A 144,179-nucleotide genomic window follows, 5' to 3' on the forward strand; every position below is an offset into this window, starting at 1 on the left:
ACCCACTCAAGATTGGTATCTGCTTTCAGGGATTTGGTTGCTCAGGTTACTTGTTTTGAACTATCTTTATTTTGCAAAAGTGCGCCCTAAGATACCTACCCCTGCAATATTGGATATAGAAAATCTTGCAAAGCATATTTTATCCCTGAAAAAATTTTAACCTTACCATCAATATTTATACTTTAGTCTGTTTGTAAAAACTTTATCTATAGGAATTTTGTTTTTTTCAGATAATAAAGCATAGGGTGAATGCGCCTATTCTCGACCAGTTAACGTAAATCTCACCTTTCATAAATGATAAAAAAAGTTAATTTAAGAATGCTGACATTTAGTTTCTAAAAATATTTGATTTGTATAAGAAATATACAAAAATACAGAAATATACAAAAAAAACAAGAAATATTATTGACAAGGCAAAATGTAAAAAAACTACCTTTTTCTAATTTTCGACCAACGGTGACATATTGTCGACCACATTTAGCCCAGTTTTCGACCGGCGGTCGAGAGAACTGGATTTATGTGGTCTATTTATTGACCATAATATAAAAAACATTTTAAATAAATAAATCAATCAGTTTTGTTTCTAAATTTATTATAAGTATTTATAAAATAATTTAAAAATAATACAAAAAAAATTGGTACTTCTTTGGCTATTAAAAAACTAAGTAAATGCATATGCATATATGAGTAAAAATGAGTAAAATATACTTAAGAAAAGAGTAAGAACAGTAAAATTGTAATTAGCGCAACAACTAAAATTTAAGCGTTATTATGTACAAAACAAACAAGTCTGTACATTTCATGTGGTACCACCTAGAACACTTATCACATCCGACATTTTTTTCATCTTCCTCTTCAGTATCACTTATTAAATCTTCATTGCAAGATGAACATTGCAGATGCCCTCGTTCAATTATTAAGTTATTATCATTTTCTTTTTCAAACTCTTCTGGTCGTTGAAGAGAATTTTCATCTTTCTTTCCTGCCTTCTTTTTCATAATTCTGTTTTTATTTTTCATTTGCCTGTCCTCTCGCTTCCTTATTATATCTTCCTCTTCTTGTCGCTTCTCATCTTCTTGTTTTGTTAACTTTAGTCTCCAAGCTTGAGAAGAAATTGCACTGGGAAACTTATCCTTTACATTCCTATTCTTACCTCTATATTCTACTGGCTTGGGGTATGACAAATGATTATCCAAGATGGATTTTAATCGCATTGCTTTGGGAGGATGCTGAATGTCAGATATTGTTACTGACGCGCTTACATCATTAATTACGCATTTATTAGATAATAATTGCTCATTATTGCCGTTAAGTTCAATAACATTATTATTACCCGCTGTATTTTCTGTGTTTGTTTTATCTGTTAAGGCAGGGGAACTTCTCGCTGGATAGTCATTCTTAATCGGTGATTCATTTTCTTCAGACACAAATTCTACGATAGGTGCACGATCATTATTTTCCGAGTTTTCGCCTATATCTTGAGCTTCAGGTTCAGTTATAGCAATGGCTTCTAAATTGTTTTCCAGTGTTACAGCATCGAATGGAACTATTGTAAGGTCTTGCAAACTAACAATGTCTCCTACCTGACTTTGATTTTGTTCTGTTTGTAACCTATTTGCGTCTCCTTCAGCAGATTTAATTTCGTTCAATATCACTTCAACATTGATGCCATACTCTGTCAAGGAAAGAGCTAATTTTAAAATTACCTTTCTTGCTGCCATCAATTCTGCAGGTGTAACATCTTCTTCGATATTTACTATATCTAAATGCACGGTTTGTTCCTGTATATTTTTTACACATTTGGTATAACCAACATTATCTGGATTTAAAGAATACAACCCGCATTTCCGAAATCCGTTAATTATCTGCCCTTTCATGTCGCTATTGTTGAGAGTTTCTTGGAATAATTGACAGAAGTTTAATTTTGTAACACACATATTTGTGTTTTCTGGACGCGCTTGCCAGTTGCGAACAGTCTTTTTCCATTCGGTCTTCAATGGCTTAAAGACACTTACATCGTTAGGCTGTAACATGTGTGTCGTATTGGGTGGCAAGGCATACAGCACGATTTGATTTTGGTCGCAATATTCAGATAAAGCCAAAGTCATATGCGACTTGTGACCATCAATAAACAATATGACTGGACGTTGTATCTCTTTCTTGTCGAGCCACTTCGAAAAACCATTTGCTATATATTCGTAGAAAACATCACTCTTCATCCAACCACTATCAGAGCGCCCTAACATCCAATCGGTTGGCATGCTTTGAATAACGGCCTTTGGAGGACGAATATATGGAAACACAACTAATGGTGGGCATATTGCTCCATCAGCCGAGAAAAAAATCAAAACTGTCAAATTTTCTTTATCATTTCCCGTTTTCACTTGATATAAGTTTCTCCAACCTTTTGGAGCAAAAACTTTTCCACTTTTTGTACAAATAGCAAATCCACTCTTGTCTCCATTAAATATACGGCTAGGATCATGCAAAACATCTGTGAAATTATTATCCTTCAAATATGTTTGCAGATCGTTAAACCAGGCCCTAACGTATTCTTCGGTAACAATAGCTCTGGCCTTGTTAATTCCTTCAGCTTCTCTTAAGGATAGCTCTTTAAGGGTGTCTTTTTAAAAACTGTTTGTACCATTTTTGACCTGGTCGCCCATTTTAAAAAAATTTTGCTTTGTCAATGTCTTTGGCAATTTTTTCTATGGTATCAAGGAGATCTGCTTTTTTTAATGGAAACCCACATTTAGCTATTTTAATAACCCAGTCTGTAATCCTTTTCTCTACTTCTACAATCAAAATGGGATCTGGTCCAGTTTTTCTTCGAGCTCCTAATACTCTTCCGTGCAATCTATCTATCAGCATTGTTTTTGGAATATTATATTGTCTACTGGCCTCTCTAATTTTCAGATGCTTTGTTTTAATTGCGTTTAATGCAATCTCTAATTGCTCTGCAGAGTACTGAAACAGTTTTCTTTTTATTTTAGTTTTTTGAAGCTTAGCAGCGGAAAGTTGCCCTGTGTTAGATTTTTTAGGCGCCGTCATCTGCAACAATAGGTAGAGCATATTATTATATTATGTTACCTATAATATTGAGATATTTGCTCAAATTCGACTCAAAATCAAAAAATTCATTTTGTTCATTCATGATTATTTTTTTTATTAATTAATCAATAAAATATAAATTCAGGATTGGTGGTCGAAAAAACTAAATTTCGTATACCATTTCTCGACCACTCAAAAATTACGCGAAATATTTAAAAAAGGATCGAACTATCAGGGTGGTCGAAATCTGGCCTAGACTTCCTTTATATATGTCAAAGAATGTCATAAAAAAAGTAAGAAGGGTCTATTACTTATACTATTACTACATATTAGTTAAAGATAAAGCATGACGATCTACTTACTATTTATTGAGTATACCACTAGAAAATCACTAAAATCTTAGGTACACGTGCAACTGGCAAATTTACAACGTCTCTAATGGCTGACTGTTGTAAGCAGAGATTGCGCGGGAAATTTAAAAATCTCTGTTACGGATGGTCGAAAACGGGAATAAGGATTATGAAAATAGATAACGAGTTCGGTTCTTGTTTTTTATTGTTTTATACATAAATGGTCGATAATAGGCACTGGTCGGCTAACTGGCGCATTCACCCTATTTTAACTTGATTACTTGTAAAATTCTCCTAATGGTTTATATATTTTGAATTTCCATTCTGTGATGAGCTTCTATGTTTTCAACATTATATTTTATACTTTCCAAAAAATCAAAAAGTCACTAAACATACAGGCTGCCACTTTCTGAGTTTTTTGCTTTTACAATTTGTTGATTATCTACACTAAAATTAATGAAATTTTTTTTCCTTCTGAGAACATTACTGAAGAATTAGAAGAACTGGGTATGCAATAAAAAAACAAAAATTTTAAATAGATATCTATTTCCAATAGGTAATATAAAAAATTATGCTACTTACTATCTTAAGACCTCTAGTTAAACCGGCATCAATAGCAAATAACCAGTTTACATGACATAAAACAAATCAATACCATAAATGTATAAAAGGCAATTATGATGCAACTTAACCCACCCATACCTTATAAAGAATTCCTTTAAAAGTAGGCCAAAGCTGTTTTATAAACAGATGTCCAAAAAAAAAATGCAATACAATCATATGTAACAACAAATAAAATATTGACCAATTTTACTGTTCATCCTTATCTTTAGCGCCATGTTTCAAAATGCGAGTAAACTCGACATAATCAAACAAACCGTTTTTAATTGGCGCTTCCCGGTACATTTCGTCAACTTCGTCATCGGTGAATCTATCACCCATGGAAGTTAAAAGTTCCCTCAATCGCTCCTCATTGATCACACCCATGTTGTCTTCGTCAAAGCACCCAAAAGCGTTTTTGATCACGTCCTCGGGGTCGGTACCCTGAAGACGTTCGCCAAACAGGGTGAGAAACATGGTGAAGTTAATGGGGCCAGGAGCCTCGTTCATCATGCCATCTAGGTAATCGTCTGCAGGGTTTTTACCTGGACATGGGATTTAGATAAGGGATAGAAATGTGCACAAATATTTATTTTTTAGGAGTTTCTGTTATAAACTAATATCACAGTTGTTAAAATAAATAAAGATCTTACCCAGGGAGGCCAACATATCATGTAAATCCTCCTTATCGACAAACCCATCATGGTTCTGGTCGATCATGTTAAAAGCCTCCTTAAACTCAGCGATTTGTGCTTGGTCGAACATAGCAAAGACATTGGAGGTGGCCCTCTGCGCCCTCTTTTTGGTGGTGCCCCTGCGGCTTACGGTTTTACGGGAAGACATCGTAACTAATACAGAATCAGTCTTTAAACAAATGTAAATGGGTGTGTCTGCTCGTTAATGCAATAGGTCTTTCTTAAAATTTGTTTACTCACTCACACTTAAATATCGAGCAGACGTTTATCGAGATAAAGAAACTTTCGGACTGCTGAGTGTTACGCAGGTTTTTCCTCAGATAAAAACCGATGACGAATGGTAAAGGTATTTGGTAAATATCTCCAAATATGGTACTAATGGGTTCTGTGGGTGTTTTGCAATAGGAGGCTTTAGGGGCAAAGAGGAGACGTTAAGGAGATTGTGGAACTTACCGACTTGTATTAAAAGTTTACCAAAATCTTATAAAATCCTTAATTGAGCTAGAAATTTAGAATTTATAGGATTATTTCCACTCTTGCACCTAATTGTTAATTGAGATGACAGTGACGTTAGTATGACTTTCGCAGCACTGCTGACACATGACAGGTGACAATTATAGGAATGCCCAAGGCTGCCAGATTTATTTATGTAAAAGATTTATTAATTGAAAAATTGTAAAAAAAGCACTTTTATTGATTGTAATTGAAAAACCTATTGAAGCAAGTTTTGAAATTATTAGTTTCACGATTATATTAAGTGTAGTGTGTATCTTATTCTCTAAAAAAACTGGAATTATTTACAATTTGGCAATAGTGCCTTAAGGTTATTATGAATTTTAATGCAGAAATCTGTAATTTCACGTCGAAGGTTTAAATGACCGTTCATAGATGTCGGGAAGAGTTCTATGCAAGGCCTTATTTCTAAATGAAATAAAGAATTTTAGTAATGAAACTTTTGTTTTATTAAAGTTAATGTAAAATAAACCCTCTCCGAGTCATATAATTAAAATAGCTCAAAATTACTCAATTCATTTTTTTTTTACAGTTCCGTGATTGACAATCTTTAAGCCATGGCGTAGTATATACAGGATGACCCATGGCAAATAGCATCGATTCTTAAGAAAGTAGATATTAAAAAATTTGGCACCCTTGCAAAATGAACAGGATATTTTGACAATTGAAAAATCCATTGAAAAGTCTTGTATAATATACTATTCTTAGATTATCAATAAAATTCTAGTCACATTTTACGTATAAATTAATAGTATTTGACTTATTTCATTCTCTTAATGCCTTTACGTCAAAAATGACATTTGCAAGCCGTTACATAACCTTTAATTTCTCCTAAAGAAAAGCCTAATAAATATGGGTTTCTAGTAGAGAACTAGGAACACATTTGTATTGATGTTTTGAAAAATTATTCATACGAGGCTATAAAAAATTAACGTTAAAACTCATTTTTTCCACCCCTAGAATTTTTGCAACGTTGTCAAAACACCCTATATATTTATATTCGCTGCACTAGCGCCACCTATCACCAAACACGCCAACCCACGAACAAACCAACATAAACTCCGCGCAGAAACCTGTAAACCGGTTCGCGCCATTAAATTCAAACCGATTTTTGTTTACAAAATAAACCATCGGGAGCACATGTAAAAAAACGTCACAGACACGTGCTTTTTTTCTTGTAAACAACAGAAACAACAGTCACCGGTACTATTATTGGACTTTTAAATAAAGCGAAAAATGTCCTATAAAAGAAACCCTTGGGGATTTTAGTTAGTACGGATCGTACACAAAGGCGTCCGTCAGCATCGCGACGCAAGCGCCGTTATTTTCGACGTTCGCCGTCGCGTCGCTCTCCGACGAGAGAACCACCACCTGTGAGAGTCGCCTATGCACGACTTGTTGTTGTTGTTTGGAAATTGCCTGGTTTTCTTTCGGGAAATTCGCACGTTTTCCTAAAGAAATTCGTCGGGTGAGTGACGTACGGGCGTGCAGTGTACGTTGTACTACTAGAGTGTACAGTTTTCAATTGGAAATAACACGGGGTAAGTGTTTAAAATGTGATTTGTTTTTGGTTTGTTCCTGTGACCAGTGACATTCTGTCGTCGGGGTCACCGTTGAAATTCAGATGGACGCCTAAAGACGCCCATGTTTTTACGTGGTTTTCAGTGTTGACTTCTCAATACAGTCCTTCAATGAATAATTTAATATAATTTTGTCAGGTTTACTGTATAAAACTTGAATGTTTTCTTTTGTTTTTTTCCCCATGAAAATGTGAGGTTATGTCATGGTTGTCACTTGGGGTACTTTTAGTGTAGGGTATTTATTATACCTTGTTTATATAGTTAAGTGAATAAATAAATAAGAATTCATTGCACTAATTTGTTTAATAAAACATTATGTAGGTCTAGCAATAATAATTAAAATAAATCATAAATGCCAAATTGGCCGAAATTAACCCTATTGTTTTGTTTATATGTCGAAACTGTATGCTGGAGATTTTCTATTGTAATGGTTATCAGAGGATCAAAGGGGATCCAGGGGGGCTTTAGACTTAAACCTTATTTACTTTAGGCCTATTTACTGCAATTATATCATGCTAATTACATACATAGATTTTGTTGGGCAAGGACATAAAGATTTCTTGCCGTTAACTTTGGAACTGATATTTTCAGACTAAAAATTGGGTTAAAGAAAACATGTACTTCTTCAAAGAACAATTATAATCAAATTTATATATATCTGGCTTCTTTGGCAAGTTTTCCAAAGAAATCCAGAGTAGTTTTCTTATTACCTCGAATTATATACTTCTTGATATTTTGGTGAATGATCACTAACATTCTTTATACTTTTCTAGGTATTTCAGGTTAATTTTATGCCCTCACCCTATATCAAATACATAATAAAGGGGATGTTTTTTTTTAATTTACAAAAAGAAAAAAGTCCCCTTTTTGTTCCATATTTATTTCCCCCCTTCCCCCGTGCAATTCCTCTTTTTATATTATTATAACCCAAATGTGCGCCCTTTTATTATATAAGGGAAACCGGAGGGGCCCTTACTACGCCCTGCGGTGGGATGGGGGGCCTTTGACGCCGCCTTAAAAGTATAACTCGACGGCCCCCCTTCATATATGAGTCAACCTCCGAAAAAAAAAAAAACGTAATTAAATATCCTCCAGTTTGAAAGAGAGTAGAGCCCCATGTGTGCTATATGGGGAATACATTAATAATTTGCATTTTTTTTTATTGGGGAAAAAAGTTTAATTCAATTTGCCCGAATATAGCGACCGTAAAAATGGCGGATTTCGTTGTTTTTTTTATTTATTTAAAAGGCCGCCATTTTGTTTTTGATGCGGAATAGGGAGGAGAGGGCTTAGTTTCAAGATGGCCGCCCGTCATTTTTTATATTAATAAAGTAGTGTGCCTTGGATAAAGATTCACTGATTTTATAGAGTCATGACCTGCTAGATTATTAATATTTCAAGAAGGAAACGTCAAAAGTGTCATTTTATTGCAAGTGTCACTTTCTATCGAATATATAAAAAGAGACAGGGGATGGGGGAGCAACTGTTCTTGAGTTATGAGGCGTCAATGTCATAATAGGTATTTTTTGCCGTTAATTTATGCCCCACTTGATTTTTTTACAAATATCTTAAAATAGTAGGATTTCAGAGGCAAAGTGTATTAAGGTTAGTTGTAGCTAAGAAGATTTCCTATAGGAATGGTAAGAATCATTTTTCTTGTGAGAGCAACTGTTCTTGAGATATGAAGCGTCAAAGTGAAAAAAGTTATTTCTTGCCATAATTTATGCCCCACTTGATTTTTTTGCAAATATCTTAAAAATAGTAGGATTTCAGAGGCAAAGTGTATTAAGCTAAGTTGTAGCCAAGAACATTTCCTATAGGAATGGTAAGAATAATTTTTCTTGTGAGAGCAACTGTTCTTAAGATATGAAGCTTCAAAGTGAAAAAAGTTATTTTTTTCCATTAATTTATGCCTCACTTGATTATTTTGCAAATATCTTAGAAACTGTAGCGTTTACGGATCAAAGTGTATTAAGCTAAGTTGTAGCCAAGAAGATTTGCTATAGGAATAGTAAGAATCATTTTTCTCGTGAGAGCAACTGTTCTTGAGATATGAAGCGTCAAAGTGAAAAAAGTTATTTTTTGCCATAATTTATGCCCCACTTGATTATTTTGCAAATATCTTAAAAACAGTAAGGTTTATGGACCAAAGTGTATTAAACTAAGTTGTAGCCAAGAAGATTTCCTATAGGAATAGTAAGAATCATTTTTCTTGTGAGAGCAACTGTTCTTGAGATATGAAGCGTCAAAGTGAAAAAAGTTATTTTTTGCCATAATTTATGCCCCACTTGATTTTTTTGCAAATATCTTAAAAATAGTAGGATTTCAGAGGCAAAGTGTATTAAGGTAAGTTGTAGCTAAGAAGATTTCCCATAGGAATGGTAAGAATCATTTTTCTTGTGAGAGCAACTGTTCTTGAGATATGAAGCTTCAAAGTGAAAACAGTTCTTTTTTTCCATTAATTTATGCCTCACTTGATTATTTTGCAAATATCTTAAAAACAGTAAAGTTTATGAGGCAAAACATATTAAGCTAAGTTGTAGCCAAGAAGATTTCCTATAGGAATGGTAAGAATAATTTTTCTTGTGAGAGCAACTGTTCTTGAGATATGAAGCGTCAAAGTGAAAAAAATTATTTTTTGCCCCACTTGATTATTTTGAAAATATCTTAAAAACAGTAACGTTTATGGACCAAAGTGTATTAAACTAAGTTGTAGCCAAGAAGATTTCCTATAGGAATACTAAGAATCATTTTTCTTGTGAGAGCAACTGTTCTTGAGATATGAAGCGTCAAAGTGAAAAAAGTTATTTTTTTGCCATAATTTATGCCCCACTTGATTTTTATGCAAATATCTTAAAAATAGTAGGATTTCAGAGGCAAAGTGTATTAAGGTAAGTTGTAGCTAGGAAGATTTCCTGTAGGATTAGTAAGAATCATTTTTCTTGTGAGAGCAACTGTTCTTGAGATATGAAGCGTTAAAGTGAAAAATAATTTTTTTTGCCATTAATTTATGATTCCACTTAATTATTTCCGGTAAGTAGTTGTGATCCCATTAAACATTCAAAAATAAATTTTCGGTTTAAAAATATTGAAATTTTAATCCAGTGTGCCAGGAGTATGTTAAAACAAATAATGCATAATCAAGGATTTAATGGTTTCTCGTCAATTTAATAATTTTTTATTTAAACGATCGCCATTTTGTTTTTGATGCGAACAGGGGCTTGTTTTCAAAATGGCCGCTCGTCATTTTTTATGTTAATAAAGTAGTGTGCCTTGGCTAAAGATTCACTGTTATTATTGAGTCACGGCCTACTAGATTATAAATAATTGAAATATTTCAAGACACAAACGTCAAAAGTGTCATTTTATTGCAACTGTCACTTTTTATCGAATACGTAAAAATATATAGAGGGACCTGAATGAAAATTCTAAAATTAGTTTTAGGCTTAAAAACATTTAAATTTTAATCCAGTGTGCCATGACTTTGATGAAACAAATAATTTTTCATCAAGGAGGCTTGAAAAAATACATTGGGTTTATTTGACATATTATATTCATGGCACACACGATACAATTTAAACTGAAATATTTCAAAACACAAACGTCAAAAGTGTCATTCTATTGCAACTGTCACTTTTTATCGAATATGTACACATATACAGGGGGATCCCATTAAAAATTCAAAAATTCATTTTCAGTTTAAAAACATTTAAATTTTAATCCAGCGTGCCATGACTTTGATAAAACAAATAACTTTTTATCAAGAAGGCTTGGAAAGATACATTGGGATTATTTGACATATAGTCATGGCATACTAGATACTAGATACAACCAATAAACTGAAATATTTCAAGACACAAACGTCAAAAGTGTCATTTTATTGCAACTGTCACTTTTTATCGAATATGTAAAAATATATAGAGGGACCTCAATGAAAATTCTAAAATTAATTAATAATGAATTAATAGGATTTAATTATTACCGGTCAAATGAATATTTTTTTATTTAAAATCCCGCCATTTTGTTTTTAATGCAAAATAGGGGGCGGAGCTTGTTTTTAAAATGGCCGCCCGTCATTTTTTATGTTAATAAAGTAGTGTGCCTTGGCTAAAGATTCACTGTTATTATTGAGTCACGGCCTACTAAATTATAAATAATTTAAATATTTCAAGACACAAACGTCAAAAGTGTCATTTTAGTGCAACTGTCACTTTTTATCGAATATGTAAAAATATACAGGGGGATCCCATTGAAAATTCAAAAATTCAATTAATTTTCGGTTTAAAAACATTTAAATTTTAATCTAGGGTGCCATGACTTTGATGAAACAAATAATTTTATATCAAAGAGGCTTGGAAAGATACATTGGGTTTATTTGACATATATTCATGGCAAACACGATACAATTTAAAGTGAAATATTTCAAGAGACAAACGTCAAAAGTGTCATTTTAGTGCAATTGTCACTTTTTTTCGAATATGTAAACATACAGGGGGATCCCATTGAAAATTCAAAAATTAATTTTTGGTTTAAAAACATTTAAATTTTAATCTAGTGTGCCATGACTACGTGAAAATAAATAATTTTTCATCGAGGAGGCTTGGACAAGTAAATTGTGTCATTTTGACATATAAGTAGTCAAGGCACATTAGATCCAATTTAAACTAAAATATTTCAACACACAAATGTCAAAAGTGTCAAAGTGTCTCTTTTTATTAAATATGTAAAATTATATAGAGGGATTCGATTGAGAATCCAAAAAAATTATCCGACGCCATTTTCCATTTAAAAACATCTAAATTTTAATCCGGTGTGCCATGACATGTAAACACAAATAATTTCTAATCGAGGAGGCTTGGAAAGGCGGCCATTTTGACACGCAGTCATGGCACACTAGATACTATTAAATACTACCTAAAAAACCTTATTAACAGAGTTGCCAAACTTATACAAAAAAAAGAAGAAAATTATTAAAGAGGAGCAAACACTTGATACATACAAAACTTTCATATAAAACTGCCATAAATGTTGACTCTTTTAACCTCTAACTCTTTAAACCTCCCCCCCAAGGGGGTTTAAAGCGCGATTTAAAAACAAAAGCTTATAGGGGTGGGGATTTATATATATATATGTAGTTTAATTCCGCGTGCTGCGCTCCACCACTCAATGGGAATATTTAATAAAAGTGGAGAGCAAGAAGATTAACAATTGTATAGTATATATATATATATATGTATATACGTGAAGGGGGGAAAGTAAAGGGGGTGGTAAAGGGCGGCTGAGCCGTTTCAGCGAAGCAGCGATTGCGGGCCTAAAACAAATATAAGACGAGTGGATCAGCCGGCAAATAATGGCATATTAAAAATTAAACAAAGTACTTTAAGTCGGTATATTGCGATTGCGGGCCGCACGGAATATTCTACTTACATATGCCGGGTTTTAGTTTCGAGAGACTTATATAAAATTTTTATCGGTTACGATTCGGATTAAAAAGTGCCTTTTTGACTTTCGCGTACAATTTGAGATATTTTAAATTAAATATTAATATGTATATCCACTATAAAACCTATACTTAGTTAAAATGGGTGAATGGGTGAGGGTGACACCCCGTGTATATACCAAGGATTGAGTCGATACTCCTGATAGTATGACACTAGACACTGAATACACACCATCCTAACAGCGGAAACGGCAAATTCAGTTAAAAAATTACAGAACTCTTGTTTATGTTTTTCTTTTAATATAACATACAGAGAACATATTACGTCTCTCTTGAATAGGTTTTCCATTTTAACAATGACTACACAGAAAAAAACGAGTAAATAAATTTTCTCATTTTTTCAAGAATAATACATTCTTAATTGAAATAAATAGGCTTAAATTGCGGAAATAGAGTTCTTTATAAATAGGAAACAAAATATTTAAAATACAGATTTAAAAAGAGAATACTGTTTTAATCAAAATATTTCATAGATTTAGTTGTATTAAATGTATTCTCAAATAAAAACAAGTGAAATGTCCCATTTGAATAATAAGGTATCAATTCAAGTCATTATAATCTTGAATTTAGTAAATGTTATGTTTCATTTAAGCTTTTCAAGTTGATTAATTTAAATAAATCAGTTTATTGTTTAGAAAGATATATATTATTACTTTAAAGCCCGTATATATAGTTTAAAATACTCTATTAATCAAATGAAGACTATACCCGGTTCGTTTGAAGAACATAAATTGTTGCTTTGAATATTTATTTTCTTACAATAAAATCAATGTATTCAATTGAATTTATATATTCTCAAATGACACTTTTTGTTCATCTCAAAAATGGGAACGTCGGCGTACCACGCCACGCGTACCCTGCTTGCCTCTTGTACTCTTTTTAGTCATAGACGCGTTGAGTGGTGTGTGGCGTGCAACCTGTGTTGGTCGAAGTGTTTTGCGAGAATGGAATGTGTCTGGAATGACTTATCCTATTTTTATATTTACGAAAATTTAACGTGTGACATAATGCACGACCTTTATGAAGGAGTCTTAAGATACGATATGGCTGTAATAATTAAAAATCTTTTGATAAAAAACATTTTTCTCTAGCTAACCTTAACTCGCGAATTAAATATTATACTTATGAGCCAGGTGACAAAAAATATTCCTCCAGCCGTTAACAATGACCACCTATTAAAAAAATGTATAATTATGTCCGCTTCAGAAATGTTATGTCTTTGCAGAAATTTTAGATTTATCGCTGGAGATCTAGTTCCTGAAAATGACGAGATTTGGTCATTTTATTTACTTATTCTTGAAATCGTTAATATACTCAGTTCACAGACGATTGCAAATAAATCAATAGAATTAATAACAACTCTTATAGAAGAGCATAATGAATTGTACCTTAAATTTAGCAAAGAAGCATTCAAACCAAAATTTCATTGGCTACTGCATTATCCTAGAATAATAAAAAAGGTGGATCCACCAAAATTAATATCTTGTATGAGATCCGAAGCTAAGCATAAGGAGTATAAAAACGTGGCTCAGAGTAGGGTCAGTTCACCGGTTATCCGGCCATCACTAGTTCTCGGCCTTTTTGTGACTAAAAGCCAAATATTAAGGAAATTTATTGCTATTGGCCTACTCTGAATGATAAAATCGTTTCCCGCATCTTTTTTCTGTCAAAAACGCCGGGGCTTAAGATGACATTGCAAATGACAAGCGCGCGAAAAATCATTTAGTTGTCGACCTTCCAAGCAACAGACCACACGTGTGTGAAAAGTGCAATTTTGCTTAGTGTTGTGAACCAAATAAATAGTAAGTCTCTTACAATTTTTTTGTTTTAGGTGAATGTAATATACATTAGATTATAAGGGAAGGGTTAAAACGTGTAAATTTATTGCTAAAATTTAGCAAAAAATGATTTTACAACTAAATATTAAGTGGCCGCGATCCGGTTTAAAAAAAGTTAACTTTTTTAGTTCTCGGCCAGAGGGGCCGAAAATTAGTTTAAAAGATTATTTTTTATTTTTAAATAAAACTGTAAAAAATTAGTGTTATAAGGTTTTTATTAGTTTTTACATTTAGATTAACAATGCTTCTTTTCTGATATTAGATTGCGGCCTGCAAATTAAATTGAAGATGGTGTTTATTTTAATAATAAAATTATCCTGAAAGATAATTTTATTCGGGGGCCGAGATCTGGCATTTTTCGGCAATTGTGAATATTGCGGGGGCCGAGAATTAAAATTATTGTAGAGTTAAGTCATTCGGTTCTCGGCCTAAACGCAATTCTAAAAGTTTTGATTCTAACTTTTTTTTCAGTGGCTAGATCGAAGAAAAAAAGAACCACTAATACCAAGGTTATTCGACCCAATCCATCGAAGGTTCGAAGAAAACTGTTTAAGTACAGTGAAGAGAATTTGAAAAATGCACTTTTTGAAATTAGAGAAAACAAAATGCCAATAAGGGAGGCAAGTCGAACATTTGGTGTTCCCAGGGCAACCATCCAAGATAGGATAAAAGGGAGAGTACCAGACGTCCTGCGAAAACCCGGACCACCTCCTCTATTAACTGTTGATGGTGAAGAAAAAATTAAAAATTGGATTGTTAATCTGGCAAAATGCGGTTTCCCTATTACGAAGCAGATGCTTTTTGATACAGTGTCAAAAATTAACGCTGATTCTGGTAAGTGTTTATTTAAGAAAGGTGTACCAAAACAAACGTGGTACTCAAATTTCTTAAAAAGAAATCCCGAGATATCCCTCAGAGAAGCTGAGGGAATAAATAAAGCCAGAGCTGCAATGACAGAATAATCCGTAAGAAAATGGTTTCATGACCTCAAGGAGTACTTAGAGAGTAATAATTTGTCTTACATAATGAATGATCCAACGAGGATTTTCAATGGTGATGAGTCGGGATTCGCACTGTGTCCATCCAGTGGAAAAGTTTTGGGTCCTAAAGGTTTTCGTAATTTGCTGACTGTTAAACAAGGAAACGAAAAAGAAAACATTACTGTATTAATAACTTTCAACGCTAATGGAAATTTTGCCCCCCCACTTGTTCTATTCCCATATGTAAGACCACCTAGGTCTGTCATTGACAATATGCCCAGTGGATGAGTTTTGGGAATGTCTGAAAAAGGGTGGATGACATCGGATGTCTTTTTTGAATTTATATGTAACGATTTTAACAATTGGTTAATTAAAGAAGAAATTCCAAAGCCTGTAATTCTATTTGTGGATGGGCATAAATCCCACCTTAATATGGCAATAAGTACATGGTGTGACGCAAACCAAATTATTCTATATGCTCTACCTCCGAACACTACGCACATGCTCCAGTCGGCTGATGTTAGCGTGTTTAAGCCAATGAAATCGGAGTGGAAAAAAACTGTTCATAATTGGCAAAGAAAACCAGAAAATCTGAACTGCTCTGTGACCAAAATTAATTTTTGTAGCCTGTTTAACGAGATACTCTCTGAACCAGAGAGATTCGAAACTTCAGTAAAAAATGGTTTCAGAAAATCGGGACTATTTCCATTAAATCCCGATGCCGTAGATTACAGCAAATGTGTGGCTGATAAAGCAGTAGCGATAAATAAAAGTAAAAGAAAATCAATCGAAAATATAACGAAGCGTGACATAACTTCTTGCAAAAAAGTTATTAATAAAATAAAAGACAATTTAACATCCTATGGTATAAATGTGGACGTAGTGTTAAGCGAAATTAACTTACTTGAACCACAATATTCTTCAACCTCGAAAAAAGATAACCAAAATAAGAGTAATAAATCAGAAGCCAGTTTAGAACTATTAATAGATGTAAGTAAAGGTGTTCTTAACATTGATGACAAAAATCAATCAGATATTATTATTCAAGACAACGACCTTGATACTGACAAATTAATATTTGATCTCAACTCAGATCTCAGTATTCCTGATAAAGATACACACTTTTCTGAAAACGTGGAGATAATTCACATGGAGACTGAATTTTCCGAAAATCAGCAGGTAAATTTTTCATCTTTTGTTGATAATAATTTGAATATTGACACCGTAAAAATTCAAAATATTATGACCAGCTCCTTTCTAAATAATGGTAAAGATGATCAAGATGATGATCTTCCATTGATTGATATTTCTGAAATTTTAGCGGCTCCTACACGCGGTACAACATTTAATGATGATATTTTTGAAACTGAAGTAGGAAATGTCCCAAACGTCGTATGTGGTAATGAAAATAATACTAATAATCTTGACATAAACAAAAAAGGTAGTTCAAAGATTAAAGAAAAACGGTGCCACGAGGAAAAAGACAAAAGAATACTGTCGGAGAGAAATATCAACGAAAATAAAGGTGAAAACAATAGTTTCCAACAAAATAAATCAGAAGGAAAAATTTCAAAAGAAGATGGGAAGAACCAGAAAAACGAAAAAACTGCGGTTCAAGGTACTGAAAACATTGATTGAATGCATGGTGCATTTTCCGAACATCTAGTATATCCTGAACCAGTTAAACGTAGCAAAAATACAAACCGATCGAAAAATGAAAGAGCACCAAGTGCAATTAGCAGTGACAAATGGAGGGAATATTTAAAAAAAAAGATTAGGAAAAAGAATTTAAAAAGGCTGACATTGAAAAAAGAAAAGAAGAAAGAAGGAGAATAAAGGAAAAGAAGGAAGAAACAAAAATTGAGAAAAACAATAAGAAACAAAATAAGAGAAAACCGAATTTAGAAGAAACAAAACAAACAAAAACCAAAGAAAAGATACCATGTGATATGTGTAAAGAAACTCTTAATAGTGACACGGAAGAAGAAGATCATAAAAACATTGGTTGTGACTATTGCGCAAAATGGTTTCACAAAAAATGTATGGAATTCTATAATGTTCCCTATAGTGTTGCTGCAGGCAAAGAATACAAGTGTGATGAATGTGATGACGCTTAATAATGCACGTGCAATGAAGTATTTAGGTTTTAAGTTTTCCATATATTTATTATAAGTTTATCTATAACGTACTATATTACTTTGCATTTTAATGTGAATAATTATACTAGAGTATCCTGTTTTGTTGAGACTGATTAGTTTTAATATAATTGCTCATTTTACAATACTTCAATATTTAAGAATAAGTTGTTTTGTTTGTTTTTAGTTAAAAAGGAATTATTTATCTTTAAAGTCTTTTATTTAAATTAAACTGTTTATTTTTAATAAAACTTGTTTAAAAGTAAAATTTTACACTGATTTTCTTTAATTTAAAGATGGGTAAGTATTTATTAACAAAAACTTTTTTAAAAATGTGTAACCCTACGTAGAAAAATCTAGAATATTATTTAAATAAAATAGGTTTTGGGGTGGCCGAGAACCGATACAAAAATGGCCGAGAACTGTGAGGGGGGGCCAAGAAACAGTGAAATGGCACTTTTTTAGTTTTATCTCGCTTTACGCTAAATCTTTGAAAAAAAAAACTTACACAAATTTCTTAATTGTTAAAAACACTTTGACTAACATTTTGCATTGGGTAAAATTAAAATTCAAAGCCTCCTTCTATGTTTAATTTGGTTACAAAGTCAAAATTTCCGTTAAAAGGCCGAGAACCAGTGAACTGACCCTATTCGTTGTAGAAAAAATCTGCCTTTTTCCTTGGCTACAAAAATTCAATTGAAAACATGTAATCGGTTAAATGAACAAAGCGGTTTTTGTGATAATATCTCTATGGGACTTATAAGTGATGTAGATATCAAATATTTGGCGAATTTTGATGAGCAACTTATTAATATTAAAGAGTTTTTTAAGTCCAGCAGATACGAGATTAATAGTTTTAAATACGATCATAATAGCCTGCTTTTACTTGACGTTTCTGAAGATATACCAACGTTTTTTTCTATAAAAGATACCTATATTAAACAAAGTAATTCAAAAACAGTATATTTTTATGGTTTTATTTTTAAAACAATTAATTACAGTAATCATTACAATGCCTTTAAAATCGAAAGAACATCACAATATAAGTTAATTGCTATCAATGATTTTTTTTCAAATATACCAACGATAATTCGAAATGTGAATTATTCAGTCTATGTACATATAAAAGAAATATAAAAAGTAAATTTAAAAACATTCAGTTTCTTGTTGTAGTATGTAGTGATTTTTTTTATCATAATTCAAAAGAAGATTCTTTTAAAGTTTTTTTTTAAATATGTACTACGTAATAATATTATTACCATTTTTTTTGTAAGTATTTAGTAGGATTGTTTAAAAAAGCTACATGCATAGATGTGGTTAGTTTGGTTTTCTAAATAATCCTATTGTTACATTATAACGTGTTACGTAGGTACCTACATATTTGTTTTTATCTAGTACTTACCTATTTGTTTTTAGGAAATAAACCTGTTCACATTTTTATTTTCTATGAGTACCTACTTTGTACTTTGTGATAAATATGTACCTATATTTAAAAAACATACACAGAATGTGTTTTTTTTTGTTTACTATTTTTGTTACAATTATTTAAAGTAATATTTGTTCCTATATAATGTATGTAGGTTTTTGTTTTTGGATAATAAACATATGTTTGCATAGAACCTGTTCTATTAATTTATTATTTAAAATAATTAGGTAAATACATAGTAATTTATTGCAATACCTAAATCATAAAATATAAAACGGTTGAATTTTTAATACTTTATAGCAATTCTTACACTTAGTTGAAATAATAATTGACAGTTTTATGTTATTTAGTGTTGTTGTAATTTATAGGGTTCTTTTGCTATCAAAATAAAGCTACCAGAAAGTGTGTGCCTTTTGGTATTTTTATTTTGATTCAAAAAGAACCCAATAAATACCACTGCACTAAATACTATAAAACTATTAATTTATTTCAACTGAGTGTAAATATTACTCATTTCAAATATTTAACCTATTTAAATCGAATAAAAAAAATATTAATAACAAGCCATAAACATTTTAATTTAATACTATTTAATATTTAATTTAATTTGCCAGGCGGTTTAAAGCAATTCTTCACATCTTTAAGTTGAATTTATAACTCATTGTAGCTAGTCTTAAATATTTTTGGTTTTATGAAGCAATTCGTCAAAACGATATGTTCATAGATTTATTGTTAACAGTAGAATTACTTAAATTAAGAATATGACCATTTCAATACAAAGTACCAAAATGGTTCAATGTAAGAAAAAATAAATTTGAATGAAATAATTAAATTTCATCGCTTTAAAGAAAAAAATATTCCTTGCAAGAATATGATATTCTCAAATGAAATTTCAATATATTCTCACAATAAGCTATTTGTCGACTTAAACCAATTCTATAAACGTGGCGAAAGTGTCATTCGCTGAGTCTTAAAAACTGGTCAGCTACCACCTTATTTGCGTCAGTTATTTTACTTTAGTCGACATAACCATGATACAAGGTATACACTGTAAAAAATGGCTTTGTATTTTTTACTTCACTACAATGTTGCGTCGCTCTGAATAATCCCTGAATCCCTGAATAATGTTATACCGTTTATTTAGCATTTTAAGAATAACCGATTTTAATGTATACACCCAATCTCTTTCACAATACTTAACTATAACTTGACAAAAATGGTTCAGACAAAATAATTTCATAATTTTTTTGCTAATGAAATTAACCTTGAGGCAAATTTTGACTTGTGTTTGATACCCCATCAAACCGCTTAACCCGACTTTCTCCCCATAAATCTTGCGGTAAAATCAGCCTCCCCGAAAAAAAAAAAACGATGCGTATAAATCATAATCTTCAATAACCAATACCGCCGTGCGCCACCCCATATGACCCGAAGGGCTTTACCCGCCCTTACTGGGGGGATAACAAAATGCCGCCCCCGACCCTTCGACATACGGCATATCGAACATCATCACGCCTTGGGCTTAGCGAAAAATCGCGGGAAAAAATACGTAAATATAATGGATACGAATTGTCAATCCGCCGCCCCCGGGTTATTAAACGGGGGGCGGCGGTGGTGTGTGATGGGGCGGCGAAGTCACGTGGAAAAATCACCGGACGACGATCGGAGTTTTGTTTCTTTTTATTGAGTACCATTATCGCGGACTTAATACCGGGATTTCCAATACAATGAAAAGTAAATGACTACTGCTGGGTGGCCACCATTTTGGGTGATGTTTCGATGTTGGTCACTCTGACAAAATTCAGTTGTGCCAATTGTAGGAAAACGAAACAATAAAGGTTTTTGGAGGTTTAGTTTACAAAAACTAAATAGAAAGTTACATATAGGTAAGAATTTGAGATAGTTGCGTTAGATCTGAGATTTTTCTTGTACTTGTCTAAGAAGTTCGTTAAAATTTATGAAAGAAAGTAATCCTAACCTAAAATGAGACAAAGTTTCAATTAATTTGATAATATTAAATAGGTGTCTAATGAAATTAATTGGAGAAGATGTGTACAAATTTTCAAAATTGTATTTTGAGTGGTTTTTGAGTTATGACCATTTTCTCGATTTTTCAATGGAAAAAATCATGTTCCTCAAAAAACATTTTATTTCTTAAAATATTTTAATTTTGTTAGAAAACGCTGAAATAGGTGTCTAATGAAATTAATTGAGGAATGTGCGTACAAATTTTCAAAACTGTATTTTGAGTGGTTTTTGAGTTATGACCATTTTCTCGATTTTTCAATGGAAAAAATCATGTTCCTCAAAAAACATTTTATTTATCAAAATCTTTTAGTTTTTTTGAAAAACGCTGAAATAGGTGTCTAATGAAATTAATTGAGGAATGTGTGTACAAATTTTCAAAACTGTATTTTGAGTGGTTTTTGAGTTATGACCATTTTCTCGATTTTTCAATGGAAAAAATCATGTTCCTCAAAAAACATTTTATTTCTTAAAAAATTTTAATTTTTTTGGAAAACTCTGAAATAGGTGTCTAATGAAATTAATTGAGGAATGTGTGTAGAAATTTTCAAAACTGTATTTTGAGTGGTTTTTGAGTTATGACCATTTTCTCGATTTTTCAATGGAAAAAATCATGTTCCTCAAAAAACATTTTATTTATCAAAATCTTTTAGTTTTTTTGAAAAACGCTGAAATAGGTGTCTAATGAAATTAATTGAGGAATGTGTGTACAAATTTTCAAAACTGTATTTTGAGTGGTTTTTGAGTTATGACCATTTTCTCGATTTTTCAATGGAAAAAAATCATGTTCCTCAAAAAACATTTTATTTCTTAAAATATTTTAATTTTTTAAAAAAGCGCTGAAACAGGTGTCTAATGAAATTAATTGAGGAATGTGTGTACAAATTTTCAAAACTGTATTTTGAGTGGTTTTTGAGTTATGACCATTTTCTCGATTTTTCAATGGTAAAAATCATGTTCTTAAAAAACATTTTATTTCTCAAAATATTTTATTTTTTTTGGAAAACGCTGAAATACGTGTCTAATGAAATTAATTGAGGAATGTGTGTACAAATTTTCAAAACTGTATTTTGAGTGGTTTTTGAGTTATGACCATTTTCTGGATTTTTCAATGGAAAAATCATGTTCTTAAAAAAACATTTTGATTCTTAAAATATTTTAATTTTGTTGGAAAACGCTGAAATAGGTGTCTAATGAAATTAATTGAGGAATGTGTGTACAAATTTTCAAAACTGTATTTTGAGTGGTTTTTGAGTTATGACCATTTTCTCGATTTTTCAATGGAAAAAATCATGTTCTTCAAAAAACATTTTATTTCTTAAAATATTTTAATTTTTTTAAAAAACGCTGAAATAGGTGTCTAATGAAATTAATTGAGGAATGTGTGTACAAATTTTCAAAACTGTATTTTGAGTGGTTTTTGAGTTATGACCATTTTCTGGATTTTTCAATGGAAAAAAATCATGTTCTTCAAAAAACATTTTATTTCTTAAAATATTTAATTTTTTTTGGAAAACACTGAAATAGGTGTCTAATGAAATTAATTGAGGAATGTGTGTACAAATTTTCGAAACTGTATTTTGAATGGTTTTTGAGTTATGACCATTTTCTGGATTTTTCAATGGAAAAAATTCATGTTCTTAAAAAAACATTTTATTTCTTAAAATATTTTAATTTTTTTGAAAAACGCTGAAATAGGTGTCTAATGAAATTAATTGAGGAATGTGTGTACAAATTTTCAAAACTGTATTTTGAATGGTTTTTGAGTTATGACCATTTTCTGGATTTTTCAATGGAAAAAATCATGTTCTTCAAAAAACATTTTATTTCTTAAAATATTTTAATTTTTTTGGAAAACGTTGAAATAGGTGTCTAATGAAATTAATTGAGGAATGTGTGTACAAATTTTCAAAACTGTATTTTGAGTGGTTTTTGAGTTATGACCATTTTCTCGATTTTTCAATGAAAAAAATCATGTTCCTCAAAAAACACTTTATTTTTCAAAATCATTGAATTTTTTTGAAAAACGCTGAAATAGGTGTCTAATGAAATTAATTGAGGAATGTGTATACAAATTTTCAGAACTGTATTTTGAGTGGTTTTTGAGTTATGACCATTTTCTCGATTTTTCAATGGAAAAAAATCATGTTCCTCAAAAAACATTTTATTTCTTAAAATATTTAAATTTTTTTAAAAAACGCTGAAATAGGTGTCTAATGAAATTAATTGAGGAATGTGTGTACAAATTTTCAAAACTGTATTTTGAAAGGTTTTTGAGTTATGACCATTTTCTCGATTTTTCAATGGAAAAAATCATGTTCATCAAAAAACATCTTATTTATTAAAATATTTTAATTTTTTTAAAAAACGCTGAAATAGGTGTCTAATGAAATTAATTGAGGAATGTGTGTACAAATTTTCAAAACTGTTTTTTTGAGTGGTTTTTGAGTTATGACCATTTTCTCGATTTTTCAATGGAAAAAATCAAGTTCCTCAAAAAACATTTTATTTCTTAAAATATTTTAATTTTTTAAAAAAATGCTGAAATAGGTGCCTAATGAAATTAATTGAGGAATGTGAGTACAAATTTTCAAAACTGTATTATGAGTGGTTTTTGAGTTATGACCATTTTCTAGATTTTTTGATGGAAAAAAATCATGTTCCTCAAAAAATACTTTATTTCTTAAAATATTTTAATTTTTTTGGAAAACACTGAAATACGTGTCTAATGAAATTAATTGAGGAATGTGTGTACAAATTTTCAAAACTGTATTTTGAGTGGTTTTTGAGTTATGACCATTTTCTTGATTTTTCAATGGAAAAAAATCATGTTCCTCAAAAAACATTTTATTTCTTAAAATATTTTAATTTTTTAAAAAAGCGCTGAAACAGGTGTCTAATAAAATTAATTGAGGAATGTGTGTACAAATTTTCAAAACTGTATTTTGAGTGGTTTTTGAGTTATGACCATTTTCTTGATTTTTCAATGGAAAAAAATCATGTTCCTCAAAAAACATTTTATTTCTTAAAATATTTTAATTTTTTTGGAAAACGCTGGAATAGGTGTCTAATAAAATTAATTGAAGAATGTGTGTACAAATTTTCAAAACTGTATTTTGAGTGGTTTTTGAGTTATGACCATTTTCTCGATTTTTCAATGGAAAAAATCATGTTCCTCAAAAAACATTTTATTTCTTAAAATATTTTAATTTTTTAAAAAAACGCTGAAATAGGTGTCTAATGAAATTAATTGAGGAATGTGAGTACAAATTTTCAAAACTGTATTTTGAGTGGTTTTTGAGTTATGACCATTTTCCCGATTTTTCAATGGAAAAAATCATGTTCCTCAAAAAACATTTTATTTCTTAAAATATTTTAATTTTTTAAAAAAACGCTAAAACAGGTGTCTAATGAAATTAATTGAGGAATGTGTGTACAAATTTTCAAAACTATATTTTGAGTGGTTTTTGAGTTATGACCATTTTCTCGATTTTTCAATGGAAAAAATTCATGTTCTTAAAAAAACATTTTATTTCTTAAAATATTTTAATTTTTTTGAAAAACGCTGAAATAGGTGTCTAATGAAATTAATTGAGGAATGGGAGTACAAATTTTCAAAACTGTATTTTGAGTGGTTTTTGAGTTATGACCATTTTCTCGATTTTTCAATGGAAAAAATCAAGTTCCTCAAAAAACATTTTATTTCTTAAAATATTTTAATTTTTTAAAAAAATGCTGAAATAGGTGCCTAATGAAATTAATTGAGGAATGTGAGTACAAATTTTCAAAACTGTATTATGAGTGGTTTTTGAGTTATGACCATTTTCTAGATTTTTTGATGGAAAAAAATCATGTTCCTCAAAAAATACTTTATTTCTTAAAATATTTTAATTTTTTTGGAAAACGCTGAAATAGGTATCTAATGAAATTAATTGAGGAATGTGAGTACAAATTTTCAAAACTGTATTTTGAGTGGTTTTTGAGTTATGACCATTTTCTCGATTTTTCAATGGAAAAAAATCATGTTCTTAAAAAAACATTTTATTTCTTAAAATATTTTAATTTTTTTGGAAAACACTGAAATACGTGTCTAATGAAATTAATTGAGGAATGTGTGTACAAATTTTCAAAACTGTATTTTGAGTGGTTTTTGAGTTATGACCATTTTCTCGATTTTTCAATGGAAAAAATAATGTTTCTCAAAAAACATTTTATTTATCAAAATCATTTAATTTTTTTAAAAAACCCTACTATAGGTGTCTAATGAAATTAATTGAGGAATGTGTGTACAAATTTTCAAAATTGTATTATGAGTGGTTTTTGAGTTATGACCATTTTCTGGATTTTTCGATAGAAAAAATCATGCTCCTCAAAAAACATCTTTTTCTCCAAATCTTGGAAAAAAAATGGCGGGAAATCTCGGACAAATGGAGAAATGAAACTAAGTCCAGCGCCTTCATTCCTAAAAAATATTTCCCCACCTTGTTAACAAGACTATGGAATTCTGTGAATGAAAATGTGCGCAACAACCTTAAATCAGGCTTTAGAGCTACAGGGCTTTGCCCATAGGACCCTTCAGAAGTTTTGAAAAGGATTCCAGGGGCTCTTCCAGAAAATGTTGAAGAGGTGCAAGAAACAATGAGTCAAAGCCTAATTGATGTCCTTCAGGACGCGGTTCTAATAAGGAAAAAACTGTTAGAAAACGTGGGAAGAAAGTAAAACCTGGAAAACAACTCGAACCGAGGAACTAATAAATAATGAAAACTTTGATGCAGAACCAGTGGCTGGTCCCTCAGGAACTCAAAAGATGATTATAAAAACCAGTGATGAAGATAGCGACGATCTTGCACTGATAACATTTCAAACAGCATCTAGCAAAGCATTGCCTCCAAGGGAGCCAAGGAAAAGAAAAGTGAAAACTAAAAACGATGGTAATTGTGCAATTTGCTTTAAAAAATGGAAAAACTACCAAGGTCCTGATTGGATTCGGTGCTGTCAGTGTTGTAAATGGATTTCCGGAATTTGCAACGAAGAAAGTGTAGATCAATTTTACGTCTGCATAGACTGTACAAATGTTGATTTTAATTCCGACGACAGTGTGAAGGATAAGGACTTTTGTATTTAAAAACATCAGTTATAATTTCTTCGTATTTTTTTCGGTTTCATAATATGTTAATTTTCTGTTATTGGGTTTTTGTAATAAATGATAAGTTAATTTTCTATTAATGAGTTTTAATAAAGTTTACCTATGTGACTAAAAATAATTTTCACAAAAAAAAATGCACTAGGCTTTTTTTTTGGTGCCAAAGTAGGCTTAGCAATAAATCTATAATGGCAACAAACGTATTTTTATACCCTACCAAAGTAACCCCAATAATAAAGCCTACTTTGGCACCCCATCAAAAAAAAAAATATATATACCCCCTCGATAAAACAAAACCATAATTGGGTGATTTACTCTATTTTGTATACAAGGCATAGTGAAAATAATTTAATTTTTAATTTGTTTGTGAGTTATAGTCCAATAATAGGTCCGAACCTGCCAAAGTAACCCCATTTTATGGTACTGAAGACTAGAAACAAAATTATATTAAAAAAAAAATTAAAAATTAATGATCAAATACACTAATATAAAAGTAAATACAAAAGACACTTTGTTTCTCCACTTTTGTCCGGTAGTGTATGCTGTACAAGAATAAAGACATTTATTTTTATTATTATTATTATTATTATTATTAATATGTTAAGGTGTATGGTCCGTATATATTACAATTCCGCCATATCACATCCAATATTTATCTTCGAAATAAACGTCCATATTGCAGCAGGAATGGCCCAAGTAGAACTAGCGCGTAGCTTAACGAACTTAATTAGAAGTTAGTTGGGAGAAGTTTAGTTCTCTCTCTGTCTCTTTCTCGCCGACTCTATCCCCCAGGTCGGCGCCGCCGATTCGATTAAATTTCGGCAATGTCGAGTCGCGTTAACTGTAAATATTGTGTTATTTAGATTTATATTAATTTGGAAAAGTAAATGAACTTAATCTAGCCGGAAAATAATAATTTAATTTCGCAGTCGTCTCATTAAATTACTTTCGGAAACTGTACGACCCCGCCGCCCGGAGGAGTTTGGGGAGTTGAGCAAATACCCAACTTCACTTCGCTTATATTCGGCTCTTCGTTCTTGTTTGTTGTTTTTCTCTTTTCGCCAGTTCAGAACTTTCAAGGAGGAGTATAGAAGGAAGAGGAGAGAGGAGGAAGATGAAAGATAGTTTATCATTTTTTTTTTTTGACAAATTACTAGCCTTTATTAAAGCAATAGGAAGTACTTTGACTTAAGGCTAAAGTCAAGGGGCACACAATAAATCTTATAGGTCGCAGTATAGCTTCACCCTTATTTTAATCTAATGTATTAAAGAGAGACACAACAATTGTTTTATTTCACGCCCCAATCGTAAGACAGTCAATATAAATATTTTTAAAGCAGCACATTTTTGCACCAAAAGCGTCACTTTACGAGAATTGTTTCCACATTTATTCAAACCGTTTCCTCAAAGCTGTTACGCTTCTTGATGCGTTTCTTTATTTTTCTTATTGTTTCGTTCTTTAATTGTTCATTTTTGCATGCTTTTTTTGCTGTCAGTTATCTTTTTCAAAATATAATAATAATAAGCTTTATTTCTAACAGGCTACATATACCCAGTTACAGCAAATCTATTAAATATATAAATGTACAAGTACGAATGCATGAACTGTATTAGAGTCATGCAACTAAACTATAAAAAAATTGCTATATAATAAAAAAAAGTAGTTAGTTGGAGAAAATAAATAGTAAAAAATCAACACTAAATTAGGATAAGAATCAAGAATTGATTTAAATCAAAAGAGCAGAAAAAAAATGAGTTAATAAATATATTCGAACTAAAAACTAAATAACCTAGCGTCCCCCATCGACCATACGCAGGAGACTCAAAATAAGTGCCAAATTGTCATGGCGAATGTCACAAGAATCAGCAATAGTGTTAAAGTTTTGACACATAAAGTGAGAATGTAGGACCTGGCTGTGTCCAAGTTAAAAGCTGGACACTGTCTAGATCCTGGGAGTGGTATGAAAGCAAATTCTTTGCAAAAGGGATGCGCAGTCAATTTTATGGTTAAGTAATTTTTTTTTACCTTAAAGGCCATTCAAAATTAAGTAAAAAAGTTTAATAAATAAATTTTCCACGATTTATCCGTGCCACAAGATAAAGGAAAAAGAGGGTCCCATTTATTAGGTTATTGGAATAAGACAACCGTGTTTTTATGTCGATTTTTTTTATTTTTCAAATTTATTTTTGAAAGCTTATAGTAATAAGATATAAAAAGAATTGACATGAGGAGAATAAGGAATAAAAGAAACCAAAAACGAAATGAATCGAAACTATAGAAGCAGAGATATAAGTAAAAATGTGGGAAAAACAAAAGAAAACTGGTTTTTTCCCACCGTACAATTTTTTTTTCTAAAACGATTATTGGCAAATTTTAAAGTAAGCCCTAAACTAACGAAACTAACAATTTCCAGTAAAAAAGCCCAATAAAAAAATAATTTTTTTTGGTCGAAAATCGAAAGGGGTATAGCCACGAAAAATTTCGAAAAAATGGTTTTTACTTTTTTATAAATAAACTATAACTCTGAAAACTTTTTGTATTAAATAAAAGTTCTTGGGTATATCAAGAGGTATTCGCCTGTCAAAACGAATTGATTCTAGCTATTATAGAATCGGAGAAAATTGAAAAAAACTATAAAACATAAATATCGAATTATCAAGAGCCCTATGGAAAAATGTCAATTTTTTATTTTTCTATCCTGTACTACTTCAGAGTACCTTTAAAAAAGATTATTACCGATTTGACTCTAAAACGAACGGAAACCCTATTTTTTTGCAATTTTCGATTTTCGAACAAAATCCGGCGTCAAAATGACCATTTTTTCAAAATATGCTCCGAATTCAAAATTTCTTTTTTCTGGTTAAAGACCATTCAAAAGCTAGTAAAAAAGCTTTATGACAAATTTTTCCACGATTTCCACGAGTGTCACAATCTAAAGAGAAAGATCAGGTCCCATAAGAAGCAATGTATTAGGATAGGAAAAAGTGGTTTGTTTCTTGTTTTTTTTTTTAATTTTTATTTTAAAAGGCAATTATAATAAAATAAAAAAAAATTAAAGGAAAAAAAACGAATAAAAAAATTTATTAACTTATTGAATTGAAGCTATAAAAGCCGTGATATCAGTAATATAGTGAAATAATACAAAAAATACACCTTTTTTTGACACCGCATCAATGTCTTTTTTTTCTAAATTGATACACTATTAATATAAATTTATAACCAATTTAGCAACCCCCACTAAAAGAACCCTAACTAAAATAAAACTATTATTACTATTATTTTTTTCTAGGTATTTATACCTTGTCATAACTTTTATGCTGCTTTTACTATTATTATAAATTATATTTTACTTATTTATGCCCTCAACCTTAAAACAATATACAGTTAAATATATTAGTATAATTCTATTTATATACTATTATTATCCTCATAAATGTTCCATAATATCAATACCCTCTGTATATTTCAAATATATATTTATTAATATTTATATTCGTTTTATTTATCCTAGTAATTTATCAAGAAACCGCGTAAAATTGTCCCTATAATACTAATAATATTCATTAATAAAATAATTCATGACGTCACGAGACACACACGACGCTTGGATTTGGACTTGGATGCTGGACCGCCAACTTTATTGTACCATGAGCTCGCTCCCTGCGTCTCCAGGGTATGACTGGTTGATTGGAACGGCTTATTTTTTGGGGTTTTTCTTAAATAACAGCTCGTTGCGGAAAAACGGTAACATTTGAAGAAAAACGGTTTTCAGTGGATTATAGCCAGATAGTGTCCGGTGATTTCAGAAAAAAAAATGGTTTTCTTAGGTATCATAGGTATGCCGGTATTAAGCGTCATAGTTAAAAAAAGGTGTAGAGCAAAAACTGCTCTACGTAGAAGGTTGTAGACTATGTCGAAAAATAGCTTTTAAAAACTTCTTAAAACGCTGAAAGTTTGAAATCTTTAGATGCCGCCATTAAAGAGTTATTAAGAAAAATAGAAAAAATCGGTCAAAAAAAGGCTCAAAAAGGGGTTCACATTTATTACCACAGCTCACCCTGTATCATACCTAGGGACATGATTAATACTTTTATTTAATCCTCAAGGATTAGGCTTTTAAATAGTGTAAACAAAAAAAATTAAAAAAATTTTTTTGTAGTAGACAAAAAATCATATCTCAAAAATTCACTTTTTTTTTTTTCGAAAAAAAAATTTTTACGTTTGAGCTTGTTTATCTCGGAAGGAGTTTGTTTTTGAAAAAAATAGTTTTAACAAAAAAGAAAGCTACATTTACGTAGAAAAGGGCTGTTTTGTCCGCATTGTCGGGAACGTTACCGTTTAGACCCCACAACCGTTTAAGTCCGCGAGGTACCGCGCAAAAAGTTCAAAATTCATTCACAGAAAAATCCGACTTCTAAGGGGTTTATCTTAAAAAGCGCCCTTTGGGAGTTGCTTTGCATAAAGGCCTTTGACGTCAATGAGTTTCAGAAAATTCGGCTCAGTCAGTTTTTCACAAGTTGCTGCACCGACTGTTTTCGCGAAAAAAGCAGTTTTTTACCACGCCCGAAAAATTTACGTCATCACGTAGCTTTAACCTTCCCACATAAAACGGTGAAAACCAGAAAAAAAAATTCGCCATAGAAGCAAAGTTATTAACGTTTATGTGACGCGAGTCCTAAATCTGTCAATTCTTCACGAGCACATATAAGAGCTTCGCTCTTAACAAGAATTTCACCGAATGCATTTCTCTCCTCTTCGCAAGTTCAGTATATTTAGAGAGCAGCAGGTTATGGTCAAAACCCCTTGGAGGATAGACTCCATCATCCTTAAATGCCAAACATTTAAGGAATCGCCGTTGGACTGATTCTAATAGGTGAATGTGCTGGTTGTAAATGGGAGACCAAATGAGGGAGTTCAGTCCAGCCTGGATCTAACAAATGCATAGTAGAGAGTTTTGGCAGTGGCAGTGTTCGAAAAAGTTTGCAATTTCTAATAATAAAGCCCAGTATGCGAGTAGCTCTAGAAACAGTATCTTTGATGTGAGGGATAAAAAAGAAAATTTTTGGTCAAAGGTGACTCCAAGATCCTTAAAACATATGTTCCAAAAAAAAGTTACGAGCGTCGGTTATCGGTGTCTGTGACACAGCACTAGTCTTCAACAGAGCCTACAGTCTCACAAGACAGTCAATATAAGTATTTTTAAAGCAGCACATTTTTGTGACAACAAAAGCGTCACTTTACGAGAATTATTTCCATATTTATTCAAACCGTTTCCTCAAAGTTGTTACGCTTCTTGATGCGTTTCTTTATTTTTCTTATTGTTTCGTCCTTTAATTGTTAATTTTTGCATGTTTTTTTCTTATTTGTTGTTATGATTCTGTTGCAAAATATAGTTCCAATTCAAATTGTTTATTTATGTTCTTTACATTTCAAATTAGTAAACAATTCCAGAAAATTGAATTTTTTATTTTTGTGTTCATCCATTCGCCATTTTGTTTTTTGAGTTCATAGCAAATTGTCTAAAAAAAAGAATTTTTCAGAAAAACATAAAAATCAAGTTTTTTTTTAAATACTTAAAACGCATGATTTAATTAATTATAACTTTTTCAAGAAAAGAAAAAATTAACTGCCTAAAATAATATGTAGAACTAATGTAACTGTCTGAGGTCCAGTTCTCTGGAGCAGTTGTAATACAGAAAAAAAACTTATAAGAAAAAAAGAAAATAAAGTTAAAAAACAATAAAGAAATTAAAGAAACGCATTAAGAAACTTAACAGCTGCAAGGAAATGCCTTGATATATATACAAATAAGTCTCGTAAAGCAACGCTTATGATTTGTGTACTTAATTTAGGATAAAGTGCTGATAAACTATACAAAGTAAGTCAATTTTCAGATTCAAATTGTAACCTGATGCTTAATAACGTTCTCTACATAAAAGTCTTCATAAATTGAAAAAAAAAGGCAAACAAAGAAGTTACAGGGGTTAAAAAAAATTCACTTGTCAAATGTTAAAAGTGTCGGTAATTGGTGTCTGGATTTGGACGTCGAATATTCTAGGACACAGCACTAGTCTTCAACAGAGCCTACAGTCTCATAATACAGTCAATATAAATATTTTTAAAGCAGCACATTCTTTTGCACCAAAAGCGTCACTTTACGATAATTATTTCCACATTTATTCTAACCGTTTCCTCAAAGTTGTTACGCTTCTTGATGCGTTTCTTTATTTTTCTTATTGTTTCGTCTTTTAATTTCATCGTTTTTGCATGTTTTTTTCTTATTTGTTGTTATGATTCTGTTGCAAAATATAGTCCCAATTCAAATTGTTTATTTATGTTCTTTACATTTCAAATTAGTAAACAATTCCAGAAAATTGAATTTTTTATTTTTGTGTTCATCCATTCGCCATTTTGTTTTTTGAGTTCATAGTAAATTGTCTAAAAAAAAGGAATTTTTCAGAAAAACATAAAAATCAAGTTTTTTTTTTAAATACTTAAAACGCATGATTTAATTAATTATAATTTTTTCAAGAAAAGAAAAAATTAACTGCCTAAAATAATATGTAAGAACTAATGTAACTGTCTGAGGTCCAGTTCTCTGGAGCAGTTGTAATACAGAAAAAATCTTATAAGAAAAAAAGAAAATAAAGTTAAAAAACAATAAAGAAATTAAAGAAACGCATTAAGAAACTTAACAGCTGCAAGGAAATGCCTTGATATATATACAAATAAGTCTCGTAAAGCAACGCTTATGATTTGTGTACTTAATTTAGGATAAAGTGCCGATAAACTATACAAAGTAAGTCAATTTTCAGATTCAAATTGTAACCTGATGCTTAATAACGTTCTCTACATAAAAGTCTTCATAAATTGAAAAAAAAAAAGGCAAACAAAGAAGTTACAGGGGTTAAAAAAAATTCACTTGTCAAAAGTTAAAAGTGTCGGTAATTGGTGTCTGGATTTGGACGTCGAATATTCTAGGACACAGCACTAGTCTTCAACAGAGCCTACAGTCTCATAAGACAGTCAATATAAATATTTTTAAAGCAGCACATTTTTTTGCACCAAAAGCGTCACTTTACGATAATTATTTCCACATTTATTCTAACCGTTTCCTCAAAGTTGTTACGCTTCTTGATGCGTTTCTTTATTTTTCTTATTGTTTCGTCCTTTAATTTCATCATTTTTGCATGTTTTTTTCTCATTTATTGTTATAATTCTGTTGCAAAATATAGTAAAGATATTTCCAGAAAAATAGAATTTTTTTAAAGAAACATAAAAATCGATTTTTTTTTTGATAATTATCTAATTTAACTACCTGAGGTCCAGTGAAATCCAGACAAAATCTTCTGAAGAAAAAAAGAAAATAAAGTGAAAAAACAATAAAGAAATTATAGAAACGCATTAAGAGAGCTAACAGCTTTCAGGAAACCCCTCGATTAATGTTGCAATAATTTAGGTAAAGCGACGCTTTGACTGATGATAATAGTTTAATAAACAATGTTGATACTCTTCAACTGTGTCAAATTAAGAAAAAAAACTAATGTCAAAATACAAAAAAAAATCAAAGCTTAACTGCCTGGAATTAATTAAAAAAAAAAACGATGTAGAAATTAATGACGCATTGCCTGAAATTACTTATTATCAAAGAAATATAATTTATAGCATAACTGCCTGTAAAAAATTATTTATGACTCAACTGCCTGGAATAGTAGAACTACTCAACTGTTTAAAATTACAAAAAAAAAACACAATTCATTATGATTCAATTGCCTCGAATATATTTCATGGCTCAACTGCCTGAAATCATGTTTAATTAAAAAGCCTTTTCTTTATTTTCCAGACGTTTGAAGTAATTTTTACTCGATTCCAGGCACCCGAGGCTATTTCGCATTGCTCCCAGACATCTCATGTCCTTTTTTATCAATTCCACGCAGTTGAACCCATTTCTCATCAATTTTAGGCATTGGAGGTCGTTCTTTATTAATTTCAGGCAATCGAACAGTCATTCTTTCTTGTTCAGACATTTGAAGTCATTTTTACTCAATTCCAGGCTTCCGAGGCTATTTCGCATTGCTTCCAGGCATCTCATGTCCCTTTTTATCAATTCCACGCAGTTGAACCCACTTCTCATCAATTTTAGGCATTGGAGGTCGTTCTTTATTAATTTAAGGCAATCGAACAGTCACTTCTTTCTTGTTTAGGCATTCGAAGTAATTTTTACTCAATTACAGGCTTCCGAGGCAATTTCGCGTGGTTTCCAGACATCTCATGTCCTTTTTTATCAATTCCACGCAGTTGAACCCATTTCTCATCAATTTTAGGCATTGGAGGTCGTTCTTTATTAATTCCAGGCAATTGAACAGTCACTTCTTTCTTGTTTAGACATTCGAAGTAATTTTTACTCAATTACAGGCTTCTGAGGCTATTTCGCGTTGCTTCCAGGCATCTCATGTCCCTTTTTATCAATTCCACGCAGTTGAACCCACTTCTCATCAATTTTAGGCATTGGAGGTCGTTCTTTATTAATTTAAGGCAATCGAACAGTCACTTCTTTCTTGTTTAGGCATTCGAAGTAATTTTTACTCAATTACAGGCTTCCGAGGCAATTTCGCGTGGCTTCCAGACATCTCATGTCCTTTTTTATCAATTCCACGCAGTTGAACCCATTTCTCATCAATTTTAGGCATTGGAGGTCGTTCTTTATTAATTCCAGGCAATTGAACAGTCACTTCTTTCTTGTTTAGACATTCGAAGTAATTTTTACTCAATTACAGGCTTCTGAGGCTATTTCGCGTTGCTTCCAGACATCTCATGTCCTTTTTTTATCAATTCCACGCAGTTGAACCCATTTCTCATCAATTTTAGGCATTGGAGGTCGTTCTTTATTAATTCCAGGCAATTGAACAGTCACTTCTTTCTTGTTCAGACGTTCGAAGTAATTTTTACTCGATTTCGAGTCTTTTTATCTCTTGTTATCTATTTCAGGCATTTCAAATCTTCCGTTAAAAAAAAAATCATTGCTCAACAGCCAGGATATAAAAATTAATGACTCAATTGCCTTGCAATAACATATGGGTCCGGACTAATGACAGCTAAGTAGTGTGTGTCAAAAGAGAAGAGAGAATATAAAAAAAGACACAAGAAATGTGAGCTAGAATGAGTAAGAAAAACTCATTCGATGTTTTAAAGCTTTAGTCCAGGCTCTTAAGTAAAAAAAGCCACTTCATTGTAAATGAAGTCTTAAGAAAGAGATGGCAGGACAGAGGCACCGAATCGAGAATGAATAAATGAGAAAACTAGAAATAGACGTGTTAGAATGAGGAGAGACGTTGCTCAACGTGCTCACTTTACAGTAAAATTTTTTGTGGTCAGAAAGAGATGCAATCGCATCGTTGCAACATGTTTTGATGCGCATTCTCCTTTAGTCCAGACTCTCAGGTAAAAAAAGTGCATTTAATTGTTCTTTAATAAACTTGACCTATTTTTTCTTCCTCCTCTTCTGCTGTTAAACATTATGTTATGGACTTTTAGAACTATAAATACGAAAAAACGCGTTACATTTTGCAGTAACGGCATCTTTACGAAATCATCATCGCCACCTTAACATGGCATTAACGACAACATGGAGGCCCGCTGGGGGAGAAAAAGGGCGCGGAAATGGGGGAGTCTCGCGGCCCTTTCCAGACATTTCGCCACCCCGTCGTCATCGAATCTGCAAATATCAATTTGCCACCGCTGATTGAATCATCTGCTAAGATTTTCGGCGAAGGGGACGACGCCATTTCCTGACGATGGCTCCGGGGGCCATTTCCATTGGAGCCCTAACAATTCGCACCTATTGATAGGATTTTTTCTTTAAATTTATAAGACACACTTGTAAAAAGTGAAGCAATAACAATGATATCATCCAGATTTGAACGGAACCCGCCTTTATATCAATAGGGAACATCCGAGTATGTATTTGTAAATTATTCATGTGGAGACTAATATAACTGTCTGAGGTACAGTTTGCTGGAACAGTTGTAATACAGAAAAAAACTTCTATGAGAAAAAGAAAATAAAGCGAAAAACAATAAAGAAATTAAAGAAACGCATTAAGAAAGTTAACAGCTGCAAGGAAATGCCTTAATAAATATACAAATAAGTCTGGTAAAGCAACGCTTCTTTTGTAATTCATAAAGCCAAATTAAAGTAATAAAGGGGTTTTCCATATTTTTATCAATTATGCCATTTTTTCCGCAATGTTTCAAATATTTGGTGTATTTTTCCATTAGTTTAGAAGTAATTTTTAGTTATCACCTTCTATTTTTTTTTTAATAAAACATTTTCCAATTTACTTTATGTTACATTTCCTAACCTAAAATGCGGAATTTTCTTAAAAAAAACAAAGAAATTCCTATCCAACTTAGACCCGCATTATTGGGCACTTTTTTGCAATGCAAAATTTAAAACAGCTATATTTTCAAAAAATAGAAAAATATTTTCATGCCAATCACATTATATGTTAGTCTACACCGGACAAATAGAGAACTCATAAGAAATACACGTAATGTGTGCGTAAATCGTATACACGCGGCCTGCAGATCTTTAATTCAGAAAAAATCTTCTTAGAGAAAAAGAAAATAAAGTGAAAAACAATAAAGAAATTAAAGAAACGCATTAAGAAACTTAACAGCTGCAAGGAAAAGCCTTAATAAATATACAAATAAGTGTGGTAAAGCAACGCTTCTGATGTGTATACTTAATTTAGGATAAAGTGAGTCAATTTTCGGAGCCAAATTGTAGTCTGATGCCAAATAACTTTTTCCGTATAAAAGTCTTTGTAGATTGAAAAAAAAAGACAAACAAAGAAGTTACAGGGGTTAGGTTATCGATTATTTGTCATCCAGTAAGAACTAACGGATTTTTTCTTTAAATTGATGACACACTCGTAGAAAGTGAAACAATAACAATGATATCATCCACATATAAACGGAACCCGCCTTTATATCAATAGGGAACATCCGAGTATGTATTTGTAAATTATTCATGTAAAGACAATGAGAATGGGGACTTATGAGGACGAGGAGGTAGAAGGAAGGGAGTTGTATCGAGTAATAAGACAATGGCCGACTTACACTTATGAAAAATAATACATCAATTTCGTGAACGGAAATAATGTATTCGATATGAAAATTTAAATGTCGCGACCGGAGAACGTGATCGCTCGGTATCGAGCGCTAGTGGATTTTTTAATTTTTTCTCGGTTTAATGTGTATTGTCGGATGAATATGTATTATCCGGGTACGGCGATGCTACTGTCGGTATAACCCCGAGACCACCATGGGATACCATAGAAAGGATGAGAATTTTATTATGACGGCGTTTTACCAATTTTTTATTTTTAAAGAACGTTATTATAAAGACACATATAAATATAAATTTGATGCTTAAGTATTAGATTTTCATGTAAAATCCGCCTGTGGAAAATTTCTCCTTTTCCCTCACATTTCAAGTCTTATTCTTGGTTCTCAGTCTGTTGGTGTTCACATAACTGGACCCATTTGCAACGTCATCAATGACAGTCTATTTAAAATTACTTTTGTATTTAAGTATCTTCTATATCCTACATATTCTTCGCATTGGTGCAATTGAATAATCAATGATTACTCATTTTTTTAGGATAACTTTTTGTGTAATTACCTTAGAAGGTTGGTTTTTATGTTAATTGTTAGAGGAATTTAAGATATAATTATGATCCTTTGACAACCACAAGCCGCCTGTAAAAGTACTTTAGCGTTATTTTTAAATGCGTTTTTCTCGAAAATGGTAATTCCTAGCGTTATTGACCAAGAGGTACTTTTTTACGTAAAAAGCTTCAAATTTTTTAAATTTAAAGAAAAAAAAACAAAAACTTTGCACACAATTTTTTTTTAGGTATTTTTTTAGGCTCACCCCTAAATGATACGCACCTGACTAAATAATGAAAATTATGAAATGACAACTAAATTCAGCATATCAAAATTGGGAGAATACCAAAATTTAAAATTTTTATATTTACCCGTTTCGAAAATAAGTGGAAAAAACCATCTTCAGGTGCCCCCTTTAAAAGGGGCGTAGCTCCCTTGAGGGGCGTTTGCCGATATATGTTTATAGGAAAAAGTGAGGTTATTTTTGACCAAAGAATACAGGGTTCGCGTTTCGTCCACTAATTTTGGGACACCCTGTATTTGTTTTATCATAGTTTTTTTTTGATAGATTTTAGTCTGAATAAGTTAGAAGGTTGATTTTTCTATCATTTTATAGAGGCATTTAATGTTTATTTATAATCCTTTGACAACCTTAAGCCGCCATTAAAAGTAATTGAGTTACAGAGCAATAACTAAGGAATAAGTACCATGTCGATGGGTTTATACACATTTTGACTACTGATTTTTTCTGAAAAAATTCCAAAATACTTTCATTTAGTCAAAGTATCATTTAATTTGGTGCTGAGAATACTTTTCATTACAATATACATACGTACCTATCGTTTTTTCGCGTTGTTTTGTTTACATACATATATGTTTTATCATAGTTTTTTTCTGATAGCTTTTAGTGTAATTTAGTTAGAAGGTTGATTTTTCTATCATTTTATAGAGGCATTTAATGTTTATTTATAATCCTTTGACAACCTTAAGCCGCCCTTAAAAGTAATTGAGTTACAGACCAATAACCAAGGAATTTTTTCTTGTCATATTAAGAAAATTAGTACAATCGTAATTTTGAATTTTTGTCGATAACTTACCTATCGATGGGATTATACCGATTTTTTTTACATTAGGAAAACCTCTAATAAAATTAAAAATTGCAAAAAAAAAATTAAATCCTGATTCACAGGCAGTTAGATTTTTTAAATTTTTCTCTAAAATGATCAATAGTACTAAAAAATGCGAAGACATAGAAACCTCTAAATTCACCCTCTAATTTATTTTTTTTTTTGGTATTTTTGTACTTTGACTTGCAATAACTTTACACGTAATTAACTTAGAGAGCTCATTTTTGTCTCCTTTATTGCAGAATTTTTTTCTTTATTTATAATTCTTTGACCACCTTTAGCCGCCACTAAAAATACTTTAGTTATTCAAGAAAAACTAGATCTGGACCTTTAAAATAGTATATGGTAGTTTTATCTCCAAAAAATAGTTTTTTTCAATTTATTTGTCATCATTTAACAATAAAGTAAATATATAGCTAATTATTTATCGTTGTCTAAAACAGTATATGTAATATTTATATAGGTATACAGAAATATGACCCAAATGCTCAACTCAACTCAAGATTTAAACACTATTATAATTTAGATGTCTAAAACACGGCTGTTTATGCAATTAGATAATTATTAGGTTTTTTAAAAATCTTTATCTTAACGGTGTGTTGTGTAAAAAAATATAACACTGACATTTTATATGGGTTTTTAAGACGTCGAATCATGATTTGCTTAGTTGCAGTTTTTACCCAAAGAACCTTGAATCCTTGGTCTTCAAACCCTGAAATTCTTCGACTGGATTTTTCATAAAAAAGTCCAGAACTTAGAGTTATTTTATCAAACATCAACTGTATGATTTGTCCATAATTGAAAGGTATATTGGGGAGTTCTTGGAAACGGTAACGTTTTTTGGGAAAGCACGTTTTTTCACAATGAATAGCAATTTTTGAAGGCCTACAGAATTACTCCCTATTAACAAATTAAAAAATGCATTAAAATCCTCATTCTGGCTATGAATTTTTGCTAGATTTTATAAATCATATATATCCACAATTTGAAAGTGATTTTCTCTAAAATAATCAACAGTGTCAAAAAATGCAAGAGATATAGAAACCTCTAAATTTACCCTCTAATTTTTTTTGGTGGTATTTTTGTACTTTGACTTGCAATAGCTTTATACATAATTAATTTAGAAAGACGTTTTTTGTCTCATTTTTTTGAGAATTTTTTTCTTTATTTATAATTCTTTGAGCACCTTTAGCCGCCACTAAAAATACTTTAATTATTTAAGAAAAACTAGATCTGGACTTTAACGATAAAGCCCAGATCTAGTCTGATTTGTTTACAATTAAATTTTTGTGATAGTACGTTTTTTTCAAAATGAATAACAATCTTTGAAGGCCTATAGAACTCCCTATTAACGCTTCAAATTTATTTAACCTAATAACGGTATTTTAAACCGATCAGACCCATTAATAAATCGCATCAAACAAAAGGTATCTAATCTATCGATGGTGGATATAGCTGCGAAATTCAGGAATAATTAAATAATTAGGGCTCCCAACTAGCCAACATCAGAAGTTTTATAATATGTAATTACCGAGGTATGCCTGTAGCAGCGGCATCAGACGTCCGTAGATTTATATGTAATAATTAGGAGATATGATGCGAAGAACCGGAGCGAGCCTCAAAATAAAAAAAACAAGCAGCGGTTTTAATTATTCGCAATTATCGAAAAGAAAATTTAAGCAAAAACTTTTGTCTTCTTATTACCGGCCATGATTTATCGCACTGTTATTAAAATGGTTTTACGATAATTCCGTTGCCGCAAAACCGGCAACGTTAAAATGTAAATATGCCGATTGTTTAAGTGGACGTTTCCGTTTTTTTCGACTTCTTCACGTGTAATTGCCGATTTACGTTTTATCCAGTTTTTAAAGCACTCATTATAAATCTCCATAAGGAATAAAATATACTTATGCGTTGTTCTTCTCTTGCAAAATTGCCTATAAGAAAAGTATGTTTTCAGGGTGTGGAGAAAGTGGAAGAAGTAGAAAAATGGCTAAAAATTCAGAGATTTGAGGAATTCATTCCAAGGACTTTTTGGAGGCCGTAGATAAAGTGTCTGTGTTTAAAAAAAAATGTGCTGTTGATGATCAGTCAATAAAAGACATTGTGGCCACCACTACTGGTCAGGTTTCAAATGAAAAATGGTATCTGGTGAGAAAATTTCGTTTGACTGCTAGCAACTTTGGTGCTATTATTGCAGCATGTCGGAGAAACAGATTCCCAGTGAGTTTGTTCAAGATGCTCTTGGGTGAGTAGTAAATATGAATATATTAGGTATATATTTTTATCTACTTTCATTTAGTAATATGAATTTTACATACAGTTCCATAAATCGTTTTGTAGGAGGCACTTATCACGTAATTAAGTTTTTTAATAATTTGTCCTTAACTCCTTGTACTTGAAATTAAAATATATATTTTGGAATATTGTAGAGGGTTATTTGGTGATTGTTTTGAGGTATTATAGTTTTTTGAGGCAAAAAAATAGAGCACTTAAAGGTTATTTTTTAAGCCAAGCCAAAGGCCAAAAAAACAATTTAAAAAAAACAAAAAACTGCCATACCTTTCTTAGCTTTCTTCAGATTTTAATAAATCATACCTCAAAAGCATCAAAAGTGAAAAATAAACTAAAATGCATCAACTACACTACTGACCTACACTTTTTACCCTAAACCCCCTAGTTTACAAAAACTTTACTCCTTATTATAACTTGTCGCTTTGTCCATGAACATAGAAGTAGGAATTATTAAAATGATTATTATTTGATCATTATACATTATTTTACAATGACAAAATAAATTATCTTTAAATTTGTCATACATATTTTATCATAATATATTGATTATTTTTTTCAGGTGAATACAATTTGGATGATATCAAAGCAATCCAGTGGGGTAGAACCCATGAAAAAGATGCTCTAAACCATTTAAAGGAGTATTATAATTTAAATGTTGGTAATTTAAAAAAACAACTGGAGTATGGCATTCAAATTCAGGGTTTCTTGGTGCCAGCCCTGATGGATTAATTGATGAAGAAGAAGCTCTTGTGGAAGTAAAATGCCCATATTCTTTTAGAAATGATCAGTTGTCCGAAAAATTGAGGAATAATACTAAATATATAATTTTCTATGACAATGAGGGTAATTTGGTATTAAATACAAGCCACGAATATTATCACCAAATTCAAGGTGCTTTACATATTTTAAAAAAGAAAATATGTTACTTATGTATTTATACTTTGAAAGAAACAATTGTGACAATTGTAGAGATTGACGATTCATGGAAAGAAAACCTTTTACTCTTGGAACATTTTTATATAGAACAATACTTACCAAAGTTGTTAGAAAATTAGTAACTTGTGACACGTTGTTATAATTTTATTTGCATTGTATGTACTATATGTGTAATTTTTTTTCTGTAGATGTAAACAAACTAAAACAACGTTCGTGACTTAATACTTTATTTTGATGTTTGTAAATACTGTAGTAATATACTGACTAGAAATAAAGTTTTATTTGCATTTGTTTACTTTCTTTACAAACATTTTTGTTGGATGTACAGTCTTTTAATAAATTGGAAAAACAGGAAATAATTCAAGAGACGAGTACCATTACTACTTTTAAAAAGCATTTTATAAGAGCAAGTCATTTATTTATAAACAAAGTATAATGTAAATATTAAGTTTTTAAATTAAAATTCCTAGAACTTTTTACAAAAAAAAATCGAATAAGGAAATAAAATTACCACAATAAATTTCTTTAAATAAAATAATGAAACTTTGTGTATGTGATCCTTCAAAAATACTCCTGAACTTCTTTAATTGGAGGATATTGGAAGTTTGTGAGAGTCGCACACAGTTGAAAAATAATTGAAATTTGAGATATATAATATGATGGAACTTGCTGGAGAATATTATAACACTTTATCCTCCTAATGGCCCGTTCCACATGAATCCTAGCCTTTGCAATCTGCTGCGTTTCATATACCTGAGATTCTATCAACTGTGCTGTAGTTAAAAATGGGGGGATATTTAATGATACTCCTGCAGGAAGAAGGTCTTTAATCAAGAAACCCTTATCTGCCAATATCAAATCTCCAGCCACCATCTGATCCAGAACTCTACTCTCCTCAATAATTTTTTTATCAGATGTAGAGCCTGGAAAAGCCTTGCTGGCAAAGGTGATTACACCATTTGGTGCAACTCCTACCAATATTTTCCATGTGTTTCGGTGTTTGTATGAACTGTAGGTCAATCTCTGATTTTCCATGCTTGCTGGAACTGCTGAGTAAATTTCAGTGCAATCCAAAATTATCCTACAATTCCTAAAATTTGTAAAAGCAATAGGAAGGCAGGCCTGATTCCGTTGTCTCGATGGTATAGTTTTCATTAAATTCTTGAAAAGGACTTTATGTAGAGCATAGATCCACGTCATTATAATATTCGTTACTGTAGCTGTACTGCAACTAAATCTTATACTCAAATCATCATGTGGAAGGTTAAGCGTTAGCTTCATTAAGGTCATAAGCAGCTGATCAATTTTAGGAATAATCCGAACATTCCATCCAGCATAATATTTTAAGTTAACGCTGTCCATTAGTTCAAAAAGAACCATGAACAGCTCATTGGTTGGAATACATAAGCAAATGAGCATTATTTTTTTTGACAATTTCATAGCTGAACCGTGTTGATATATTTGCCAACTTCTCGGTTAATTCAGCCACCTCTTGCCTTAAAAAGTAATTTTCAGCATCTTGAGATGCAGATGATGGACTCAGGAGTGATGCATCAAGTTTTATTTGAGACTCTTTACAACCTTGTTTTGAAGAGCCTGGCGGTAGCTCGGTTGAGGTTCCCCGCAGTGGCTCACATAAAGGTCCTGGCATCAGTAGCTCAGTTGAAGGACCAGGTAGTGCCTCGGTCAAAAGGTTATCCCCACAATTATCAACCTTTTTTACGGTCCTTTTCCTAAAAAATTATTCACTACACTAATGGATTTTTTGCAACAAAATGCAAAATGCATACCTCTTTTCTGGTGATTGTACATTAAACTTCTTGTGAAGATTAAAGTCAAATAAAGTTGGCCCATTCTTCTTATCTTTATTTACAAAGTGACAATCACACACTTTTGCAAATTCACTTGGATCCCTATCTTTTCTTCTGTAAATAAATAAATTTAAAACATACTTTTTTGAAAACTGAATGTTGTATTATTCTTTTACCTTATGAGAGAAGTCCATCTATTCTTCTCGGTCTTGTTTTTTGGGAACCGAAAAAACTTACATGGATGCTTTGAACTGTAATGTTTACAGCCCAGAACAAAGCACATACCCATTCTGATGCAGTCCTAGGCCTAAAATAATTTAATTATATTCGAAAACTTATGACTATTAGTAGATGACAAAAATAAACAACAAAAACAATGTACCTAACCTCAAAAAGTTTTATAGCAGAATTACTATCTTAGATTAACTCACCTTGGGAAAAAACAACAAAAAATCACTTAAAAGGGACGTTCTTTCCACAATTTATCCAACTGAATAGTCTTATTTTTTCGTATAAACCACAGAAACTAAATGAAAAATTCCTTATGGGGATTTACCGTTATCAACGAAATTGTTTGGAGTCGGTATAAGCTTCACCCATGCCTGTGACGTATTTATGGTAACAAAAAGGCAGATCAGCTGGCCAACAAGGAAGTAGCATGGAAAAAATCTGGGAAATGTGGAAAGAACAATTTCAAAATCAAGGCAAGACTAAGGAAGTGGAATACGCAAAAGCTCTCACCAGTCCACTAAAGAAGCCATGGTTCTATCACTCACTCACTGCCTAAACAGAAAAGAAATCACAACATTGAATGGGATTAGATTAGATCAAGGGGCTACCTCCGTTCATTTACACCTAATAAAGAAGTACAATCTATGAGTTTGGGAAGGTGGGTATATTGCAGCATATATTCTTCGAGTATCAGACACATCACAGAAATATAGACCCCGCACCCTAGAATCTATATTACTACACTTTATTTATATAGCCTGTCTATTGTGGCTCGGGCGGTGTGTGATGTTGCTCCGTCCTGTTGAAACCAATTCTGTTCGAAGTCTCCACCATCAATTGCAGGCCAAAAAAAGTGTGTTATCATGTCGCGGTAACGCTCTCCGTTGACTGTCACAGTACGCCCCCCTGCATCCTCAAAAAAGTATGGACCGATAATTACACACCACACAGTCACTTTTAACGGGTGTAATGGCACCTGTATTAATTTCTGGGGATTGTTCTGACACCAGAAGCGGCAATTTTGCGTATTGACAACGCCACTAAGACAAAAATGGGCTTCATCTGAAAAGATGATTTGTTCCCCAAAATCGGCATTTTGTTCCAACTGCAACAGGGCCCAGTCGGTAAACGTTCTTCGCAAACCATGGTCAGCAGGCTTCAATTCTTGAGTTAGAACCATCTTATATCGATGTAGGCCTAAGTCTTTCTTCAAAATGCGCCACAGAGATATTGGTGAAATGCCTAATTGCTGAGAACGGCGCAAAACAGACACACTATTCGCGTCAACACTTTCTCTTGCAGCGGTGTTATTTTCAGCGGTCCTTGCACTTTTTTGTCGCGTTGGTGGCTTATTATCCAGAAGAGTGTACTCCCGTTCAAACTTATTAATTGTGCGCCTTATTGCAAGCTCAGAAGGCCGTCCACGATGGCCAAAATCTTCTCTACGAGCACGATAACAGGCTCTAACCGATTGCGCATCTTCGTAATACCTTTTCACGATAGCTATACGTTGCTCTTGACTTAAACGATTCATGATGAAATGTCAAAGTATACTTAACACAACTGACGCTTGATCCGCGTTTTGACACATACCATTTTGCGTACATGGCCCACTAAACTTCTATCACTTCTATTGGTAGACTCAATATAAAGTCGTATATATTTTTATATAATTTAGACTCGTTCAAAAAATTTATCAAAATAAGATCTACAGTACAGGGCTGTTTCGTGCTTAGATTTAGTCGTATATATAATTTACTCTTATCTTGTTTCAAATTTACAAATAGAGCAAGATAACAATAACGTTATAAAAACCAAACTCATGACAAATGTCACATAAATCTTTGTAATCCCTATTTTGATTTTTAGAAGAATCTTAATTAAAATCACCACATAACCCTAACCTGCAATTACATTTACGCAGGTTTGTTAAAAAGTTTTGATGAAGGAGATCCATAACAAGTTAATACCTTATAAGGTCTATTTACCACATTTATTGGATTTTCTATAGCACCACAAACAAATCCAGAAAAATTGAGCATATTTAGGACGATGATATCATCTGGATCCGATGTCTTAGTAAAATATAAGTAATTTATCTAAACATTCATTATCAAAGGACTCTGAATCCAAGGCGTTGTCCAGGTTTATACATACGAACTTAAAAACTGGAGTATTCTTCTGGATGCTTTAACATGAATTTCTCACTCGATGTTCCTTCATTCATGCAGTTTTCATTTAGTTCGATGCAATGGACATGAAGTTTAATATCCTCTGCCTCAATCCTTAGAACCGCTAACTTTATTTAGTAGTATTAAGAGGTCCTCTGCTATTCATCCTTTTTTTGATTGTTTTTATATGAATGTTCTATTAGCTGGGTTATTTATGCCCCAAGGAAACCACATAAGTATATACGATGACTGTAATTGACCGATCATAAAGATCGTAATAACGCAATGGTCCGATGTAGTTGTCACTTGGGATTCGGTCAATAGTTGGCTATTTTTAAGTACATATACTTATGGTTAACTGACTCGTATAATGGGGTATAATGATTTTAAAAAAATGGTATGTCATGGAGTATAGTCTTGAAAACTAATGCTTTGTAATACATATGTAATTTTATTATGGTTTAACTGCCCATATATACCAATGGCAGCGTACAACATGTTTCCTCTACTGTTGCTTGAATCAATGGGATATTTTTCAAGAAGTTATACGAATTTTTTATTGAAAATTACCTTGTGCAAAGAAAAACAAATGAATTTGAGGAGGTGCGGTACAGCTCAAAAAAAAAAACGTTGAAATTTCGCGAATATCTTATTATAATAAATAGAATATTCTTGCATTTATTGGGATACTTGGTCAAATACAAATTTTATGTATAGAAATATAAATATTTCTTGTTTGGAAACTAACTATTCAATATTCTTGCATTAATTAAACAAATTATTCTATAATATATCGGAACATTCGAAAAATAAGAATATTTATGAAAAACTCAATCGATTCTTAAATAAGCAACTTCCATCAAATTTTATAGGAAATCGCAAATCTTCCATGAATATTCTCTTAAGAATTCATCAAAAGGATCTTGGGTTTAAATAGAAAATGTTTCTATTTCTTCAAAGTTTGGCTTTTTTTATTTTTCGGGTATACCCCCCTCACCGTATCGATTTTTTTTCAAAAAAATATTTTATGACGAATTTTACTTTGTCAATACCAGGAACAATGACAATTTTCACGTACCTTTATACAATGCCTATATAAAATATAATTCTCCAAACATCATAGGAATAAAAATGTATAATAGACCGCCAGACTGTATAAAACAATCAAGCTCAATAAATGCTTTTAAATCTCGCCTAAAGTCAATGCTAGTTTCTAATTGAACATCTAGTTTAAGCGCGTTTCTTCAATAATAATCTTGTATACCTGTTATATTTTACTTAATTTTTCTTTTGTTATTGTCATAGTGAAATAAATTATCACCTATAATAATAATATCGTTTATTTAGCATAATAGCTACATACAAAAAACTCGTATCAAAAAAAGTATATAAAATATATAAGGCTGCAAGGAGGAAAAATACAAAAACCTTGAGAAGCACGGAAAACTAAACATTAAAAAGTGATAAAAACTAACCTAGATTAAAAACGGTAAAGATAAAAAAGTTTAAAATTGTAAATGAGGCTATGAGTGCAATATCGGACTAACCCACAAAAATTCAAAATCGACTGTATTATAGAATATTATCCGTCAAGTTAAAATCTATTTATTGCACAGTGGACTAAACGACCTATTCCTTTTCGTTACGAGATGGCAGCACCAAACTAGTTATTGAACTTTATTATTGATAAAAGTTTAAAGAAGCAAAGTGAACTATCCTCAGTTAGTCCACTGTGCTGCTAAAAGTAAGAAGTTTATGTGCTAGAGACACCCTAAGAAAACACACTGAACTGGCAAAAAGTGGAAACGCAGCGGTCATCTGTTTTGATCTAATGAAGACTCTTCCTACACATGTACTTACCACAGGCAATTGTTACTATAAAAGGCAGTTATGGACTTACTGCTTTAATATACATGAAATGGGAAGCAATAATTCGTTCATGTTTTTATGGGATGAAAGTATTGCTTCGAAGGGGCCGCAAGCGGTGGGATCTTGTATTTTATATTACATTAAAACTTTATTACATCGAAAAGACTTATAATGTATTCTGACCAATGTGGTAGTCAGAATCGTAATATAAAAATGTCATTGATATGTAACTATATTACTGAATCTCCATTACTTACTATGGAAGAAATAGATCATAAATTCCTTGTAAGTGGCCATTCCTATTTACCATGCGACCAAGATTTCGGAATCATAGAAAAAGAAAAGAAATTCCATCCACATATCTTTATACCTCAAGACTGGCATACAGTCATAAGACATGCTAAAAAAAATCTTTTTACCATAATAGAAATGGATACTCGAATAATGAAGAGGTTTATTTTAACACAGTAAAATTAAGGATCTGCCCCTTTTATACCCAAATGGTAATGCCATTAATGAAGCTAAAATAAAGATCTCCTTGAGTTAATGGAATTCATCCCTTGTATATACCAAGATTTTTATAAAAATCTGAGGTCATCCGCTCAAGCAACTGGAGGTGAAGTAGTTGGCCCAATTGAGGAAGAAGAAACTTTACGTATTTAATAACTACCTACTTAATAAAAAAATAAAGTTTCTATATTTTTTTTATTTATTCTCGTGGCAATACGAGTAATACAGGTTTTGACGTAATACTTATAATAGCTTAAGTTATAGTAACCCATTAGAAAACCCAATCAATTTTAAATGCAGAGTGGACTAACCCACATAAAAAAATCGAATATTAGCCATATCCAAAAATTTAAAATAAATTCCGCAAATATAAGTAATACTCAAGAACATTCAAGTAATCCGATCTACAAAAATGTCTTTTTAAAAGGGTTTTGCGCACTCTCATTTTCGTATTTTTTTAAACCTATTTTTTAGTACTTAATAATATCGGGGTTAGTCCGTTTTTGCACTCATAGCCTCAAATATAAAATTGTGACCTTAAAATGAAAGTTAAAATTTTACATATACAATGGCTACAAAATATGACAACAAAACTGACGAAGACAAGAATAAAATAAATTGCACAATATTTCAACATTTATTTGAAACTAATCCTCTCAGGTGCCGCTTGAACCGCTTCAAATTATCACAACTTTTGACGGCATTGGGTAGCTTATTAAACCCAATTAAGCCCTTTACGATTTCTTGTACTGTATTCATGTATATCTGCGAATCCTCTTAATTTTTGACAAATATATTCGGGTAGTAGACGTTTCTTTATTTTAAAGATAAACAAGTACACATTAAACATAATTCTTTGTTTTACAGATAACATATTTAGGACATTTAACATAGACACAACAGGAGTATAACGATCACATTTCAATACTAATCTCATGACTCTGTTTTATTTCCTGTTGCTCCACTTTATACTGAGGCAAACAGCAGCGCAGAACAGAATTGTAAATAATCACCTATTCTATAAACATTCTTTTTTTGTCTTCAATTTTTGCCAGTTCACCGTGTCAACCCCAAAAACACTATACGCCCTCCCAGTTGATTCCTTAAAATAATAATAGGTTTTAAATAACCGCTTTTTCTCTCACCCACCCCCCAATATTTGGGGTTGTCGCCATTCCCTCCCCCCTGTCCGAATATATGACTTAATAATAAATAATTCGATAATTCCGCACTTGAGGACCCACGCAGCGCGCCACCGACATCATTATCAATTTGTCGGGCACCCAGGGGGTATGAACGAAAGAATAAATCGAAAAACCAAAATGGAAATTGAAAAACCGTTTTATTATTATTATTTTTTTTCGTTAGAGGGGTTGCGACCCGCAAGTGTCTCCTTGGCGGTTATACCGGGTTAATGGGGGTTTATAGGGTGAAAAGTGTCCAATTGTTAAAACGAAAGTTCAATGGTAAGTATTTAGAGGAGGAATTGGATGAAGATTCTGATTTACACGTGACCTATGACAGTCTGCAGTTACTGTATTTATAATGCACTTCAGTTGTTCATAATATGTTCTTAGTTTAACAAAAAATCTTGAGTAAGAATTTCGAATTCATACACTGATTAATGTAAATTTTATATAGTGCGAGTCTCTAGTGTGGAACAAATTCACTAAATCAAAGGTGTTCTTTATTATCTCGGAAATATGCTCGGACATATTTAGTATTTTAAATTGCCTTTACTTTAATGTAAGAAAATTTTATGCAGGGTGTCTCAAATGTGAGATATGACGTCATCGATTTTTTGTAATGGCAACTTTTAATATTTTCTTAATGATTATTATTAAAGTGTTTCATAAATTACACATGCGTACTAAATTTCAATTTTTTTACTTCTCGTCTTTTAAAAGATATATATGACGTTTTTGTCTTATTTTTAGACAAAGATGCGGCTAATTGCGATGTAATTTAGGGATATCCTGTATAACAAAATAAATTACTCATTCTCATTGCTACTTTCTCTATTTTACAAAATGGTGTCGTCGGATTTTCAAACCGAAGTTTTTTTTTTAATACGGCCCTGGATTTTTTATTACGGATTTTAAGAGCCCCTTATGTTCCTAAACCAATGATGTATCGCACTTATTCAAAAATTTTATATTAATGGATATTTCCATAAGGATCCATAGTCCCATTAAAAATATATTTTTTTCTCTCCCATTAACACGAGTCTCTTATGGAAATTAGGAAATTCTTTAGGAATATAAGGGTCTCTTAAAATCCGTAATAAAAAATCCAGGGTCGTATTTAAAAAAAACAAACTTGATGATGACAGCTCAAATATGAAACGTCGGTGACACTATTTTGTAAAATAGATAAAGTAGCAATGAGAATGAGTACTTTATTTTGTTATATCTATTCAAATAAAGTCGTAAAAAAACAAAAATGAAATCGCGAATATTCGGTTTTTTCCAAATAACTTCGCAAGTATTTGGAATTTTTGAAATTTCAAATGTGCACCAAATTGCGCGACTTTGCCTCAATTTAACTGACCTCGTATCTCTTCTAGTTTCCGAGATCCCAATGGTGAGGCTCGACTTCGGGACACCCTGTACACTCCACTCAAAACAGTAACAAAAATCACATCGTCAAATTAAAAACAAAAATAAAAAAGAACCAAAAACCGATCCATTGCGCTACGTTTTTTGAAGTCTGCTCTCTCTCTCTCTTTTCGCAATTTTGTAGATCCAATTGAATTTTTTAAGCTCGACGAAACGAACCTCTGCAAATCGCATTACAAAAAAAAAATTAAAAAGATAAAAAAAAAACGACCCACCACTCCTGTTTTACCCCGTTTTTTAACGCATTCGATAACTAATTTATTTTAAAATTCGTTCGAATGCAACATACAAACGGAACGGGGGTAGTTTTTTTTTTTTTGGTTTTTTTTTGTTTTCTTTTCGTTTTGCGTTTCATATTTTTTTACGTTCGGCGTATATTCGTATAGATCTCACTGTAGTGCACGTATAGAGGGCGTACGGGTGGTGGTGGTGGTGGGACGACAAAGGGTGAGTTTTAGAGGCCCGCGAGGGGGTGAAGGGGATGCAATGCAACGCCACCGAATTCATCTATAGAAGGATTAAAGCTGACAATTGTTCGTTAATGTTTTTTTTAGTCGGAGTTTTGCTTTATGGACCCCGTTTGTTTTAGGGCAAGACAATAATAATAATAATAATAATGTTTATTTATTTAGCATATTGCTACATACAAATAGAATAATATATATTATAACTTTTGAAAACATATTTACAATATCTTGATAAAACTAGTAAATAATAAAAGAGTAAAATACAACGTTAAACTACACAAATATTAAAATTAAATATACCCTCCTAACAACCGTTTAAATTCTCTTATAATGGGTCTAGCAATAGAAGTGATAGAAGTTTAGTGGGCCATGTACGCAAAATGGTATGTGTCAAAACGCGGATCAAGCATCAGTTGTGTTAAGTATACTTTGACATTTCATCATGAATCGTTTAAGTCAAGAGCAACGTATAGCTATCGTGAAAAGGTATTATGAAAATGCGCAATCGGTTAGAGCCTGTTATCGTGCTCTTAGAGAAGATTTTGGCCATCGTGGACGGCCTTCTGAGCTTGCAATAAGGCGCACAATTAATAAAATTGAACGGGAGTTCACTCTTCTGGATAATAAGCCACCAACGCGACAAAAAAGTGCAAGTACCGCTGAAAATATCGCCGCTGCAAGAGAAAGTGTTGACGCGAATAACAATGTGTCTGTTTTGCGCCGTTCTCAGCAATTAGGCATTTCACCAATGTCTCTGTGGCGCATTTTGAAGAAAGACTTAGGCCTACATCGATATAAGATGGTTCTAACTCAAGAATTGAAGCCTGCTGACCATGGTTTGCGAAGAACGTTTACCGACTGGGCCCTGTTGCAGTTGGAACAAAATGCCGATTTTGGGAAACAAATCATCTTTTCAGATGAAGCCCATTTTTGTCTTAGTGGCGTTGTCAATACGCAAAATTGCCGCTTCTGGTGTCAGAACAATCCCCAGAAATTAGTACAGGTGCCATTACACCCGTTAAAAGTAGACGCCACTAAAAAGCACCCGATTCCCGCCGGTGATCGTGTATGTTCGGAGAAAAATTCGGTCGTTTGACGTGAATGACACGAATGTTCCCGCTTTTTTTGCGTTTGTTGTTGGTTGTTTACTTTTGTAAAAAAGCTCCAACTAATTTGATCGATTATTGCGATTATACTGAACTTTCCTTTGTTTCTTTGTGAAATATTGACCATATTGTTGCTTATAGTGTTTTAAAATAATACCTGAAAAGCTGTATTAATTCCAATTCAGCGATTTTAGCTGTAAAGATGGATTCTATTTAAAACCATCAGAATCAGGACCAAACTATCAACAAAAATATGTGCCACTTATGCAGTAAAATGTTTTATTCCATTTCAGCTAAAAACAAACATATTAAGGTTATTCATAAGCAGCAGCTCCCAGATAACCCAAAGTCACACATTTCTTGTCCCTTATGCAAAGAGATTAAGTATTCTTGTGAGACTTATGAAAGACTTGAAGCTCATTTACAGGTAAGTCATGATATCAAAATAGAGTCCTCAACTTTCCATTTTTCCAGCGAAGAAAGATTTGAGGAATGGTTAAGAGAGCATAAAATAAGCACAAACTATGCACTTGTTCGCACAAGGAAAATTGAAGGCAAGATTGAAAAAGTATATTGTTGCAATCGAAGCGATTTTAGAGGTAAATTTGTAGCAATTTCAATTCTAGCAAAGTATTTATTACATACTGTACATATTCATTGTACTATTTAGTGAAGGATTGTTAAACATGTACTTAATGTGTAGCTGGTGCAGGTAACATTATATAGTCCTTTAGGGTATCCACACAAGGGGCCTGGATGATCACCAGTAGCATGGCTGTAAGCCTTATTTTTGTATTGTGTTTATGGTGTGTGAGCAAAGGAAGAGAAGCGATTCTGTTTTAGGTGAACTCCTTGGGGAATGTTCTTCCAATAATATTGAAGCTAGCCATAGTCTAAAAATTGAAATGTTTGTTAATGAGAAGACGACTGAAAATCAACAAGTAGCAGTACAATGATTGAACAAGCAATCAACAAGAGAAATTGAAAGCATATCAAACTTTTTAAGATCTTTAAATGAAACTTATGATAAGTAAGTTACCTTTTTATAAAATTATATAAGATGTATTAACATATACCTGTAAATGTCTAGGTGCATGAGACAACTGACATGGATGATGGAACAAATAAATAAGACAAATACAAGTAAATGAAAAATGGACAAACAAGTTTATTTTTCATCAAAGAAGAAGAAGGACCAGTAAATAAAAATAATAAATTGTATATTTTTTTCTATTTATCAGTATTTTTTTTATATAATAGTAGGTATATTTTTATAGGTTTAAGTATATATGTATACGTGTATTATAATTTTTTATGTAAGTTTTAGGCAAATAGTTGAAAAAAGATTACCTATCTCATAAGTTTCTTGCAGTTTCTTCTTATGAGTATTAATCGAAACTGTGATTTGTAAATTAGTATTTTAGCATAAAATAATTAAGTTTCTTTTCAAATCAGTCATATACATGTCTTTGCAGCATTTATAAAATAAAACTTTTAATATATGGTACATTTATATAACAGTATAACTAGTTAAATCCATTGTGTTTTCACTTACCAAAATTACCTCTCTACCTAGGTATAAAAGTTATTTTAAAAAGTTATTTAAATAGGTACTTATTTCAGAAAGATTAATAACATTTATATATTTAAGATTAAAATTAAATTACAATACTACAATATTTTATAAATTTTGTTTTTCATTTATCTATTTTTTCTAAATATACAATAACAGTTATTTGTTCTTGAACTTAATTGTTATTGAAAAAATAATAGTTATCTGTATAACAAAAGGGAGCAAAGTGCATACTTTCCTTAAGTGGATGAAGTTTGATCCAGCAAAAGCATCCACAGTGAGGAAATGACACTGCTCCTACAATACTTCATTTTCTACTTTCATTCGTATTAATAAGCACAATTTAATGTAAAAAATTAATTTTCAGTTTCATGTTTGTGACCCAATATCTTCAATATTGCGGAGGGTTGTTGGGTGGGGTCAGAAATAAAACAGAAACCTGTTTACCTAAATGTTGACGTTTCGACTTATATTAAGTCATCCTCAGGACACTGAAATGGATTCAAGTAATTACAGAGATAAAACAGTAATTTCAAGTACATAAAAAAACACTATTAAAATAAATTTTCTTTAAGTGTACAAAAACTAAAACAACAAAAACCACGACACAGTTAAAATTACATTCAGGTACAATCCGTTAAAAAAATTGTTATAAAAAAAACAATATAAAATTAATTTTTTATACATTCACCTCTTACCTAAGTCTAGGTTTCTTAAGTTATAATTAAAACACATTTATAATAAGAGCGTAGAATTATTTTTAACATGTGTTAAATTGTAGGTGTTATTGTGGGCAAACTAGAATCAACAATAAGGCAAGAAACAAATGTTTTTATTCTTCCGAGCGTTTGTTTATTTAATTTTTATGATTCAATAGTATGTTGATAAGTTAAGGATTAGTAGATAAGAAAGATGTATGTATCTATACGTTCGACATTTAGGTAAACAGGTTTCTGTTTTATTTCTGACCCCACCCAACAGCCCTTCCGCAATAGTAAAAAATTAATTTTATAAAAAATAAACAAGATATAGTCAAATAAAAAAATTCAATTATGCTTAAGGGAAATAAAATTAAAAATTTTCTTAAGTTATAAGGTAGTAGAAAAATAAATTTTTCAAATAACACTTTCTCAAAAATAACCTGTAGTAATTTTAAATAATATCCAAAATCAAATAAATCCATGTTCGCCCAAAGAAATTTTTTAAAATATTTATTCAAAAAAAAATAATTCAATTTCCATTCCATTGGATCGTTCAACCAAACTGCATTTTTTTATACTTACATTAGGGTATTATGTATAAAATTAATAATTCAATTTTCTTGTTTGCACCCTTTATTTATATTTAATTTATTATTTAAAGAATCAATAATTATTATTATTCCAGAAACGCTATTTTTTATTTTAATTAAATTATTATTCCAGTAATTATTTTTTACATTAATTATTCTTATTGCCAGAAACCGTTGCTTCTAGCAGCAAACATTGCTCTTTTGTTGGTTGCCCGCCAATCCCGCCATTCACATAATATTTAAATATCTGAATGGGACTGTCGGAGATAGCCGAATGGTGACGGGAATCGGGTGCTTTTTAGTGGCGTCTTAAGCGACTGTGTGGTGCATAGAGTAATTAAAAATATGTATATTTAATATTCATTTCTCTATGGTGTGGTGTGGTTTGCATGTCGGTGGAATTATCGGTCCATACTTTTTTGAGGATGTAGGGGGGCGTACTGTGACAGTCAACGGAGAGCGCTACCGCGACATGATAAGAAACTTTCTTTGGCCTGCAATTGATGGTGGAGACTTCGAACGGAATTGGTTTCAATAGGACGGAGCAACGTCACACACCGCCTGAGCCACAATTAATTTATTAAGAGAGCGTTTTGAAGATCGAATAATTTCGCGACATGGCAATATCAACTGGCCACCAAGGTCCTGTGATCTTACTCCCCTGGACTTTTTTCTTTGGGGATATGTGAAGTCGAAGGTGCATTCTAACAATCCTCAAACCATCAATGAGTTGAAAGTTGACATAACTAGGGTTATTTGCGAAATTCAGCCCAACTTGTTAGAAAAAGTGATTAAAAATTGGGTTCATCGTCTAAACGTCTGACGCCGTAGCCGAGGTGGACATCTTAATGATATTTTGTTTAAAACATAATGTTACATAATAAACTACAACATGAAACATCAATCATAGAAATTAACCAATTCGTTTTTATTTTTTAGCAATTTAAACTTATATCATTCTTATTGGTACACTCTATATAATGTCTTTTTATAATGTGTTATAATTTCATTTTGGTACCATTTTTCTATATAAAAACGATATACAAAGTGCAATACGAAAAACTGGGTGTCTCCTAATGTGAAAAACTCTTTTTTATTCTTTTTGATTAAGGACAATGTTCCGTTAAAATCAATTTATATTAATAAAAGAAAAACATAAAGAATTAATTAAAAATGCTACCTAATTCTGGAATAAGCGCTTGGACTATTATAAATAATTTGTCAGGTAAAATAACCGTTGAAAAAATATCGTAAGCAAAATACAAACTATGCTAACATAAACCAATGTAAAATAAAATTACCGCTGCCCACAGGTTAAACTTGATTCGGGTGAGAGTCCTGTTGGGATATTTTGTGCCCTTAGTAAGGCTTTCGATTGTGTGGATCATAAAATATTGTTTGCGTCATTGTGGGTGTAGAGACCAATCTTTTAAATGAATAGACTCATTTATCACTGGCAGGTAACAATATGTTTTTATTACTTATTACGCTGCAAACACTAAAATTTCAGGTACGTCCGTATTAACAAAATTGATTGATTGAAAGTTTGGCATATTCGACGGTTTCTTGAATTTCTGAATTATTTCCCCGATTATAACAATATTCTTTTTAAATCATGTATGAATATTGAAAAATAATATATATTCTAGGAATATGAACTATAGAAATAGGATTTCCAGGGATATTCTTTAAAAAATACACATTTTTGACATATGTGATGCAGAAATATCCTTGTGCATCACTCTTAATGGAATATTTCAAATTTACTTAAAGATTGTCAGCGTACATTTTTGGATGAAACCTTTTCCAATCGGTGGATAGGAAGGAGAGGACCCATCGAATGGCCTGCTAGGTCACCTGATCTAACACTAATTGACTTTTTTTTGTGGGGATACCTCAAGTCGAAGGTATTTGTTAATAGGCCAAATAATCTAGACGACTTGAAAGAGAGAATTCGCAGAGAAGTGGGCGCCATAACTCCGGAAATGATTGAAAATGTGCAACGAGACTTTATTGATCGCCTTGGATGTTGTCAACCATTTTGAACATTTAACTTAATTTTTGTTCTTTTTTTATTTGTTACATGAATCGTATTTTTTTCGATAACTGTTGACTTTAGGTATAGGACACGATGCATGAAACATTCGTAGAATTCCACGCGAAATTCAAAAATGAAATAAAAAAAAGGTGCTTTCATTTGAAAAAATTAAGTCGATGGTCGTAATTTATTTTTAAGCAACCCCGTATATAAAAACTTCACGTACAAAAATGCGCAACTTGAAATAAAAATCTACGGGTCCGAGCGTTTTTTTTTCGAACACACCCCTGAATTTTAAATGAATTTAGACATAACTTATTTGGGATGCACTGTAATATTAGTGACTATGTTAACAAGTCTTTTTAAAGCTTCAAAAACAGATTAAAAACAGTATTGGTTGAAAGTCAATAATAAAATGGAGTACTTAATGATTGTGTTTAACTTAGGAACAATTTTAATTTTATTTCATCAATTTATTTGTTTTTTGGGTAGTTCTTCTCCTTTTGTGTTATTTATATTGCTGAATTAGATTATAAAATATCATTTATTTGTTTAAGTATTTATATTGTTAAGTCAAGTTATAATGATATTGTAATTTTATGTGTACTTGGTTAACAACATTCGCTGCCCTTCGCCGAGTATAAAATAAAGGCCTAAATTATTTTATTTATTTATTTATTGAGATATTTGGTAAAATACAAATTTTATGTATAGAAATATAAATATTCCCTGTTGAAAATAAGGTGTGGTACGGCTAAAAAAAACACCCCTGGACACTATATACAAAAAAAGAAAACAGCAACAAAACACTCTCCCGCGACAATACGATGGAATCATCATCAACAAACAACAACGTCTCGCGATCGCTCCGAAAAATTAAACAATAAATAACGGATTGTAGGACCATAGAACAATAAATTTTTCAATTAAAATAGGAAAAATAGCCCGTGTGAAATATAGAATATAATATCCCATCGGTCGGCGTCATTAATCAACGGGGTTATAAGTGATCGGGGGCCATTGAAACTGGAACGGGGCACCGAGGCCCATCTGTCAGGGACTTTATATGCAATATCGGACTTAACAATGAATCAATTCCGCAGGAGATCGGGGCAGGAACAACGGCCGCCGACACTCTCTACATTTTATTACAATATAATTAATTTGCCTGCCAATCGACGATCATCTGACACTGTCGTGCAGCTTTTGAGGACTTTTCGTTTTACCATTTATACTTTTTCAATTTTTCTTTTTTATATTATAGCGGCCGACCTCTCGTGTATCGTATTTTTAGTAGTGCCATCAGCAGGGAATTGATATCAAGTTTTTTTTAATTATTTCTCGAATTTTTAACTGACAATTTTAATTAAAGTCCTGAGCTGTTTAGTCATTTTTAGGCACTTCAGGTATTACATTATATAATATCAAGTATTATATCAATTTTCCCAATATACCTATATTTCTATTCGGAGATTACAATTTACCCTTAGCCACTTGGAATTACTCAATTGAAGAGGGTCTGTTAGTTGAGTGCGCACTGACCTATCCAGCCAAAATAGTTTGTGAATCATTTTCTTATCTGATTATTAGACAATCCAACATTATTCCAAACAATCATGGTGTATTTTCGGATCTGATTTTTAACAGTATTGACGAGTTCCATAAAATATCTGTTCAACAACTTTCACCACTTAGCAACAATTTGTGATATTAGGGTTAGTAAAGATTGAAAGGTTAGATTATAGTACAACTTTTTTTGATTTTAAAAATGCTGATTTTGTAAGTTTGAATGATTATTTTTCTTTAGTGGACTGGATTAGTATTTTTGATGATTCAGACATCGACCATTCAGTCAATAACTTTTATACTAAAAAACAAAAAGTTTGCCACTATGGAGTACATTAAGCAAGCTTTTCAATGTAATGACTTAAAACGTGCCTTAACAAATTAAGGGAAAATCATGTCTTTACTTGTATACAGGGTATCTACTATAAAAACCGCCAAACTTTAAGAGGTGATTAAACAAGTCATTGCAAAATTTGAAAATTTTCAATTCTTCTGGTTTTCTTTCTTTTGCCCATGATGTTGCTGAGAAAACAAATAGCTATCACAAAAGTAAGTATATCATTGGAAAGCATATTAAATGCAGTAGTTTGGGCTGCAAAAAAAACACGTACCTATTTACCAAATTTTAGAAAAAAGACAACGAAGAAGATACCACTAATTTTGCACGTTTCCCAAATGTTACATTTAACTTCTGATAAGACCCGGTATAAAAAATTACTCAAAAACTTAAATATACCCATCTTATAGCAAATTTAATTCTCTTTCAGATGGTATATCTAAATTTTATATGGTGGTAAGAATAACGGAGATATTCTTGTTTATATGAGAAAAAAAACAAAGAAATTTAAAATACCAGTTGAACTAACAAATGTTATAAGACTTTTTTGTTGCAAATGACTTGTTTAATCACCGCCTAAAGTTTGGCGGTTCTTTATAGTAGACACTTTGTATAATAAGAAAATAGCACAAAAATCAACACAGCCTTTTCCAATCTGTTTTTGTTGGGCTAGTTCAGTCCTAAAAAAATACTTTTAACGAGTCAGTGAGTTGGTGAAATGGAGGTTTTTTATTGAGTAATATTATGCAGTCTAATACTTAAAAGTAACTTATTATGTATTTTAATAATTACAATATAAATGGATTCCGTCGATCAATAAATTGTATCTCTCAGTGAAGGAAACCGAAACTCGTTACGTCTAAATCAAAATCGCGAGGGACGTACGTACATACATATTTTTTTTACTGACGACACTAAATTGGGGTAGCAAAAGTAAATAAAGGGGAGGTCCCCCGAATCGATATTATTTTAAAGCGGGTATATGTGCTTCTGGTCTCAAATGTACAAAAACAAAATTACTGGGTCGCCGGCCTGGTTTTTTTTTCTTTTGTTTTAGAATGGAAACTGTTCGGGGGTAAGGGAGAAGGGACGTATCGCTTTATGCTAATTCCAATAGAATTTTCTTAGTTTTTTCCTTCTTTATTAAAATGAGACTATTTGCAAGGTCGTAGCTCTTCTATTAACTGAGATCTTGCATTTTTAGAGCCCATTTTGGGGCTCTAAAAATGGCATTTTTGCGATTTTTTAAAGTGCTTCCATTCCCTTAGATCTACTTATATCTCGTTATAACCCAGTATTTTTGTGTTGTATGGGATAAGAACAAGACGTTGGTATAAAGAATTCGATATCGAAAAAAAAATTTTTTTTGGTGAAAAAAATCCATGCTCGAAGGTACCCGAAAAATGAAAAATTCCAAACTTTGAAGATCGATATCTCGGCTTCTATGGGAGCTATCGGGAAATTCCAACGGTTTTGTCTTAGTTTCGTCATTTTGAATCCAACGAGACCATCCGCAAGGTCGTAGCATTTACGATAGCCGAGATATGGCATTTTTGATGCCCATTTTTGGCCTCAAAAACGGACGTCGAAAACGACTTTTTCAGGATTTTCAAAGTGCTCTCATTCCCTTAGTTCTGCTCGGATCCTGTTATAACCCGGTGTTTTCGTAATCTAGATGATCAGAATAAGACGCTGGTATACTTAGTTTGATTTCGAAAAAAATCAATTTTTGGCGAAAAAATTCGATACGGGGGGGTATACCCGAAAAATGAAAAAAACCAAACTTTGAAGGTCGATATCTCGGCTTCTATGGGAGCTATCGGTAAAATTCCAACGGTTTTGTCTTAGTTTCGTCATTGTGAATCCAACGAGACTATCCGCAAGGTCGTAGCATTTACGATAGCCGAGATATGGCATTTTTGATGCCCATTTTTGGCCTCAAAAACGGACGTCGAAAACGACTTTTTCAGGATTTTCAAAGTGCTCTTATTCCCTTAGTTCTGCTCGGATCCTGTTATAACCCGGTGTTTTCGTAATCTAGATGGTGAAAATAAGACGCTGGTATACTTAGTTAGATTTCGAAAAAAATCCATTTTTGGTGAAAAAATTCGATACGGGGGGGTATACCCGAAAAATGAAAAATTCCAAACTTTGAAGGTCGATATCTCGGCTTCTATGGGAGCTATCGGGAAAATTCCAACGGTTTTGTCTTAGTTTCGTCATTCTGAATCCAACGAGACTATCCGCAAGGTCGTAGCTTTTACAATAGCCGAGATATGGCATTTTTGATGCCCATTTTTGTCCTCAAAAACGGACGTCGAAAACGACTTTTTCAGGATTTTCAAAGTGCTCTCATTCCCTTAGTTCTGCTCGGATCCTGTTATAACCCGGTGTTTTCGTAATCTAGATGATCAGAATAAGACGCTGGTATACTTAGTTTGATTTCGAAAAAAATCAATTTTTGGTGAAAAAATTCGATACGGGGGGGTATACCCGAAAAATGGAAAATTCCAAACTTTAAAGGTCTATATCTCGGCTTTTATGGGAGCTATCGGGAAAATTCCAATGGTTTTGTCTTAGTTTCATCATTGTGAATCCAACGAGACCATCTGCAAGGTCGTAGCATTTACGATAGCCGAGATATGGCATTTTTAATGCCCATTTTTGGCCTCAAAAACGGACGTCGAAAACGACTTTTTCACGATTTTCAAAGTTCTCTCATTCCCTTAGTTCTGCTCGGATCCTGTTATAACCCGGTGTTTTCGTAATCTAGATGATCAGAATAAGACGCTGGTATACTTAGTTTGATTTCGAAAAAAATCAATTTTTGGCGAAAAAATTCGATACGGGGGGGTATACCCGATAAATGAAAAATTCCAAACTTTGAAGGTCGATATCTCGGCTTCTATGGGAGCTATCGGTAAAATTCCAACGGTTTTGTCTTAGTTTCGTCATTCTGAATCCAACGAGACTATCCGCAAGGTCGTAGCTTTTACAATAGCCGAGATATGGCATTTTTGATGCCCATTTTTGGCCTCAAAAACGGACGTCGAAAACGACTTTTTCACGATTTTCAAAGTTCTCTCATTCCCTTAGTTCTGCTCGGATCCTGTTATAACCCGGTGTTTTCGTAATCTAGATGATCAGAATAAGACGCTGGTATACTTAGTTAGATTTCGAAAAAAATCCATTTTTGGTGAAAAAATTCGATACGGGGGGGTATACCCGAAAAATGGAAAATTCCTAACTTTAAAGGTCGATATCTCGGCTTCTATGGGAGCTATCGGGAAAATTCCAACGGTTTTGTCTTAGTTTCGTCATTGTGAATCCAACGAAACTATCCGCAAGGTCGTAGCTTTTACGACAGCCGAGATATGGCATTTTTGATGCCCATTTTTGGCCTCAAAAACGAACGTCGAAAACGACTTTTTCAGGATTTTTAAAGTGCTCTCATTCCCTTAGTTCTGCTCGGATCCTGTTATAACCCGGTGTTTTCGTAATCTAGATGATCAGAATAAGACGCTGGTATACTTAGTTAGATTTCGAAAAAAATCCATTTTTGGTGAAAAAATTCGATACGGGGGGGTATACCCGAAAAATGGAAAATTCCTAACTTTGAAGGTCGATATCTCGGCTTCTATGGGAGCTATCGGTAAAATTCCAACGGTTTTGTCTTAGTTTCGTCATTGTGAATCCAACGAGACTATCCGCAAGGTCGTAGCATTTACGATAGCCGAGATATGGCATTTTTGATGCCCATTTTTGGCCTCAAAAACGGACGTCGAAAACGACTTTTTCAGGATTTTTAAAGTGCTCTCATTCTCTTAGTTCTGCTCGGATCCTGTTATAACCCGGTGTTTTCGTAATCTAGATGATGAGAATAAGACGCTGGTATACTTAGATTGATTTCGAAAAAAATCAATTTTTGGTGGAAAAATTCGATACGGGGGGGTATACCCGAAAAATGAAAAATTCCAAACTTTGAAGGTCGATATCTCGGCTTCTATGGGAGCTATCGGTAAAATTCTAACGGTTTTGTCTTAGTTTCGTCATTCTGAATCCAACGAGACTATCCGCAAGGTCGTAGCTTTTACAATAGCCGAGATATGGCATTTTTGATGCCCATTTTTGGCCTCAAAAACGGACGTCGAAAACGACTTTTTCAGGATTTTCAAAGTGCTCTTATTCCCTTAGTTCTGCTCGGATCCTGTTATAACCCGGTGTTTTCGTAATCTAGATGGTGAAAATAAGACGCTGGTATACTTAGTTAGATTTCGAAAAAAATCCATTTTTGGTGAAAAAATTCGATACGGGGGGGTATACCCGAAAAATGAAAAATTCCAAACTTTGAAGGTCGATATCTCGGCTTCTATGGGAGCTATCGGGAAAATTCCAACGGTTTTGTCTTAGTTTCGTCATTCTGAATCCAACGAGACTATCCGCAAGGTCGTAGCTTTTACAATAGCCGAGATATGGCATTTTTGATGCCCATTTTTGTCCTCAAAAACGGACGTCGAAAACGACTTTTTCAGGATTTTCAAAGTGCTCTCATTCCCTTAGTTCTGCTCGGATCCTGTTATAACCCGGTGTTTTCGTAATCTAGATGATCAGAATAAGACGCTGGTATACTTAGTTTGATTTCGAAAAAAATCAATTTTTGGTGAAAAAATTCGATACGGGGGGGTATACCCGAAAAATGGAAAATTCCAAACTTTAAAGGTCTATATCTCGGCTTTTATGGGAGCTATCGGGAAAATTCCAATGGTTTTGTCTTAGTTTCATCATTGTGAATCCAACGAGACCATCTGCAAGGTCGTAGCATTTACGATAGCCGAGATATGGCATTTTTAATGCCCATTTTTGGCCTCAAAAACGGACGTCGAAAACGACTTTTTCACGATTTTCAAAGTTCTCTCATTCCCTTAGTTCTGCTCGGATCCTGTTATAACCCGGTGTTTTCGTAATCTAGATGATCAGAATAAGACGCTGGTATACTTAGTTTGATTTCGAAAAAAATCAATTTTTGGCGAAAAAATTCGATACGGGGGGGTATACCCGATAAATGAAAAATTCCAAACTTTGAAGGTCGATATCTCGGCTTCTATGGGAGCTATCGGTAAAATTCCAACGGTTTTGTCTTAGTTTCGTCATTCTGAATCCAACGAGACTATCCGCAAGGTCGTAGCTTTTACAATAGCCGAGATATGGCATTTTTGATGCCCATTTTTGGCCTCAAAAACGGACGTCGAAAACGACTTTTTCACGATTTTCAAAGTTCTCTCATTCCCTTAGTTCTGCTCGGATCCTGTTATAACCCGGTGTTTTCGTAATCTAGATGATCAGAATAAGACGCTGGTATACTTAGTTAGATTTCGAAAAAAATCCATTTTTGGTGAAAAAATTCGATACGGGGGGGTATACCCGAAAAATGGAAAATTCCTAACTTTAAAGGTCGATATCTCGGCTTCTATGGGAGCTATCGGGAAAATTCCAACGGTTTTGTCTTAGTTTCGTCATTGTGAATCCAACGAAACTATCCGCAAGGTCGTAGCTTTTACGACAGCCGAGATATGGCATTTTTGATGCCCATTTTTGGCCTCAAAAACGAACGTCGAAAACGACTTTTTCAGGATTTTTAAAGTGCTCTCATTCCCTTAGTTCTGCTCGGATCCTGTTATAACCCGGTGTTTTCGTAATCTAGATGATCAGAATAAGACGCTGGTATACTTAGTTAGATTTCGAAAAAAATCCATTTTTGGTGAAAAAATTCGATACGGGGGGGTATACCCGAAAAATGGAAAATTCCTAACTTTGAAGGTCGATATCTCGGCTTCTATGGGAGCTATCGGTAAAATTCCAACGGTTTTGTCTTAGTTTCGTCATTGTGAATCCAACGAGACTATCCGCAAGGTCGTAGCATTTACGATAGCCGAGATATGGCATTTTTGATGCCCATTTTTGGCCTCAAAAACGGACGTCGAAAACGACTTTTTCAGGATTTTTAAAGTGCTCTCATTCTCTTAGTTCTGCTCGGATCCTGTTATAACCCGGTGTTTTCGTAATCTAGATGATGAGAATAAGACGCTGGTATACTTAGATTGATTTCGAAAAAAATCAATTTTTGGTGGAAAAATTCGATACGGGGGGGTATACCCGAAAAATGAAAAATTCCAAACTTTGAAGGTCGATATCTCGGCTTCTATGGGAGCTATCGGTAAAATTCTAACGGTTTTGTCTTAGTTTCGTCATTCTGAATCCAACGAGACTATCCGCAAGGTCGTAGCTTTTACAATAGCCGAGATATGGCATTTTTGATGCCCATTTTTGGCCTCAAAAACGGACGTCGAAAACGACTTTTTCAGGATTTTCAAAGTGCTCTCATTCCCTTAGTTCTGCTCGGATTCTGTTATAACCCGGTGTTTTCGTAATCTAGATGATCAGAATAAGACGCTGGTATACTTAGATTGATTTCGAAAAAAATCAATTTTTGGTGGAAAAATTCGATACGGGGGGGTATACCCGAAAAATGAAAAATTCCAAACTTTGAAGGTCGATATCTCGGCTTCTATGGGAGCTATCGGTAAAATTCCAACGGTTTTGTCTTAGTTTCGTCATTCTGAATCCAACGAGACTATCCGCAAGGTCGTAGCTTTTACAATAGCCGAGATATGGCATTTTTGATGCCCATTTTTGGCCTCAAAAACGGACGTCGAAAACGACTTTTTCAGGATTTTCAAAGTGCTCTCATTCCCTTAGTTCTGCTCGGATCCTGTTATAACCCGGTGTTTTCGTAATCTAGATGATCAGAATAAGACGCTGGTATACTTAGTTAGATTTCGAAAAAAATCCATTTTTGGTGAAAAAATTCGATACGGGGGGGTATACCCGAAAAATGGAAAATTCCTAACTTTAAAGGTCGATATCTCGGCTTCTATGGGAGCTATCGGTAAAATTCCAACGGTTTTGTCTTAGTTTCGTCATTGTGAATCCAACGAGACTATCCGCAAGGTCGTAGCATTTACGATAGCCGAGATATGGCATTTTTGATGCCCATTTTTGGCCTCAAAAACGGACGTCGAAAACGACTTTTTCACGATTTTCAAAGTTCTCTCATTCCCTTAGTTCTGCTCGGATCCTGTTATAACCCGGTGTTTTCGTAATCTAGATGATCAGAATAAGACGCTGGTATACTTAGTTAGATTTCGAAAAAAATCCATTTTTGGTGAAAAAATTCGATACGGGGGGGTATACCCGAAAAATGGAAAATTCCTAACTTTAAAGGTCGATATCTCGGCTTCTATGGGAGCTATCGGGAAAATTCCAACGGTTTTGTCTTAGTTTCGTCATTGTGAATCCAGCGAAACTATCCGCAAGGTCGTAGCTTTTACGACAGCCGAGATATGGCATTTTTGATGCCCATTTTTGGCCTCAAAAACGAACGTCGAAAACGACTTTTTCAGGATTTTTAAAGTGCTCTCATTCCCTTAGTTCTGCTCGGATCCTGTTATAACCCGGTGTTTTCGTAATCTAGATGATCAGAATAAGACGCTGGTATAATTAGTTAGATTTCGAAAAAAAATCCATTTTTGGTGAAAAAATTCGATACGGGGGGGTATACCCGAAAAATGGAAAATTCCTAACTTTGAAGGTCGATATCTCGGCTTCTATGGGAGCTATCGGTAAAATTCCAACGGTTTTGTCTTAGTTTCGTCATTGTGAATCCAACGAGACTATCCGCAAGGTCGTAGCATTTACGATAGCCGAGATATGGCATTTTTGATGCCCATTTTTGGCCTCAAAAACGGACGTCGAAAACGACTTTTTCAGGATTTTTAAAGTGCTCTCATTCTCTTAGTTCTGCTCGGATCCTGTTATAACCCGGTGTTTTCGTAATCTAGATGATGAGAATAAGACGCTGGTATACTTAGATTGATTTCGAAAAAAATCAATTTTTGGTGGAAAAATTCGATACGGGGGGGTATACCCGAAAAATGAAAAATTCCAAACTTTGAAGGTCGATATCTCGGCTTCTATGGGAGCTATTGGTAAAATTCTAACGGTTTTGTCTTAGTTTCGTCATTCTGAATCCAACGAGACTATCCGCAAGGTCGTAGCTTTTACAATAGCCGAGATATGGCATTTTTGATGCCCATTTTTGGCCTCAAAAACGGACGTCGAAAACGACTTTTTCAGGATTTTCAAAGTGCTCTCATTCCCTTAGTTCTGCTCGGATTCTGTTATAACCCGGTGTTTTCGTAATCTAGATGATCAGAATAAGACGCTGGTATACTTAGATTGATTTCGAAAAAAATCAATTTTTGGTGGAAAAATTCGATACGGGGGGGTATACCCGAAAAATGAAAAAAGCCAAACTTTGAAGGTCGATATCTCGGCTTCTATGGGAGCTATCGGGAAAATTCCAACGGTTTTGTCTTAGTTTCGTCATTGTGAATCCAACGAGACTATCCGCAAGGTCGTAGCATTTACGATAGCCGAGATATGGCATTTTTGATGCCCATTTTTGGCCTCAAAAACGGACGTCGAAAACGACTTTTTCAGGATTTTCAAAGTGCTCTCATTCCCTTAGTTCTGCTCGGATCCTGTTATAACCCGGTGTTTTCGTAATCTAGATGATCAGAATAAGACGCTGGTATACTTAGTTTGATTTCGAAAAAAATCAATTTTTGGCGAAAAAACTCGATACGGGGGGGTATACCCGAAAAATGAAAAAAGCCAAACTTTGAAGGTCGATATCTCGGCTTCTATGGGAGCTATCGGGAAAATTCCAACGGTTTTGTCTTAGTTTCGTCATTGTGAATCCAACGAAACTATCCGCAAGGTCGTAGCTTTTACGACAGCCGAGATATGGCATTTTTGATGCCCATTTTTGGCCTCAAAAACGAACGTCGAAAACGACTTTTTCAGGATTTTTAAAGTGCTCTCATTCCCTTAGTTCTGCTCGGATCCTGTTATAACCCGGTGTTTTCGTAATCTAGATGATCAGAATAAGACGCTGGTATAATTAGTTAGATTTCGAAAAAAATCCATTTTTGGTGAAAAAATTCGATACGGGGGGGTATACCCGAAAAATGGAAAATTCCTAACTTTGAAGGTCGATATCTCGGCTTCTATGGGAGCTATCGGTAAAATTCTAACGGTTTTGTCTTAGTTTCGTCATTCTGAATCCAACGAGACTATCCGCAAGGTCGTAGCATTTACGATAGCCGAGATATGGCATTTTTGATGCCCATTTTTGGCCTCAAAAACGGACGTCGAAAACGACTTTTTCACGATTTTCAAAGTTCTCTCATTCCCTTAGTTCTGCTCGGATCCTGTTATAACCCGGTGTTTTCGTAATCTAGATGATCAGAATAAGACGCTGGTATACTTAGTTAGATTTCGAAAAAAATCCATTTTTGGTGAAAAAATTCGATACGGGGGGGTATACCCGAAAAATGGAAAATTCCTAACTTTAAAGGTCGATATCTCGGCTTCTATGGGAGCTATCGGGAAAATTCCAACGGTTTTGTCTTAGTTTCGTCATTGTGAATCCAACGAAACTATCCGCAAGGTCGTAGCTTTTACGACAGCCGAGATATGGCATTTTTGATGCCCATTTTTGGCCTCAAAAACGAACGTCGAAAACGACTTTTTCAGGATTTTTAAAGTGCTCTCATTCCCTTAGTTCTGCTCGGATCCTGTTATAACCCGGTGTTTTCGTAATCTAGATGATCAGAATAAGACGCTGGTATACTTAGTTAGATTTCGAAAAAAATCCATTTTTGGTGAAAAAATTCGATACGGGGGGGTATACCCGAAAAATGGAAAATTCCTAACTTTGAAGGTCGATATCTCGGCTTCTATGGGAGCTATCGGTAAAATTCCAACGGTTTTGTCTTAGTTTCGTCATTGTGAATCCAACGAGACTATCCGCAAGGTCGTAGCATTTACGATAGCCGAGATATGGCATTTTTGATGCCCATTTTTTGCCTCAAAAACGGACGTCGAAAACGACTTTTTCAGGATTTTTAAAGTGCTCTCATTCCCTTAGTTCTGCTCGGATCCTGTTATAACCCGGTGTTTTCGTAATCTAGATGATGAGAATAAGACGCTGGTATACTTAGATTGATTTCAAAAAAATCAATTTTTGGTGGAAAAATTCGATACGGGGGGGTATACCCGAAAAATGACAAATTCCAACGGTTTTGTCTTAGTTTCGTCATTGTGAATCCAACGAGACTATCCGCAAGGTCGTAGCATTTACGATAGCCGAGATATGGCATTTTTGATGCCCATTTTTGGCCTCAAAAACGGACGTCGAAAACGACTTTTTCAGGATTTTCAAAGTGCTCTCATTCCCTTAGTTCTGCTCGGATCCTGTTATAACCCGGTGTTTTCGTAATCTAGATGATCAGAATAAGACGCTGGTATACTTAGTTAGATTTCGAAAAAAATCCATTTTTGGTGAAAAAATTCGATACGAGGGGGTATACCCGAAAAATGAAAAATTCCTAACTTTGAAGGTCGATATCTCGGCTTCTATGGGAGCTATCGGGAAAATTCCAACGGGTTTTTCTTAGATTTTTCCTTCTAATTACAATGAGACTGCAGGGTAAAAAAAGGTAAAAGTCGCAATTTTCGCTTTCCTAAGGCCTATATCCTGGACGTTTGTAGTTTAGACATAAGCGAAGAATGATCATAAAATGAGTGTTTTCATACGTAATTAAGTAGGTAAACTGCAATAGAAAAACACAATTTTAAATTAGTACCGAGGATATTAAAAAACTGAGACAGGGATTGTGACGTTTCATTTTAAACTTTTCCTTCAGACTCTATAAAAGATGCAGAGAAAAAAGTGGAATAAAATGAGAAATTGACATCACACGCATTTCTTGGGTAAAAAAATCCTTTCTGGTGGTGTTTCGTTTTAAATTTTCTCATCGGATTCTACAGAAGCATCCTCAAAAAAAGAACAAGAATCCAAAAAAAAGCAAAACAAAAACGAAAACTCCGTTCGCGGATCTTCGATAAATCTAATTATTCTATCTGCGCATATAATCTTCAATTAAGCGAAATTACAGAGCACCGCTCGGGGCGAAACGGGCCGACGTTTTGAGCACAAAGCGAAATAAAGACTAAATATATGCCCCCGACTTGGTACCATCGGTTTTATTTCGTTGTCGGGCCACGCCCATAACTCGAATGGCAACAATATCGTGACGCATGCTTTTATTTTAATGCTTTTTGGGCAAACAGTTGCCCCCATGAGAAAAGGCCGCATCATGGGAATTCTTTTGTTTTTTAACGCGATGCAGATGATGATGATGATGATGATCGGGTAATTTGGATTTGGCATTTTATTTTTACGATTCAATCGAATAAAATAACTTCTTAATTGATCAATTGGTCTAAATAGATGTAAGATTTCTTCAAGGGGTATTGAGAGGCCTCCAAGCATTTGGAGTAATTTTTTATAATAATTTCCAGGCTTTTGAACAAGGACGCATAAACAGAGAAAGCAGATTTTGTGACGGATATAAATCAGATGCAAAAATAAATATTATTAATTTTAATTAATTGATTAAATGAATTATTACTACTAGAATGTGCAGTGGAACAACAAAAAAGAAATTATATGCAATAGTTAGTCAGAATGGTGCCCAACAGTGTAGACAAGTTTCAAATGTTTTTTTCTTAATAATATTCTGAGAGATTTCGACTTTGAAACTTACAATATCAAAAAAAGGTTGATCCAAGTACACCTGAAGAAACTGTTTCAAAAACTCTTTTTTAAATTCATGAATTAGCCTTGGAATCTGGAAAATTAACGAAGAATTAATAATTTTAAGGAGAAAATGCTCATATCTCTAACTCCAAGAAAGTTTTAGAGATTCAAGAAGTTAAAAAACTTCAAATGCCTAAAATAAAATTTAAATTAAGTTCAAACATCTGGAAAATGTAAGAACTGATTTGGAATACTTGGAGAAAAATTTAATCAAATAAAAAAACGCTTTAAACAAACTTTATGTACCACCTAGAAAATGTCTGGATAAAATTAAGAAAGTCTGGAAATTATTATTAACTAGACAGGATGACTTCAAATCCTTGGATTAAATTGTCGAAAATATTCGTTGAACCTGACTTTTATTAAAATAAAGATTCTTAAAAATGCTTGGAACATAAAAAAGGGGGTGTAAGTCCAAGGGTATAAGAAGTGCATTAAATTCAATCATAAAAATTTATAATATTCCTGATATTTAAATTCAAAAGAAAAAATCATTTTGGCGCCCAACAGGATGAGGTATTAATATTTTTTTCAACCTAATCAAAATATTCCTGCATTTTTATTGTTCCACGGAGTCATGCTGTGGTGCCATCTGAAAAAAATTAGAGATTATCTGTCAGTTCTACTGTTGAACAGTAAAACTAATTAAACACGCTTACATCAATTGCATATTGTTAATTTTCCATTAAGTTACCCATATGTTCATTAAAAATACTCCAATCTGCCTTGGGTTTATTGTATGCTTTTATTTTTACAATATATTCTGAATACTTTTTGTATTGCACACCATATGCCTAAAGTCAACGGTTTGTCAAATTTGACGTAATAGACTATTGAAACATACAACATGAAAGACTAAAAATTTATACAATATTTATTGCAACTGATGTTCAATTTGTTGTCCATTTACTTTAATGCATTTTTGATGTCATTAAATAACCAATTGGTCTAATTTCTTGTCAAATTCTTTGCTTTAAATCATCAACATAGGAAAAAAATCTAATGGGGTTAAATTCGGTGACCTCGGTGGCCACTCAATCGGTCCTCTTTGTCCAACCCATCTGTTGCATCAATAATTGTTTGAAAATAATAAGATCTATTTACTTTCTAAGAAATCATGTAAAAAATTAATGTTGGCGTCATAGTTTCTACTTAAGGCACCCTGTAACTAAAATTTTCATTGCAAAAGATGCATTGAATCAAATGGACAACAAATTAAACATTAGTTGCAATAAATTTTTATATTTTCATTTCATATGTTGACGTCATGATTTCTACTTGAGGCATCCTATATAGACATTTTTCATTTCAAAAAACGCGCAATTTACAATACTAGTCGATGTGTCCACAAAATAAAAGAAGAAAAGAATACCTGAAGTTTAAATGAATTTGTTCCTTTTATCGTGAATGCACTGTATAATGTTCTACCAATAACATTAGAAATATAACTGTAAGTTAAAATAATATTTCTAGTTAGCACGTAACTGAATATTAATTTTAAAATTAAAAGTAAATTGTTTTTTTTTACTTAATTTATAGGCAATAAAAATGGACAAAAATAATAAATTAATAAAATAGAATACAACATTAAAACTACAATAACTATAAAGCTGACAAATTAAAGATTTTATAAAAATTACCTGTTTATTGTGAAGAAGCTTTTCTGTCAATTGCATATATATACTAATGGCAATAGAACAATATACATATGTAGATGGGTACATTTATGTGATTATACTTTGAATAAACATAACGTTTGCTTTATTATATATAATATACCAATTTATAGATTTTATATATGTTGTGAATTATTTTGAATCGTTTTGTTTATGTAGTAGTATTATATAATTATATAATATGTTCAGACCCTGTGTGTCCGTCCTGCAATTAACGGTGTTGTTAAGGGTAATGTGTATCATTTCATATAAATTTCTTTTAAGGAACTGGCTCTTTTCCTGGAACTTCTCAGTTTTATAGATATGTTGATTTTAATGTTGTATTCTATTTTATGTATTTATTATTTTTGTCCATTTTTATTGCCTATAAATTAGTTAAAAAAAACAATTTACGTCTATAATTTTAACGTTTTAAAATTAATATTCAGTTACGTGTTTGGAAAAAAAGTTGTTTTGTTTTTTAATTACAGCCTTGGAAAAGACGTAAATAAACGTCGAAACGTCGGCACCTTCCTTCAAAAAAGGAAGTTTTTCATTTCTTGGTTCTAAACCTGCGAACTGCATCTACGCTGCTTACTAAGGACGCTACTTTTAGTCAGTATAAAATAATAAATTGATAGCAACGAAACAGGTTAAAATAATGTATTTTTTTCTAATATCTACTTTTATTTGTCATAGTGTAGGGAATTCTCTTTTTAATTCTTACTATTGTAAATTTAAGAACAGACTTAACTCTTCGCATTTGCACATGCAGGCATTCAGTTGTCTAGGTGCCAAACTACACTAAATACTATAAAATTAGACTTTTGGAAATGCTGCAATTTAAATTCTCACATTAAAAAATCACGTTGATTAAAAGGTTAGCTAAAAGATAATAACTATCAAACAGGCGTTTTCTTTCTTCTCTGTCTATTATTTGAAATTTTTTGTCATTCTTTAAGCATTTTTCGGATTGACATCGTGGCTTTATAACCTTAGCAGGAACGATTTTCTTCTTATAAGAACTGAAGTATTCTTGACCAGGGTCCTTTAATCTTTTGGCTGCTTTCTGTTTATTTTTTTTTAAATTTTCATTTCCGGATTTTCTGGGCTGCATTTATTGGTTTATCGACGTCGTCTTGTTTCAGGTTTTATAAATTTACCTATTTCATCGCATTCGCAGTCATCCGAGTCTCACATTTTCTAAATTCCAAAAAGTGTCTTTGTTGAGTGTCTGTCGTTGAAGGTTAAATTGATGCATTATTGTTAATAGGTATCAGTTTTTTTAGAGGAATGTTATCTTTGTCACTTTCATACTATTTGGTTTTACTCAAGACAAAAGATGGAAATTTATGTAAAGGTTCCTTTGCGTTTAGTTTACTCGAGCAAACCCTATTCACGCTTCTGTCTTTCCACTTTATAAGGACATTTGAGCCGCCCAGAGGAAAAGTGGTATATGTCAGTATTTGTTAATTTTTGAGTTATACCATTAATTATGTTTCTACTGGTCTAATATATTCAGTCGAAAACTGGTATAAGTCAAAATGTTAACTTAGCTAAGATAAGAGCTTCCTAACGTTATTCCTCTCAACATAATGGATTCGTTCGCTGGAATAGTAGTATAAGTCAAGGCACCACGCTGTTCCGATGCCGAAACTCGCTTTTTCTTGTTTAGTCAGGTTTTTTTAGTGTTATGGTACGTAGTGTGTAGATCAGTTACTGTAGCTAAGAAAAAAGATATGATAGAACTTCTTCAGTGGATTCCCCCGATTCAGCATCAGTTCTTCTTGGACTTACTGACAAAAGAAGATGCTGTTGACAATGGTCCATTATCCGATTCTGATGAAGATTAATTTGTTTAATAACTTGTTCTTATTCTCCTTACTGTAAGTTTAGTATGTAAGATAAGTAGTAGTAATGTTTTGCTCTTCAAACTCTATATTTTTTGAACACTTTTATCAGTAATAGATATCATAGTAAACATACTACAGCTATTATTTTTCTTTGATTCATCAGTTTTGTGAAATTTGGTTAACTTTTACGAGGAAAAGTGATATAACTCTCCAAGTTATACCACTTTTCCGCTATGTTTTTAAAAAAAACTTACTGGAAGAATGATAAGTAAAGAATATGTTACTGTGATTTTTTAATTCATCCAGATGCAAAATATCAATTTTCTAAATTTCTACTTTAAGGGAGTCAGACCACTTTTCCGCTGAACGGCTCATTTATTATTATAAAAACGAAAGCAACATTCATTAAGTACAAAACTGTTAATAAATTAAAAAGGTCAAATTTTTTTAATATTAGTTTATAAAGTGAGACTGTTTGCACCGTGCCACTTACACTTTTTCACGTTTCATGACATACGAAAACTAAACTAAACCTTACGATCCATCAAATGCCATATTTTATAATTTCTATACTATTACTAAAAAAACTAAAAAAAAAACCCTTTTGTCCTGACAGACCATTAGCACTTCGAGCCATTCGTGTAATTAGCTTATTAATACCATAATTGGTATGGTGGCATTTTCAGCTAAATATCAACACGTACTAGTACTACACGTACTAGTATAATACTGTTAATTTAACTTATTGATGTTAGATTTTGGATTAAAAATAAAATGTAGAAATAGGCACATGTTACTCTAAACGTAAAAATAACATGTTCAAAGTAAAAAAAACATTCTTATTCCTAAAAAAATTTAAATGGCAACACCGCAGGCAAAAGCTGATGTCATTTGCGAAATGTCCTCTTGACAAACGGCTTTGTATTTACATTCGGCATTTGTGAAGTTCTGTGTTTTTTTTTTAGTTTTTGGTTAAAAAAGAAAAATAGTTGAGTCATTTCAGCCGATCTTTTCATAAGTAAATACCGATATTGTCAAGACATCGTATCAATGGCCAACCGTCGTCATAAACGTAGAATACTAAAGAAATCTATAATAATTATAAAATATTTAATTTCCATAAAAATGCTTTTTATTGGATAAGTACCCTTACTCTAATGAAGTACGTTAAAAAAAACGCATAAAGAATTCATATACGGTAATATTGTTCATAATTGAAATCATAACCTATTAATAATAAATATTTATCACGTAAATATCTTTTGACGAAGTCACTGGTACAGATCAGTTGTGTGGGAGGAATCAACAATGCGATCCAGCGGTGTTGCCTTATTCTTTAATTCACACGTTCATTAAACTTTGAATGTTATAAGAAAATGCTTCATATTCATATTTTATTAAAGAGGAATAGTATGTTTTTGCGACTGTCAAAATAAGTGAAAATTTTTTTTGATATTATAAAGTGTGTTTTTTTGCCATTTCTACACAAGCATTTGACATCATTGCATCAGAGATGTTGCAAGCAAACAAACTGCCCATAGTTCCACGGCAATGCTAATTCTAGCCTTTCGATGTTCTAAGGTTGCAATTAATATTTTAAGGCCAATATAAAATTATTATTGATTGGCATAACTAAAATTTGCCAAAAATGTCTAATGATTAAGGTGTCTCTGAGGTAAATACAGAATTTTTTCCACCTCTTTTGCTTGCCCAATATACTGAGTGCCATCCAAACATATTACCGTTCATGTTTTCTCAGTAACACTGTAACGCACGTAGATCCATCGGCATTAGCAAAACCTTTTAGACGAATAATTGAATAATAGTTTTAAAAAAAAAAGAGAAGAAAAAACTCCGGTTCCGGTGACGGTAATGTCCATAAAGTCGCTTTTCCTATAAATATATCGAGGATCGAACCGGTCGTTGCATAAACAACAACAAAAAAAAAGACGCTTACCGGCGGCCCATATATACAAAATGCATTTTTCCATCGGCGACCTTTCAATTTTCATCTGTAACGGGACACATAATTGAAAAGTAAAGCATCGATAATCTTGAAAAAGCTTCACTCCCCGAAGCCGTCTCGCCGATTTATTGTATCGGGATTTTTGTCCACTTTAGCCGAAGAGAATTTGTCCCATGAAAATTGTTTGTGAACTCTTAAAGGTTAATTCAGATGGATTTTCTTATGAGTAAACGTGAAAATTTACCTTCTTTCATGATCTTAAAGGCCACTTCTTTGCTCTCTGATTTTCTTCAAGGCATTTGAGGTTAGTTTTTACTTCTTTGACGCTCTTTACTAAGTGTTTGATTCAATATTGATCTACGTCCAGGCATTTTAAGTCCCTTAAAGTCATTTTTTTGGAATTAAGAAATCTTGATTTTCGTCCAGGCAATTGAGTTGAGCTCATGGCATAAAATGATCCCATTTGCGTTTGAAAAATGTGTTTTTTAAATAATTCAGGACGTCATAGAGAACTGAGAGGCGGTTGAGTCGATAAAAATCAATTTATTGAAAGTGAAAGCATCGATAATGTTAAATGAAATGTACTCACTGCACCCAAACTTCCGCCATTCTGTTTTCTGAAATTTGGATATTCAATTGATCTTTTAGCTCTTTTTCGGTGTTGCCAACAATGGCTATGAGTTGCTTTTGAGACACCTTAAATTTTTTATTTCTTTCAAGCATTATTAATATACACATCTTTTAAAGATACATTTATTACAAGTACGAATTGGAAATTTTGGCAACATTGCTTAAAAGCAAACAATTTTTTTTTCATAATTTATTTATTTACTAATGCTGTTTTTCTATGTACAACTGGTCTGGTTATTTTTGATGGCACACTCTTCTGGTAATTATAAAAAGATGTATTGCTAATTGATAGAAGAAAGTTGCAAGTTAACTGGTTTATTATTTTTTAAGCTATGATTTTTTTTTACAAAAATAGTCAAAAAAATGTAAATTAAGTGCAGTTTACTTAAAAATTCTTGAAATTGTAAAAAGGTCTATTACCAGTTGATAAAAGAAGTTTGTAGGAAAATTGGTTTATTATTTTTTCAATTAAGATTTTTTTTTCAAAAATAGTTAAAAAAATATTGTAGTCCAATTAAAAAATTCATAAAAAATTCAAATCACAACCAATTTACTTGAAACTTTTTGTCATTTTAAAGGGATTTATTCTTTACCGACGAAAGAAGACTATAGGTTAATTGGCCTAATATTTTTTAAATTATGATTTTTTTTCCAAAAAAGGTCCAGAAATTATTTCAGTCAAACCATAAAAAATTCAAATTAAGTGTAATTGACTTGAACCTTTTCGTGATCATAAAAAGTTCTGTTGCTAATTGATAGAAGAAAGTTGCAAGTTAACTGGTTTATTATTTTTTAAGTTATGATTTTTTTCCAAAAAGAGTTAAAAAATTATTGTAGTTCAAATTTTCATAAAAATCACATAAATTTCACAAAATTAAAAAATTCATAAAAAAATCAAATCACAATCAATTTACTTGAAACTTCTTGCCATTTTAAAGGGATTTATTTTTTATCGACGACAGAAGACTATAGGTTAATTGACCTGATATTTTTTAAGTTATGATTTTTTTTCCAAAAAGAGTTAAAAAATTATTGTAGTCCAAATTGAAAAACTTATGAAAAATTCAAATCACAACCAATTTACTTCAAACCTCTTGCCATTTTAAAGGGATTTATTTTTTACCGACGAAAGAAGACTATAGGTTAATTGGCCTAATATTTTTTAAGTTATGATTTTTTTGCCAAAAAGAGTTAAAAAATTAGTGTTGTCCAAATTGAAAAATTCATAAAAAAATCAAATCACAACCAATTTACTTGAAACTTTTTGCCATTTTAAAGGGATTTATTTTTTACCGACGAAAGAAGACTATAGGTTAATTGGCCTAATATTTTTTAAGTTATGATTTTTTTTCCAAGAAACATTCAAATATGGTTATAGTCCAATTTGAAAAAATCATAAAAAATTCAAATTAAGTGCAATTTACTTGAAACCTTTTCTAATTATTACAAGATTTATAGCTAATTGATAAAAAATTTTATGAGTTAATTGGTTCAATATTTTTTGTCATGATTTTTTTTTCCAAAAATAGTCCAAAAAAAATTTATTTCAACTTAAAAAAATTATATAAAATGTAAATTAAGTGCAGTTTACTTAAAACTTCTTGAAACTGTAAAAAGGTCTATTACCAGTTGATAAAAGAAGTTTGTAGAAAAATTGGTTTATTATTTTTTCAATTAAGATTTTTTTTTCAAAAATAGTTAAAAAAATATTGTAGTCCAATTAAAAAATTCATAAAAAATTCAAATCACAACCAATTTACTTGAAACTTTTTGTCATTTTAAAGGGATTTATTCTTTACCGACGAAAGAAGACTATAGGTTAATTGGCCTAATATTTTTTGAATTATGATTTTTTTTCCAAAAAAGGTCCAGAAATTATTTCAGTTCAACCATTAAAATTTATAGAAAATTCAAATTAAGTGCAATTGACTTGAAACTTTTCGTGATTATAAAAAGTTCTGTTGCTAAATGATAGAAGAAAGTTGCAACTTAACTGGTTTATTATTTTTTAAGTTATGAATTTTTTTCCAAAAAGAGTTAAAAAATTATTGTAGTTCAAATTTTCATAAAAATCACATAAATTTCACAAAATTACAAAATTCATAAAAAATTCAAATCACAATCAATTTACTTGAAACTTCTTGCCGTTTTAAAGGGATTTATTTTTTACCGACGACAGAAGACTATAGGTTAATTGGCCTAATATTTTTTAAGTTATGATTTTTTTTCCAAAAAGAGTTAAAAAATTATTGTAGTCCAAATTGAAAAACTTATGAAAAATTCAAATCACAACCAATTTACTTGAAACCTCTTGCCATTTTAAAGGGATTTATTTTTTACCGACGACAGAAGACTATAGGTTAATTGGCCTAATATTTTTTAAGTTATGATTTTTTTTCCAAAAAGAGTTAAAAAATTATTGTAGTCCAAATTGAAAAACTTATGAAAAATTCAAATCACAACCAATTTACTTGAAACCTCTTGCCATTTTAAAGGGATTTATTTTTTACCGACGAAAGAAGACTATAGGTTAATTGGCCTAATATTTTTTAAGTTATGATTTTTTTTCCAAAAAGAGTTAAAAAATTATTGTAGTCCAAATTGAAAAACTTATGAAAAATTCAAATCACAACCAATTTACTTGAAACCTCTTGCCATTTTAAAGGGATTTATTTTTTACCGACGAAAGAAGACTATAGGTTAATTGGCCTAATATTTTTTAAGTTATGATTTTTTTTCCAAAAAGAGTTAAAAAATTATTGTAGTCCAAATTGAAAAACTTATGAAAAATTCAAATCACAACCAATTTACTTGAAACCTCTTGCCATTTTAAAGGGATTTATTTTTTACCGACGAAAGAAGACTATAGGTTAATTGGTCAATATTTTTAAGTTATGATTTTTTTTCCAAGAAACATCCAAATTAAGTCATGGTTTTTTTTCCAAAAAAAGTCCTGAAATTATTTCAATCCAACCATAAAAAATTATAAAAAATTCAAATTAAGTGCAGTTGACTGGAAGCCTTTCGTGATTATTTATAAGAGTTCTATTACTAATTGATAGAAGAAAGTTGCAAGTTAACTGGTTTATTATTTTTTAAGTTATGATTTTTTTTGCCAAAAAGAGTTAAAAAATTAGTGTTGTCCAAATTAAAAAAATCATAAAAAAATTAAATCAAAACCAATTTACTTGAAACTTCATGGCATTTAAAAGGGATTTATTCTTTACCGACGAAAGAAGACTATAGGTTAATTGGCTTAATATTTTTTAAATTATGATTTTTTTCCAAAAAAGGTCCAGAAATTATTTCAGTCCAACCATTAAAATTTATAGAAAATTCAAATTAAGTGCAATTGACTTTAACCTTTTCGTGATTATAAAAAGTTCTGTTGCTAATTGATAGAAGAAAGTTGCAAGTTAACTGGTTTATTATTTTTTAAGTTATGATTTTTTTTCCAAAAATAGTCCAAAAAATTTTATTCCAACTTAAAAAAATTATAAAAAATGTAAATTAAGTGCAGTTTACTTATAGCTTCTTGAAATTGTAAAAAGGTCTATTACTATTTGATAAAAGAAGCTTGTAGGCAAATTGGTTGATTATTTTTTCAATTAAGACTTTTTTTTCAAAAATAGTTAAAAAAATATTGTAGTCCAATTAAAAAATTCATAAAAAATTCAAATCACAACCAATTTACTTGAGACTTTTTGCCATTTCAAAGGGCTTTGTTTTTTACCGACGAAAAAAGACTATAGGTTAATAGCCTAATATTTTTTAAATTATGATTTTTTTTCCAAAAAAGGTCCAGAAATTGTTTCAGTCCAACCATAAAAATTTATAAAAAATTCAAATTAAGTGCAATTGACTTAAAACTTTTTGTGATTATAACAAATTCTGTTGCTAATTGATAGAAGAAAGTTGCAAGTTAACTGGTTTATTATTTTTTAAGTTATGAATTTTTTTCCAAAAAGAGTTAAAAAATTATTGTAGTTCAAATTTTCATAAAAATCACATAAATTTCACAAAATTCATAAAAAATTCAAATCACAACCAATTTACTTGATACCTCTTGCCGTTTTAAAGGGATTTATTTTTTACCGACGAAAGAAGACTATAGGTTAATTGGCCTAATATTTTTAAATTATGATTTTTTTTCCAAAAAAGGTCCAGAAATTATTTCAGTTCAACCATTAAAATTTATAGAAAATTCAAATTAAGTGCAATTGACTTGAAACTTTTCGTGATTATAAAAAGTTCTGTTGCTAATTGATAGAAGAAAGTTGCAAGTTAACTGGTTTATTATTTTTTAAGTTATGAATTTTTTTCCAAAAAGAGCTAAAAAAATATTGTAGTTCAAATTTTCATAAAAATCACATAAATTTCACAAAATTCATAAAAAATTCAAATCACAACCAATTTACTTGAAACTTTTTGCCATTTTAAAGGGATTTATTTTTTATTGACGAAAGAAGACTATAGGTTAATTGGCCTAATATTTTTTAAGTTATGATTTTTTTGCCAAAAAGAGTTAAAAAATTAGTGTTGTCCAAATTGAAAAATTCATTACAAAATCAAATCACAACCAATTTACTTGAAACTTCTTGCTAATTTAAAGGGATTTATTCTTTACCGACGAAAGAAGACGATAAGTTAATTGGCCTAATATTTTTTAAGTTATGATTTTTTTTCCAAAAAGAGTTCAAAAAAATTATTGTAGTCCAAATTGAAAAACTTCTGAAAAATTCAAAATAAGACCAATTAACTTGAAACCTTTGGTTAATATTTAGATGTTAATTTTTTATCAACGAGAGAAGGTTGTAAGTTAATTGATATAGTACTCTTTTAATTATGATTTTTTTTTCAAAAATAGTCCAAAAATTATTTTACTTCAACTTTAAAAATTCGTAAACAATTCAAATCAAGGGCAATTTACTTCAAGCTTCTTCTAGCTATAAAAAAATTTATTGCTAATCGACGGTAGAAAATCGTTAATTAATTGGTCAAATATTTTGTAAATTATGAATTTTTTTTCCAAAAATAGGTTAAAAATTATTTTAGTAAAACTTTAAAAAAATTTCAATCAAGACCAATTAACTTACAACTTCTTGTCATTATAAAAAGATTCATTGTTTATCGATGGGAGAAGGTCACAAGTTAATTGATCTAGTACTATTTTATTTTTCGAAAGCAAGGCGTATCATTACGAAAGTTACATAGCCATTTTTTTATCGCAAATAAGTAGAAATTCAGTTTTTTTGGTTCTATCTAGGGTCAAAAATATAGTTTTTAAATTAAAACTATTGGTATATTTATCAACCGTCATATGGTCAAGGTATAGTTAATAAACTGATAAAATTGGTTCAATTACATTTGAAATTTCAGCATAGTTGTACTCTCATTTGAATACAGTAAACGATGTTGAGTGCGTTTACATTATTCTTCACTTCTATCATCTGTCAAAATTGTCATAATCATCAATTGTCAAAGGTATTAAAGATTTAAAGATTTAACACGTTAGTGCCAATTAGTTTAATAAACTGGAAGAAAATTGGAAAAATATTTAGGTAGGTTGAACAATAATGTGGAGCAAAACTGCAAATGGGGAACAGCAATGGCATTATATAGCATGAGCTTTGTACGCATTGATAGTTTTTTCCAACTCTATTAATAAGAAAGAAAGAAAGAAAATGTGCTATATTACGTAAGAATAATCTTGTGTACAAGCATCCTACAAGCTAAAAAAACAAAACAAAAATACAATTTCAAAAATTGACAAAACAATGAACAAATTTAAACACAAGAAGACAAAACTTTTTGAACATACTTGAATTAAAGATAACTAAATAAAACAATCAATTACTAAATAAAGGTAAACTTGTTGACAAAACTAGAGAAAAAAAAACTTTTCAACATGTTCAAGGTTAAAACCTATCATTAAAAAAGTCATCCAGGTTATAATATGCCTTAGCCAATAAAAGCGACTTTAATTCTCTTTTAAATTTCTTAACATCCGATATATGTCTAACACATAGAGGAACATGATTGTAAATTTTTTTACTTATATAAATTAATGAGTTTTTAGTAAGGGAAGACGTAGGAATAGGTAGGGGAACATCATTTACACGACGACTCAAATGACCAGTGTCAGAGGGTAGTTTGGGAATTTTGTAAATAAGAGCAGCTATTTCTAAGATAAAGAGTGAAAAAAGAGTTAGGATTTTTTCAGAAATGAAGAGGGGTTTGCAAGAATCTCTTAACTTAGCAGAATACAGGTATCTAACTGCTTTTTTTTGAATAACAAAGACAATGTTAAGTAGCCCCTTATTGGTTATACCCCAAAAAGGCAAGCCATACCGAATATGAGATTCAATAAGTGAAAAGTTCACTGAACGTGCAACCACCCCTCCCAGCTCTTGTTTTGCCATTCTTACTGCAAAACATCCAGAAGATAATTTCCCAGCTAAATGTAAAATATGATCTTCAAACCGAAGGTGACCATCAATGGTAATTCCTAGGAACTTGCAGCACTCTTTATTCTGCAAGAGGGAATTTTCGTCAAACATCAGACCCTGAACATCGCACTTAAACCCCATAATAGACGTCTTACTTACATTAAACACGAGCCTGTTGGAAGCACACCACCCTGATACAATCTGAAGGTCTTCAAGGATACAAGCCTTAATATAATCAGAATTTTTATGGCTCCATAGTATGGTGGTATCATCAGCAAACTGAACCACCTTGCCCTGCAGTTTCAATGAACTCAAGTCATCCACATACAGTACAAATAAGAGTGGTCCCAACACTGAACCCTGGGGAACAAGCCGCATTTTAGGGATCTAGAAGCAGACAAACGCCCAGTAACCCGTAAACCGTAACCCAGTAAACCGTAACCTAGTAACGCTGTAACGAGTACGATTTGATAGATAGAACTCAAGCCATCGCAACGCTACGCCCCTAAAACCATATTTATCGAGCTTAGATAACAGTATTCCATGATTCACACAGTCAAATGCTTTGGATAGATCACAACTTTCTTGGAAAATTTTCTCATTCAATCTGCATGTGCGATAAAATTCAAATTTGCATCCAACAATGTACCCAAATACAAAATTTTTTTTTTCATAAAAAATACTCTCTCCACCTACACTGATGATTACATTATCAATATTTATTTGATTATTTTGTAAAAAGGTAAAATCTAGATTTACTTGTATTTAAACATAATCTATTGATACTAAGCCAGCTAAAAATTTTGTTTAAGTCACTATTTATATCAGTTACCATCTGATCAATATTGTTTTCTATTATATAAATCATTGTGTCATCTGCAAATAACACAGTTTTACATTTTTGTATCATTTATATATAATAAGAACAATAATTGACCCATAACTGTTCCCGGGGGAACACCAAATACAACATTAAAAACCTGAGAGAGACTATTCCCATACTTCACACGTTCGACTCTATTACGCAAATAAGATTCAAACCAGTTCAAGACATCACCTCTAATTCCCAATTGGTTTAATTTATATAGCAGAATTTCTCTGTCTATCGTTTTGAATGCTCGTTAAAAATCTAAAACATATTTAATATTATCAATGGCTCTCAGAAAATTATCACATATATTAACGGCAACAGACTCACATAAGTGAGACTCACGAAAACCGGACTGATTTTCAATAATTGTCGAGTTTTCGGTACAGTAATTTAGTAGTTGCTCTTTTACAAATAATGAACAAACGTTGCTGGATAAATAGTCGACTTTTTCACCCAGACCATAAATATGGTAAATATTCTCCCAATTTATTTCTTCTAGATCAGCAAGAAAATCATTCCTAAAATTGCGATAAGACCTATATTTTATTTGTTCGTTTTCAACCTTAATCCTGACGTCACAAACTATTGCATGGTGATCGGAAATTAAATCAGCATTCAAAATATAAGAACGTACGACACTCGTGGGTTTGTTAAAATAAATCACCTCAATTAAAGTTTGTGTGTAACACGAGCAGGCTCATTTATTACCTGAGCAAAATCATACGCAGAAAAGCAATCCAACATTGGAATCACCGAGAATAATAACATTATCATATTGTGAACATGCAAGGGATAAAATATGGTTAAAACAACAAACACAATGACGTAGATCTCGCCTAGGAGGCCGAATATAAAATGAGCCGACAAGAAAAAGTTCCTTTTCTAAACGTAATTTAATGAATAAGCACTCGAGATCAAGGGAATGATCAAATCAAAATCCTCGAAGGTTAAAGAGCTTTCAAGAGACTGCCGAACATATAGCAACTTCTCCTCCCCTAATCCCCTATTCCTCACATTTAACTTATAAATTGAAAAACTGTTCTATCATCACTAAGCCAAGTCTCAGAAATGAACATAACGTCAATCCCAGCTGATACAATTAAATCCGAGAGGTGATCAAAACCTGTAGGTAGACAGTGAACGCACGTTAAGGTGACCAAATTTAACGTCACTTAAGGCTTCAAGCATTATAAACTTAAAGTTAATTATTATAAGTTAATCAAAGAAAGCCAACAACTTATCCTTCAAAAGTCACAAAAGAAAAAGTAAAGAAATAAAAAAGATTAGATATATGACTTTCCTTTAAGCTATATATACTTAGAAATCACTGAAAATAGAATAAAACTGAATTATATAAACTAAAAAGAGAAAAAATTTCAATAATATTTAACAATATTGTTTCAATAATGATTGTTTCAAAAACAATAATAATAATAATAGAAACGTATCCTCCATTTTTCTCTAAGAGACCAAACGAAAACAAAATAAAGGTAAGAACACCAAGTCACGGTCTCATCAAATCCATATAATTTTTTCAAAGCTACACGTGTTTCATTACAACTAACAACAAAAGAAAAGCTAGGTTAAGTTAACATATATAAAAATGTATGCTTAAAAAAAAATTTAAACTAAATCGGCGTTTGCAAATCATTTATTGGCCTCTTCACATGGTTTTTCTTTAACTCAGGGAGCGGATATTTTGCATGAGTGCTCAAAAGGCAAAAAACTGGACTTGTTGGAAAAAATGGAAATAACTAAAGCTAAGAAGAGCCTTGTCCTTGTGCGTGTGAACGATATTTTCACGTTTGAACCTCACCTCATTTATAACAACCTCTGTCAAAGAATTTAAAAAGTCTTTTCCTTTTCGATTTTATATATTTTTGGTTTTTATTGTTAAGATTGTTTACTTATATTCACACTTATTAATATAGTTCGGTTTGTTCCCCATGTTTGATTATGTTCCTTGGTGGCCTATGGGTTGGACGCGCGCCTGTGAATCTAAAGGTTGCTGGATCGTTCCCCACTGGTGACATTTTACATTTTTACTTTTTTATATTTTATTTTTTAAGCATAAATTTTTATCTATGGTGGGAATTGTTAACTCAACCTAGCTTTTCTTTTGTTGTTAGTTGTAATGTGATCTGTGTAGGTCTAGGTAATGAGTTTTATCATAATTTATAGGCGTTCTTTTTGTGAAAAATATCTTAATGTATTTTTTAGGCCCGATGATGCTCCGATAGGAGCGAAACACGTGTAGCTTTGAAAAAATTATATGGTTTTGATGAGACCGTGACTTTGTGTTTTTACCTTAATAATAATAAGATGAAATAACAGTTTTTTTTTCACTTATGTGGCCCTGTCCCCTTACCGCTATATATTTATAGTTTTTTTTTGACTTTTTAGTATATCTCACACCCAAGTTCCATGGAGGATAGTAATAAACTTGCTTTATGCAGCGAACCAAACTTCGTAAAAAAAAAGGTATTTATTGTCTCAGGCAGTGGCCTAATAAGCATTAAAATACTTTACAAATTGAATATGTTACCTATTCGAAGGCATAAATCTCAATAAAACACTAAAAAAACAAACGTACCGATAATAAAGTAAAAAACGCTTAAGAAAAGTCACGATCGTACTCTCGCTTTGTACCGGATTTACATAAACACCCCCCGCCCCGGGAGGTGGTTTAACGTTTTTGGCGCCTACAGATCATAATGGGTCCCCCCATTTGCATGCCGCAATCACACACAATCTAAAAACATTTCGAGATCGACCATCACTTATTTCAATTTCCATCGGGTATGGTTGTACCTAAAGTTGCTGAGGCTGCTGCTCCGTAATTGGCTAAGTGGTTTGAGCGATTAAAGATGATTCTCGGGCGACCATTGGTCAGGATTTTTCGGAAAAAATCTCAAGTCATGCGATGTTACATTTGCCTATTGGTCGGCACGATTAACCCGCAGCGCTGCATTTAATTTTTTTTTTTTTTGGTTATTTTTTCGAAAAAATCCACTCGATGCAAATGACACGGGTTTTATTAGAGATGCAGATATAGCAGACTATACATATGCAACGATCGAGAAGAATAAAGAATATAACTGCAGCGGGGGTTTTTGCGTTTGTGAGGAAGAATAATGGGTGCCGGTTCCAGTCCTTGAGCGGCGTTTTAATTTAAATAATGACATACGGCTATAGAGAGAAACAATTTCCATATTTATATGCCTATCTTAGCTGAATTACTAATAATATGTTTATTTGCCAAAATTTTATAATTTATCATAAATAAGTATGTACTGTAAACGAAAAAAAAACACAGAAGTTGCCCTTATTGGCACTAAGCACTAACTAATTATAAATGATATTTGGACATTAAGCATAATATCTTTATGATCAGGTATTAACCTTCCAATTAAAACAAAATTCTAAATTACAAACACAAAACAATAACGTCTAAATTCGGGATGTACTTTCACAATTTGGGAAAGAGTCACAATTAGGTTTATAGAGGTCGAGTCTAGTGGATTTCAATCTAAATTTGACTTTATTAATAGGTATTATAATAATTGTATTAATTTTTTCGTAAAATTTCACCAATCGAGATTTTAAAATATTTTCTATTTCTATTAGACATCAAAGGGACCGGTCGATAATTACTAACAGCAGTATGAAATCCGCTTTTGTGTAAAGATATTATTATTCCAGTGTTTGAAGAAAACACCAGTGGTAAAACATAGGTTAATATTGTATGCTAGTGGATTAGAGATTTCTTTGGTCAATTTTCTGCTCTTATTTTGTCAAAACTAGGCGAGTTCTTTTGTTTTAGTTGGTATATTGTGTTTTTCACTTCTAAACAATTTATGTTTGACAAATAAAATTAATGTGCAAACTATTCTAGGTTGCCATTGTGATTATCTGTACAGGGTGTCCCAAATTCGAGGGTGACCATTGGAATCTCGGAAACCGTAAAGGTAGACGTTCGATGTTTGCGACCGCGACAAGAGACAGCGACAAGCGACCGAGACAAATGACAATGACAGTTTTAACATCAGTTGACAAAATGCGAGCGATTAGTCTGTCGTCAGTCGTGGAGCGGGCGTTGACTACACTGGTGGTTGATATCATTTTATTAATTTAAAATTGGCGAAAATGTGCGATAAAATTGCTATGTTATATCTATTAGAGGAAGATGATTTGATTTTATACTATTACATGTACAAGCGCCAAAGAGGACCCATGCATCCCTTGTTTAAAAAAAAGAAGGGAAGAGGGATATTTTAAGATGTTAATATCCCAATATGTGAAATGTGATGATGACATGTTCAGGAAGTTCTGCAGACTAAATAAAGAACAGTTTTATTTTGTTTTAAGTTTAATAGAGAAAGATATAGCATCAAAAAGTACAAGGTCGGTAGTCACTCCCGCAGAGAAACTGTTTTTAACATTAAGGTAAGTTTAGAAAAGATGCATCCTGGTGCACAGTCAGGTAGCCTCAAATACTGTAGAATTTGTACTTATAGGAGAATATCCGCCATATTGTGGATTGCTGGACAAAGAACTGTTTAACGGTGTTATATTAGGCGCTGAATCTATAGACATTAGTTCATACTTGCTCAATACACTGAACACGTCAGACTTTGCCCTAATTCTTAAAATTGATGGCAATTTATATGAAACAGACTTCAAATGTTCACCAAAAGAAACTATGTCATCTTCGTTAATTTTTTGTCCAACTTGTTGTCCACATAATAAACTTTTGTGTTTCTTTGCTTCATATATAGTAAAAACTGGTCTTCTTGCTTTTTTCTCTTCGTGATCTTTATATTATGTGTTTTTTTGTGATTGTTCATTTTTTGTGTTGTTACCCTGTTCCTTTCTATGATTGTCTTGTTCACTGACTTGACTGAACTCATCCTGGCAATCTATTTCGGGATCTGGGACATCATTCTGTGAAGTACTACCTGACTCACTTTCCTTATTCAAAGGAATTGGTATATTGGAAATGCCATCCCTCTGAGAAGACACTTCCAGGAAGTTCAAATGTTCATAAAACTGCCACTTGCTATTCTTAGGTTTAGCTGCATGTCTAAGTCGATTATATGAACCTTTCACATGTTTTCATCTTTTCTTGCATTCATCACCTGAAATTTAAAAAAATACTGAAACGTAATCCAAGTTTTTTTTCAGGTTCATGGCGACGGGAGAAACTTTCCCATCTTTGTCTTTCCCTTATCGCATATCAGATTGTTATATATCACAGATAGTGAAAAATGTATCAAGAAGTTTAAGTAACAACCTTATCTCACAAAGTATGCCACCACAATCTGAAAATAATTTTAAAAGGATCGCTGAGGAATTTTGGAATAAATGGAACATTTCAAATTGTGTAGGCGCGATTGATGGCAAGCACGTTCGTGTTAAAGCCCCCAAGAACAGTGGCTCCCTATATTTCAAATATAAAGAATATTTCTCGATAGTCCTCTTAGCAACTGTAGATGCAAATTGCAAATTTATTGCAGTAAATGTCGGCGCATATGGCAAAGGGGGAGACAGCAGTATCTTTAAGAAATCTGCAATGGGAAGAAAAATAGCCACGAACAGTTACAATATTCCTAAAGAAAAATGTTTACCCGGAACTAATCTGGAAGTACCACATTTTTTAATCGGTGACGGAGCATTAATTGCAATCGATTCCTATATGATGAAGCCCTATCCTCGAAAATATCGAGATATTTAATTATCGTATTTGCCTTGCTCGCAGGGTTATAGAGAATGCAGTTGGACTCTTATGTCAAATTTTTACAGTTTTTCACACTCCAATAGCCATACTACTCGAAACATGCGATGATCTTATAATGCCTGCTTGCTGCTTACACAATCTTTTGCGAGATGGATATTTAGAAACCCAACAATATGCTTTACTTCAATGTAATAATAATAATAACGATAATCAAGAAACCCCCACATTGAATATGGTACCTTTAGCCCATGGTGGTGGATTTGCTAACAGTGGCGGTTTAAGAATCAGGGAGATACTGAAAGAGTATTTTTCAAGTGAAGAAGGGGACGTTTTTTTGCAAGATCGACGATGCTAATAAAACAATATATTTTGTGTCAGAAAAGAAATTGCAAATTATTTCATTACTTAGTTCCTATAGTTTAATTGTATGTGCAGGGTGTGCCCCAGGGTTTTTATAAAAGGTAAGTGATTACTCAATATCACGCCTAATATGAATAATTTTGACATACGCAACAATCAAAACAGACATTTCCGATATATCCTGATATCGCAAACGTCAAATTTAATTGCCCTGAAAGAAGTTACATATTATGTCTGTTCCATTTAAATAGACGAAGTCAATTTATCATTATCGTTTTGGTTCCCCCGTAAATGCCCCGGGACATCGAGTTTGGGACACCCTGTACATTCCATTTCACAGAACACTACATGATACATACTGCTACATGATTGTGCTACATGATACATATCGCTTTTATTTAAGGCCTTTCCAATATCTTTCCATATATTTTCCCGTAGCACACCGTCTTTGTAACTTTCTAATGCAGGATCATTAATTGATTGGTTCTGATGAACTAATTCTATCAATTTTTCGTCGTCTTCTACAGAGAAATTGGAGGAAGACACCATTTTTTATAAAAAATGCTGGTACTTCAGTCGCGAGACACTGCGACACTACTGCTCCAAAGGAGGTAATGTCTCTAGTCGCACGCGACAATGAGCAAACACCGATATATGCCGCGCGACGCTGTCGCTTCCTTTGAACTGAATTTTATTCAGTTCTATTGATTCGGTGTCTTGAAAAGTTGTCGCTGTCGCTTGTCGCGGTCGCAAATATCGAACTATCGTCTACCTTAAGAGTTACGGGGTCGGTTAAATGGAAGCAAAGTTGCGCAATTTGGAGCTTAATAAAATGACGTTTAAAAAAATTTAAAATTCCGGAGTTATCTGAAAAAAATCGAAAATTGTGAAAATCGTTTTTATCTTTTACGGACTTTTTTTAAAGAGACATCGGAAAACTAAAAACAGTTTCTCATTGCCACTTTTAATGTCCTACAACATGAGGCAAAAAAAAAATTAATCCGACGTTTCGTCTTTTTTTTCGAACATCATCAACTTTATTTTTTCTTATGGGCGCCACATTGGTTTTTCTCATTTTTAAAAAGTATTTTTAATTGCCTTTAAAATGAGGTATCTTCTTTCCAAATAAGTAAGTAAGGGATTTCCAAATAAATTGATTTTATATAAACTGAAGCTATAAAATACTCTGTATTTGATATAGTTTTTTTTTTAAAGCAAATCAATGAAAATTTATTCTTATCTTTCTCTCTTGCACTCATGGAGTTCTTATGGGAAGTACTAGAATGAGTAATCGGACATGCAAGTGCGATATCTCATTTTAAAGGCGATTAAAAATACTTTTTAAAAATAAGAAAATCCAGTATGGCCCCCATAAGAAAAAATAAAGTTGATGATGATCGAAAAAAAAAAACGAAACGTCGGAATAATTTTTTTTGCGTCATGTTTTTTTGGCATTAAAAAACTGTTTTTAGTTTTCCGATGTCTCTTTAAATAAAGTCGGTAGAAGGTAAAAAACAAGGATTTTGACAAATTTTTTGACGGTTTTTTTTTGGATATCTCCGGAAGTATACGGAATTTTAAAATTTTTTAAACGTCATTTTATTAAGCTCCAAATTGCGCAACTTTGCTTCCATTTAACCGACCCCGTAACAGAGGTCACCCTCGAATTTGGGACACCCTGTACATTCCATCTGTGCAGCAAGTTTTTCTACTATTTCTCCAAAAAATTTATTAAAATATTCGGATATTTCCTTGTCGCCCTTTATTATATGTCCTGCAGTTTTTAGTTCCGTTATTGTTTTTTTTTTAAGGATTTTGCTTATTACACGTTGCTATAGATTTTTACTGATATGCTTATTTTTTATTATACTAAATTTAAGATACTCTTTTTTATGCTTTTTTTTTCTTTCGTAACTTTGTTGCTTAATATCTTATATTTTGTTTCATTCTGCTGATTTTGCGATTCCTTAAGGTGTTTTTTTATATAAATTATTTTTGTTAGTTATTAATTTAAGCAAATCTTTTGATATCCATTTTTCTTGTTTGTACTATGGACTGCGTATTTTTATTAATACAAGTTAAGTCTATCAACAAAATAATCACATGCAATGTTCACATTGCCCAAACAACACAACACGATAGTGAAATAAATGTACATTTTTGGTTGAACTATGTTTAACAAGAAGGCTTATTACATATTAATTATAAACAGTAATGGCCAAAAGTAGACAAATTTAAAAAATAACCAATACTTTTTTTTTTTTAATTACAAACTAAACCATCTACAATATTAGTATTTTGTAAAATACCCAGTATTGTCTATTACAGCCTGACATCTACGTGGCATTGATTCAATAAGATTGTCTATGAGTTTAAAACCAATATTTTTCCATTTCTGTTGCAACCGTTCGAATAATTCACCTTTATTTGAATAGTTTGTATCCCTAATATCACGATCTATAATTTCCCATAAATTTTCGATGGGATTAAGATCGGGTGACTGGGATGACCATTTTAAAACTGGTATTTTTTCTTCTTCGAAAAATTGCTTCATAATTTCGGAGGAATGCTTCGGGTCATTATCTTGCTGGAATCGGAATCTGAATGGTAAATTGTCTTTGACATAGGGCAACATAACATCGCTGAGAATATCCCTGTACATAAACCTGTCCATTATGCCCTCTATGCGATGTAACGGGCCCATTCCATAACCTGAGAAGCAACCCCAAACCATCACTGATCCACCTCTATCCTTAACTGTGGGTTTTATGTACTTGGGATTCAAACGCTGGCCAGAAGGATGTCTAACATATCGAATTCCATCGGAATTAAACAAATTAAACTTCGATTCGTCGCTCCAGCAAACACGTTTCCATTCATGGTTTGTCCAGTGTATATGCTGACGGGCAAATTCCAATCGGGCTAAGTGATTCTTTTTTAAAAGCAATGGTTTTTTTGCTGGTCTACGTGCAAATAGATTCTCTTCTACCAACCTTCGTCTTACAGTCCTTGAGGACACATTACAAATCCCTAGAGCCTGTAATTCTTGACGAGAAGTCATGAAAGGGTTATTCTGGCTAATTTGTTTTAATTTGCGTACAGATCTAATGTCCATTTTTTTTAATCGACCAGATTTATTTTTTGGCTCTAATGATCCTGTCCTTCCATATCTTTTGATAATTGCCCAAACAGCTTTTCTTTTAACATCAAATCTACGAGCAATATCAATTTGCCGATCACCCGCGCGATATGCAATAATAATGCGTTGTCTTAAATCAAGAGAGAATCTAATTCCGCGTGGCATGTTGCACCTTGAGTTAAAGAGAAGCAATATTATACTAATTTGCTTGAATATTATTGCTTTATCTGATCGCAAGCAAAATATTTAACTGAAATTTATTGGTATCTTTTTATAGTCCGCCTTACAAATAACAATAATTTAAAATTTAGGGGACCTGTGGGTAAATCTTTAAACAATTATATGAAAATAATACTTTGTCTATCTACTTTTGGCCACTACTGCACAATTATTAATTTATAAAAGTTACGTAAGTAAAACGTATTTTGTATACTATCGAAAGAAGTTTACAAAATGGGTTAAACAGTTGTTGATATGGAATTTATAATAAAGGTATCTATTTAAGCTTCAATTGTGGTCTATTATACCGGGTGTCCTGGAACTCTACTGACAAACTTTACAGGGGATTCTTTAACAGAAAATAAGAAGGTTTTTTTTATATGAATTTATATTCTAAACTTTCATATCTACAGAGTGTAACAACTAAAAATACATTTTTTTTTAATAAACGCAAATAAATCCAAGAAACTAAATGCCGTATTAACTATAGACCGATTTGTTGTCTGTCTGTGCAGCGAATTATACTCCCAAAAACTGCAATAAACTAAAGGATTTAAATCGTAATGGGAGGTAAACAAATAATCTGTCATACGTGTCAAACTAGGCAGATGACGTTGGCAGATCATATGTCATAGTTGTCAAATTTCACGTGTATCAGATAACAATTCCGAGATCCGTAAAGCCGAATAGTGTATTAGTTACAGACCGGTTTGTTGTTGTGAATAAAACGTGTCTGACAAGGACAGATAACATTTTTTATTAGCGAGTTTTACTTTCAGAAACTGTAATAATCCAAATGATTTCAAATGTAGTGGGAGGCAAATAAATTATTTGTCATAGTTGTCAAACTAAATAGATTATGGACAAGTTGTCAATTTCTAGACTTTGCATTTGGTTAGAAAGAAAACAAATTAATTCAAAATGGAGTGGAAAATTCAGAAATCGCCTGTCACAATTGTCAAATTATTCACATAAAATTCTTCTTTATCGGCGAACATTTTTTTGGCGCCAAGTTTAATTTTCAGATTCCTATCAAACAATGAAGGGAATTCTCTATATACATAGAGCTCCTTTTGCGTAGTTGTATGGATTAAAGCATCCAGGTTTTAGGAACAAAGTGTTTGCCTGGAAGTACGAAAATCTGGCTCTAATTACCTGAAAAAATATTATTAATATATAATTTTATAAAAAATACATACGCAAAAATCAAAAAACTTTCTGGATATAACAATGATTTTTTAACTATGTCTGAGAAAAAATATTTAAATAGAACCAATTGCCTGGAAAAGCTTAAATTAATTTGATCGTCTTGGAGCTCTTCATCCAGATCTTAGGAAAAAACTCATGAATTGCTTGACCGTGAGAAAATCAGTCTCTAATTGCCTAACCATGTTTGTTATGTGCATCAGGAGCATTTTTTGACGTATAAGAACAAATTTTTTTACCAGTGGCGTCCTTAGAGGGTTTATCGTCAATATTTTTCAATAAAAAAGGTACACCATTGCACTTGTCTAAAATAAATTTTATTTTTTAAACCCCTACTTAGTTTTAAACAAATTTGCGTTTTTTAAATATTTTATATTAAACTATTATTCATCTTCATCAATGAATGACCAAAGATCCATATTTATGTCGCCAGTTATAATATGCAAAAATCGCGATTGAAAATTGACGATCTTGCTTAAACTTATTGATTTATATGTATCTGTATCTAAAACAACTTGTTACAAGTTTTCTACAATTTTGATTTTTCTGCAGGGTAATCTCCAATATTTCCCATCACATTTGTTTAAATTACACCCATTGTAAATAGTCTTATACCCGTTTTTATAAAAGAATTGAATATTGTCCACTTGAGTCAGAATAATTATTTCAAATTCGATGTAAATTTTTTGTAAATCTAGGAAACAAAGTAATTTAATCAAATTTTCAAAAATTGTACTTCTTATATTAATATGAATAATTTTATGTTTTGTATAATATTATTTTTGAAAGTGTTTATGTCGGTGAAAAAGTTATATGCGCATTCATTTTAATTATTAAAATCTTTGTATAAGCTAAAAACACAATATAATTTACATTCTCAAGAATTGCCAACATATAATGATGAGTACAATAACTATATTAGACACTTAAAGCCATTTATTACCCTAAAACTTAAATAAACCAACCAACATTCATTGATGCAAATACGCAAGCCGAAAACCTACAAATCAGCTTGAGCCCTTGGAATCTAAACATGCCATTGATATAGTGTAAATATTCAAATTATAAAACTAATTCTTAAAGGTTAATACTAAGAATAATGGTACAATAATTCAAGATACTTTCCAGTATCTAAAATTAGCAAAAACTAATACTAATAATTATGTTAAGAATAATAATATTAGACCTCGGGACTTATTATTAGCGTGTAATAATAATTGTTTTTGTTTTAGAGACCTTAGGCTGATGGACATTTCTTCAGGCTTTTGTACATGGTAAGTACCACCAGAAAATCCTTTAATTAAGCTACGATTTAAGCGACTCATTTACCAAAACCCGTAAAAATGAAGCTCAACTAAAGCTGTGTTCCCATATATTCAACGCGTTTCTGGCATCCTAAGCCCTCCTCCCCCCTCACAAACGAACAATATTAAAAGCCATAAACAAAAATTATAACTCGACGGAGTTTTCTTGCTCTCATGCCGGTTTTCGCGCCTATACCCGGCATTAACGTTTCACTGGGCCTCGAGAATTTATAACCGACTCGTACTGTATTAAAATTAATTATTTAATATTAAACTCGTATTTTTTCTGCTCCTTTCCCCCCTCTTCCAGGGCCATATTTTATGGATCTTCGTATTTTTTTTTTAATGTACATATTTAGACTCACTTAAGGCACAATTTATAATTATTATATTTCAGGTTTATTTATTTAAGTTGGACGCCTTGTATATAATAATAATAATAATAAAAATCGTCTTTTATTCAAAAAAAAAAAACAAGAAATAGACAAATATTACAAATGAAGATGAAAGAAAAAAAATCTGTTTTTAATTGCTTCAGGTGCGGAGTGAATGATGAAAAGTAGTTTATAGATTCCTACTTTATTTGCTCAGGTTTAATTTACAGACAAATGACATGGAAAATTGACAGATGTCAAAAAATTAAAATTTAATTGCTTAACGTCATAACGCAACTCAATATTGATGAATGGGACAGAATGGGACAGACAACACATCATATATTATTATCTGATTTTTTAGTAAATTCTTGGTTTTGGTATATTTATCAACCGTATATGGTGAATATATCTTTATTAAACTGTAGAATATACTTATATCATATACCATTCTGTTTACAAAAGGGTGAAAACTTCGGCATTTAAAAAAATTGACATGGGATTTACATAGCTAGTTTTTAAACGCAATTACTACATCTCAAATATTAATTTCATAAAATGCTTCTAAAAAATCACTGTTATTTGTCCATATTATCTAATATAATAACACTGTTTTTATACAAAATATTTATATATAAAATTATATCAAATTTAAATATACAGTGATATTAAATTAAATATTGAATATATATTTTCTGCAAAAATATTATTTTTCATCAACACAGCCCTTAACCCCCCACCCACCCCGAACATTTGACCAGTAAGAAATTCTTTTGAAAAATCACCGTTTTTCGTCCATAATATCCAATCTAATAGCATAGTTTTTGTATTAAACATTTATTAACATACATATACAGATACACAAAATGTTTTATATAAATGTCATAATTGTCATATTGTTAAGTTTAATTGGAATTTTGTGGAACGAGCAATAAAGTGTAAGTACTGTCAGCTGTCAAGTGTTAAAACAATTTGACAGCTGACAATGATTTTGCTTCGTTGATCTTTCATCTGTCAACGTCTCTCTTATCCGTTAAGTGTCAAAACTGTCAAAAACTTTTTAATTTAACTTATAATAGAATAAATATATAATAGGCCTTAATAATAGGAAAAAATGCCGATTCCTGTTTTCTCTTTAATAAGTCTTCAATATTAAGCAAATGTCAAAAAAAATTGACAGCCCTTAAATTTTTATCTGTCAAGAGTCAACTGTCTTAATAAATCAAAAATATTTTGCAAGATTTGCTGTTTTCTTAAATTTCGTTACTCAATAATTTTTAATAAAAGTGACAGTGATTCATGTTATTTATTTTTCTGTCACTGATCTCACCTGTCAAAATTGTCATACTTGTCAATTGTAAAACAATTTAAAGGTTTAATGCGTCATCAGGAAAAAATTGCAGATTCCTATTCAGTCTTCTTAAGTTTTACTCCTAAATAGATGTCAAAATTGACAGGCAATAGTACTTTGACTTTTTTGCTATTGCCTTGTCAGTTGTCAACTGTCACAACTCTTATCTGTCAAACTTGTCATGTCTTCAAGTTTCTGTCTTATTCTTATTGACTATTCAGTAACTTTATTGTCAAATGTCACAGTCAATTACAATTTTATCTGTTTACGTTTCCCTTAGGAAAAAAATTACAAGTGTTATAGCAATTTTACTTTCATGTCATTTGTCACAATTTTCATAACCGTTTATTGTCAAATACTTTTAAATTTAACGGTTTAACGCGTTTTATTGCAAAACAGGTACTAAATTGGAAAAAAAATTCCTCTCTATTGGAAATAATTACAAATTAATTAATTTATTAATCTCAAATAAGCGTCTCATCTTTGTGGCATCAACTTGTCATCTCTCACTATCGCTCTTATCCGTCAAATGTCATAACTGTCATAGCAGCCTTAATAATAAGAAAGAAATTGCAGATTTCTGTTTTATCTAAATAAATTGACAGCCTTTGCCCCGTCATCCGTCAAATGTCTAGTTATCAAAAACATTTAAATATACGACTAATATCATAATACCAATCGTTAAAAATTAAATTGACAGCTGAAAGTACTACTGTGGTATTCATTTTTCTGGCACTCTCTTATTGTCACAAGTCTCGCCTGTCAAAACTGACATAATTATCAAGTCCTACTTTACCGTCTTTGTTTGGACAGCTCAATGTCGAATGAAGTTTAAGAAAATGATACATTTAAGTGCTTTAACACGAAGCGATAAAATAAAAATAGGGTCAAATGCCAACAAAAATTACAGATTTCTAATTTAGCTTCTTAAGATAAATTCCCTATTTTGTCAAAGTTGTCATAGCCGTCAATTTCCAAAGAAAATTGCAGATTCCTATTTAATCTTCTTAAGTTTTACTTCTAAACACATGTAAAACATAAAATGACAACAAACAGTACATACCTTGACCTTTTTGCTATTTCCTTGTCATCTGTCAATTGTCACACCTCTTATTTGACAAATTTGTCATAATTCTCAGTCCCCATTTTATCTTTTAAAAGAAAATATGACAGCTGACAATGATTTTGCTTCGTTCATCTTTCATCTGTCAACGTCTCTCTTATCCGTTAAGTGTCAAAACTGTCAAAAACTTTTTAATTTAACGGTTTAATAGGTCTTATCAGCCTTAAAAGTAGAAAAAAAATTGCAGATTCCTGTTTTGACTTTAATAAGTCTTCAATCTTAAGCAAATGTCAAAAAAAATTGACAGCCCTTAAATTTTTATCTGTCAAGTGTCAACTGTCTTAATAAATCAAAAATATTTTGCAAGATTTGCTGTGTTCTTAAATTACGTTACTCAATAATTTTTAATAAAAGTGACAGTGATTCATGTTATTTATTTTTCTGTCACTGATCTCACCTGTCAAAATTGTCATACTTGTCAATTGTAAAACAATTTAACGGTTTAATGCGTCATCAGGAAAAAATTGCAGATTCCTATTCAGTCTTTTTAAGTTTTACTCCTAAATAGATGTCAAAATTGACAGGCAATAGTACTTTGACTTTTTTGCTATTGCCTTGTCAGTTGTCAACTGTCACAACTCTTATCTGTCAAACTTGTCATGTCTTCAAGTTTCTGTCTTATTCTTATTGACTATTCAGTAACTTTATTGTCAAATGTCACAGTCAATTACAATTTTATCTGTTTACGTTTCACTTAGGAAAAAAATTACAAGTGTTATAGCAATTTTACTTTCTTGTCATTTGTCACAATTTTCATAACCGTTTATTGTCAAATACTTTTAAATTTAACGGTTTAACGCGTTTTATTGCAAAACAGGTACTAAATTGGAAAAAAAATTCCTCTCTATTGGAAATAATTACAAATTAATAAATTAATTAATTTATTAATGTTAAATAAGCGTCTCATCTTTGTGGCATTCTTTGTGGTCATCAATAAGAAAGAAATTGCAGATTTCTATTTTATCTAAATAAATTGACAGCCTTTGCCCCCTTATCCGTCAAATGTCTAGTTATCAAAAACATTTAAATATACGATTAATGTCATAATACCAATAGGACTCGGTAAAAATAAAATTGACAGCTGAAAGTACTACTGTGTTATTCATTTTTCTGGCACTCTTATTAAGTCTCGCCTGTCAAAACTGACATAATTATCAAGTCCTACTTTATCGTCTTTGTTTGGACAGCTCAATGTCGAATGAAGTTTAAGAAAATGATACATTTAAGTGCTTTAACACGAAGCGATAAAATAAAAATAGTGTCAAATGCGAACAAAAATTACAGATTTCTATTTTAACTTCTTAAGATAAATTCCCTCTTTTGTCAAAGTTGTCATAGCCGTCAATTTCCAAAGAAAATTGCAGATTCCTATTTAATCTTCTTAAGTTTTACTTCTAAACACATGTAAAACATAAAATGACAACAAACAGTACATACCTTGACCTTTTTGCTATTTCCTTGTCATCTGTCAATTGTCACACCTCTTATTTGACAAATTTGTCATAATTCTCAATTCCCATTTTATCTTTTAAAAGAAAATATGACAGCTGACAATGATTTTGCTTCGTTCATCTTTCATCTGTCAACGTCTCTCTTATCCGTTAAGTGTCAAAACTGTCAAAAACTTTTTAATTTAACGGTTTAACAGGTCTTATCAGCCTTAAAAGTAGAAAAAAAATTGCAGAAAAAATTCCTGTTTTGTCTTTAATAAGTCTTTAATCTTAAGCATATGTCAAAAAAAAATTGACAGCCCTTGAATTATTATCTGTCAAGTGTCAACTGTCTTAATAAATCAAAAATATTTTGCAAGATTTGCTGTTTTCTTAAATTTCGTTACTCAATAATTTTCAATAAAAGTGACAGTGATTCATGTTATTTATTTTTATGTCAAGTATCCCTCCTGTCAAAATTGTCAACTGTCATAATCGTCAATTTCGACTTTAACGTCATATCTATTCTGCGATTTTATTTGCTCAATTTTGAATGAAATTTAAGAAAAGTAATAGAATCAAAATATACTGTGAATAGATATTACAGATTCCTTTTTTAGCTTCCTATGGTTACAAATAGCATAACCTAACTACAGTTTATTCGCCTTTCTGTCAATCTTTTTTCATCTGTCAAAATTGTCATACTTGTCAATTGTAAAACAATTTAAAGGTTTAATGCGTCATCAGGAAAAAATTGCAGATTCCTATTCAGTCTTTTTAAGTTTTACTCCTAAAAAGATGTCAAAATTGACAGGCAATAGTACTTTGACTTTTTTGCTATTGCCTTGTCAGTTATCAAGTGTCACAACGCTTATCTGTCAAACTTGTCATGTCTTCAAGTTTCTGTTTTATTCTTATTGACTATTCAGTAACTTTATTGTCAAATGTCACAGTCAATTACAATTTTATCTGTTTACGTTTCACTTAGGAAAAAAAATTACAAGTGTTATAGCAATTTTACTTTCTTGTCATTTGTCACAATTTTCATAACCGTTTATTGTCAAATACTTTTAAATTTAACGGTTTAACGCGTTTTATTGCAAAACAGGTACTAAATTGGAAAAAAAAATCCTCTTTATTGGAAATAATTACAATTCTATAAATTAATTAATTTATTAATCTTAAATAAGCGTCTCATCTTTGTGGCATTCACTTGTCATCTCTCTCTATCGTTCTTATCCGTCAAATGTCATAACTGTCATAGCAGCCCTAATAATAAGAAAGAAATTGCAGATTTCTGTTTTATCTAAATAAATTGACAGCCTTTGCCCCCTTATCCGTCAAATGTCTAGTTATCAACAACATTTAAATATACGACTAATGTCATAATACCAATCGTTAAAAATTAAATTGACAGCTGAAAGTACTACTGTGGTATTCATTTTTCTGGCACTCTCTTATTAAGTCTCGCCTGTCAAAATTGACATAATTATCAAGTCCTACTTTACCGTCTTTGTTTGGACAGCTCAATGTCGAATGCAATTTAAGAAAATGATACATTATTAGGTGTTTCTCTTGTATAGTTAGTATATATTGTTATAGTAATTCTCATATAAAAATATATAAAATAACGCCTCGTCCTTTCACTGTAATCGCCAATGGCACATATGGAGAGAGCGAGTCGTTCGTATAATGACCGTTCGACCGGTGGCCCCTTACACGGAAACAGCCTCCGCAAACAAGCCCCAATTCACCGATTTCCCATAAATACAAATTTCCATCAGCGTCGGGACCCAGTGCCCTCTGCCCCGCCGTTCTGACCCCACAACATCGATAATTTCGCGGCCCTTTTCGACGACGACGACGACGACGACCAATTTCAACCCCCGTCAATCCACCCCCAACCGTATATGTAGCTTATCGCGACCCTACATATATAAGGGTGAATTTGCTCGATTTATCACGACTTATTTGTATTTGACCGTTATATTTAAAAAGATTATGACAGTTATGACGTTTGATAATATAGATCAGCTGCAAAAGTCTATTGACAGCTGAGCACTGATCTTTCTCTAATTAGAACTAGTTGACGGGTGCCAAGAGATTGACCAGTGGTAATTTTTTTTTCTATACATGTAAAGGTGGTATATAGAGCAGCACTTTTGCTGTCAGAAAAAATTAAAGTCCAGTTCAGAGATGTATTAGAATCTTTGATGTGCCGCGAATAGTCCGTGTGCCGGTGTTGCTTGCATTGTCACATGGCATGCATGTAAGACAAATCACGGACAAAAAACTGTAAAATACAAAATTTTAAACTTGTTTTCTTAATAAAAACAGTGTTTTTCTTACCATAGCAAACAAGGGGTTTTTTCCCAGAGAATGGAGAAAGAGGCAGACTTTATTGTGTCGATGAAACATGGGGTTTTACGTATATTTAAAATGATTTCATAGACAAATTATATAAAATTTTGCCATTTTTTGACAATAAATACGACATAGGCGCACGGACTATTTTGTGCGGCATCTGCGACACATCAAAGATCCTAACAGATCACTGAACTGGACTACTAGTTTTTTAGTCATCAGTTTGAGTAACTATGACTTAATAATAATAATTTGGTTATTTTGTTTATTAATTTACTGATATTAATTTACATATTAATTTTTAGCCGGATTTCTTCTAAGCTCTAGGAACCCGCCCTCTGAATTCTAAGGCTATCCTTAAAGGAATTATTGAGAAAAATTCCCGGTACGCCCCTGTATGGACATAGAACTAAACAGAGTCAATATCCAAGTAGGAAACGAGACATTTTAAGTATTTTTATAATAAACTACATTAAACAAGCCAAAACAAAATTATTAATGGTGCTCCTCTAATGTGTTTACCCGCTCTATTTGGATAGAGTATATCAAATGGTATGATTAACGAGCCTGATCAATTAAAATATAATACAAGTGGGGGGTTTATTATAGCTCTATATTGTGTTTTTATTATGTCGATCGATACGTTTTCAGTTCTATTCCGAAAGGGTACGTTTCCTTCATAATTACAAGAAATACATTTATAAGAGGGTGGTTTATATAAACGAGGGATTGTTTAATTATACTTCTTTAATTGTCTGAAAAAAAAACGTAATTTTAATAATTCCAGGCAGTTGAGGATCAAAATTCAGATGATTTTGAATAAAGTTTATGAATGCGTTGTCGCAGGATCTCTTATATTACTAACAAAAGGAAAATTATATTATAGGTCTCTCAACTACGAAACGTCATGCTCGTCTATAGAGACAAATTTTTAGTGAAAACATGAAATGCGTTGTTGCCTTACTTTATGATAATTAACTTTGCACTATACTTGTGTCCAGGTCATTTGGCTTTTTTCAAGAAGCAAATAAAATACCTCCAAAGAATCTTAAATGTTTATTGTTTTTAGACGTTTTGACAAATGACACACCGACCACTGTTGCAATTTGCTTCATATAGAAGCACCTTAATCGGGAAATAGAAAATGCTATTATTGGTCTTAAAGGAGGTATTAAGAAAAAGAAGATGGCAATAGCCTAATTAAAGTGTGGATTAAATGAGAAGAAGAATCTTTTTCTTTAATTGCCTGGAAGAAAATGATGATTTTATTATTAATTCCAGGCAGATGAGGATCAAAATCTGTTGAATTTTCTGATCTCATTCATATTTTAGGAGAATGTTAATAAAAAAAAAGAAGAAGTAGATTCATAACTGATGAATGACTTAAATGAAAAGAAGAATCTCTTTCTTCAACTGCTTGGATGAAAAACATGATTTTGTAAGTTACAGCCAATTGAGAGTTAGTGCATGTTCAATACTCTAAAAGATAATGAGAAGAAAAAGATTCACGGTTTAGAAAATAGAAGAATATTCAAGGTATTAACATGACAACTTGAGTGGCTCTTACAGAAAAAGAAGAAGAAGAAGAAGAAGAAAAAGAAGAGGAAAAAAATCACTTCTCTACTGCCTGGAAGAAAAACATGATTTTATTAATTCCAGACCAAAAGATTTTAATTGATTGACATTTTTAATATTTTAACAAATTTCAAATCTATGACAGCTGACAAATAAGAAGAGACAAATGACTAAACGAACAGATTATCAATAAAGTAAAAGCACTGCCAACTGTCAAATTAAAAAGGTCATTTAAGCATTGATGACATTTACATATGAAACCTGTGGCAAGAGAGCGGTCAATAAAGTGTCAACTGTCATTTCTTTTTTCAATTGACAATTATGATATTTGACAACTTTGACAGATACATGGGCCTATTTATTTGGATATACAGGGCATTCTTTACTTAACTATTACTCAAGTATGTTGAATTCTCTGATCTCTTAAGAAACTCGATCTGAAGTGGATATTGGAAGAAAAAGAAGAAGAAAACATGATTTTATTAATTCCAGGCAGTTGAGAAACAAAATTTGTTAAATTTATTGACATCTTAAGAAATAAAATATTAGGAAGAAAAAGGTAAACGCACCATAAAGGAAGAAAAGAAGAATGATTACGATGACATTGACAGATGAAATTTGTGACAAATGACAGACAGGAAAGTGGCCAATGAAGTGAACGTACTATCGAGTGTTAACTTTTTTCATTTGACAATTATGACGTTTGACAACTTTTACAGATACATAGACCTATTTACTTATACAGGGCGTTCTTTACTAAACTATTACTTAAATGTGTTGAATTTCCTGATCTCTTACAATACTCTCAGTCTAAAGGATATTAGAAAGAACGAGAAAAAGAGAGTGACAACAACATTATGAAAGTGGGTGTTAAATGAGAACAAGAATCTCTATATTTAACTGCCTGGAAGAAAACATGATTTTATTTAATTTCAGGCAATTGAGAAACAAAATTTGTAATTTTTTTTTGATATCTTAAAAAATGAGATATTAAGAAGAAGAGAAGAGAAGAAGAAGAAAAGCCAAGATTGAGAACCTTGTGTCAAATGACAGACAGGAGAGTAGCCTTTAAAGTGAAAGTACTGTCAACTGTCATTGCTTTTAATAGACAGTAATGACGTTTGACAACTTTGACAGATACATAGACCTATTTACTTATACAGGGTTACTTTATTTAAATCTGTTGAATTCCTTGATCTCTTAAGGCACTCGATCTCTAGAGGATGTTAGGAAGAAGAAGAAGAAGAAAAAGAAAAAGAAGACAACAACATTATGAAAGTTGGTGTCAAATGAGGATAAGAATGTCCATGTTCAACTACCTGGAAGAAAACATAATTTTATTAATTTGAAGCAATCCAGAAACAAAATTTATTAACTGTTTTGATATCTTAGAAAATCAGATTATCAAATCAGATTATCAGAAATCATATTAAGAAGAAGAGGAAAAACAGGGTAAGGAACCATAGAAGAAGAAAAGAAGAACGATTATAATGACATTGACAGATGAAATCTGTGACATATGACAAGAGAGTAGCCAATAAAGTGAACGTACTGCCAACTGTCAATTTTTTTAATTGACAATTACGACGTTTGACAGATACATAGACCTATTTACTTATACAGTGTATTTTTTTACTTCATTTAAATCTGTTGAATTTTTTGATCTCTTAAGACACTCATCTCTAGAGGATGTTAGGAAGAAGAAGAAAAAGAACAGATTATGAAAGTTGTTAAATGAGAACAAGAATCTCTATCTTCTACTGCCTGGAAGAAAACATGATTTTACAAATTTCAGGTAATCGAGGAACAAAATTTGTTAAATGTTTTGATATTTTAGGAAATCAGATCTTAAGAAGAAGAGGAAAAATAGGGTAAGGAACCATGGAAGAAGAAAAGAAGAACGATTATGATGATATTGACATATGAAACTTGTAACAAATGACAGACAGGAGAGTGACCGTACTGTCAACTGTCATTGCTTTCAATAGACAATTATGTCGTTTGACAGTTTTGATATATACATTTATTTGTACAAGGTATTCTTTACTTAACTATTACTTAAACCTGTTGAATTCCTTGATCTGTTAAACCCTATCTCAAGAGCATATTAAAAAGGAGAAAAAGATGATAACAACATTGTGATGAAACTGGGTGTTAAATAAGAAGAAGAATCAGTATCTCCAACTGCCTGGAAGAAAACATAGCTTTATAAATTCTAAACAGTTGAGAAAACAATTTTGATATCTTAAAAAATCAAATATTAAGAAGAAGAAGAAGAAGGCCAATCATCATAGAAGAAGAAGAGAACAATCATTATGATGACATTGACAGATGAAACCTGTGACAAATGACAGACAGGAGAGTAGCCTTTAAAGTGAAAGTACTGTCAACTGTCATTGCTTTCAATAGACAATTATGACGTTTAACAACTTTGACAGATACATAGACCTATTTACTTATATAGGACGTTCTTTACTAAAGTATTACTCAAATATGTTGAATTCCATAATCTCTTAAAATACTCTATCTGAAGAAGAAGAAGAAGAAAAAGAAGACAACAACATTATGAAAGTTGGTGTTAAATGAGAACAAGAATTTCTCTCAAAGAAGAAGTGAAAACGGTACGTACCGTCAACTGTCAATTTTTCTTAATTGACAATTACGACGTTTGACAGCATTGACAGATACATAGACCTATTTACTTATACAGTGTATTTTGTTACTTTATTTAAATCTGTTGAATTCCTTGATTTCTTAAGGCACTCGATTTCTAGAGGATGTTAGGAAGAAGAAGAAGAAAAAGAAGACAACAACATTATGAAAGTTGGTGTCAAATGAGGATAAGAATGTCCATCTTCAACTGCCTGGAAGAAAACATGATTTTATTAATTTCAAGCAATCCAGAAACAAAATTTATTAACCGTTTTGATATCTTAGGAAATCAGATATTAAGAAGAAGAGGAAAAAGGGGGTAAGGCACCACAGAAGAAGAAAAGAAGAACAATTATGATGACATTGACAGATGAAATCTGTGATATATGACAAGAGAGTAGCCAATAAAGTGAACGTACTGTTAACTGTCAATTTTTCTTAATTGACAATTACGACGTTTGACAGCTTTTACAGATAAATACCTATTAAATAAAACCTATTTACTTATACACAGTATTTTTTTACTTTATTTAAATCTGTTGAATTTTTTGATCTCTTAAGACTGGAAGAAAACATGATTTTATTAATTTCAAGCAATCGAGAAACAAAATTTATTAACTGTTTTGATATCTTAAGAAATCAGATATTAAGAAGAAGGTAAGGCACCATAGAGCCAGAAAAGAAGAATGATTATGATGACATTGACATATGAAACCTGTGACAAATGACAGACAGGAGAGTGAACCTACTGTCAACTGTCATGGTTTTCAAAAGACAATTATGACTTTTGACATATACATCTGCATATTTATTTGTACAGGGTATTCTTTACTTAACTATTACCTAAACCTATTGAATTCCTTGATCTGCTAAACCCTAAATATTGTGATGAAAGTAGCTGTTAAATAAGGAGCAGAATCAGTATATCCAACTGCCTGGAAGAAAATATAGTTTTATAAATTCTAAACAGTTGAGAAAACAATTTTGATATCTTAAGAAATCAAATATTAATACAAGAAGAAAAGAACAATGATTATGATGACATTGACAGATGAAACCTGTGACAAATGACAGAAAGGAGAGTAGCCAATAAAGTGAACGTACTGTCAACTGTCAATTTTTTACAATTATGACAACTTTGACAGATAAATAGCCCTCTGTGCTTATACAGGTTCGTGTATATTAATTACTTACTATCGTTATTATGAACGTACTATGAACCCAGTGGCGTACTAATTTATTTTTAAAAATTTTAAACCGTTCTCACTGGATATATTTTAATAAAACTGCGGTATATAAATAAAATATAAACATAATAAAAAGCGATTTTATTTACATAAAAGGCGAGGCTCCCATTGGCCGACGCGGTTTATCCAATAATTAAACGGCACTACAAAAAGCCGGTGCAATAATAAAATAACGTTTTACGTAATGCCCAACCCGATTGAAAATGCAAATGACGCAATAATTTTATGTATTTTTATTATTAATTATCGGTTGGTTATTTTGTTTATATGGGGGGCGCGGCTTTTGCACTACATACCCGCCTATATATATATACATAAATAAAAGCAGTTCTTTTACTTGTAATAATTTATGTATGTTGTGTGGTTTTACGTCAAGGAATTTATTGTATAAAGTCAATCAATTCCATTGATTAACCATAGAAGTAATTTTACTGGTATTCATCAAAAAACTAATAAAAAAAAATCAAACGCCGATGGGTTCCGTGGTACCAACATCCGCCGTCCAGTTTAATAAACCTAATGACTGAAATTAACTTTATTACTAAATAAAACTATAACAAGATTACTAATTTAGTAAATTATGATGGAACAAAAAAACGGGTTTATTATATGCCCGCGATGCTACTTCCCGCCGGTAATGAAACATTTTAACAAACAAATGTTTATTATTATTATTATTTGTTTAAATCGGAAATAAATATTTCCTATTGTTGCTGTTGGACATAATGGCTGTCAACGTGTCATTTTTTTCTGATTAATTATATTAACAATGGACAAACAGTCGGTAATTGGTTTGTTGTTACGGTTATCTGGACGATCTGCATATGTGGGATTCATTTATATAATTATCGAAAAAGTCATTTTAGATTTTTATGGGTATATTTGTTAAGAAAAGTGTATTTAAAGAAAAAAATATAAGGAAACCTTGCTTGAGAGTTTTAATACTGCCTTTTTCTGTTAATTCCAAGTCATTTTTGTATTAATTTCAGTTAGTTGAACTTAGTTTTTGACTTTTTTCCAGGAGTCATTTTATATACATATTGGAGTTTTTAGCCTTTTTCAAACAACTAAAGTTATGACTGACTGACTATTGAAGTCACTTTTTTTTTAAAAAAAAAAAAAAAAACCTTACCATAGCGGTTTTAGAGCCATATGAAGGAAAGTCACCAAAAATCTCGTCTAGGGGTCACTTTTTAGGTCATGGATTTTATAGGGAAAACTTCTGCAGTTTTTTTTACGTTTTTATTTTTTACTTGTTCAATGTATCAATATGTTTTTATTACTTGTTCAGTATTATCTTAAACGCACTTTTATGTATGACATGGGTCAATATGTTTTTTACCCATTTTACTTAATCATGGGTAAAAAGTCAAGTTTTTTAGACAAGTGATTTTTTTTTTGAAAAACTTGAAAAATTACTCAAAAAATTAGTTAAATTTAAATTTTGAAATTTTATATATGTATTGTTCATACGATTTTAATGGACACCTATTTTAGTGTTTTTCAAAATACATATTAGGTATCAAGAAAAAAAAAAAAAGATTTTTGAGTAAACTTTTTTTTCTAAAAAAGAACGAAATGGTCATAACTCAAAAAGATGTTGAAATAAAATTTTGAAAATTGGTCCACACATTCCTTGAATAATTTGACTGGACACCTATTTCAGTGTTTTTTGAAAAATGTACAGGATGCTGCGAAAAAAATTTTTTTAGATGAAAGTGATTTTTTTTTCAAAAAATTTTACAAAATTCCCATAACTCAAAAATTACTCAAAATAAAATTTTGAAAATTGGTCCACATATTCCTTGAGTAATTTGACTAGACACCTATTTCAGCGTTTTTTGAAAAATGTACACGGTGCTTCAAAAAAAAATTTTTTTAGATGAAAGTGCTTTTTTTTTTTCAAAAAATTTTTCAAAATTCCCATAACTCAAAAATTACTCAAAATAAAAATTTGAAAATTGGTCCACATATTCCTTGAATAATTTGACTCGACACCTATTTCAGCGTTTTTTGGAAAATGTACAGGATGCTGCGAAAAAAATTTTTTTAGATGAAAGTGCTTTTTTTTTTTCAAAAAATTTTACAAAATTTTCATAACTCAAAAATTACTCAAAATAAAAATTTAAAAATTGGTCCACATATTCCTTGAATAATTTGACTCGACACCTATTTCAGCGTTTTTTGGAAAATGTACAGGATGCTGCGAAAAAAATTTTTTTAGATAAAATTGATTTTTTTTTCAAAAAATTTTACAAAATTCCCATAACTCAAAAATTACTCAAAATAAAAATTTGAAAATTGGTCCACATATTCCTTGAATAATTTGACTCGACACCTATTTCAGCGTTTTTTGGAAAATGTACACGGTGCTTCAAAAAAAAATTTTTTTAGATGAAAGTGCTTTTTTTTTTTCAAAAAATTTTTCAAAATTCCCATAACTCAAAAATTACTCAAAATAAAAATTTGAAAATTGGTCCACATATTCCTTGAATAATTTGACTCGACACCTATTTCAGCGTTTTTTGGAAAATGTACAGGATGCTGCGAAAAAAATTTTTTTAGATGAAAGTGATTTTTTTTTCAAAAAATTTTACAAAATTTTCATAACTCAAAAATTACTCAAAATAAAAATTTAAAAATTGGTCCACATATTCCTTGAATAATTTGACTCGACACCTATTTCAGCGTTTTTTGGAAAATGTACAGGATGCTGCGAAAAAAATTTTTTTAGATAAAATTGATTTTTTTTTCAAAAAATTTTACAAAATTCCCATAACTCAAAAATTACTCAAAATAAAATTTTGAAAATTGGTCCACATATTCCTTGAACAATTTAACTGAACACCTATTTCAGCGTTTTTTGAAAAATGTACAGGATGCTGCGAAAAAAAATTTTTTAGATGAAAGTGATTTTTTCTTCAAAAAATTTTACAAAATTCCCATAACTCAAAAATTACTCAAAATAAAATTTTGAAAATTGGTCCACATATTCCTTGAGTAATTTGACTAGACACCTATTTCAGCGTTTTTTGAAAAATGTACACGGTGCTTCAAAAAAAAATTTTTTTAGATGAAAGTGCTTTTTTTTTTTCAAAAAATTTTTCAAAATTCCCATAACTCAAAAATTACTCAAAATAAAAATTTGAAAATTGGTCCACATATTCCTTGAATAATTTGACTCGACACCTATTTCAGCGTTTTTTGGAAAATGTACAGGATGCTGCGAAAAAAATTTTTTTAGATGAAAGTGATTTTTTTTTCAAAAAATTTTACAAAATTTTCATAACTCAAAAATTACTCAAAATAAAAATTTAAAAATTGGTCCACATATTCCTTGAATAATTTGACTGGACACCTATTTCAGTGTTTTTTGAAAAATGTACAGGATGCTGCGAAAAAAATTTTTTTAGATGAAAGTGATTTTTTCTTCAAAAAATTTTACAAAATTCCCATAACTCAAAAATTACTCAAAATAAAATTTTGAAAATTGGTCCACATATTCCTTGAGTAATTTGACTAGACACCTATTTCAGCGTTTTTTGAAAAATGTACACGGTGCTTCAAAAAAAAATTTTTTTAGATGAAAGTGCTTTTTTTTTTTCAAAAAATTTTTCAAAATTCCCATAACTCAAAAATTACTCAAAATAAAAATTTGAAAATTGGTCCACATATTCCTTGAATAATTTGACTCGACACCTATTTCAGCGTTTTTTGAAAAATGTACACGGTGCTTCAAAAAAAAATTTTTTTAGATGAAAGTGATTTTTTTTTCAAAAAATTTTACAAAATTCCCATAACTCAAAAATTACTCAAAATAAAAATTTGAAAATTGGTCCACATATTCCTTGAATAATTTGACTCGACACCTATTTCAGCGTTTTTTGGAAAATGTACACGGTGCTTCAAAAAAAAATTTTTTTAGATGAAAGTGCTTTTTTTTTTTCAAAAAATTTTTCAAAATTCCCATAACTCAAAAATTACTTAAAATAAAATTTTGACAATTGGTCCACATATTCCTTGAACAATTTGATTGGACACCTATTTCAGCGTTTTTTAAAAGATGTACAGGATGCTGCGAAAAAAATTTCTTTAGATGAACGTGATTCTTTTTTTCAAAAAAATTCACAAAATTCCCATTACTCAAAAAACAATAAAAATAAAATTTTGAAAATCGGGACACGTATTCCTGAATTAATTTCTCTATTTTGCAAAAAATATACACAGTATTTGAAAAAAATTAACTTTTCTAAAAAATGCATAAAATTTTCTTCACAATTACCATTGCATTTTAGTAATAATAATAATAATCTTTTTTATTAATTTATATTAAATACATATGTACTAAATTTAGTACAATTTCGAGAGTGAACCAAAATCCAACTGCCTGGAATAAAAATAATTAATCATCCACAAAAAAATTGTATTACATTATGTACAGTCACTTAATAATCAAAGTCATATAATCTAAGACATAAAAAAACTAGCATAAGCCAGAGACAGAAACACATTGACATTTTTATATTAACGTATAACTTATCTATAAATTGTTACTTCTATTTGTAAAATAGAAGATTTCGTTAAGACGATACATTCATTTAATCCTATCGCATTAAGCGATCCGTTTATATCTATATAAATCAAAAGTAAAATTTATAACCGGTATGTACAATCCGGGCAACGTAAATATATGCATTTCAGGCTTTCTGATCAATACGATTTAATAAATCAAAGTCGCACCCATCGCGGCCGAGAAGTACACGACATTCCATCATATTTCAAAAATATCCATTATTCTAATTACTTCCAAATAATGGATTGATATGCGCGGACGATTATGCCCTTTTAATCGCATTTTTCTGCAAAATAATTTCCTTCCAAATAACCACAAGACAAGGGCTCTCTAAGCAAATAATTCCGCGATATCGGTCGCTGGTAACTAGCGATCTAATTAATTAATGAAAAATTAATTCCTTAAAGGTCGAACTTTTTTAATAATAAAATATTCCCAATAAGAGGGTTCACGGAATATTTTTTCCCGCATTTAATACGGTCCGCGTCAGGGAATAAATAAATATTTAAACAGGAGGGGGGAGCGGAATAAGGAATAAAAGAGTGATCGCGACATGACACCTCGGTAATTATCGTGGAAATCGATTGAAGAATATGGGTTTAAAAAACTGGGAAATTTATTAAAAAGGTTGTAGTTGATTAACGAGATGTAAAATAATTATAAGGATTTGGAAAAATATGCGTTGAAGTTTTAGTTAGTAAGAAATATACAGATTGGTGATGATCCAGGACGTTACTGGAGTGGAGAAATGTGGTAGAAGTTTGAGAATTTTATATTTTACTCATTGTTGGACCTAAAAGACTCATAGGAGTCCCAAGATTGCTTGATGATCCCTATAAAATGATCTCTCTCTTTTATAAAGATCATAATTACTTTAAAAAAGTTGTCGCTGCAACAATTATTTCCCGCGTCTAAAGTTAAATTTTTATATTTATACATTGGCAATACTTGGTTGGCACCTGGATGCGCAGACGACTTAGCAGTCTTGCGATTGAAGCGCCACCAGTCGTCTCTCTCTCCAAGCATATTAAAAAAGTAATTCTCAAAAGGTAGTTCTTCGCAAGTTGTTTTTCGCAAAAGTCTACATTGTTTTTAAGAAAATCTAATCTAAGTGAATGCTTTGAAACAAGCAGAATCCAGTCACGTTCTCTAGAGGAAATCAGGGATCCCTGCGACACTCACATCCAGAAATTCCAAAGGTAAGGTGCCATTCATCATTTTTATTGCCAAAGTATACCCTTTTCGCGTCGAATCTCAACAAAAAATTTGTCTTTTAATAGGAACCACCTTTTCGCGACAAAAGTACTATTTATTTTTTATTTTTAGAAAATATCATATTTTATTTACATATGTAGCACATTTTTGCTAAATAAATATACATTATTATTAATGCGTGGTAAGTTTCTTAATTTTTTGCTTTTTTATTGGAATTTTTATACAGGTCCATTTTTCTCAATATCTTCTAGGTTTTTGGAAGAATGCTGGAACACGTGTCCAGTCAAATTGTTCCAGGAATACGTGTTAAAATTTTCAAAATTTTATTGTCATTAGTTTTTGAGTTATGAGAATTTTGTAAAATTTTTTGAAAAAAAAATCATTGTCGTCGTCAGACTTTTAATTAAGTGGACTGTATTAGGTTTTTTTGAGATAGATTGAGAAATAATAGTTCTTCGTTTTCTCAATGAATGTTCGAACGCACATTAGTGCGTAATGGCTTACCTTCGCTTCGTTGAAGTCGGGCTTGGTAGCGCTACCAGTTCATCGCTCCTTCCATATCAGGCACTTACACTTTAGGTAAAGTTTAATTTAAGTCTTTATAAGTTTAATTTAATTCGTTAAATAATTACTGCAGGAAAATCACTGGCGGCAATATGTATAAGGTTAGCTGTTTTTACAAAACCTACTTGAAAGTGTGTGTAGGTACTTCTGCACGTACTTCCTTCCAATTTTTGGCAATGCATTTGGCCTGCACTGCGCAAGGTCAGTAAGGTTACAAGCCCGCAAAACAATGTGCGTAATTTCGCGGAAAAATGAATTTTAAATAAAATAATTAATTATTAAAGAACCATCCTGTGATTTCCCAATTTAAACATTCCAAAAATAATTTAAAAAAAAATAAAAATATTTAATATTAATTAATCTTGGATTGATATCCAACAATCATTTTTATGACAAATTTTTGTTTATTGCAATACCTTGTACATTTTTCAAAAAACGCTGAAATAGGTATTCAGTCAAATTATTCAAGGAATATGTGTGCAAATTTTCAAAATTTTATTTTGACTGCTTTTTGAGTTATGGGTATTTTGTGAAATTTTTTGAAAAAAATTCCCTTTCATCTAAAAAAATTTTTTTTGCTAAACCCTGTATATTTTTCAAGAAACGCTGAAATAGGTATTCAGTCAAATTATTCAAGGAATATGCGTGCAAATTTTCAAAATTTCATTTTGTCTGCTTTTTGAGTTATGGGTATTTTGTGAAATTTTTTGAAAAAAATTCCCTTTCATCTAAAAAAATTTTTTTTGCTAAACCCTGTATATTTTTCAAGAAACGCTGAAATAGGTATCCAGTCAAATTATTTAAGGAATATGCGTGCAAATTTTCAAAATTTTATTTTGCCTCCTTTTTGAGTTATGGGTATTTTGTGAATTTTTTTGAAAAAAAAATCACTTTTATCTTAAAAATTTTTTTTTCGCAGTACCCTGTATATTTTTCAAAAAACGCAGAAATAGGTGTTCAGTCAAATTATTCAAGGAATATGCGTGCAAATTTTCAAAATTTTATTTTGATAACTTTTTGAGTTATGGGTATTTTGTGAAATTTTTTGAAAAAAAATCACTTTTATCTTAAAATTTTTTTTTTCGCAGGACCCTGTATATTTTTCAAAAAACGCAGAAATAGGTATCCAGTCAAATTATTCACGGAATATGAGTGCAAATTTTCAAAATTTTATTTTGCCTGCTTTTTGAGTTATGGGTATTTTGTGAAATTTTTTGAAAAAAATTAACTTTTATCTTAAAAAAAAAATTTTCGCAGGACCCTGTATATTTTTCACAAAACGCAGAAATAGGTGTCCAGTCAAATTATTTAAGGAATATGCGTGCAAATTTTCAAAATTTTATTTTGACTGCTTTTTGAGTTATGGGTATTTTGTAAAATTTTTTGAAAAAAATTCCCTTTCATCTAAAAAAATTTTTTTTGCTAAACCCTGTATATTTTTCAAGAAACGCTGAAATAGGTATCCAGTCAAATTATTTAAGGAATATGCGTGCAAATTTTCAAAATTTTATTTTGTTTGCTTTTTGAGTTATGGGTATTTTGTGAAATTTTTTGAAAAAAAATTACTTTTATCTTAAAAATTTTTTTTTTCGCAGGACCCTGTATATTTTTTAAAAAACGCAAAAATAGGTATCCATTCAAATTATTCAAGGAATATGCGTGCAAATTTTCAAAATTTTATTTTGCCTGCTTTTTGAGTTACGGGTATTTTGTGAAATTTTTTGAAAAAAAATTACTTTTATCTTAAAAATTTTTTTTTTCGCAGGACCCTGTATATTTTTCAAAAAACGCAGAAATAGGTGTCCATTCAAATTATTCAAGGAATATGTGTGCAAATTTTTAAAATTTTATTTTGATAACTTTTTGAGTTATGGGTATTTTGTGAAATTTTTTGAAAAAAATTCCCTTTCATCTAAAAAAATTTTTTTTGCAAAACCCTGTACATTTTTAAAAAAGGCTGAAATAGGTATCCAGTCAAATTATACAAGGAATATGCGTGCAAATTTTCAAAATTTTATTTTGCCTGCTTTTTGAGTTATGGGTATTTTGTGAAATTTTTTGAAAAAAAATCACTTTTATTTAAAAAAAAATTTTTTTTGCAGGACCCTGTATATTTTTCAAAAAACGCAGAAATAGGTATCCAGTTAAATTATTCAAAGAATATGTGTGCAAATTTTCAAAATTTTATTTTGATAACTTTTTGAGTTATGGGTATTTTGTGAAATTTTTTGAAAAAAAATCACTTTTATTTAAAAAAAAAATTTATTTGCAGGACCCTGTATATTTTTCAAAAAACGCAGAAATAGGTATCCAGTTAAATTATTCAAAGAATATGTGTGCAAATTTTCAAAATTTTATTTTGATAACTTTTTGAGTAATGGTTATTTTGTGAAATTTTTTGAAAAAAATTCACTTTTATCTTAAAAAATTTTTTTTTCGCAGGACCCTGTATATTTTTCACAAAACGCTGAAATAGGTATCCATTCAAATTAATCAAGGAATATGCGTGCAAATTTTCAAAATTTTATTTTGACTGCTTTTTGAGTTATGGGTATTTTGTGAAATTTTTTGAAAAAAAATTCCCTTTCATCTAAAAAAAATTTTTTTGCAAAACCCTGTACATTTTTTGAAAAACGCTGAAATAGGTATCTACTCAAATTATACAAGGAATATGCGTGCAAATTTTCAAAATTTTATTTTGTGTCCTTTTTGAGTTATGGGTTCTTGTGAAATTTTTTGAAAAAAATTTCACTTTTATCTTAAAAAAATTTTTTTTCGCAGAACCCTGTATATTTTTCAAAAAACGCAGAAATAGGTATCCAGTCAAATTATTCAAGGAATATGTGTGCCAATTTTCAAAATTTTATTTTTATAACTTTTTGAGTTATGGGTATTTTGTGAAATTTTTTGAAAAAAATTAACTTTTATCCTAAAAATTTTTTTTTTCGCAGGACCCTGTATATTTTTCAAAAAACGCAGAAATAGGTGTCCATTCAAATTATTCAAGGAATATGCGTGCAAATTTTCAAAATTTTATTTTGCCTGCTTTTTGAGTTACGGGTATTTTGTGAAATTTTTTGAAAAAAATTAACTTTTATCTTAAAATTTTTTTTTTCGCAGGACCCTGTATATTTTTCAAAAAACGCTGAAATAGGTATCCATTCAAATTATTCAAGGAATATGTGTGCATATTTTCAAAATTTTATTTTGCCTGCTTTTTGAGTTATGGGTATTTTGTGAAATTTTTTGAAAAAAAATCACTTTTATCTTAAAATTTTTTTTTTCGCAGGACCCTGTATATTTTTCAAAAAACGCAGAAATAGGTATCCATTCAAATTATTCAAGGAATATGCGTGCAAATTTTCAAAATTTTATTTTGATAACTTTTTGAGTTATGGATATTTTGTGAAATTTTTTGGAAATAAATCACTTTTATCTTAAAAAATTTTTTTTCGCAGGACCCTATATATTTTTCAAAAAACGCTGAAATAGGTATCCAGTCAAATTATTCAAGGAATATGCGTGCAAATTTTCAAAACTTTATTTTGCCTCCTTTTTGAGTTATGGGTATTTTGTGAAATTATTTGAAAAAAATTTCTTTTCATCTAAAAAATTTTTTTTGCAAAACCCTGTACATTTTTCGAAAAACGCTGAAATAGGTGTTTAGTCAAATTATTCAAGGAATATGTGTGCAAATTTTCAAAATTTTATTTTGACTGCTTTTTGAGTTATAGATTATTTTGTAAAGTTGATTTTGAATTTTTTTTTTTGAAAATAATTAATTTCCAGAACTTTTAATTTTTTTTTAGTTTTTGCTTGAAAAATGCTACTAAAATAGGTGTTTAGTCGATTTACTTTTAAACTAAATAAACATTTAAAAAAATATATTTTGACTGGATTTCAGGTTATGGAAAAAATCGATTTTCCTAAAATTATTTTTTTCTTATCAGCCCGTCTGTTTATACAAAAACGCTGAAATAGTCAAACCATTCCAAGAATACGTGCACCAATTTTCAAGGATATGAGCACTTAAATATTTCGGAAAAAAATCACCATTTTCAAATATCCATTTTTTTATCAGGATACTCCGTGAGACCGGTAGCATGAGAACTAAATACTTGGTTCTGCTTTTTGTCTTCTTCAGAGCAGGGCAACTAGAAACTCAAAGGAAATGGATGTAGTACTTTTCCTCCAAAAGCAGACTAACTTTTTCTTTTGGTTTTGAATCCATTTTTTGCTTAAATTCACCTTTTGACAAACCCTTAAATAGGTGTTGTTGTGGGTATTTTGTGATCCTATGCAGAAGTAAGGAAACTGCAATTAGTAGATAATTTAAGCAGTGATATTGGTCTAAAGTGCAACATGTACCCTCACAGTTTAGAATCTTTGGTCGCGCTTCACAAAATCTTCCATAAATATTAAATCACATTACGATTATTAAAATTGATGTAACGCTCCCTACGAAAATAATAATGTAAAATATACATAGCGGTCGCCGATCGGCGATCCTATACCTACATATTTGCCATTATTAATTAATACAAAACACACATACACACACACACAACATACATGTTTGTGCCGCATAATCATCCAGACTAAATTCGTGGCACTTTCATAAATTAACCGATATTGATATTGGCTTATTATTTTGTTTAAATTTCGCACACATAAATTCACTTTATAGTTCTATTGTATATTCTTTGTATTGTTAATGGCTTATGGGGGGACCCGGGACCAGCATCTCTGTTATTAATGGCATTCCAAGTTTTGTCCCGCGGTTATAACCGTGGTGATGGTAGCAGTAGTAGTGCTGGTAATAATATATTGTTAGCGAATTGGACCATCGAAATACGTAGACATTGTTGTTTTGCTTTACTCGTGTTGTCGCATACGAATGAATATTGATGACCGCATTCAGCGTCATTCTCTGGTACCACATGACCCATTTTTTTGATTATCGTTCATATCAAATAAGGAGGAAAGGGAAAACATTTGTTTGTCCAGGATATAATTTTTTATCCAAGTTTTTGAAAGTTATGTCCAAGTAACTTGGATCATATCTATACCTCTAGTGCTCAGATCGGCTTGATTTCTTACAATTTTGCATATCATACGGGGTATTCGAAAAATAGACGGAGATATTTCCATGGGTGATTCCTTGTAAAAGAATATGAGAAAAAGTTTCTATAAACATGGGTCCGGAAATGCACAGTTTTCAAGGTACAGGATGATACATTTTTTTAATAATATTAATTTTTTATTACCATTACTTTAAAAATTAGGTTATTTTAGCTACTAGGCCTGGAAGTAATTTTTAGTTTCTTTTAGGAAGTGAAAGTAATATTTTTATTTATATACTTTTCGTAATTTAAATTGATAAAATCTTCATAAAATCTAGAGACTAAGAGATAATAAATAGAGACCAAACTGGTCGAATATGGCCATATGTACAGGTGTGCAAACTATTTTTTATAATTTTTTATTTAGGCTATTTACCATACATATATTAGGACGATTTTTATTGAAATTTCTTTTGATTCAAAAATAGCATACTCGTTCTGCATTATTTCACACTTTTGGCGCCCAACAATAAGGTAAAAGAGTGATCAATTAGGTAATTTTAGCTTCCAGGCAATTGAAGTCACAGTTTTCTGACTATTTGAAGACATCAACTGCCTGGAATAAATTTTCTAATATTTCCAAGCAATTAAAGTCATTCTTCTCAATCTTAAAAGCCTTTAATTGCCTGGAAGTAACAAACAGTCACGTTAAAAATTGGACAATTTTAGCTTAAAGGCAGTTGAAGTCACGGTTTTCTGACTGTTTGAAGACCCCAACTGCCTGGAATAAATTTTCTAGTACTTTCAGGCAGTTGAAGTCATTCTTCTAATTCCTAAAAGTCTTCAATTGCCTGGAAGTAATAGACCATTACTTTAAAATTGAGGATAAAAATATTGATAAAATCTAGAAAGTATTAGACTAAGAGAAAATAAATAGAGACCAAACTGGTCGAATATTGCCATATGTACAGGTGTGTAAACTATTTTTTATAATTTTTTATTTAGGCTATTTAACATACTTATATTAGGACGATTTTTATTGAAATTTCTTTTGTTTCAAAAATAGCACACTCGTTCTGCATTATTTCACACTTTTGGCGCCCAACAATAACGTAAAAATGTGATCAATTAGGCAATTTTAGCTTCTAGGCCATTGAAGTCACAGTTTTCTGACTGTTTGGAGACATCAACTGCCTGGAATAAATTTTCTAATACTTCCAGGCAGGTCAAGTCATTCTTCTCAATCCTGAAAGCCTTCAAATGCTTGGGAATTCTTAAAATTACTTAATAATTACTAATTACTAAAAATTACTTTCAGGCCTAGTAGCTGAAATAACCAAATTTTAAAGTAATGGTCTATTACTTCTAGGCAATTAAAGGCTTTTAGAAATTAGAAGAATGACTTTTACTACCTGAAAGTACTAGAAAATTTATTCCAGGCAGTTGAGGTCTTTAAACAATCAGAAAAATGTGAGTTCAACTGCTTTAAAGCTAAAATTACTTAATTTTCAAAGTAACTCTCTGTTAATTCTAGGCAATGGAAAGCTTTTAGGATTGAGAAGAATGACTTCAACTGCCTGGAAATATTGGAAAATTTATTCCAGGCAGTTGGTGTCTTCAAACAGTCAGAAAACTGTGACTTCAATGGCCTGGAAGCTAAAATTACCTTATTGATCACTCTTTTACCTTATTGTTGGGCGCCAAAAGTGTGAAATAATGCAGAACGAGTGTGCTATTTTTGAATCAAAAGAAATTCCAATAAAAATCGTCCTGATATAAGTATGTTAAACAGTCTAAATAAAAAATTATAAAAATTATATAAATTATATTTATATTTCTGACTGTTTGAAGACTCCAACTGCATGGAATAAATTATCTAATATTTCCAGGCAGTTGAAGTCATTCTTCTCAATCCTGAAAGCCTTCAATTGCCTAGAATTAACAAACAGTCACTTTAAAAATTAGGTAATTTTAGCCTTAAGGCAGTTGAAGTCACTGTTTTCTGACTGTTTAAGGACACCAACTGCCTGGAATAAATTTTCTTATACTTCCAGGCAGTTGAAGTCATTCTTCTAATTTCTAAAAGCCTTCAATTACCTGGAAGTAATAGACCATTACTTTAAAAATTAGGTTATTTTAGCTACTAGGCCTGTAAGTAATTTTTAGTTTCTTTTAGGAAGTGTAAGTAATATTTTTATTTACATACTTTTCGTAATTTAAATTGATAAAATCTTGATAAAATCTAGAAAGTATTAGACCAAGAGATAATAAATAGAGATCAAACTTGTCGAATATTGCCATATGTACAGGTGTGTAAACTATTTTTTATAATTTTTTACTTAGGCTGTTTAACATACTTATATTAGGACGATGTTTATTGGAATTTCTTTTTATTCAAAAATAGCACACTCGTTCTGTATTATTTCACACTTTTGGCGCCCAATAATACAGTAAAAGAGTGATCAATTAGGTAATTTTAGCTTCCAGGCAATTGAAGTCACAGTTTTGTGACTGTTTGAAGACACCAACTGCCTGGAATAAATTTTCTTATACTTCCAGGCAGCTTCAAGCAAGTCATTCTTCTTAATACTGAAAGCCTTCAATTGACTAGAATTAATAGAGAGTTACTTTGAAAATTAAGTAATTTTAGTTTTAAGGTAGTTGAACTCACATTTTTCTGATTGTTTAAAGACCCCAACTACCGGGAATAAATTTTCTAATACTTTCAGACAGTTGAAGTCATTCTTCTCAATCCTGAAAGCCTTCAAATGCCTGGAAGTAACAAACAGTAACTTTAAAAATTAGGCAATATTAGCTTTCAGGCAATTAAAGTCACGGTTTTCTGACTGCTTAAAGACACCAACTGCCTGGAATAAATTTTCTAATACTTCCAGGCAGTTGAAGTCATTCTTCTCGATTCTGAAAGCCTTCAATTGACTAGAATTAACAGACAGTTTCTTTGAAAATTAAGTAATTTTAGCTTTAAGGCAGTTGAACTCACATTTTTTTGATTGTTTAAAGACCTCAACTGCCTGGAATACATTTTCTAGTACTTCCAGGCAGTTGAAATCATTCTTCTAATTCCTAAAAGTCTTCAATTGCCTGGAAGTAATAGACCATTACTTTAAAATTGAGGATAAAAATATTGATAAAATCTAGAAAGTATTAGACTAAGAGAAAATAAATAGAGACCAAACTGGTCGAATATTGCCATATGTACAGGTGTGTAAACTATTTTTTATAATTTTTTATTTAGGCTATTTAACATACTTATATTAGGACGATTTTTATTGAAATTTCTTTTGTTTCAAAAATAGCACACTCGTTCTGCATTATTTCACACTTTTGGCGCCCAACAATAACGTAAAAATGTGATCAATTAGGCAATTTTAGCTTCTAGGCCATTGAAGTCACAGTTTTCTGACTGTTTGAAGACATCAACTGCCTGGAATAAATTTTCTAATACTTCCAGGCAGGTCAAGTCATTCTTCTTTCAGAAAATGTCTTGAACTTCCAAGACTAATTTTTCAATTTTTTTACAGTTTTGGGAAAAATTAGGCAATAGAAAGAAAGAAGAAAGAAAGAAAATGTGCTATATTACATAAGAATAATCTTGTGTACAAGCATCCTAGAAACTAAAAAAACAATATACAATTTCAAAAATTGACAAAACATTGAACAAAATTAAACACAAGAAGACAAAACTTTTCGAACATACTTGAATTAAAGATAACTAAACAAAAAAATAAATTACCAAATAAAGGTAAACTTGTTGACAAAACTAGAGAAAAAAAAACCTTCATTAAAAAAGTCTTTCAGGTTATAATATGCCTTAGCCAATAAAAGCGTCTTTAATTCTCTTTTAAATTTCTTAACATCCGATATATGTCTAACACATAGAGGAACATGATTGTAAATTTTTTTACTTATGTAAATTAATGAGTTTTTGCTAAGGGAAGACGTAGGAATAGGTAGGGGAACATCATTTACACGACGAGTCAAATGGCCAGTGTCAGAGGGTAGTTTGGGAATTTTGTGAATAAGAGCAGCTGTTTCTAAGATAAAGAGTGAAAAAATAGTTAGGATTTTTCCAGAAATGAAGAGGGGTGTGCAAGAATCTCTTAACTTAGCAGAACACAGGTATTTAACTGTTTTTTTTTGAATAACAAAGACCCTTATTGGTTAAACACCAAAAAGGCAAGCCATACCGAATATGAGATTCAATAAGTGAAAAGTACACTGAAGGTGCAACCACCCCTCTCAGCTCTTGTTTTGCCATTCTTACTGCAAAACCTCCAGAAGATATTTTCCCAGCTAAATGTAAAATATGATCTTCAAACCGAAGGCGACCATCAATGGTAATTCCTAGGAACTTGCAGCACTCTTTATTCTGCAAGAGGGAATTTTCGTCAAACATCAGACCCTGAACATCGCACTTAAACCCCATAATAGACGTCTTTCTTACATTAAACACGACCCTGTTGGAAGCACACCACTAAAGCATTTAAGGCTGAATCAGGCAAAAAGAGTAACAACCTCGAAGATATTCCATCAGCTCCAGAAGATTTATGGTTTTTTTAGATGTTTGATTTCATTTTTTACTTCGGTAAGATCGACAGGATGAAAGAAAAATGAATGCTCAACCGACACTTGTTGATCAATGTTACTACAAATGCCCTTGAGCAAGATATTAGGTATATCACAATAATAGTCGTTTAAAATGTCAGGTCTTAACTCCGGTTCAGATACTTTTCTATGGCAATGTCTAAAATCATTAATAATCGACCAACACTCTCTTTGCCTATTTGATGACATATTTAAACGATCCCTATAATAATTCGATTTTGCTGCTTTAATTGTCTTTCTGTACAGACTACGGTATTTCTGATGATATACAAGGATATTTTCATTTGTGGTATATTTGCACAATTTAGTAATAATAGATAGTCGAATAATTTAATGAGAAAAATATATGTTCCAGGATTCATATCTCTAACTTTAATAATTTCAGATACATGCTGTTTCAATAAAGTCCCATCTACTTGACCACATAAAAAAGCAATAAGCTCCCTCGATAACAACAACAACAACAAATTGACACAACATAATAGCAAATTGGTGTATCTCTGTGTAATATTATTGTTGTTATTCCAGGAGGATGACGATGGTAGGGGGGCCGCATCCCAAAATACTATATCACGTCAAACATTGTCGTATCGGGATGGTCCAATCTGAATAATATCGAATTTACAAAATTATGGCAACGACCTAAACCGATATCGGCATCATCATTATGATGAGAGCGAGTGAGACAGCAGAGAGTCGTAGCGGGGCGGTATCGGCCGCATGAAACTATGCGGCCGCAGTTACATATGCATCATTGTAAGGGCCCGAGCAATTCGAACACACAACGGCGGTTAACTAATAATTTCGAATGACTAATTAATTCAAAATATTCAGTCTGATATTCAAATCAACCAGATATATTGGCGGTGCATGTATATGTGTACGTATAGGGGCGGCCATGCCGGACCGAGCAACTTCTTTTTCTGACTCAGCCGTCCAAGCTATACATACATACAGTGAGGGGGACAGGGATGAGGCTAATGCTTAATTTATTGACGATATTGAAACGCCACTGTTTATTTTCTGATATGGAGGGATTGTATGCAAAATACTGAGGCAGGAATTGATGCACTTATTGCAAATTGTTTGGGGAAATTCATATAAGAATGCGGTGAAATTTGCCTAAATCACACCTGAAGTCACAGAATCAGAGGTAGCAGGAATTATAACAGCGGAATTAAAATTGCAAGTCATTGTAGCTTTAATATGCTAACAACTTACCGTCCAACCTGCACTAGTATTAACGTATTTGATTACATTTTGACGGTATTTCATGCAAATATCGGACTGCGGTGTTTGTCTCGATCACATTTTTGTAAGAGCTACCCTTAGTACAACAAGTAACAGTAAAACAATTTTAATAAAAAAATAACTATCGATCGGTTCTACTAAAAAAAAAATTCCTTTATTATATAAGAACAATCAACTACTAACTTTGACAACAAATACTTATGTAATAAGTAATTTTATTAGTGTCCTATTTCAGCATTTTTTCGAAAAATTAAGAAAAAGTTGAGAAATCAATCTTCGAAGTTGAAAAAAACTAAATTTTTGAGGACAAAATGCTCATATCTCTGAAACCAAGAAAGTTAGAGAGTTGAAAATTGAAACATAAGTTCTTCTAATAAAATCATTGGACACCTATTTCAGCATTTTTTCCAAAAATTGGGAAAAAGTTGACAAATCAATCTTCGAAGTTGGACAAATCTTGTTATCAAAAAAAGCGAATTTTTGAGGACAAAATGCTCATATCTTTGAAACCAAGAAAGTAAGAGAGTTGAAAATTGAAACATAAGTTCTTCTAATAAAATCATTGGACACCTATTTCAGCATTTTTTCCAAAAATTGGGAAAAAGTTGACAAATTAATCTTCGAAGTTGGACAAATCTTGTTATCAAAAAAAGTGAATTTATTAGGACAAAATGCTCATATCTTTGAAACCAAGAAAGTTAGAGAGTTGAAAATTGGAACATAAGTTCTTCTAATAAAATCATTGGACACCTATTTCAGCATTTTTCCAAAAATTAGGAAAAAGTTGACAAATCAATCTTCGAAGTTGGACAAATCTTGTTATCAAAAAAAGTGAATTTATTAGGACAAAATGCTCATATCTTTGAAACCAAGAAAGTTAGAGAGTTGAAAATTGGAACATAAGATCTTCTAATAAAATCATTGGACACCTATTTCAGCATTTTTCCAAAAATTAGGAAAAAGTTGACAAATCAATCTTCGAAGTTGGATAAATTTTGTTATCAAAAAAAGCGAATTTTTGAGGACAAAATGCTCATATCTTTGAAATCTAGAAAGTTAGTGAGTTGAAAATTGAAACATAAGTTCCTCTAGTAAAATCATTGAGCACCTATTTGAGCATTTTTTCGCTTCATGCTCCTTTGCCCAACATCTGAATAAAATGTTCTTTAATCCAAGACGATTAAGTTATTTTTTCTTTTCCAGGGAATTTTCCAAAAATTATTTATTTTTACAGGTAATTAAAAAAATGCCATTTTTAGGCAGTCGTATTTAATTTGTGCTCTTATTAATTTGGTCTCTGTTTTTCAAAAAAGCAGTATTTTTCATCATAAACCTGTATAAATGTTCCAGGTCGACCCCTAGAGGCAGTAGAGGTTATCTATAGGGCGAATCGAGTTTATAAAAATCATTTTTTACTTGTAAACGTCAGTGAGATATACGGAAAACAAAAAAGTTTGTCGGCATTATGATTCGATCCAGTGCATCAATAAGTATACATTAATAAATATACACTTTTACATAAATAAAAAGTAATTTATGGACATACGAAGACCTCTTTAATTGACATAAAGTTGTCAGATTGACACCCCACAAACATAAACGGGATTTTATAACACAAAGAAGCTCTAATTACGGTACTCGAGTCAGTACTAAATCTTCCATTACAAAAGCGGCTTATCCGCGGCCCGTTTATCTCCAGCCCACATCGAACGTAGTTTTCACACTTAACCGGTCATGTGTACTAATACGAACGACATAACATACTCGAATCCTTTCATTCTGACCCGCTGAAGATAAGAAAGCCATCAAGGAAGAAAAAAAGCGTTTTATCGCTTTATTGCGGTTCTAATGTTCCCATTTAAATACCCTTTATGTGTTAATTTTTTTTTATTTATTTCCTATTTGTTCGGGCCAGGAAAGTGTGACCGGGTGTGCGTATGCGGAAAACTCGCTCTTTTTTTCCTCTGAAAAATCGGTCATTTATAAGGTAGAAATCTGTGATCTTGTGAACGAAATTTCTGGGGTTATGTGGTTTTAGAAAAATATTTAAAGAAAATTACCCTTTATTTTCCTTACGTAAAGCGAGGGTTTTAATTCAGGAATAAACCGGCCGAGTTCTGCCCATAAATACTGATTAAGGGTAACTGTTATGGCAGATCGATCGGGGCCTTATTGTTCAATAAATTGCACAGAAATTACCCTTTTTATATGAATTAGAAAATATATTAGATTTCGGGTGGGGCTCTAATTGGCGCTCGTTGGCGTCATCGATTCGGTAAAACGCTCCTAGACTACCATTAATTATTATTAAATAATATAAAAATGCAGGAAATTAATTGCGTTTAAACGTGTTACTCTGGTATTGAATGTAAGAAAATAAAGAAGGTATTGGGTTTTATTATTTACTGATTTTTTCAATGGTGTGATTTTCTTGATTTGGTGTATATTTTGGAAAAATTGTGAAATTGGTGTCCAATGATTTCATTAGAAGAGCTTATGTTTCAATTTTTAACTCTCTAACTTTCTTGGTTTTAGAGATATGAGCATTTTGTCTTAATAAATTCACTTTTTTTGATAACAAGATTTGTCCAACTTCGAAGATTGATTTGTCAACTTTTTCCTAATTTTTGGAAAAAATGCTGAAATAGGTGTCCAGTGATTTTATTAGAAGAACTTATGTTGCAATTTTCAACTCTCTAACTTTATTGCTTTCTGATATATGAGCATTTTGTCCTCAAAATTTCACTTTTTTTTTGAGTAAATATTTTCAACTTCCAAGGCTGATTTTTCAACTTTTTCTTAATTTTTGGAAACAATGCTGAAATATGTGTCCAATGATTTTGTTAGAAGAACTTATGTTTCAATTTTCAACTCTCTAACTTTCCTGGTTTTAGAGATATGAGCATTTTGTCCTAATAAATTCACTTTTTTTGATAACAAGATTTGTCCAACTTCGAAGATTGATTTGTCAACTTTTTCCTAATTTTTGGAAAAAATGCTGAAATAGGTGTCCAGTGATTTTATTAGAAGAACTTATGTTGCAATTTTCAACTCTCTAACTTTATTGCTTTCTGATATATGAGCATTTTGTCCTCAAAATTTCACTTTTTTTTTGAGTAAATATTTTCAACTTCCAAGGCTGATTTTTCAACTTTTTCTTAATTTTTGGAAACAATGCTGAAATATGTGTCCAATGATTTTATTAGAAGAACTTATGTACCAATACTTGGATCTCTTTTCTTGAAAAAAAAATTGTATTCCTGGAACTTTCAAAAACATCAATTTTCTGGAAAAATTTTCTACTAAGAATCCAGGTTTGGGAACCTGGGATTTCATGAACCACAATGAATTAGTCGTGGTGCTCCCATTGCAAAAACACCTAGATTCCTGATCATAATTTTTTAGAGTTAGTAGTAGTAGTACGGACACATCAAAGTTTAAGTGTATCCAAATTACAAACATCAGAAAAGGCTTTAGGTTAGATGCTTAATTTTAATAAACGGATTTTCTTCAACTGCCTTAAAGGGAAATATTATTGTTTCAAACATAATTTTCCTGAAAAATTTTTAATTGCCTGGAAGGAAAAATAAAATTAGCTTAATAGGAATCTGGATCATCTGGAAATTGTGTTTTTATGGCATACATTTTTGAATTGGGATGAGGATATAAAATACCAAATGAACCGCTCCCCTCCCCCCCTAATGCCTTCTGTATATAGAGCTCGTTTGGCCTAGTTGTATGAAACAAAGTATCCTTTTGTACAAAGCAAAAAAATGCACAATCATTTGCCATTGAACATCAAGTCCATCACATCTTTCCGTAAGGCATTAAAATCATTCCTACTGGAGAGAGCCTTTTTGCTCAGTAAACGATTTTTTTAATACCTAATTTTAACTTCACACACACAGACTGATTTATTGTTTTTATATGTACTCTTTTATGTAGCTATATCTATATCTTACTTTTCTTTTATACTTTTTTAATGAACACTTTTGTATATTTTTATATCTATACTCTTTTGCTTTCTTAGGTTTCCTTTTTTTTTCTTTTTTTGACATTGTATACATGCAATTGTATATTTGTTTTATTAGTTTTACTAGTTTTATTTTATTTTTGTGTATTTGTTTGTTTTTAAAATAAGTAAAATTTTTTTGACAATAAAGCGATTGATTGATTGATTGATATAGATATATCGACAAACCCAACAATAACCAACATTAAATTTCATGTATTTGATTAAGGATCCTATCAAATGTTCAGCAGTAATGCACTGAAAAAATAAGAAATAATAAAAATAAATCTATAAAAATACTGAAAATATGTCAAGTAACAAAATAATTTGCAATATAAATTTTACACTACATTCATTTTATAATTAAAATATGTGAACATATGAAAAAAAAACACTATTTGTTAAATATGAGTCATTTATTGATGTAGCAAATAAACTTTCCGAAAAACAAATTTTCCATAGTCATGGAACCTTTGTTGGGAGGAAAATATAATACAATATTGCAAATTTCATAAAATTGCATAAATAAAATTAAAACAAAACAGTCATTGTAGAGATACCACAAGACATTCAAACACACATCAAAAGAACATTAAATTAAATATAAAAATGGGCAAGTTAGAGATCTAAAAATTGAAACATAAATTCTTCTATTAAATTCATTTAACACCTCATTTGCCCTACATGCTCATTTTCCCAATATCTGGATAAAATGTTCCTCTTTAATCCAAGACAATTAAGTTATTTTTTTATTTTCCAGGGAATTTACCAAAAATTATTTTTTTTTTCAGGCAATAAAAAAAATGGAATTTTTAGGCGGTTATATTTAATTTGTGCTCTCATCAATTAGGTCCTTATTTTTCAAACAAAAACATTTTTTACAGTTTGATTTTTCACTGCAAGGCCAGCAGCATTTTTTTACCCTAAACCTGGATCAAACAGCATTAAAAAGATAATATGCCAAATTGACCCCTAGAGGCCGTAGGGGTTATCTATAGGGCGAATCGAGTTGTATGTAAAAAAAAAATATTACTTGTGATTAAAAAGGAAATTTTGCAAAAATTTTAAAAATACAAAAACCGAGTATAGCGCCTTTAAGAAAAAACAAAGTTGATGATGCCTATCAAATGAAACGTTTTCTTTCGAATATCTTGGGGAATTTTTAATTTTTTTAAACAGCATATTCGCAGCATCTCTTATAGATTCCGAGATCCCCAAGTTGAGAGTCGACTTTGAAACACCCCGTATAGATAAAGCTCCTTTGGCGCAGTTGTACGGAACAAAGCATCCTTTATAGATATATCGACAGACCCAACAACAACCAACATTAAATTTCATGTATTTGATTAAGGATCCCATAAAATGTTCAGCAGTACACCAAAGTGGAGTAGAGCTCAGTGCGGGCATGTAGTAGCTGCACATACATAATGGGGAGACCCCCCGCGTTCGTTTCAGTCAGTAAATACGATAGTTTAATAAATATTCATGAAATTAATAGACATCATACAAAGGGTGAGGGATTGATGGGGGGGAAGGGGGAGAAGAGGACATTTAATTATTAATTCTATTATTTACGTAGGACGTAGTTCGCAATTAGAGTTAGATTGTGCGCCGCTGCGGTGGCGAATTCGGTTGGGCTTAAAGGAAAACGTAAATTACACTCGGCCCCATAACATTGGCTGAATATTTATCAGTCCAGATATTATGTTTCATCTGCAATATTAATTATGACGGCAGTAGCAGCAACGAGCGGGATGATGATGCCCTTACTATGCTCTCTCTCTCACGTATAAACCGGACCCGACTAAATGTTGATTTTCCTGTTTAAGAAAAATAAACGGATAGTAGCGGTTAGTGTGATGCTCAGAAAACAATGAGGGTACGAGTTGATGATGAGAGGGTAAGAGTCGAAACTCTGAGGGACGTTTTCAGATTGATAGGTGGCAGAGTTGATACCCTATAGTTCATATGAAGAGCAACAAAATTAAAAATCAAATTTTGTAAAAGTTAACAGTAGCAATTAATAGCAATAGTCTTAGGTATGCCGAGCAATTAAATTAATTAAATAATATTTCAGAGGTCTCATTATAATGAATTTTCTCTTCACTATTTTGTTCCTGAAACCTGGACAAAATTTAAAAAAATTTAGGAAATTGATGCAACTATGAAGGTTTTCCTTCCAGGCAACCTGCCTAATAAATTTTGTTTCCAGGCTGTTAAAACCTGATTTTCTCACTTCCAGGCAATTCAAGGTATTTTTTTCAAGATCTAGATGAAAAACAAGGCAAAAATATTCTTTAAAATTCAGTTATTGCATAATATCATTTCGTGGCTAAGAGCTCTTAACAAGTTTTGTAAAAAGTTTCCAGCTATCTATAGCGTTTAAATCTACTGGAAAATAATTAAAAAATTGATTACCATCAAATACAAATTATATTTCTTGGCATTTTTTTCACTGCATTTCTTACTTCCTGAGCCTGATTTTCTTACTTCCAGGCAAATATTTTATTTCCAAAATCTGCATATTTGAAGAACATGAAATTTTCGAAAGAAATTGTTCTGAAAAATGAATTTATCCTTCCAGGCAGTTGAAAAACTCCGGATTGTTAAAAAAATCAAGCAATTAGAGACTGATTTTCTCACGGTCAACCAATTCATGGTTTTTTTCCTAAGATCTGGATGAAAAGCTCCAAAACGACAAATTTAAGCTTTTCCAAGCAATTGGTTCTATTTAAATATTTTTTCTAAGAGAGTTAAAAATCAATGTTATATCCAGAAAGTTTTTTGATTTTTTTTATTATTTTTATAAAATTAATTAGTGCGTATTTTTTATAAAATTATATATTAATAATATTTTTTCAGGTAATTAGAGCCAGATTTTCATACTTCCAGGCAAACACTTTGTTCCTTAAACCTGCATGCTTTAATCCATACAACAACGCAAAAGGAGCTCTATGTATATAGAGAATTCCCTTCATTGTTTGATAGGAATTTGAAAATTAGACTTGGCGCCAAAAAAATGTTCGCCGGTAAAGAAGAATTTTATTGAATAATTTGACAATTATGACAGGCGATTTCTGAACTTTCCACTCCATTTTGAATTAATTTGTTTTCTTTCTAACTAAATGCAAAGTCTAGAAATGGACAACTTGTCCATAATCTATTTAATTTAACAACTATGACAGATAATTTATTTGCCTCCCACTACATTTGAAATCATTTAGTTCATTGCAGTTTCTGGAAGTAGAACTCTCTAATAAAATATATTATCTGTCCTTGTCAGACACGTTTTATTCACAACAGCAAACCGGTCTGTAACTAATACACTATTCGGCTTTACGGATTTCGGAATTTTTATCTGATACCCGTGAAATTTGACAACTATGACATATGATTTGTCAACTTCATCTAGCTAGTTTGACACCTATGACAGATTATTTGTTTACCTCCTATTACGATTTAAATCCTTTAATTTATTGCAGTCAGTTTTTGGGAGTATAATTCGCTGCACAGAGAGACAACAAACCGGTCTATAGTTAATACAGTATTCAGTTGCTTGGATTTATCTGCGTTACGTCAAATTTGACAACTATGACATATAATTTGTTTACTTTTTATTACAATTTTAATCGTTTATTATTTTGTAGTTTTTCCAAGTAGAACTTATTAATAAAAAATAATATTTGTCCTTTTCAGACATCAACATAAAGAGATAACAAACCGGTCTATAACTAATATAGCGTGTTCAGCTTCATGGATTTCGGAACTGTCATCTGCTATACGTCAAATTTGACAACTATGACAGATGATACTACTCTAAAAAGGAATCACTTAAAGTTTAATTTATTACGAGTGCTTGTATCCATAAATTGAAAATCCCGGTTAATTACTTGACGAAGTTTTCCCGGTCATTAGCGGTGCAACAACAGGGGAAAAGTTTGTCCGCTTAGTACCTTAAAAGATGCATAACAAACGGGATAAAAAGAGGAAAACGATGAGGACGTGACCGTCGGTCCACGTTAATTCGCAATTCCGACGTCGTCCGGCATTTTATTCGTTTTGAGGGCGATTTATTCCGTTTCTTTGAGTTCGCCGAGTGAATTAAGTCCTGACCGCTCGCTCGCCGTTGACCCGTCCAGATAGAAATATGCAATTTTAAGGGACGTCCACGTCCCCCTCACCCCTTGATTGACGAAATCTAATTTTATTCCGTTCGTATTTTTTATTTAAGTCAAATAGAGCGGAATTATGGCCCTCAAAGGGCACGTCACAATTGAGAGAGAGATGTAGAGGAGCAATTTATAGTAGAGGATATTAAAACATGTCCCGGTTATTAGCAAAGTAACAATACCGGACTATTATTGTCCCGGGGGGTGGACAATGTAAGAGAATAGGGAATATATTGTGCGTGTCCGTTTTGGACAGGACACGACATCCAGATGGCGTTTGGATTATACTTGTGTGAATAGTTTGTTATTTATGTCATGAATGTGTGTAAAGTTATTCTGTTTTTATGAATGGGGAGTTTCGTGAATGAACAATCGAATTTTTACACACGTGTAATAAACAAATATTTTCGTCAACCGAAGAAATCAATGTAAACTTGATCATTTTTCAAAATGTTTGTTTCATGATTCTAGCTTTAGTAAATCAAAAGTTATCAACGGAAAACTCTGACCTTGACATTTCAAGGCTCTACTGACGTGAAGAAAAATTCAAATGGCTATAACTCCTAAACTGTTGATCCTATTGGAAAAATTTAAAGAAATTCTTGTAGACGATCACTTATTTATCAACTTTGCTTATAATGATGATGACTGTAGATCAACTACCAAAGGAGATATAAGTCATTTTCATTTCCAAACTACTTTCAAGGGGACATTTTATTTTTCAGCCTAAATATCTCCTAGAGTATTGGGTTTAGGGCTTTAGTAGTCATTATCAACATTTTAGAAATGATCATTCTCAAACCAATAAAAGTTGTTTCATGATTCTAGCTTCAGTAAATCAAAAGTTATCAACCAAAAACCCTGACCTTGACGTTTCAAGGCACTACTGACGTGAAGAAAAATTCAAATGGACATAACTCCTAAACTGTTGATCCTATTGGAAAAATTTAAAGAGATTCTTGTAGATGATGACTTATTTATCAACTTTGCTTACAATGATGATGACTGTAGGTCAACCACCAAAGGAGATATAAGCAATTTTCATTTCCAAACTACTTTCAAGGGAACATTTTATTTCTCAGCTAAAATATATCTTAAAGTATTGGGTTTAGGGCTTTAGTAGTCATTATCAACATTTTAAAGATGATCATTCTCAATCCAATAAAGGTTGTTTCATGATTCTAGCGTCAGTAAATCAAGAGTTATCAACCAAGAACCGGGAGCTTGACGTTTCAAGGGTCTACTGACGTGAAGAAAAATTCAAATGGCCATTACTCCTAAACTGTTGATCCTATTGGAAAAATTTAAAGAGATTCTTGTAGATGATCACTTATTTATCAACTCTGCTTATGATCGTTATGACTGTAGATCAGCTACCAAAGGAGATATAAGTAATTTTTATCTTCTAACTGCTTTCCAGGGGACATTTTATGTTACAGCTAAAATTTCTCCTAAAGTGTTGAGTTTAGAGCTCTAGTAGACATTATCAAAATTTTAGATATGCTCATTCTCAATCCAATAAAGTTTGTTTCATGATTCTAACTTCAGTAAATTAAGAGATATCAACCAAGAACCCTAACCTTGACGTTTCAAGGCTCTACTGACGTGAAGAAAAATTCAAATGGTCCTAACTCCGAAACTGTTGATCCTATTGGAAAAATTTTTAAAAATTCTTACCGATCAGCACTTATTTATCCACTTTGCTTATAATGATGGTTACTGTAGGTCAACTACCAAAGGAGATATAAGCAATTTTCATTTCCAAACTACTTTCAAGGGGACATTTTATTTTTCAGCCTAAATATCTCCTAGAGTATTGCGTTTAGGTCTGTAGTAGTCATTATCAACATTTTAGATATGCTCATTCTTAATCTAATAAAATTTGTTTTATGACTCTAGCTTCAGTAAATCAAGAGTTATCAACCAAAAACCCTGACCTTGACGTTTCAAAGCTCTACTGACGTGAAGAAAAATTCAAATGGCCATAACTCCTAAACTGTTGATCCTATTGGAAAAATTTAAAGAGGTTCTTGTAGACGATCACTTATTTATCAACTTTGCTTATAATGATTATAACTATAGGTCAACTACCAAAGGAGATATGAGCAATTTTCATTTCCAAACTACTTTCAAAGGGCCATTTTATGTTTTAAGCCTAAATATCTCCTAGAGTATTGGGTTTAGGGCTTTAGTAGTCATTATCAACATTTTAGAGATGATCATTCTCAAACCAATAAAGGTTGTTTCATGATTCTAGCTTCAGTAAATCAAGAGCTATTAACCAAGAACCGGGAGCTTGACGTTTCAAGGCTCTACTGACGCGAAGAAAAATTCAAATGACCATAACTCCTAAACTGTTGATCCTATTGGAAAAATGTAAAGAGATTCTTGTAGATGATCACTTATTTATCAACTTTGCTTATGATGATGATGACTGTAGGTCAACTTCTAAAGAAGATATAGGCAATTTTCGTCTCGTAACTGCTTTAAAAGAGACATTTTATTTTCCAGGTGTAATATCTCCAAAGGTATTGGGTTTAGGGCTTTAGTAGATATTATCGAATTTTTAAAGCGGGTCATTATGAATCAAATAAACCTTATTTTATGATTCTTACTTCAGTAAATTAAAAGTTATTAACTAAGAGCTCTGAGCTTGATGTTTCAAGGCTCTACTGACGTGAGGCAAAATTCAAATTGCTGTAACTTTCAAGTTATTGATCCTATTGGAAAAATTTGAAAAGAGAAACTTTTATTGGCAACACTGACTATCTATCACTGACACCAACATAGTAATAATAATAATATTTTTTAACAATGTTGCCAACAGTACAAAAAAACAGGAATATTGATGTATTTATTTGTTCTTAGTAGCAGTATAAACGTTTAATTATTGTAAATAAATTATTTTTTTAAATATAATTGAATAAAAAAAATCTTTTTTCTCAATTCTACAGCATAAAAAAATAAAGAAAAAAGTCCTACGCCAAAAAAGATATATTTTTCGTAGAAGAGCGAGAATTGTGGAAAATTGGGAATTTTTATAACAATTCACTTCAATAAAACATCATTGAAACATCACTTCATACTAGTTTTTAGTTTTTTTACTAATTCTTAGTAAGATGTATTTTAATTTTTTTCAGCATTCCATTAGATATCAGTACCATGTTTGTGAATTCAGCAATGCTTCAAGCAATTCAGCGTGTTTTGTCATATTTTATCATATTTTTTTCATTTCATTGTATCTATTTTTAGTTTAGTTAAAAGAATTTTTTGCAGTGCCTTTATACCTGACGTTTGACTTGTCGATTCATTTCTCTATAATTTTAAATTTACTTGTAATTATATAAGATTTTAGAATTGGGTTTTATAATTTAATCTTGAATTTATAATTTATTTATTTTTTTATAACACTAATAATATTTCTTTTATTGCAGATTCTTCGACCGTTTAATCGGGCCGGTATTATTTTTTTATCATAACAAAGTGGCATTTCGGGGCAGCGGGGGATTTCTTTGAGGCTCAAGGACCGGAAGTTGATGCGGCCGGCACGCCGACTTCCACTCTGAAGTTTTCCAGGGCGTATGATTATGGTAAGTTTTTTTTTTATTTAATTTAATTCTTTTGACTCGTTTAAATCTACATTGAGAGCACGTGAGTTGGTTAATTTTAGTTATTTTTTACCTAAAAAATGGTGAGATCTTAATTTAAATTTTTTATCATTACTTACTTTGAACTTAGGCAATAATAATAAATTAAATTTATAAAATTTTATATAAGCCGCCTTGTTTTAGAAACAAATACTCAGGTTCTTTTATTAAAAGAATGAGTAGTGATCCCAGGTTAGAATCCTATATGATGCTACTCCTGAAGTTGGAGTAAAGCTAACAGACCTTATTCCGTCGATTTTTTTTAATTTTATCCAATTTGTCAGGTAGGAAACCAGCAATTTTATATAACATATCAATTTGTTATCAATATTTGATGATCAATCTGGTCAAGAGCCTTGCTGAGATCTGTGTATATCGCATCTAGTTAGTTGACACCTTTAGTAATAGCTGCACAGTTTGTATTAATAGCTGGTTGACAGATAGATTTAATTGTGAAGAAAATATCACGAGAGATGTGGGTTTCAAATAATTTGGAAGCAGGAAACTGGAACTGGACGGATTATTAGACTTCTCTGTTTTCTTTATGATTTATGCTGTATAAGTGAGATGAAAGGATTCTTAGATTTTAACAGGCTCTTATGAAAATGACCAGTTTTCAACGACTTAAAAATATAATTTTTGTTTATTAGAGTTTTTCCCTAATTTTTTATGCTGTATATTTTTTTAGTTCTTATAATCAGAATTCTTCAGGTCTAAAAATAATAATGTGCTCTTCTCCTTAGTCCGACCCTGTGTCGGTGGCTTCGCAAGCACCTTATTGGCACCCCGAAAAGAAAAACTGCGGAATCCGAAAACGCTAATGGAAACACACAAAAATACATTTACGCCGCTCTTTTCCGTTTTTCACCCCTTTACCCCCCTCACTCCCCCGCCCCCGTCCCCCTGGAGGCGAAGTGGACATAAAACAAGACCCGATTTTAAGTGGAATTTATTGAGAGGCGTTTCTGCGGATTAGAAACTTTAAATTTGTTAATTTGTTTTCCCTTCGCCTTTCTGAAAACATTTTTCGTTCTTTTCGACGCCCGCCAGTCGATTTGGGGCTTTTTTCCTCGTTTTTTTTTATTTACGATTGTTTTCTTAGTCATTGACTGCCTCAATGAAGTATTTACGTTGCTAGGGCATCAAAAGTGGCACTTTTCTACCTTTAATGTGTAAAGACATGCTACTTATCTGAATATAATAGTTAATTGTCTATGAAAAAAATTGAGGAAGTTAAATAAATCATTTATTTATCAAAAAAGTTAATAAATTTAGTACAGTAAATCTGTCAAATTTGTGACGAAAAGTTACCTACACACTTTTTTTTGCGGAAATCGTTAAAAGAGCATTCAAAAAGCTTAACTTGTAAATTGTGACCTCGACTCGAGTTTTTTGGATTTCATTTATCTAGAGAATGGTAGGTTTTTGGAAAAATCTGTAAAGATAAAAAATGTCGGGGACATCATTTTCTACAACTCTTCTCATTGAGTTCACTTGATGCGATAAAAATTACAAAAAGTAGATGGCGCCAAAGTACCCAAAAAAGTGTTTTTTTTGGCTTTTTGGGATATAAAAAAATTATTTATTGCAACATTGTCAATGAAAAAGTTGTTTTATTGCAAATTTAAAAAAAAAATCATGTTCCTCAAAGAATTTTTTTTTTCAAAATTGTTTTTTTTTAAACCCTGAAATACGTATTCACTCAATTTAAATAGAGAATTTATGTAAAAATTTAAAAAAAAAAGGTACATTGCCTTGTTTTTAAGGTACGGATATTAAACATGTTTCTAAAAAAAATGTTTTTTCTTAAAATTGAAATTTTTTTTTGAAAAATTCTGACATGAAAGTGGTGGCCAACTAATTAGAAACAGTGTGAATAAATTAATAAAAATCATAAATCTTTTGTAAATAAAATTGTTTATTCTTAACTTTCTCGCCCATTGTCGTAACTAACATTTACCTTTAATATTACCATAAATTTAGTGGATTTGTCTTCACATATATACTTTTAAAAAACAGTTAATTTTTTATACAAATATTGAATTGGACAATTAATTAGAAACCAAAGAATTATCAATTTAAAAAAAAACATAATAAGAATTCTAAACCCTAAATAAATCAATATTTTGTAGCAAATCCCTTATTTTCAATGACAGCTCTACATCTCCTGGGCATTGACTCCACCAGATGTTGACATCTCGCTAGTGATATCGATTTCCACGCCTGCTCTGCGTCTTCCGCCAGATCTTTAAGGTTTTTAATATTTTTATGTTCTAAAAGTTTTTTCAGGTCTCTCCAAAGATTCTCAATGGGATTGAGATCCGGACTACATGAGGGCCAATCAAGTACATCAACATGGTTATCGTCAAACCATTTTTTTACAGACTTAGCCGTGTGCTTGGGATCATTGTCTTGTTGCAAAACCCAAGACACCGGCAAAGTTTCATCAGCAAACGGCAACATGTGGTTCTCCATAATTTCTTTATATTTGTCTTGGTCAAGAATACCGTCAATTTTCACTAATGGACCACGCCACGAAAAACATTCCCATAATTTTATATTTCCACCTCCATGTTTGACTGTGATGGTTGTATACTTCGCACCAAGGGGTGCGAAAATTATTTTCCGCACCCCTTGGTCTTCTCACAAATATTCTACCATCACTACCAATGCGATTTATTTTTGTCTTATCAGACCATAATACTTTTTTCCACTCTTTTATGGTCCAATTAATATGGTCCTTAGCGAATTCTAATCTAGCCTGGCGATTTTTCTTCTTTAGCAGTGGTTTCTTGCGGGATACTCGTCCAAATAGGTTGGCCTCATCTTATAGTCGTCGTCTTATAGTTCGTGATATCGCGATAGCTGGATGGATTTATTTTAGCCATTCGAACAATAGTTTCATCAGTTCGTTGGCTGGTTTTTTTAGATCTTCTCTTGCGTAGAATATTTTTGTTTTTTTTATGTTCTTTTATGTGTTTGAGTGCATAGAAAACCATTTTTTTTGAACATTTTAGGTGGTCAGCTCCAACCTCTTTCCCTTAGCGTAAAAATTATTTTACGCATTGACGGATCACAATTTTTTTTCTACCCATTTTAAACTGTGGAAGACACAAAGACAAGGCTTGTAGATACAAAAAACACAAATTGTTACCAGTACAAAGGTTTGAAATGAACTATACGCGCGTTTATTTTCGTCGTTTCTAAGTAGATGGCCAACTGTGTTATCTATAAATTTTGTTTATATTCTGCATTCCTTACAAATTTCTTAGTAGAATGCCTATAAATAAATTATATATTGCTGTTGTGATGAACAATCAAAATTTTACAAAAAGTTGGTTTTAATTTATTTTAAAGAACTGAAACATTGAATAAAGTATTTTTTTAAAATCGTTTCTAATTAGTTGGCCACCACTGTAGGTGTATACTTAATTTAATTAAAGAATCTGAGTGTAAATTTTCATAAATGTATGTTATCTTGTTTTTTAATTTTAAGAGAATTTTTGTCTAACAAAAATTTGTTCCTCAAGATTTTTTTTTTCAAAAATTGCATTTTTTTTAACATGCTCCTCAATAATCCTTTTTTTTTTCAAAAAATTTAATTAAAAATTTCAAAAAACAATTTTTGCATATAAAAATAATGTTCCTCAAAAATATTTTTTTTCTCAAAAATTGTAATTTGTTTGAAAAATTCTGAAGTACGTGTCCCCTTAATTTAAATGGAGAATCTGTGTACAAATTTTCAAAAATGTACGTTGCCTTGTTTTTGAGTTATGACTATTTTATAAATTTTTGCCTGAAAAAAAATCATATTCCTCAAAAATATTTTTTTTCTCAAAAATAGCAATTTTTTTGAAAAACCTTGAAATAGGTGTCCACTCAATTTAATTAAAGAATCTATATGAACATTTTCAAAAATATACAGTATTGTGCATAAATATAGCAACAAGCGATGTTTTCAAAAATATTATTTGCTCCTTTATTTATTCCATATTATTTCTTTACTTTTAAGTACACGCCTCTGTATTATTTATAAATATACCGAGATATCATAAGAATGCCAATGCAGAATAAGGAACTTCATGTTTGTTTATTTAGACAATGTGCATAAATATAGCAACATTCTTGTTTCCCATTTATTTTATCAGTTAAATATCGATTTATCTGTTGTAAAGTTGTTATTTTTGAATCTCAGAATTAACTTAAAATGGGTCGCTCAAAAACCGTATCTGGTGATGTAAGAAAAATTATTTTGGAGCACTACGAAAATGGTGTTAGGCAGGGTGACATTGCCAGAAGCTTACCGCTTCACAGGTCAATCGTATCCAGAGTTTGCAAAAAATTTCGCCTTACTGGAACAGCTGCACCGGCGCCCATTCCTGGTAGACCCAGAAAAACAAATTTGAGGATGGATAGGCAGCTGCTACGAATTTCCAAAGAAAATCCTTCTTCCCAAATTTTGGCAAAATTAAAAGAGTGTGGAGGAGTAAACCTCAGTTCCAGCACCGTAAGGAGAAGATTACTTGATGCCAACTTACCTGCTCGTCGCCCCGCCAAAAAACCGTTACTCTCAAAGAAGAACGTCAAGGCTCGTTTTCACTTTGCCCAATCTCATGTCCACTGGTCTGTAGCTGATTGGAAGAAAGTCGTATTTAGTGATGAATCTAAATATAATTTATTCAGGACTGATGGAGTGATGTACGCTAGACGCCCCAGTGAACAAAGATTAAACAAAAAGTACATTTGCGCCACAGTTAAACATGGAGGGGGAAATATTCTTGTATGGAGATGTTTCTCGGCTCGTGGCATGGGACCCATAGTAAAAATAGTGGGCAAAATGGATCGTTTCATGTACAAAGACATTCTGCAATCACATTTAGTGCCATATATGGATGAAGTCATGCCAGTAACAGCCATATTTCAACATGACAACGATCCAAAACATGCATCTCAATTTGTTAAGAGATGGCTATCCGATGAAAAAATAAATGTAATGGTCTGGCCATCTCAATCGCCAGACCTAAATCCTACAGAGAATTTATGGCATTACATTGACACCAAAAACATGCTCTAATACAAATATTCTCTTTGAAATAGTGGAAAAGGCTTGGAAAGAAGTGAACAATGACTATATTATGAAATTAATTGAGTCCATGCCAAGACGATGTGCAGATGTTATAAAGGAGAAGGGGTACTACACGAAATATTGAATTGATTTTAATTTAATTGGGTTATATTTTTTTTAGAATCAAAACTATTGTTTGTTGCTATATTTTTGAATAATAAATTTGCATAAAACAATTTGGTGTTTTATTTATTATGATACAAAAAATATGATAATATGAAAATATAAACAGGCTCTAACTATTCTTGTAAATAATATATAAACCTTACTTATAAAATAGATACTAAAAGATATATAACAGGAAAGTTAAATGTTGCTATCTTTTTGCACAATACTGAATTTTTGCCTAAAAAAAATCATATTGCTCAAAAATAGTAATTTTTTTGAAAAATCCTGAAATATGTGTCCACTTAATTTAAATAAAGAATTTATGTACAAATTTTCAAAAACGTATGTTACCTCGTTTTTGAGTTATGAAAAAATTAGGAGTAAAAAAGTTCGAGGAAATTAAATAAATCATTTATTTATCAAATAAGTTAATGAATTATCTAGAAAAAAATTTGATTGTATAGGAAAAAAAATGTGGAGAAATGACAAAAATTGTAAAAAAAAATCAAGGAAATTAAAAAAAAATTATAAAAATTTCGTTTTTTTTTTTTAGAAAATAAATGTAATCGTAAAATCTGTGCAAAAAACATTTAAAAATGTTGATTTTGCATGTGTGAAATACCTGGAAGTAAATTATAATTTATTTGAAATATTAAAAGCACTTAAAAAAAAATTTTCTGCTTAGAAATTTGCAAAAACGTACGTTGCCTTGTTTTTGAGTTATGAACATGAAATGAATGAACATGAAAATGAATGAACAAAAGAGTTTATGTAGAAACTTTTAAAAACGTATGATACCTCGGTTTTGAGTTATGACCATTTTATGAATTTTTTCCTAAAAAAAATCACATTCCTCAAAAATAATTTTTTTCTCAAAAATTGTTATTTTTTTGGAAAATGCTGAAATACGTGTCCCCTTAATTTAAATGGAGAATCTGTGTACAAATTTTCAAAAATGTTCGTTGCCTTGTTTTTGAGTTATGGGCATTTTGTCAATTTTTCCCTAAAAACAGTCATGTCTCTAAAAAATCCTTTTTTTCTCAAAAATTGTAATTTTTTTGAAAAATCCTGAAATACGGGT

At 31.5% G+C, this 144,179-nt stretch overlaps 3 protein-coding genes and 2 long non-coding RNA genes across 7 annotated transcripts; 1 reads left to right on the forward strand and 4 right to left on the reverse strand.

Moving 5' to 3' along the window:
- Positions 1-3,930: 3,930 nt before the first annotated feature.
- On the reverse strand, positions 3,931-5,313 carry LOC126749586 (myosin regulatory light chain sqh). Of its 3 annotated transcripts, none has more exons than XM_050459303.1 (4): positions 5,150-5,271; positions 4,941-5,081; positions 4,655-4,849; positions 3,931-4,546 (listed from the first exon to the last, which is right to left on the reverse strand). In XM_050459303.1, exons 3-4 carry the CDS (start codon positions 4,842-4,844, stop codon positions 4,212-4,214), a joined length of 525 nt encoding a protein of 174 aa, XP_050315260.1. In that variant the 5' UTR covers positions 4,845-4,849; positions 4,941-5,081; positions 5,150-5,271; the 3' UTR covers positions 3,931-4,211. The 3 variants fall into 3 exon arrangements, with proteins under 3 accessions (XP_050315260.1, XP_050315259.1, XP_050315258.1); XM_050459302.1 differs by having other exon boundaries at positions 4,937-5,081; XM_050459301.1 differs by lacking the exon at positions 4,941-5,081 and having other exon boundaries at positions 5,150-5,313.
- A 1,207-nt stretch (positions 5,314-6,520) lies between these two features.
- On the forward strand, positions 6,521-42,061 carry LOC126749584 (uncharacterized). The gene is made up of 3 exons (XR_007665157.1): positions 6,521-6,750; positions 40,597-40,884; positions 41,491-42,061. It is a non-coding gene; the product is annotated as an uncharacterized LOC126749584 (long non-coding RNA).
- A 367-nt stretch (positions 42,062-42,428) lies between these two features.
- LOC126749581 (uncharacterized) lies at positions 42,429-43,229 on the reverse strand. The gene has a single exon (XM_050459298.1). The coding sequence runs from the start codon at positions 43,227-43,229 to the stop codon at positions 42,429-42,431; it is 801 nt and encodes a 266-aa protein (XP_050315255.1).
- A 25-nt stretch (positions 43,230-43,254) lies between these two features.
- Positions 43,255-44,023, reverse strand: LOC126749582 (uncharacterized). The gene is made up of 3 exons (XM_050459300.1): positions 43,855-44,023; positions 43,658-43,789; positions 43,255-43,600 (listed from the first exon to the last, which is right to left on the reverse strand). Exons 1-3 carry the CDS (start codon positions 43,965-43,967, stop codon positions 43,255-43,257), a joined length of 591 nt encoding a protein of 196 aa, XP_050315257.1. The 5' UTR covers positions 43,968-44,023.
- A 9,247-nt stretch (positions 44,024-53,270) lies between these two features.
- LOC126749585 (uncharacterized) lies at positions 53,271-55,022 on the reverse strand. The gene is made up of 2 exons (XR_007665158.1): positions 54,922-55,022; positions 53,271-53,543 (listed from the first exon to the last, which is right to left on the reverse strand). It is a non-coding gene; the product is annotated as an uncharacterized LOC126749585 (long non-coding RNA).
- Between the last annotated feature and the right edge of the window lie 89,157 nt (positions 55,023-144,179).

Source organism: Anthonomus grandis, unplaced genomic scaffold, assembly GCF_022605725.1.
Source record: "Anthonomus grandis grandis unplaced genomic scaffold, icAntGran1.3 ctg00000336.1, whole genome shotgun sequence".
Lineage (NCBI taxonomy): Eukaryota > Metazoa > Arthropoda > Insecta > Coleoptera > Curculionidae > Anthonomus > Anthonomus grandis.

Excerpts from the sequence above, each read along its gene's own strand:
- LOC126749582 (XM_050459300.1), bottom strand. The coding sequence starts at position 43,967 with ATGGGTATGTGCTTTGTTCTGGGCTGTAAACATTACAGTTCAAAGCAT. Across the intron at positions 43,790-43,854 it reads AGATGGACTTCTCTCATAAG|AAAAGATAGGGATCCAAGTG; the intron begins GTAAAAGAATAA and ends TATTTACAGAAG. Across the intron at positions 43,601-43,657 it reads GTACAATCACCAGAAAAGAG|GAAAAGGACCGTAAAAAAGG; the intron begins GTATGCATTTTG and ends ATAATTTTTTAG.
- LOC126749581 (XM_050459298.1), bottom strand. The coding sequence starts at position 43,229 with ATGGACAGCGTTAACTTAAAATATTATGCTGGATGGAATGTTCGGATT.
- LOC126749586 (XM_050459301.1), bottom strand. The coding sequence starts at position 4,844 with ATGTCTTCCCGTAAAACCGTAAGCCGCAGGGGCACCACCAAAAAGAGG. Across the intron at positions 4,547-4,654 it reads TGATATGTTGGCCTCCCTGG|GTAAAAACCCTGCAGACGAT; the intron begins GTAAGATCTTTA and ends TCCCATGTCCAG.